The sequence below is a fragment of the Thrips palmi genome, unplaced genomic scaffold (genome assembly GCF_012932325.1).
Source record: "Thrips palmi isolate BJ-2018 unplaced genomic scaffold, TpBJ-2018v1 HiC_scaffold_8, whole genome shotgun sequence".
In the NCBI taxonomy this organism is placed as follows: domain Eukaryota; kingdom Metazoa; phylum Arthropoda; class Insecta; order Thysanoptera; family Thripidae; genus Thrips; species Thrips palmi.
The window spans coordinates 12,611,070-12,750,654 of record NW_023144635.1 but is presented as its reverse complement, the minus strand read 5'-3'; the positions used below and the strand labels follow the sequence as shown (position 1 = coordinate 12,750,654).

Below are 139,585 nucleotides of genomic sequence, written 5' to 3'. Positions count from 1 at the left end.
AGGCTCGCCGATAACGTGGGGGAACGACGAACCTGCAGGGGGTGATGAATAGTTCAATACACAGTCTAGTAACGACCAGATGTCATCGTCTTTCCAAACCTAAAAAAAAAAAAAAAAAAAAAAACATACGCACACCCTGTCAGAATATACAGGGTGAGTTTTCTCGAAGTGTCAATAATTTGGAGGAAGCTAAGGCACCCCTAGCGGATCATTTTTTACCATTGAACTAGTGGGCGCAAACGTCTAGTTACGGAGATAATTAGTGTTTAGCAACTTACTTTCGCACCTACGAGGTAGGCACCCACTGCCACTGAGGGTGGCAGGACCTCACGAGGGGGTGTCAAGGGACTCGCAGCACTCGCAAGAGTGCCACTGACTTCGGAAGTTTCCGTGGAGTCCTACTACCCTCGCGAATACAGCCGCGAGATCCACTGTTACGCAGGCCATCATGACAGCTACTTGAGACCCTCGACAACTCCCTCGAATTGACAATTGCAAGGTCCGACGCACCCCCGCGAGTCTCGAAGCATCACTTCACGACCCGTGACACCCTTTTGTGAGGTCCTGTGACCCTCAGTGGCAGCGGGCGCGTATCTCGCAGGTGCGAACGCCCATTACAAAATACCAATTATCTCCGTTCCTAGACGATTGCGCCCACTAGTTCATTGGTGAAAAATGATCCCCTCGGGCTGCGCAAGCTGCCCACAAATTATTGACATATCGAGAAAACTCACCCTGTATCATATGACTTACCAGATCTTGGGAGCCCCGGCGACATGCATATTGACAGCTTCAAATGAAACATCTTCATGATGGCACTGGAATGAAGACGCCTCGTTTCCTATGTACAAGGTAGGGGTGACAATGCCTGGATGCTTCCCACCCACAAGGTACTTGATGAGCGACTCCATTTTGCCCATGCTGACATTCTGTGTAATTTGAAGGTTGACCGCCTTCTTCTGCGCCTTTCCAAGCTCTACGGAATCTACATTTGCGGCGTAAAGTATAGGCGTGTTATTCCTGGAGAGGTGTTCATAGAACGCGTCTATACACGGCCCAACGCCGCGTGATTCCAGGACCTCTTGACTGTAAAGGGACAAAGAATATTAGAAAAAATAATGCCATAACACTCCCCCCCCCTTATGTCACCAACGAAGGCTGATGAAACTTACAGATGGCTCTTTGGAGTTTCCTCAAAATTCATATTGAGGAATGTTTCCTTAAATACATTCCGTTTCGTTGCAAGAGTCCTTACTTGACTCGGTGTGGCCCCTTCCTCCTCTGTTGTTACGTAGAAGAACCCCAGCTCTCGCCACACCGCCTTTCTTCGGATCAGAAGGGGTTTAAAAAATTGAAACCCATTGTCACCGTCAACCAAATCCTTCACCTCTGCAATGTAGTTTTCGGTGAGGGTTGGCCCCCCCTTCAGCCTCCCCTGCAAAGGAATAGAAACAGTCATGCATTCCATAATTGAAGGTTACGGTGGAACACGACAAGAGGTACCTAACCTCAAATTTTAAAAAAAGAAGGTGTTGCACATAGTTTAAGTTAAACGAGCTTCAATTCCGAAGGTCATTTCGCTCAAGTAACTTCGAGGGCCTAACCCAAACCTTACGCATAGTTCAAACATGCAATTAACTCACCACGAAGCATCCTGTCTTGCGAACGTTTGGGTCCTTGACCATTAAGTCAAACAGGTCCCCGGGATTGAGAAATTCATCTTCACTTATTTCAAAAGTCTGTACTCCAAATCGCCTTTGTAACTTTTTGGGCATTTCCACAGCGATGGGTAAAGACTCAAACACGACCGAGCAAGAAATTAGCAGGAATAGAGCGACAGCACACACGATCAACGACGGACGGCAGCGAACAAAAGAGAAGCCCTGTCAAGTTCTATTCGCGTCCGCAACGACGCGAGAGCGCAGCACCGTCGCCCCCAGATAGCGTGCGACGGAGCACCGCCATTTTCGAAACAGGTGGCTTGTTTTCTTCGTTATTAATGTACTTTCGTTAGATTCTATACTATGTTTGTCTGTGACTTTATTCTCTACGGAAGCTATGGACTCCTATGACCTCAAATGAGCGTGATTTTAGCAATTCTAATTTGTTAAATTTAATATTTAGCCACTTTTCCCCTCCTCCCCGTGTCAGCGCTTGGAGCAGACGCCACCGGAGGCATGGCGCGGACCGACAACATGCCGACTAGGTTAGGTCTGGACGTTCTTTCTCATTCTTAGCCATTAGAAAGGCATCTGATACAAGACAGCGTTTTTCTACAACAGCGAGCGGCATTTATTTTTGAAAAGTCACACCCATTTTATTCACTTAAAAGCGCAATATACGAATAAAAGCACAAAATCATGGCCAAACAGAGAACTCCAATTTGAAAAACCCGCTGCTCCGTCGCCCGCTATGTTTAGTTCCAGCTCAGCCACCAGAGGTCTCTGACTATTGCAGTATTGCAGTCTGACCGCCGGTACCCTGCTGCGAGGCTTGGACGATCTGGGATGAGAAATCCCTTGCGTTTAAGTGTGTTCTGTTGTTTGGTTGGCGAGGCGGCGGCAGAGGCGGCAGAAGCAGGGGAGCTTTAAAGCAAGAACATAACATTGGTGCCGGGATCGGCGGAATCCGGATTCTATAACTATATTGTTTTTTTTTTTTTTTTAATTCTTTAAAATGCTCGTTAAGGGAGTGTGTTGAGATATTTAGGATTTAGGTTGGTAACTCGCATCTGTCAATAAGCTGAGGGTCTATAATCATGTACTGCCTATAACTCAATAAACCTGCACATACTCTCTCTCGTCCAAAAGAGCTCAAAGGATAAGTTACGTGTGGTTCATTCAATCAACTAAATCCAAGTCCATCCTACTACAATAGAAGATGAGATACATAAAAACTATCAAACATTGACATTGTGGAACAGCCTTTTTTTGCTAGTCTTGAAGAGGAGCAAAGAAAGGGTGTTACTAATTATAACTGTCACCATTTATTGTAGGTGAGAAGGGAAGGGAGCTCTTAAATAATGGTTCATACATTTTAGAATGCAATAGTAATTTTCTTTTGTCCTGAACTCACCAGGACTTTGAGCTTATTACTTCCTTGTAATCCTTGTTTAGAGTGTTATTATCTTTCGATAAACTCAATGAAAAGAGAGTAATAACTCTTGCCTTTCGCAGTTTTGTTTTTGTTCTATTAAGTCTCCTTATTTCTTTCCTATCCCTATTCCTTTCTAAAATCTGTTGTTGGTTTTGTTGTTGAGTTTGTATTGTATGGTTTTCAGACAATGTGGGAAGGAGTTCACTGTGGTATTGTTGTAATTGCTGTACTTCAACATAGACAACATGTTGAAGGAGCTCACTCTGCAAACTCAACAGTGTGCTCAGCACACTCTTTTCAGCGTGTACTCACAAGAACACTCTGACAACAGTGTACTCAGATGAGTACACTCTGACGAGAGCGTGCTTGATGAGTACACTCCAACGAGAGTGTACCTAGATGAGTACACGCTTACGAGAGTGTGCTCGGATCCTGGAAATACATGCAGTTGAGTACACGCTCGTGGGAGTGTGCTTGTGAGCACACGCTGAAGAAAGTGTACTCGTCAGTACACGCTGAAGAGAGTGTACTCGTCAGTACACGCTAAAGAGAGTGTACTGAGTACACTGTTGAGTTTGCTGAGCACTGTTGTGTTGTGATTGGTACACTTCCAACATACAGTTACTAATCCCAGCTTATTCGAAGTCTGCAGAGAAAAATATGAAAGAATGAAAAAGAACTGAACAGTCTATAATATGTTTGAGTAACTGTGCATTGTCTCAGTGCACCAAAGGACTTAAAATGGTTTTGATGATATTAATATTGCTTCATAATTGAAAGTTTCCTAAAACAAATCTAGTTTTAATTTCTGGTGCAAATATGCTCTGCAAAAAAGCTCTAGTCCATTTTTTTATTTCCAAATTTTCTGGGCAGTCCATTGGAGATACTTGATATTTGATTTGTTCATAATTCATAATTCATCATGTGTCAGTCAAAAGGGTTTATTTTTTATTTTTTTTTTAATAATTTGTATTTTCCTCTTTACCTGTTATTTTCTCCCTTCATATACACCAAACCCCAATTAAGGTCTAATAACGTGTATTGTGTAGGGTGATGTGTAATGCTGTGCAAAATGTAAAGAACGTGTCGTTTGTTTTTAATACCATTTGGCCTTTACTTTTTTTACTTGTTTAAATCTAAACAGATTGTTTTTGTATCACAAGTTTATAAGCTGATATTGGTGTGAGGTATCTTGTCTTCTTTGTATTCAAATCTTTACTGTTCTATTAATGTAATGATAGTGGTAATGGTTTTATGTTACAATTTTATGTACTTGTTTAGTATTTAAGTAAATAAGAGAAGTGTTCCCCCCCCCATTTCTATTGTTTTATTTTTTTTTATTTTTTTTCCTCTTGGTTTTGTTAGAACTCCCCAAATTTTTCAAAATATTTTTCTAAATTTTTGTGTTTTGTTTGCAGGAACAGGGGAACCAAACCACAACAGAGATGAACCGTTTCGAGCTCAAATACGGGGAAAAGAGAAGAGACAAAAATTGGCAAAAACAGTACAAAATTCAAGAGCCAAGGTGGTAAAACGCAAACTGTTGGCTTCAAAAGTGGCTGATCCCAAGGGGAAAGCAGACTTACAAGCAGGAAATTTTACTAATGCTCCGACGTCAGGGGCCTTAAGGCATATTGCCTATGAATCAAGGAAATTGGAAAGGTTGGACAACAACCGCTGGCTGAATTTGTCAAAAAATGCAAAGGCCATCAACCTGAAATATGGAGAAGCTTCTGTATTTTTGCTTTCTGAAGTGCCACTGCAAGTTGCTTGGGCCACAAAAAACCAACTGTTTCACATCCTTGATGAAGCAGCGTACCAGAAAGTTCTGGGTGCTTTCCTGGACAGCACAGGTGAGATGTTTGGTCTTGTAATTGTCTTCGCACAAAGTCTGTAAATTTTGGTCAAGAATGAGCTGTATTCACTGTTTAATTTCCTTCCCTTGTAGGCAGTGAAGTTAAGCCCGCAACTTTCGATGATGAGAAGAAAGGTTTCACCTATAATTTGTGCCTCAAACGAGACGAGAAAGACCACCCTCCTAGTCCAGTCAGTACGTGCGTCATGAACGACCATCATGAGTATGAGATTGCACACTGGCTGTCTCGTTTGAGGACACACTTTGAAAGAGTGACGAAGAGAAAAAATACGATTTCAAGAAATCCTAGGAGTCACGAAGTCAATTTGATTATTGTGTAAAATTGTGGAGAAAGAAAAGAAGTGGTGTTGTGAAGTTGTGGCTCAGGGGACTACCAATGGCAGTGGTACCAATGTGGTCGATGTGCCACCCGTCGAAATTTAAACTTGACAAATAGAAATCGAAATGCTGGTAAATTCAAAAAATTCCAATGCTAATGTATTCCGCAGTGTTCTAACAATGGAACATCTTTAAAGTCCATCATCATTAAAATGTTCTTGGCAGAAAGAAGGCAGTAAATTAATTTTCACGGGTTGGCAACTAGTTTCTCGGTGTCTGCGCCCTTGCGAAAATCGCGAAGCTGAAAGCACCAGCAGTCGCGCATTAAAACTGCCCATCCATTGTTGCTGACGTTGAATTGTTTGGCTTGTTTCAAAAGGCTATGGTTCTCTAGTCATGTTTTCTTCAATTCTGTGTAATAGTTCTCATTCACAACGTAATAACACCACGACGGTTGGTTTGACAAACTTTATAAACTCAGTAGGGATGGTTTCGAATCGCAGGTGAGTCTTGTTCGAGGAACATGAGCACTGAAAGTCGCGAGGTGAAGCGATGTGGTCATCGTGCTAACTGAATGAAAAGAAACATCAAACAAAAACTAGAGCTAAGACAGAGCTAAGAAATATAATTTTGTTTTATTGATTCAGTAAAGAGTTGATAAATGAAAAAATTGTTCTATTCTTTCAACATTTTTAAATCTTTTCTTCAACATGTGTCCTCAAAATATATTCAGATATAATGTCATAATTTAAACAGATTAATTTTGTGGTAGAAAATACACATTGAAAATGAAACAAACACAAAACTCACAATGAGTGTAGGTTTCCATGTTGGTATGACTGTGTAATGTTCCGCGCATGAGCAAAGACATTCCCATTAAAAGTTTTCATCAGGCAGTGCCAATGAAAAGACTGCGTTCAAAAAACCCTCTTGTGCTATTGTTACATCTGTTCTATCACGGTCGCGGAAAGTTTTTTATTCGAACGTCCTTTTTCAAAGAAGCGACCGTTTTTGGAGTAACCTGTACACAAGCGAAAAGGAGCCATGCTATTGGTTGGGTTTGGCTCGGCTCCCCCCTCTCTCTTCCCTTTTCGTTGACGAGTCGAGCTTTGCTATGGAAACAGTGATTTTGACGGCAATTTTCTCAAAATTTATCGCTAAGATTTCAACCATATTCCAGAATTGAAATCACGTCTCAGAATTCTACCAGTCTGCAAAATCTCATCAAAATCGTACAGAGAGGTTTCGACTTGCATAAGGGGCCACGCGATCAAATCCCAGCGAGGCTGAATCCTGGGGGATACTATAAGGCTACTTCGTGCCTAAAAAGCTGCCTTTTAAGTTCATATTAATAGACTTGAGTAGGGCTCTAACTAATGCTTGTGTGTCAGTCTTCACTGGGCTATCATCTTTAATTGACTACCTGTATCTTTGTCAAGAGGCTAAAAGGAAGAATAAAATTTCTTTTATGCTTGTGCTTTGGTGCTACACCCACCTTATTGGTACAAATAGAAGAAAAATCGGGGAATTAGTCCCCCGATCAACCCAGCCAATGTCTCCAGCCAGAGCCTTTGCAAATAATTTCATTGCAGGCATGCAAAGAACATCGGATTTGAATGATGCAGTTGATTTCTTCAAATTGGCTGTCATTGCTACTGTTTCGAAACACCTCACCAATTTGGTCGTCAGTGCAGTTGACGCCATTTCTATCAGGTACTCATGTGATTTTAATCCCTTACACTATTTCTATCAAAGCCAGTCCCAATTATGTCAACTGTCCTCTTCTTGGAGTGTGGATATCTTTGTCACTTGTATCTTCCTTCTCCCAGATTGCGTGTGAAAGTAACTGATCTCAGAGATGATGGTGCTGATGAGGACGTGGCTGACGAGGATGTGGCTGATGAGGACATGCCTGATGAGGAAATGCCTGATGAGGGCATGGCTGACGGACGAGGACATGGCTGAGTTACCTGAAGCAGAGAAACCTTCTAATATCCATTCCTCTCTTAATGACAGTTATAAAGATTCGCCTTTTTACAAGGAGTTCAAGGCATCTTACGACTCTGCCGTTAAGGAGGTAGAAGAAGAGGAAAGAACTCATGAAGGAGAGGCACCAAACCCCTTATATGTTCCTGACTATTCAATGTCTCTCAAATGGTCTCAAATTTTAACAATCTAAATAAATCAGATGACGTGGGGTTGCAGGCTCATCGAGGGAAACGAGATTATCACCGACGAAGAAGAAATGCAGCGTCTCCTCTTCGTTGTAAGTGTGGATTCGGTGCAAATGTGATAAACTTAGCGAATTCTTTTGGTAGCGTTCGTGAACTGTAACCATAATCTGCATAATGGTACAAAAACATTATTTATAATATATGAAGTCAAAGTGTACTTAAATATAATTGTTCTTTACTAACCTACATACATTTGTGGAACAGTTCCTATGTGTAACGTGTTTTATGTCGATTTCCGACCTTTTGCCCCCTGTAAGTAGGCAACAAAAGTTCGACTTTTTTGAGTTTTTGTAAATTAAAAACTTGAGTCCAACGCACTTTCGCATTTCCAGCAACTTTCATTTTATGACATTTTCTGAGAAACGAAGCGTAACGCGTGTTTAGCCCCTGGAAAGTCGGCAACCGGCGTGTCCGAAGACAAGAACTTCCGAGGCCTGGTGCGACCCCTTCCGGTGGTCTGATCGAGTCGACCAAGGTGTCTTAAATCTTATAATTGGACGTAGAACCGGAATCCGAGCGGGCCCCATGACATTTCGAACCTTCGTGCAAAATGAACCCCTCTATGACCTCCGGTACACTCGGACAATTTGACCGAGTGTACGGAGGCTTTCAAAGACGAAGACGGCACATCGTCGGTTCGAGGGCGTCCCTCTTTATTTTTTATTGCTGTCCTTTCCCACAGGAATCCCAATGTGGAAAGAGAACGACTCCAGACACGGCCATAGTAGGGTTGTCACCAAAATATCCTGCCTGTTTTTCTGCTTCTTTTGAGCCATGACTAAGCCATTAGGTCCAAGGGACATTCCATGTGAAGTCAACCAGGCCTTAGCCACCATGGGCTCCGATCCGGTTCTCGTTTTCAGGGTTTGTTTCCCCTATGGTCCCATGAAATAATCGGTACTTGGTTTGGGGTCTGGCCCCCCAGGGGCTGGGTTATGGCCAATTTACTTTGAGCAAATTTATTAAGCCACCCCTTACATTGATGTCGTCCGATCCTTCTGATTTTTTGTGGGTAGCCCTAAGTTCTCTTCATATAAAGTAAAAATCGGCCACTTTTGGTTTGGCCGAAAAAAAATTTGTTTCGGAGATATGGTGCATTTTCTGTTTTTTTACCCATTTTGCAGGCATTTTGGGTATTTTGTCCTACAGGCAAAGTTTTCGTTTGAATGACTTAAAATTTGGCATCCTCATGTAGAATTGAACAAGGAACCAGAATATGCCCTCAGATTTACTCTACGACCAATAGTTTTTGAAATATTTGCGAAAAAGTCGAACAATTACAATAATTTAAACAGTTTCTGGGGAAACTTGGAAAATATTTTTTTCGGACTTTCCGAAACTTGCATCGAGTAGGAAATGGTCCGCTGAATCCAATGAGCACACGCCCAGGTCTGTAGCTCAAACGGTCTCGGCGCTGTGCACCTCCAAAGTTGATCATTTTTTCGTTTTCCACTAAAAACGTAATTTTCAAGCAGGAATTTCCACTCGGCACAAAGTAGTCCGGAGGTTAGTGGGTACTACCTTGCAAAATGTGATACCGAATACTTGGTACAGTTGTTGTACTAACCCTAAGGATCATTTTAAGAGGTGGATCCCAGGTGGTCCCCCCGCAGAGCGGCGGTACAGGTGTTTGCCTATCTTTTGGGTGCATAACTGAAAATATGCCCAAATTGACGTTTTTTGACGGGCTAGTGACCTGATTTTTAGCACATGGCTAGTTCGTAAAGTGTCTAACGTAAGTTTGGTCTAGTTGTTGCCGTACACCTAAGACACAGAAGGAAATTGCCTCCCTTCCAGGGGCAATACAACGTATTTACGAAAATTAAGTTACGCACGTCGATTTATCGATGCATGCGAGTTCCTGGGCATTCAATTGGATTCGAAAACATATTTTAACATCCTACGTGTCAGTACGTGTTGAAGGGGTGAAGGCCTTACCTATGGTTGACTGTCTCGCCACCCGGGAGGCGCCGGGACCAGAGGCCAGGCAGGTAGGCCCGGCCCGGGACCGGGGGTCTGGCCGGCCGGTGAATTCCAGTCGAAATATGAAGACCTTCTATGTACAATTTTCGAACGATCTTTTAACAGAAATGCATAGATGATTCAAATCTAGCACAAAAAAATGGCATCTCAAAATTCGAGTTTTTACCATGCCGGAAGGCATATCCCACCGGACAGCTCACCAGAGTCTACAGGTCAAATTCGAATATTAGGGTGCAATTTACTTTCATTCTTGCTATTTTAGAATCATCTTATCATTTCTGTTAAAAAATTGATCGAAAATTTTACAGAAAAGGTTGTTGGCTGAGCGATAGCGAAGCCCTTGCCGTGTTTGGGCGCTCCAAAAACCGACTGGTCGTGCGTCTGTCTGTCCGTCTGTCTGTCTGTATGTAATCACTCACGTTTCTCAGCAACTATAGAACGAATAGTATCCAAATTTCACACCTGATGTCTCCTAAACATCCTACAGGGGGAGTTTATCTCAGATTAACAAATATCATCGTTTGAAATATTCAAAACATCGTTTAGAACTAGATAATTAGCGTGGTTAGGTTGGTAGCAGTAGAGTCCTAAAGGCCCCTTGGGGAGAACCGTCAACTTGAAAAGTGTTACGTTTTATTTCTCATACATCCGAAAATTTATGCGAGTTTCCTCATATACTGACGATCAAATGGCGTCGCTTTGTTTTGATGTTGTGTCGTCTGCTCCGGGTCTCGTGAGGTCAAGAGACTTTACAGCGCTTCCAATAGGCCTAAAAACTTCCTCACCTCTTTAAATTATTTCATTGAAGATCCCTCGAATGTGGGAGATATATAGTGAAGCCATTTTGAGGCTCACTGCTGAATTTTTAAAATCCCAGCCGGAAGCGGAAGCGCTCGGCGGACATGTTGATCGTCAGTATGAGCATCGAATCGGTCAGAAGTCAGTAACGCAGTTGACGGTTCTCCCCAAAGGGCATTAAGGACTCTAGGTAGCAGCGTGTGGCCGACCAATTTCTCATACCGGCTGCCGCGCTTGCAAGCCGCCTGCAAGATGGGACGGCACTTATGCAAATAAACAAACTAAAGAGCAAAGGGGTTCTCAATAACAGGAAAAGTAGCGAAATACATCGGCAACTTTGGCCCGTCCCGTTCATCAGGGAATGTGCAAATTTCGCCTATGTTTATCCCTGACGGGATTTGAACCTGAGTCTGGAGTCAAAATAAATGTTATTTTCGTCATCAGCGCCCTCTAACACATCAGAAACAATGGAAATACTCGAGTAAAAAGAATGTTCAAAATATACCCCACTGGGATTTGAACCCGGGTCCAAACTTCTCCGATTCTCTTGAAACTGGCACCATTGGTTTTATCTCGTCGCCCCGATTCCAAAAATACCCCTACATGCCCTCCTAGCTGCATCCGTTGCCGAGATCCTCCTCGACCCCATGTAGACCATGATGCACCTGCAGCAGCGCCCCCGGGGCTCGGATCGGATTTGCTGCCACCGGGCGGTTCTTAGGGTCACCCAAGGAGGCTGCATACCAAATTTGGTCAAGATCGGACCACGGGAAGTCCTCGGACGAACGAACGAACGGACGAACGGACGCACAGCAGGGATCATACTATATGCCCGTCCCTCCGTCATTTTTTTTACAAAAAATAAACGGGACGGGCCAAAAAGGAACTGAGATAGTTTTTTAACATTCTAGAATGATTGAATCCCTTCCGTGTCAACAGAGGAAAATACGAAAACTGAATGTGAGAATGGTTTGCGTGTTTCGTTCCCCTCTCCCCCCTCCCCCGTCACAGGGGAATCTTTCTTCAGGTCAGTGCACTGTGTGAGTGTGGTTGTGGATTGTAAATAGAATGTTTTCTTTGCCTTTGTGTGCATCAACTGATTTTATTCTCTCTGATACTATCCTTATTTTTAAATTTCATAGTAAATCAAATCAGGTAAATGCATGAATAACTTCTGTTGAAATTAGAAGACATGTTAATTGTCTAGGTTGGTCTCGGGAAATGGCATTCTATTGCAATGCTGCAAGCTAACATAAATATTCTAGTACTGACATCTATTGATTAAAAGAATCCATAAATAGATGTATTTAGTGCAATAAATAATCCATATATTTAGTGCTAACAGATTTTGAATTGATATTGGGTTCAATGAGACGATTCAGGTTTTGAGCGGTGGGTGACTTGGTAATTGGATTTAAGGGGGCACACCAGTGAAAATCGTCAAATTTTTGCCTTCTTTTTTATTTTATCTTTTTTTTTCTGCTATTCATCCCGAGTTGAATGCCGCAAACCCCACCCCAAAATTCCAATTACTTTGGCTTGTGCACATTTTTGAAGTTGCTAAAAAGGTTATTATTTTTGGATATTTTAGACCAATTGTGAACGTTCAGGTTTTTCACTTGAAGTTTAATTACAAAACCCTTGAACCACCCAAACGCAGTTAAACAGAGGGTCATTTTGGCGCAAAAAACAACTTAAATACGTCAAATAGCGCATTTTTAATCCGAAAAAACACGTCAAATTATGTTTCTACTAAAAGGGCTTTTTCTCAAAACACCTTTTTTGTACCTTTGTGCCACTCTCACGGGCGCAAAAATTGAGATAAATTAATGCGGTTTGCGGCAAAATGTTCGTTAAACTTGCGTCTATGGTCTGAACCTCGGAAATGGCCATCCCATAAATAGGACGTGACCTGCAGCCATGAAAGCGCAAAAAATTTGATTAAAAAATTTGTTTCTATTTTTGCCTTTTGAAAAAACAAATTCAAAATCATTCTTTTTGCATGCCCGTGGTTCAGACCATAGCCACATGTGTCCTGTTGAGAAATTTTCAAATCCTGCGCTCGAGGCTCAATCCAGAGAGGCGGAATCGTGGCAGGAGTGAGACGAGGTCGCAGAAAAATGAAGTGCACTGGCGCTCCGTCTTGCCATCGCCACCCCACCCTCCCATACTGATTTTTCTTTTCTTTGATATAATTTTGAGCCACGAATAAAATATCAATCGAATACATCGGTTACTTTTCTCAGAATGATCGTTTTTCAAAACCTCTACATTTTCACTGGTGTGCCCCCTTAATGACACGATTCCTTTCACTTCACCAAAGTTTGTGTCCGACAACTGGAACTAAGTATTGGTAATGGTTAAAAAGCTGGCTCTCTGAATGTAAGCCCAATGTTAATATACTGTATTCTTTTACTCTAAAGATAAAATATCACGAGGCATGAATAAGGTAAATTATGTTGGCGTATTGAGCAACAAGTGGCCTCTGCATTTGACTTCATGAGACGATTCACTGAATTTGACAAAACTTGTTCTCCGTCGAATGCTTCAGATCAGCCTGCCCTAAACTGAGTCAGCATTTGGGTAAACATACATGTTTTATGGTGGTTTTGTACTTGTTCTCCACCGAATTTGCTTTCGTGTTAAAGAAGATACTTTTCTTTAGCTATTGCTATTGCTATTGCTATTGCTATAGCTATTGCTAAAGAAAAGTATCTTCTTGGTATGCCTTCAGATTAATGCCAAAATGCCGTTAAAGCGTGCTGTCAAGTCTGCTGGAAAGCATTAAGAAAAGTATCTACTTTAACTATAGTTATATTTAAATAAAAGTATCTTCTTTAACACTACTAACCTCTATCTTCAATGTTATTGACTATGGTATGCCTTCAGACTAATTCCAAAATGCCGTTGAAGCGTGCTGTCATATCTGCTGCATGTTTAGCCAGATGCTGACTGAAACGCCTGAAACATCCCCTTCCCTAGGGATGAAAATGCCCGGAAAGTTTCCGGAAACATTGGAAAAAAACAGTGTTTTTTTCGTTTTTTTCCCTGGCCTCGGAAAAAATGGAAAGATTCAGCCTGAAAAGTAGGCAAAAAGTCGGGCATTTCGCCTGAAAGTAGGCTAAAAGCATACCTTTATCCCTATGTGAACACGATTCTCAGTGCACTCATACTAATTATTCCCTGTTATGATTCCTTCTCGTGCGTTTTTTTGAGCTTGGTGTTGTGAATCTCGGGTTGTAATTGTAAGTGAAGTTGTAACAAAGCACAAAAGTAGTAGATTTCATGTTCATAGTGCTTAGAAACTATTTTTTCCTATTTTTCCTTTTTTTCCAAATTTTCTGGGTTTTTTTCCAACTTTTCCGGTTTTTTTCCGACCCTTTGAAAGTTTCCGGAAAATTTGCATCTCTACCCTTCCCTGACGTGCAACGATAAATAACAACAACACCCACCCCCACCTGGGCGGGGTGGCGGGGTGTAGTACTGGCCCGACCGCCCAGAGCGCGCTGCCTGTCACACTCTCCAGGGGCAAGGTAGGCCACCCTGCCGTCACTAGTGCGTTGCAGGTCTGCTGGTCGTTGGCCTACCTGACAGGCGCTTGGGTCCCCTGACCTTAGAAAAGCAACCAGGAAGCTTGATTTGAGCCGAAAACACCTAAGAGAGCGTCCAGCGACTGAAACGCCTGAAATATCCCCTACCCTGCCGAGCAACAATAACTTTCAACAACACCCCCCCCCCTTTTACGGCGGGTTGTCAGGGTGTAGTACTGGCCCGACCGCCGGCGGCCCAGAGCGCGCAGCCTGTCGCACAGGGGCAAGGCAGGCCGCCCTGTCCTCACTAGTTGTCACATCAGTCGTCACATGCGTTGCAGGTCTGCTGGTTGTTGGCCTACGTGACAGGCGCTTGGGTCCCCTGACCTTAGAAATGCAACCAGGAAGTTGAGCCGAAAACACTTAAGAGAGCGTCCAGTGTGGTATAGAGTGCGGCCGTCACTACAATTTGTTGAAATACGTGGTTGCAGGGGTTCACGAAAATGGCTCGTTCTCGGGAACGAAGCCGAACACATTTTTTGGTCAACAGTTTCGTTTAGGGAAGGGTTTAAGCTATCTTTTAAGCCCAGATTGATCAAAATCGGTTGAGGATCTAGGAAATGGCGCTAATTTTAAAACTTAACTAAAGTTTTGAAGTTATAAAAAGTTTTTGGACATAAAAACTTCAAAGACAAAAAAGATTCAGTTTTTCATCCTCTTTCCAAATTTGGTCTCGGATTTGACCTACGACCAATGGTTGCTGAGATATTGCCCTCCAAACACTGATAGAAAAGATGCTGTTAATTAACAGCATATATCCTGTTAAGTTTTTTAGCAACACTTGTTGTAGAAGAACGGCATAGTGTTGGAGACTGAGTCGTTATCCAACATCAGTGTTGTAAAAAGGGATGATGGCTCTCTGTATCTGATCTCTGACAATAAGTTGTTGTGTAACAGAATTACCATTTCCAAATGGCACCAACCTGTTCATAAACAACACTTTTCTGTTTTCAAACAAAAAAGTTGTTATACATTTACAAAAAGAATGTCGAGGGTCCTAATAGTCTTATCCAATACAAGCAGTCATTCAGAAACGCTCTTTTCTGTTTACAAACAGCACTGTTCTTCAACGCGGTCTCTCTGTTATTCACAAAAAGGAAATAGGAGTTTCCTGACGGCTCAAACAAGACATTTGTTTTGTAACAGTTCGTGCAGTTCTTGGACAGTTCACCGCTGTTTAACTAGGGGTACGCGCCGTTTAGTCTGGGCGCGTAGTGTGGCTGAGCGATGCGAATTGACATAGTTTGTGCACTTTGGACTTTGCTTGAGTAGACGAAATGTCCATCGTAAGGGCTCATATTCAGTGAACTTTAGACCAGGGGTCCAAATGGAAGTGATTTTCGTTATCAGAACACCAAAAACTGCTGGGATCAGTGTCAAACTCCATTTAAAAATTTTGGTCCAAAATTGGTCCAAATTCGGTTAAATGTGAGTCTGGGAAAAGTTTGAAGGTCATTTTTGAGTTCAGCACACCAAAAACTGCAGGAAACAATATAAAACTCGACATGAAAATTTTGGTCTAAAATGACCTATTTTAGGATGAAAATATAAGTCTGGAGTCGAAATGAAAGTGATTTTCGTTATCAGCACACAAAAAACTGCAAGAATCACTATACAATTAATTTTAAAAAATTTAACCAAAAATCGGTTAAATTTTGGGTCAGGGGACAATTTAGAGGTCAATATTGAGGTCAGCGCACTGAAAAATACAGGGAAACACATAAATCTCATCTTGAGTAACTCCACCCCAAGGTGGACCGAGATCTGGGATTGGGTCACGGATTCGGTTCAAACTTTGTGGGTTCAATAGGTACCACTAGGACCTATCAACCCTAAAAGGAAAGTTGGCTAGCTCAAATAGAACCTGAGATATTTGCATTTTTCTAAATTTGACTAATTTAGCGGAAAAATGTCGCTTTCTGATTTTTTATTGGTAAAAGTTGTTCGCTTAGTTCTGGCTTATGTTTCTTCTTTCTAGTCACAAAAAAAGGAGAAAAATGGTGGTAGGCCAAGATTTGTACGTTGCTTGGTTTGGCCTATTCGAGCAATTTTGTCGAATTCATCGAAACTCTCATACCCAAAATACTCCACCTTGGATTTGACCCTGGTACGTCTCATTTCACTTCTTTTACTCTAATAAACAATTGCTATATAGTCCCTAGCACCAACAATTCCATATAAGCCAGAAAAATCAAACACACATTTTTCAATTTTCTACTTTGACCTATTTTTGGCACTTTTGAAAAGATTGGGGCTTTAAAATGAGCTTGGGTGATAAGAAAGATCCTTCCTGCCCTCAATTTAGATAGTATCGACACAAACAAAGAGACCCAAACACAAGGTGCACTAAAAATTTATAATGAAATTGTTTCGAGCAAATTTTAAAAGGTTACGAGGGGTGTGAGGAGTTTAAATCGGAGGAAAATGTAATGCTTCAGCCAAAAGTGGATTTGTGGTGCATTAGTTAGCTTTCTCTAGTGGGTGTGGCGCCCTATTAACCATGTGAATGTTTCTCCTAGATAATCAGTGTTAAAACCCTGATTTGGTATGGGGTTGTTGGACTTACAATTTCAACGCATAAACAAAGTAATGATCCATTTATTTAGGTTTGCAAACATATGACTTCAACCGCTTAGTCTCAATAACTGAGCCTGGTTCCATTTGGTTTGTAAATTTGAGACCAACCAGATGACTTAAGACTAAGGGGGCTCAGCTTACACGTTGCAAACAACCTAAATAAATGGATCATTACTTTGTTAATACGTTGAAATCGTAAGTCCAACAACCCCATACCGTATCAGGGTTTTAACACTGGTTATCAAGGAGAAACATTCACATGGTTAAAAGGGAACCGTACCTACTAGAGAAAGCTAACTAATGCACCACAAATCCACTTTTGGCTGAAGCATTACATTTTCCTCCGATTTAAATTCCTCACACCCCTCGTAAACTTTTAAAATTTGCTCGAAACAATTTCATTATAAATTTTTAGTGCACCTTGTGTTTGGGTCTCTTTGTTTGTGTCGATACTATCTTAATTGAGGGCAGGCAGGATCTTTCTTATCACCCAAGCTCATGTAAAAGCCCCAATCTTGTCAAAAGTGCCAAAAATAGGTCAAAGTAGAAAATTGAAAAATGTGTGTTTGATTTTTCTGGCTTATATGGAATTGTTGGTGCTAGGGACTATATAGCAATTGTTTATTAGAGTAAAAGAAGTGAAATGAGACGTACCAGGGTCAAATCCAAGGTGGAGTATTTTGGGTATGAGAGTTTCGATGAATTCGACAAAATTGCTCGAATAGGCCAAACCAAGCAACGTACAAATCTTGGCCTACCACCATTTTTCTCCTTTTTTTATGACTAGAAAGAAGAAACATAAGCCAGAACTAAGCGAACAACTTTTACCAATAAAAAATCAGAAAGCGACATTTTTCCGCTAAATTAGTCAAATTTAGAAAAATGCAAATATCTCAGGTTCTATTTGAGCTAGCCAACTTTCCTTTTAGGGTTGATAGGTCCTAGTGGTACCTATTGAACCCACAAAGTTTGAACCGAATCCGTGACTCAATCCCAGATCTCGGTCCACCTTGGGGTGGAGTTACTCTCTTGGAAAGTTTGGCCCTAAATTGCGTAGGATGCAATTAGATGAAAATGTAGGATTGGCGTTGAAATAAATGTAGTTTTTGTGACCAGTACACTGAAAACTACACACAATACTTTAGACTCAATTTCTGTATATTGTTTCTATTTGTCTTCATGAAGCACCCTCTGTCGTCACCAATTCCCTGATGGCACACCAAAGCGAATCCATCAGTCGAGTAAAATTCAATTGCCAACATTCAATCGCTTTATTGGCTACTCGTATGCTTGGGTCACTATTCGATAACTATTTTTTCTTAACTTATGAACTCACAATTTTATAAGTAATAGTCATGAAACATTTTGTCAATCTTTCATTGTGAACCAGTGAATAAAACAATATTGATTGGAATATGTTATCACAGTTAATATTGAGAGAGTCAGTTTAGGGTAGGCTGATCTGAACCAGTTAGCGGGGACCAATTATTGTCAAATCCAGTGTTTCGTCACATAGAGTCCAATGCCAAGGCTACCCAAGGCTTAATGAACCGACATAATTTATCTTACTCATGTAAACAATACTAAGTAGTATCAGTTATATTAACTTTGGTGAAGTTAAAGGAATCGTCTCATTAAATCCCATCACTAATCATATATATAGTTGGTTGTCTATGCACTAATTGACTCACCGCTCAAAACCTGAGTCGTCTCTTTGAACCCAATATCAATTCAAACTCTATTAGGATTAAATATACACAACCATACATTGATTCTATTAATAAACACATGTTAGTGCTTTTGCACTCTTGTCAGCTTGCAGCATTGCAAAAGAATGCATTTCTCGAGTCCAAACTAAGTATGCCAGCCAATTTCAACACAAGTTATTTATGCATTTCCCTGATTTCCTCTAGTTTGAAAATTTTTAAAAGAGGATGACACAAAAATGAAATAAGAAGATGCACACAATACAAAAGGTCAAAATAAAAACATTCTTTTTACAATGCTTTGTCAAAGTGCACTGACCTGAAGATGATTCCCCTCTGACAGTGGAGGGGGGAGAGGGGAACGAAACACGTAAATCATTTTCAAATCCATTCTCCTTATTTCGCTGTGTTGGTGTTCCAAAAGGGTTTTAATCATTCTAGAATGTTGAAAAACTAAGGCCGATCTCATTTCCAAACCCTTCTGCTCGTTATTTTGTTTTATTTGCTTATTTGCTTCTGTCCCGTATTTGAGAGCAGCGGCCGCAGGTATGAGAAATTGGTGTGTGTGCTGCCAACCTAACCACGCTAATAACCTGATTCAAAAATATGTTTTGAATATTTCAAACGATACTAAACAACGATTTGGAACAAACTCGTGTTGGGGGGTGCTACGGCGACGTTAAATACGAAATCTTGAAACTATAGCCACTGCAGTTGCTGAGAATCGTTGGTGAGTACAAACAGACAGACAGACAGACGCACGACCAGTCACTTTTCAGCGCGCCCAAACACGGCAAGGGCTTCGCTATCGCTCAGCCAAAAATTGGAAGTGTTGCTAAAAAACTTTACAACACAAATGCTGTTCAGAAACAACAGAATTTATTTTGACATAGTTGGAGTTTGATTTGAGCCGTGAGCTGCAAAATGCTCCGGCAAATCTTCAATTGAATGGTGTTGTTTTTAAATGACAGGATACCGTTCCAAAACAGCATATATCATTAATTTTACAAACAAGATGTTCTGTTTTCCAGCATTGGAAATCGACTATATTTGTTGTTTTCTCCAATGATGAAACTTGCTGTTTCCTAACAGCATTTGTGCTGTTTTAAGTTCCGATGACACGTGCTGCTTAAAAGCAAATCACTCGTTGGTAAATGTGCTGTTTTCCTACAGTTTCTTTTAACAGTGAAGTTGCGTTGTTTCAATATTTAGCAAGAAAGTAAATTGGCCATAGCCCAGCCCCTGGGGGGCCGGACCCCAAACCAAGTACCGATTATTTCATGGGACTATAGGGGAAACAAACCCTGAAAACGAGAACCGGATCGGAGCCCTTGGTGGCTAAGGCCTGGTTGACTTCACATGGAATGTCCCAATGCTTAATGCAACTAAGGCGTAATGCAGCGTTCAGAGTTGGTATAAATCTTAACAAATCCACAAATTTAGCTTAAGTTCTAACCATTTGCCATTATCAGGTACTAATTCCCTCTGGGAAAAGCGAATTAGAGTTTGCACCAAGTACAATCACCGACGAACACTCCTATTTTCTTGTCTTCAATTGAGAGTATTTTTTAGGGGAGCCCTTTTTTTAAAGTGCAGATGCAGAGAAAATATCTCCACATTTTTGTTATAATTGGTAAAAAGAAGCAGTTTTCCCTTGGGTTTCCCTGTTCTATTGGGGCATGCATTGACCGATTTCGAAAGGGATACGATTGGAACGCTTGAAACAAACCACTGATGGAAAATCGAGATCGATTCAGGACCATTTGCAACGTTTAATCGTCGTTTTAATGTCTTGTTTCTTTGTTTTTAATGAAAGAGAAGGGAGGTCTGAAGAGCCCGAAAACCCTGATAATACGGAAGATGTGGACCGAAAAAAACCATTCGATTGAAATTGATCTGCAGAGACGACTTCGTACGTCATGCGATTATTGGGAAATAAACATCTCATTCTACCCGACCCCACGCCGCTATGGTCCATCCTGATCAAATTGAGAGCTACAACACTCAAAATATCTCACGAAGAAATTTACCGTAACACGAGGGAAATGGCGCAAGAATAATACGAAGGTGGTTTTCTCTCCGTATTACGAAGGTTTTTCTTTGTATCTTACCATGAAAATACTAAAAAGTTCTGCCAAGGCAAGCTTAGCAAAGCGGTCTTGCCGTGGACCGGCAGGGGAGCCCGGGCGGGCAGAGTACACCTTAGGGCAGAGATGGGGCAAGGAGGGACGGGGTGGCTGTGAGGAGTGGGGACTGGCGCGGCGAGGTGGCGCGGCGTGGCGGCGCAGGACGACGACAGACGACGACGACCAACACGACTATGAGAAGCTCCAGACAAAAAAAACCACTTGGTCGGCGACATCCTAGGAGCGGGCGCTTGTGGTGTTTTATCGGTTCCTTCTATGTATACGAACTGCCGAAAAGACACTTGGACGAGATCCGACACCCCCTGTGGCTTTGGTACGGGTCTAAACACCCCAAAAACAGCTGTTTTCGAGGGTTTGGGACTAGATGGGTTCTCGCAAACCGAGATCCAAAAAAGTACCCAAATGGGTCTCAGATACTCAAAAAAATGCGCTCTTTCGAATGCCGTGTCGAACGAGGCTCTACGACGTCGGGTTTGGATGCTACGGGCTCTCAAAGTTGCTCAATTTCACTATTTTTACTGAAGATTTGAGCATATCAGGGCCGTTTGAAGTAGACCATCGGCGATTTCGCTCCTCTTTGTCTTAAATGGTGCCTACCCATAGGTAAACACCCCCACAAAATTTCAGCCATGTCAGGCAATTATTAGAGGAACTGTGAACAATTTAAGTTTTGGGTCATTTTACCACTGGGCTAAGGTGTTTTTGGGTCCAGAAAAAATAATTTTTTTAGCTATCTACTTTTGATCAGCACCTCTTGAAACGGTGGTGCCTCATGGTGCCTCATGGTGCATAACATGGTGCCTCAAAACTTTTTTTCGAGGACAAACTTGCCTTTTTCTCCAAGTTATGTTCTAATTACAGCTAGAAAAAGACAAGTTTGTCCTCGAAAAAAAGTTTTGAGGCACCATGTTAAAAAGGCGTTTCAAGAGGTGCTGATCCAAAGTAGATAGCTAAAAAAATTATTTTTTCTGGACCCAAAAACACCTAAGCCCAGTGGTAAAATGACCCAAAACTTAAATTGTTCACAGTTCCTCTAATAATTGCCTGACATGGCTGAAATTTTGTGGGGGTGTTTACCTATGGGTAGGCACCATTTAAGACAAAGAGGAGCGAAATCGCCGATGGTCTACTTCAAACGGCCCTGATATGCTCAAATCTTCAGTAAAAATAGTGAAATTGAGCAACTTTGAGAGCCCGTAGCATCCAAACCCGACGTCGTAGAGCCTCGTTCGACACGGCATTCGAAAGAGCGCATTTTTTTGAGTATCTGAGACCCATTTGGGTACTTTTTTGGATCTCGGTTTGCGAGAACCCATCTAGTCCCAAACCCTCGAAAACAGCTGTTTTTGGGGTGTTTAGACCCGTACCAAAGCCACAGGGGGTGTCGGATTTCGTCCAAGTGTCTTTTCGGCAGTTCGTATACATAGAAGGAACCGATAAAACACCACAAGCGCCCGCTCCTAGGATGTCGCCGACCAAGTGGTTTTTTTTGTCTGGAGCTTCTCTATGCAGTCCCCTCCCAGCGCGCTGAATGGATGGATGGGTGGATGGGATGGGATGAGTGGGATCGGGTGCAGAGCTAGAAGCGGTAGCAAGACCGCTTAAAAAGATTTGTATTACGAGGAAATATTGCTTCGTACATGCTCGCGCCGCATTCACTTGTACGAGTAACGTATAGTAGCTCAAATTTCAGTGTAATATTTTAGAGTGAAATGGATCACGACTCCGCGACTGAAGTGGGATAGGTAAGGTCTTGGACTGGAGAATGACCCTGGGCCGTCTATGCCTGTTGTGTACTGGCAGCAGGTTCTCCTCCTACTTTAATAAGTTTCTGACCTTTTTTTGGGTGCCGCGTAATGCCGGTTCCCCCGCCTTCCACGGCCTTCCGCCATCGGCACCAGTGGCCAGTCTGGCGGCCCGGGGCAAAGACGCGTCGGAACGAGGTGCCTGCGACCGGTCGCCGTCAACGCGTTTGGGGAACATTCAAGACGTGGAGTGAAATGTCTGCTTCTTCGTGCGTGCAGTGTTGTTTTTCGGTAAATTTTTTGAACGTTAACTTGAGCTGCAATTAAGGGTGGTTCGCATTGAAAATGCATCTTTTGTCCCTCTCTTTTTTTGTCTCCGCACTGCCACAGAGGAGATTTTTTTATTCCGGTGACTCTCACACGAACACTTACTAAATTGAGTCCGGGGTATGCCCTTAAACAACTCTGATTTTGCCCGATTCGTAATTAAAGAAAGCTCACGTCTCACCTATTTATCAACTTGTAAGTCTGAACTCAGCTGTATTTTGGAGAGGACATATTGGCCTTCTTATTGTCCCAGACATTTGTTATGGTTTTCTTAAGAGTAAACAGTACATCCTCTCATAAATTTTTAGTCGCCCGCGCCCATGAGACTAAATGCGTGACTGCATGCGTGAACTCTGGAAAATAATGGCAGGAACTATTTGGAAATCGGGCACGAAATGAAGCATTTTAAACCGGCACCGTCAGAGCTCGGATCTCATAGGATTTCAATGTTTTAGTTTACGGTTGCACTTGTTTCATCATGCTACTGGTGTGCATCAGCCCTTTATGAAAAATGTGTGAGTTAAGACTTATGTTTCATCGACGCTTTATCCTTCTCAGCCGCTTCTAATGACTCTCAGTGCAGCACAGCTGCTGGTACTGCTCAGTGTCGTCTGGCCTTCTTATGTTACAACCTACTGCAGGAAGCCAAGAGGCTTCGAGACTAAGCTAGTCCCAGATTCAATGTGGGCCCCTACGGTGAGTTCAGCCATAAAACCTATCCACTTCACTCGTTAAAAATAACTCTTTCATCAGCTCATTACCTCCAGTCCACATGTGGTGCTGGGTTTGAAGAGGTTTTCTGAAGTGAGATGATGCTGACAATGTGTGTAAGGGTTTGCGACCCTTTTTCTATTTTCTGGACACGTTCTTCTTCTTTCCCCCATACGTAACAAACCGTTGTTTTACAGGAAACATTACATGATTTTAAGCCTTTTTTTTAAGATGGAATGTCACTTTAAAATTCTTAAAGATTAGTGAGTGTTTGTGTACAATTTTGTACGTGGTGATGCATGGTTTTTAACCTGTAAAACATTTTCCATAAAATTGTACTCAAATTTGCATAAAACTGTACTTAAATTTTCATAAATTTATGCATTTTTATGCATAATATTTTGCAAATTCCACGTACACTGTCAAAATGTGGATGAAATTTTTAACACCACCAAATTATTACAATGTCACCACAAAGTGATGACATTTTCATTAAGGCTCCTATACTTTCTGCATGGGCGTGACAAATATGTCATCCAATGTTGTAATAACGTCCTTGTGAGGAAAATTAGTCTTAAAGTTGCCATGTGACTGCCAAAACTGTCACAGTGTATGCACAAAATCATGCAAGTTACAGGTGTAAAATTCTGCATAAACATTTGGTGTGCATCTTCAAAAAAAATTAAACAACAATCATGCATGCAATGGTCCCAAAGCCATACTTATACCTCGGTTTGATCTGTATAAGGTTTAAGGATGGACGCTCAACGAACGGCTCTGTCAAGCATGAGCCTCTCACTGTTGCTTAGTGAGGTTGATGGGCAACACAGGGGGCCCTTAGTCCGCAGAGTGTGGTTAAGGGAGTAAAATAAATGTCCAAACCAACATTTAAACTGATTTTCACAATGAAATACTTCAAGTAAGAAACTTTTTGAAGTTCACAAGTAAAACTAAAATATGCAAGACTCTTTGACTAGATTTGAAGCAATGTGTAAACCACTAATTTTTTTCGTTTTCAACTATGAGGTCAACAAATAATGTAAACAATGCAACAGACTTTTAAAACTTCGACATTTTTCGTAGAATGCCCCCTTAACCATGTATCGAGTCATTTTCCAATGTTGTTCTAGGAGCGGCTTATCGAGAATTTGGGCTATGACGCGGCAGTCCATACAATACCCACACCAGACGGCTATCTTCTCACAGTGCATCGCATCTCCGGAGCCAAGCAGAAAAGTCCCAGAGACAGACCGCCTCACAACACTCCGGTACTGGTGTCTGCGGGGCTGGCCTCCAACAGCGAAATGTGGGTCCTGCGCGAGCCGAACTTAGGTGAGGCTTCTCCACAGGATTTGCTTTGAAAACAGCTCAATCTACTGAAAATAAAAAGGTGAGACTTCTCACCTTTAAAGGGGTGAGACATATTAGTCAGACCGTGAAAGGGTGACACTAAAATGTGGGGTCTCGAGCGACGCGCTTCATGTTCCTCACGACCTTGGTTGTTTCCCCTTCCTTCCGGTTTGGCGAATGCTCGTGAGGACAAGCGTCGTCCAGTCCAGTGGGAGCCGAGGTGGGAGCACCTGTTGCTGTTTACTTTGTAATAAATGTACCCGTCTAAATCAAGATGTTTGTTGACAATTTCAACTGACATACTGAAATTTATGAATTGTGGGGCCTAAACTATTTCAACTACAGAAACCGCCGCCCCCCTCGCGCCACCGCCACAGCCAAAATAGTGTACTGTCAACATTAGAAGCTAAAGTGAAAATTACATAATAGTATATTATCAATATTAGGAACCATAGTGAAAATGTCAAAAAAGTGCTATGTCAATATTAAGAACTAGAGTGAAATAGTGGTGAAAACTAGTTGATCAAGGAGCAGATCATCCCTTTCTCAGCGTTCAATAAAAGTGCACTTTTTTGTTTCGTATCTAGCAACGTCACTGGTGAACGCTGGTTTTGACGTTTGGCTGACCAACTTCAGAGGCAATTCATACGGCCTGCGGCATGAAACACTCCACCCGAAGAGGCACGAGTTCTGGGATTTTAGGTGAGTCCAACAAAATGATAGACTTCTGCAAAAATCTTTTTTTTTTTCGAAAATCGAATTTTTTATCTGAAGAGAAGTAACTTATCTTATATGGGTTCATAATAGACTAACTACGGACGTTCCGTACTTTTTTTCGTACTTCCGCTCGCTTAATTATTTATTCCTGACGAAAAGAGGCTGTACTGTCATGTTATGGTGCGAGAATCGTTTGTACTTTAGAGAAACTGCGCCAATTTCTTTAAAGAATTCGACTTCATAGGTTACGACACGAGCGCAGCAGCCTCGTACCATAGTACGAAGATTTGTCACCAGCATACAAAGACTCGCCTTGAAGACATTAAGCGTGTGTACGTACAAAAGTACGGAATTTATTTACAATGTTACTTTATTTCAAGGAACCTTTAGCCTAAATTGGCATCAATGACCGTCAAAACTTTTCGCAGTGTAAAGTGCGTGGGAGGGACCAGGAGAAGAGGTAGGGAAAGGCTGGTGACGGGAGAAAGAGAACAGCGAAAAATAAAGAACAACAAAAACACTACGCCCAGGCCACAACTCGTCACGCGATGGTCTCTCCGGTTGGGCCATGGCCGTGGCCTTCAGCCGACGGCTCTAGCTCCGAAACCAGTGCCACGGGAAGGCGACGTCATTATTGCTGATTTCCGCCAACGGCTATTGACTACTTTTTTAATCCCTGTTTTCTGGGATGCGAACAGCATAAGTCTGCGCTCTGAATGCCTGACAATGAAATTTTGGCCATGTTATAGACCGGGAAGGATTCCTGAAAAAGGCTCTTTAAATCATGTCGAGAGGCGATTTGTGCTACAAACTGGCAACAGGCGGTTCTAGACTAATTTGACCCCGCTGAAAACGATGCGCCTTGTTGCCAAGCTCGATTTTTGCATTTAAGCCCCTAAATTCAAGATGGCGTCCAAAATGGCCGCTAAAAGGCTTGTTTTTCTAAAATATCGAGGTACGCACAAGCGTAGCTGTATTTTTTTTACATTTCAGGGGTAAAATAATATAAAGTACATATTGTGTAACCATTTCCAACCATCTGCACATTTTTCAGGGGCCCAAATGCCAAGATGGCGTACGAAAACGTCAAAATACACCAAATATCCGTGTTTTGAAACGGTTTTCTGCTCCTTTTGCTCGTGATTCACATCCAATGGCAGTTCTTGTCGATCTTCGTAAATTTCCACGATTTAGGAGTATACGGGGTCTAATGTGGGAGGGTTTAGTTGCTAAGATGGCGTCCGAAAACGTCAATAAGTACGAAATATTGCTGTTTTTCCTGGAAACTTGCCCTATTTCGTTCGGGTTTCGTGTTCGATGTCAGTACTCATTATTCTTTGTACATAGTCACGTGATGTCTAGGTCGGGAAACACTCTTTTACGCCCCGCAAGGGGCGTAAGGCCTTTTATACCCTTCGAAAGGGCGTTAATAACGTAGGAATTGTTTAGCAAAATTTTAATGCCCTGCCAAAAGGCACAAACGATTTACGCCGCTCTGAGGGCGTAAGTCGTTTTCGCCCTTAAATGGCATAATTTCAACGCCTTTGTTTTACCACTGTTATCACCGTAGTATTATTTTTTAAAATCGACGGATCTTGGGCTGAAAGTCGTCCGATCTCAATGACATTAAGCTCGCTGGGAAGGTAATGAAATTCCCCATATTTAGAGACCTTCAGATCTATTGAGTCTCATGAGGTCCGTTCGTAGTTGAGAAAATACTCCAACTTTAAGCTGCATATCAACTTGGGACCCTCTACACTGTCTGAAAAAATGGTTCCCGTCAATTGCGGCTTGGCTATGATGATAAAACGGAGGAGGTGAGTTATTGTGTTACGCCCCTTAACTTCCGTCAAATTCGATGAAACTTGGTGTCTCAAATTACCCCGTACAGTTACCATTTTCTTTAAAAAAAAAAAGGCAATATTGCCCGATGAGTGATGGCTTCCCCTCAAAACCAATTCTACATTTAGAATGTTCAAACAATAGGGTTGAGGAGATTCCATACGCTATGAGTATAGCACGTATGGTACAATGCAGCTGAGATATCGCACCATACGTGCAATGCGTCCCGAAAATGCCCTATGCAAATGCATGGGAATGGGGAGGTATTGCACTTCATGTGCAATGCTTTTGCATCGCACCAATTGACGTTAGCGTTTGGATTTTTAGACTAAACTGCAGTCATTTGAGTCTAAACAAGACTTGTTTCGAGTACCGAGAGAGACTCGTCACACTCCTCTAAAATTGTTAAAGTTCTTAAAATTGAAACATCGTTATGAAAGTGGTGAGCCTGGTCCTTACCCGCCGTTCAAACACCTTATCGTCTTTCCAAACAAGTATGAAACACGTGCTAGGGCAGTTTTGACCTCCGAATGTGCCGAGCTAGGTGGCACCTCCTAAAACGGCGGAAAAGCAGAAGTGTCTCAAGTTACCCCGGTTTACGGTAAGTGCCGCATGGTGGGGTGCGAAACGTCCACAGATACGACAAACGGATACTAAGTTTAATTTTGAACGTTTTAAACACTCTCATCCCAATAACGTGTGACAAAATGTCACGTTCGTTTCGATGTGAATCAGTCATAACTTACCTTATTTTCATTCAAACGAATGTGACACAATGCTCTAGGGAACGTGTCACATTCGTTTCAACGTGACGTCAAGTTCCTGGAATGAGAGAGTGAGCCTTCAACGTGTCATTTTAAGTATGAATTAGAGGCACGACTCATGAATGCAAGAATAAATTGAGACTTGCTTGCCCTCTCATGCATTTAGGCCCCTTGCTCGTTTAATCGATTGTTCGCCCTGGGGCTTTCGCTACTCTACCACATGCATAATGTGACAGAACTGACAACTCACGTCACAACGGGTCAAAAAAGGCAGAAACACTAATAATGATCGAATTTTCGTGTTATTTGATGTTTTCGGACGCCATTTTGGCACATACGTCCTCCCGCATTGGATCCAGGACGTTTCCAAATGTGGAAATTTACGAAGATTGACAAGAACTGCTATTTACTATGTACAAAGGATAATGAGTACTGACATCGAACACGAAACCCGAACGAAATGAGGCAAATGACCCGGGAAAACAGCAATATTTCGTACTTATTGACGTTTTCGGACGCCATCTTAGCAGCTAAACCCTTCCACATTAGACCTTTTATATTCCGAAAGCGTGGAAATTTACGAAGATTGACAAGAGCTGCCATTGGACGTGAATCACGAGCAAAAGGAGCACAAAACCGTTTCAAAACACGGATATTTGGTGTATTTTGACGTTTTCGTACGCCACCTTGGCATTTGGGCCCCTGAAAAATGTGTAGATGGTTGGGAATGGTTACACAATATGTACCTTATATTATTTTACCCCTAAACTGTAAAAAGAATACAGCGACGCTTGTGCGTACCTCGATAGTTAAAAAAAACAAGCTTTTTGGCGGCCATTTTGGACGCCATCTTGAATTTAGAGGCTTAAATGCAAAAATCGAGCTTGGCAACAGGGCGCATCGTTTTCAGCGGGGTCGAATTAGTCTAGAACCGCCTGTTGCCAGTTTGTAGCACAAATCGCCTCTCGACATGCAATTATCAGCAATCTTTCCCCGGTCTATTACGGTTAATTCGGCGCAAGTGTGATGCGGAGCAAATTTTCTCCATGATACGAATCTTTTCTTGGATTTATGTTCTGAGGTACGGAGAAAACTGCAAAATTGAGGTTGCGTTCTGCATGGTGCATGCCACAACCGATAAGACGAACGAAACAAATACACGGCAAAAGTAACCCCTGGAAAATATTCCCCCTTTTCCAGGGTGGGCTTGGGAATGACAGGCGTTAATTTTGCCGTGTATGATCAAAATCGAACGACCCTGCTGGTAGTGTTCCGCATTGGGCGGGTCGGTCGGGTTCTGTGAAAATTCGACCGCAGCGCTGCACCGCGACGTGTCATCGAAACTCAAAAACCGAAGTGGCTCCGAAGTGCCGCCGAAGACACGGCTTGGACATCGGCTGGCTCGGAAGCAGCCCTCCTCGCCCCTCGCCCTGCATGTGACACCAAACCGTCCCGACAGGTGCTGCCCTCTAGTCGGCGAAAGTAGCCAAGACGATCGGGTTGACGGCCGCCCGATGCCGTCCGAGCCGCTTGCTCATCGGGCGGGCCGGATCGGGCCGTCGACTGTCAGCGCCATCGGGCGGTGCAAAATCGTACGACCCGCCCGATGCGGAACACTACCTGCTGGAGTGTCTCTCAAGGTCAAATGGTTCAATTTTTTGTGGAATGACCTTTATTTCTTTTAAGTGAAACCAAGCCTCTGGCTATCGCCGCTACCATTGCTCTCCCTGTAATTTATCCGTGTTAGCAATCCCTCGGGGCCTCTTTGAATCAATCAGATCAATGATCAATGTGAACAGCGATATCCCTTAACTTTCAGCTGGCATGAGAACGGCCTCATCGATCAGGCTTCAACCATTGATTATGTATTGGAAACTACGGGACGCAACAAACTCATAACCATCGGCCACTCCATGGGCAGTACAGCACAGGTACGGACTGTCATAGTCTCTTTCCAGGAACGCAACATCACGTTGAAACGAATGTGACAAATTGTCGCGTTCTTTTGGGTTGTGTCACATTTGTTTGCGTGTGAACCAGCCATAAATAGGCTTATTCACATTCAAACGAATGTGACACAATGCTCAAATGAACGTTACATTTTGTCACATTCGTTTCAACGTGATGTCACGTTCCTGGAATGAAAGAGTTAACTTGTAAGTTATGATGGACTAAAATATCGACTTAAAACCACCTTGTCAAAAGTGCAGGTGGTTCTTTTGTCTGAGAAGCCTTCCTACGCAGAGAAAGTTCTGTGCAGCGTGTTTCTGGCCCCCCCAATTTATTTCTCGAAGCCTCCGGTTCTTCCGACGGCTTTGCGCAATTTGTTTTACCTCCTTCCGCAACTGAAGGTAAGTCACAGTAACAGATAATTCACATAAAATGATGATGAAATATCAATGAAACCAAGAACCTTGTAGAAATATGTTCCACTTACTCCCTTATGCGTCTCAAATGACCACACTTCGTGAAATTCGCTTGCGTTTCAGATACGATTCTTTATGCGGGAAAGCGCAGATAAGATCTTTTAAATAGGACCTTTCGGCTTTGACCCCAGAAAAATAAAGAGCTAGGAAATACCCCTCCCCTTTCTCATAGTTTGTTATCATGTTTCAGGAATCCACTGGCCGAAATGTGGTGAATGATAAGATGCCGTTTATGGACCAGTGCATGGCTGCCTATTGTTTCCAAACTGCAAACGAAAAGTTTAACAACTTATGCAGGGCTGGCATATCCGCAATGTTGGGCAAACCACAGAAGAGAATAAGCGATGTAAGAGAACCGGCATGAAGACTGAAAATAACGACACAGACTGGAATTATGTGTCTCGTTCACGTTTCTTATCTAGTTTGTACTATCTGAAACGGTGAAAACTTCGTCGAGGTTTATTAAGGCCAGTCGTCCAAGGCTCTTAGATCCGCTGCTGACTAAGGAGGCATCTTAGGAAGATCTTGAACGACGGGGAGCGATGCATTTGCTCTCCGCCTTCTACTATGATCCAAAATAAGCGGCCACGCCCGATGGAACTGTTACTCTTTAAAACATTCTAGTGACATTTATTTATCCTGACGCGAATAAGATTGCTGTGATTGGCTTTGTCTGGGTGATTCGATTCACGTTCTAGTCAATAGCAACTGTGCCATGACACAGTTTACTTACATCGTTAAAGACATGCGCCAGTCTAGAACGTAACGGTTACTTTTGTTTTCATGTTGCTTTTAGGTGAACGCGTTGAAACTACTAGCCCATTTCCCCGGGGGAGGATCTATCCGACAAGTACTCCACTACGGCCAGAGCATAGCCTCAGGTAGTACATGTGTTTTCTCGCGACCACATTTAACCACATCCCAATCATTGTATACCACTAACGTAGAGTAATTCTATCGTGCAGGTGGCTTCCAGAAGTATGACTTTGGTTCCGTAAAGAACTTAAAGCTGTACGGCTCGCCTCATCCTCCTTCCTACAATTTAAGTGCTATCACAACTCCTATATATGTTTATTATGGAACTTCAGACGGCCTCGTCAGTTCAGAGGTAAATTATTTTATCAAACGGCTCAAAGCCTCAGTGTACAAAAATCAATGGATGTATGTGAAAATAAATTTGGAAACGTACTTCAGATTTTCTGTGGGACCTAGAACTCGACCTGATAAGACCTTTTTTTCAAGCCTTAGTAACCTTTAAATTGTAGAAAATAATGTGATGCCTGACTGGAAAATTAAGATCAGCACTTGCCTCAATAGGGTTGAAAACCTGGGTCTGAGGAAAAGATTGAAGTCATTCTCGTCATCAGCACGTATACTTCAAGGTACTCTCTTGAACATACGAGACAATTTTTATTTGATTTCAATTTGAGGACATAGGTACACTTCGACTTCTGCACACTAGAAGACATTAGAGTGGGTTTGGACACGGGAAATTTTAATTAACGTGATTTAAAGTTTCATTTCAGTGTCAACTATCTCTTTCGTTGTTTGTTCTAGGATGTCCGGAAATTCACAAAGCAATGTCCTGCTGTAAAGGAAGTCCACGCGTTGCCCTACAACCATTTAGACTACGCTCTGGCGGACGATATTAATGAAGCTTATATTAAGCCTGTCATTGGAACCCTCATGAAATATATTTGATGCAGGTCATCTGTTCTCCTTATTCGTGCGCGTTTAGCGGTCAAGACTCCGAACAACTTCGTCACATGACATCTCGAAGTGCGGAACAACAGTTTGGAATGCGGTTTTTTTTGTTTTTTTTGCATACATCTGGATTATTTTCGGAAATTGGTAACTTAATGGAATTGTCAAAATTTAAAAATATCGAAAAGAAATGACCGTCCAGCAGAGAAAATAAATAAAAATATGGCCACTTCAGTCCGTGGACTCAAGCTGCACGAGGTGCTGGACCCTTGGAGCGGTATTTTTGGTACAGATCTTGCCAGAACTGGATCATCGGACCGCTGAAGCTGTCTGCTTGGTGAAGGTTGAATCCATTCGTCTTCAGCTCGAGGTAAGTGACGCCGTCGTCAGAACGAGGCCAATCCACGGGCAGGAGTGCGTCGGTTTGTATGATGGGTTTGCTGCCGACAAACATTGCTGTAAGCCCGCTAAAAGTCTTGCGAAGAAAAATAGCGCCATTGCTTTACAAAGAACACTGCCAATGCAAGTGTGAGACAGTCTCACACTGTTTAGTGCGAACCACGATGTATCACGCTTACAAGTGTGAGACACAGTTTGACCCACACTTACTGCCTATGGTTCCCTGTGGTTTAATGCCACAGGATCCACGCTCGTAAGTGTGAGACAAACCGGGTCTGTCGCAGTGTCGCATGCAAGTTTGAGACATACCGTGTCTCACACTTGCAAGCGTGGGACACACGTGGCTCACATGTGGCTCACACTTGTAAGCGTGAGACATCGTGGTTCGCACTAAATAGTGTGAGACTGTCTCACACTTGGATTGGCAGTGAATTTTGGTGCAAACATATATTGTGGACCCATTTTTATCTCGTACTCAACCTAATTTACGAAGCATGCGCTTTGGAACTTGGAGGCATTGAAAAATTGCTTCGTATACTGAAAAAGTGCTTCGTGTTATGAAGGGTTTTGATTCATAATAAGAAGCATTTTCTTAGTTGGGGTAACACCTTCGTTGCCATCATTTTATGAAGCGACGCTTTAAAGACTTTATTCTGTGCGTTACTTGAAGCTTTTTCTTTGAACCTTACAAAGAAATGAAAAAAAAATTCTCAAAATTGATCGTTAACTTTTTAACCACATTTCAACATCAGAATCAGCGTTCAAAGTTGTACTAGTCTGCAAAATCTCATTAAAATCTTATAGAAAATTTCTAAAATGCATAAAGAGCCACGCGAGTTGAATCTCCCGCCGGCTGAATCCTGGGTTATATACTATGAGGTGCCTTATAAGTAGCGCTACTTCGTGCCTAAAAAGATTCGCAATAGAAACAAATTCAGTTCGCAATATGTTTGCGCAAATTTCTTCGTACACTACACGGTAAAAACGGTTCCTGGTTTTCCCAGGAACTCCCTGGAAATCGCCTATGTCTCTACCATAGGGTTCCTGGGAAAACCAGGTACCGTTTTTACCGTGTACTACCAAGAAGCCTGTAAGAATTTTGAGTGAAGAGCTCATCGGGTGGGATGCTTTGCCGCCAATCTTTATTAATGCTCGCAAACACTCACCCATACTTGACGAAGTTCGTCCACATCGTGGACATTCTCTTTATGGTAAGTGCCGCCTCTGGGCTTGGGTTTGTGTCCACCAGTTTCGCAAAGATGTAGCCCAGGTCATCCGTGTGAATCGCCACTGTGGAGGTCAAGTTAGTTAATCAGACTTTCGGCCGTCTCTTTATTTTCCAAGAACACACTGCAAATCCAAGTGTATGACAGTCTCAAACTCTTTGGCGCGTGCCGGACGCTGTGAGACACGGTTTGTCCCACACTTTTTGTCTATGGTTGCCTTGTGGTTCAATGCCTCGGGTCTGACGCTTCCAAGTGTGAAACTTGCGTGGTTCACTGAGCCGTTTCAGTTCACGCCGAGTACTGTGAGACGGTGTCACACTTGGATTTGCAGTGTATAATCTTTGATCGAAGAAAGTTTCTCATCACGCTAGAAGCAAAAAAGTTTTGGTCCTGAACGTTTTTCTTACAGAACATAAAAGTATTTTTAAAAAAATTCTTATCTAAAAAATCATGTTTTGGGTGCTACACGGCAAAAAATGCCCCGGGACGAGATAGGTTCGGGACGAATAGGACGCGGGACGAGCTGTCCTGCTCCCGTGCTTACTACATAGCTGGGGCAGCTATAGGAGCATGCTTGTCAAGCATACATTTATAGATGTGTACTTGCGCAAGCATGCAGCTATACAGCTGTGTACTTAGAGAAGCATACATTCATCCCACCCATCCCAGTACAGCTATAGATGCATACTTGTCCAAGTACACAGCTTTAGATGCATGCTTGCCCAAGTACTCTTCTATCGATGTATGCTTGACAAGCACACGCCTATAGATGCGTGCTTCAAGTATACTCTCACAGCTGTGTACTAAGCAGATATTTGATTTTGTAGTGTAGGTCTGTAGGTGTATAGGTACAAGAGCGGTGACGTAGATCCGGTCTTACCGTCCTCGGCGTCATTGGGGCTGGGCGGCTGGTTCACTTCCGTCCTCACACTAAATTTGAAAAGGAAAGTGTCCGCCATGTTTTCCTTGGCCCAGAGCATCGCCAGACGATGCGAATCCGAAATTTGCCAGACGCCGTCGAAGTAGTGTTCCGCATTGGGCGGGTCGGTCGGGTTCTGTGAAAATTCGACCGCAGCGCTGCACCGCGACGTGTCATCGAAACTCAAAAACCGAAGTGGCTCCGAAGTGCCGCCGAAGACACGGCTTGGACATCGGCTGGCTCGGAAGCAGCCCCTCCTCGCCCCTCGCCCTGCATGTGACACAAACCGTCCCGACAGGTGCTGCCCTCTAGTCGGCGAAAGTAGCCAAGACGATCGGGTTGACGGCCGCCCGATGCCGTCCGAGCCGCTTGCTCATCGGGCGGGCCGGATCGGGCCGTCGACTGTCAGCGCCATCGGGCGGTGCAAAATCGTACGACCCGCCCGATGCGGAACACTACGTCGAAGTACTGCAAGCAGTGCAAACAGTGCAAAGGCTGTCTCAATCAGTGTCGAATCAGAATCGGTTGGTCGTCTGTTCGAAACACATGGCCGCAGAAGAAACACGCGCCAAGCGCGGATCCACATAGACAGGCCTTTTGCCCTTTTGCCCCTCCCAAGGCAACTAAATACCGCTTGAAACAGGGGTCTTAAACTCCCATGCTTTCCCCCTGTAAGTAGGCAAAAAATGCTACTTTACCCCTCTCAAAGGTATCCTCCAGATTCGCCACTGACTCGCAACCCCCCCCCCCCCCACACACACACACACAAAGTTTTTGAGCATTGCAACGAGGCTATTCTTACGCCGTAGAGGGAGGAAGACAGGGAGAAAAAGGGGAAAGGGGTGGGTACGTCTTTTGGATTAGATTGGTGGTCCGCTTCCACTAATTCAGGCGGAGCTCACGTCAAAAGACGATGGTGCTTCGCACGCCTGGCACAACTTAAATTTTGATGTACATTTTCCTTGAAATAATGTGAAATAACGTTGAAATACCCTTGAAATAATCCTGAAATAACAATGAAATAACGCAAATTTGAAAAAGCGGTGTACAATTTTTTCGAGGCTTGAACACAGCTCCCTCCCCATTCTTAGCGTGTCGTCCCGTGAGGCCGATTCCAGTCCAATCGCGTGCCGTGTGCGCTCACCATCTTCAGGGTGCATCCGAGATCGCAGGTGGGGGTCACGGCGGCACGTATGCCTTGCTTCACTTCCTCAAGAATAGTGTTGTAGTCGACATGTAACTCCGGCAGACCCAGAATATTCCGCGTGTCTTGGAAAGGAAGAACGTTCTTCGGAACGTGGCGGGGTCCTCCAGCAATTCCTTGTCGATTTCAGGATCTGACCGTGGGTCTGGAGAAGAGAATATGTGTTAAAACAGTTCAAAGCACCCGCTTTATAAACGAAACAATGAACTAAGTTGTTGTTTAGTAAGTGCCCTATCTGTTTCCACAGCAAAAAAAAATTCTTCTTGACTTACGAATATTATGATTGAGTGCCATTCCACGTCAAACCATCGTGGTTCAAAAAGTACTTGCCCACATTCAGCCCCCAATTTTTTCTATCTTACACTCTACCAAAAATGTCCTGTCAATGCCGTTAATTTATTACCAGTTTTCACCGTAGGCCAATTCACAGCGTTTACTGTGATCTGCTCACGCGATTCACTGTGATCTTGTTCACGGTGTTCACTGTGATCTGGTTCACAGTAAACACTGTGAGTTTGACGCCGCTGACCACCGAAGTGCGGCAAATCAGCCTCCAATTCACGGCGTTTACTGTGGCCAGATCACAGTGAACACTGTAACCGAGATCACAGTGAACGCCGTGAACTAGTTCACAGCAAACGCCGTGAATTGCATAACAGCAAACATTGGTAATAAATTAACGGCGTTGACCGGACATTTTTTGTAGAGTGTACACTGCCAATCCAAGTGTAAGACAGTCTCACACTTGTAGGTGTGAGACATTCTGTCTCACGCTTGTAAGTGTGAGACATCGATGTCTCACACCTGCAAGTGTGAGACACGGTTTGTCCTTCACTTGCAGGTGTGGGACCCGTGGCATTAAACCACAGAGCTAGCATAGGCAGCAAGTGTGGTACAAACCGTGTCTCACGCTTGCAAGTGTGAGACTTCGTTGTCTCACACCTGTAAGCGTGAGAAACTGCCCCACACCTACAAGTGTGAGACTGTCTTACACTTGGATTGGCAGAGTAGTCTACCGCCCAAGAATTAAGGTTGCTTTTAAATTTAATATTTTTATGTGTATTTAGGCTAAGGCGCATCAAATGTGTTGGAAACCGTAAAGGGCAACATAAAACAAGCTTGGGACCCCTAGCCCTGGCCTTCCAGAATGAAAGTTTTTCACCTTGAAAACGCTGTTTCTCGAATTCCCAATATACACTTTCTTACTTTTTGACCATAATGGCATCAAAGAACCCTAAGGAGGTACTCTGTTAGCAAAATATTGCGGATGTCAATCCATAAACACCAGAGATATTGTCAATAAACTCTAAAAGTTATCTTAGTATTCCCAAAAATAACCTGACAAAACGGGACCTGTATTGGCCCTGTGCGTTGGAATAATATCCAATTGTCTGTTCGAACACCGAACCATTCCGGAGGTGAAAGTCAGCATCTCAAAAGTTTCGGCAAACGTTTTCTTGCCGTGTGATGCCTAAATGCCTTTAGCGTCTTAGTGTGCAGCAAATGAGCTTGCTCGCGCCGCTTACTGTTGGTGTAGTTGTAGGTCCGCCACTCCGCGTTGGTGTTGCTAATCAAATGTGGGATGGCCGGCCTTGCCGGCTTGAGGAAGTAGCTCTCCGCGTCTCTTGTGATGAGCAATGGTTCTCCGCCGAGTAGCGGCGTACGCCTTTCTGGAGTGGGGGTGAAGGGGAGCTCTGGCTGTGACTGCAAACAAGGAAAACACAATCCCATCCTTCAATTGACATTTTATCATTGACTTTCGTGCACATTTATAGAATTTCGTTAAGAAGCTAATGGTTCAAGACGAAATCGACAATGTTTCTAAAACAGATTAAAATGTTAATATGCTCATCAATGTGCACCATTGTCAATACGGTGTGAGTCTGAGGGTGCATTTAACATGATTGTGTTCTTTGGGATACTTAGTATTTATGTACTTACATTGTCCATACCACTTGCCATATTAGTGCACGTACGCAAAGTACAAAATAATATTTAAATAAGAGACAAATTTCCGTATTGTGTTGAAATATTTAAAAATAGTTCTACCCAATTTATGTACAAATTTGTACGTGCCGACCATAACCATTCAGTGTTTAGTGCGGGCGGAGCGCCTGAGCTCGCCCAGGTAGGCTGTACCGCAACACGCACGTGTTCAACAGGCAGGCCTATGCTGCGGGCGATTGCGATTGCGATTAACGGCTGGGCGGCGGGGGCAGCCATCCACGTGCTCTCATTCGAGGGGTCGACAACTCCCATATTACCTCGTGCGCAGAGCTTATATTACCTCTATATTACCTTATATTACCGTATATTACCCTATATTACCGTATATTACCTCTATATTACCACTATATTACCACATATTTCTGTGATTTGCTTGTTTCTAACCTAAACTAACGTTAAACTTGCCGTACTGAACCTTGGTATCAAGGTGTTAAAGCTATTAGGCTTCTCCTTGCGACAGGAAGAAATTCGGATTTGATGTCCGTGTTCAATCTGACATGAAGCTACGCGCCATACTTTTGTCAGATAGGTTGCATCGGGTTGCGTACCTTTTATCCTGACAGGGGGCGCTGTCATGAAACGAGGGTAAGGTCTGCATAATACCAAAATTCTAGCCAGAACTCCTGATTTTAGCCTTAGTCAAGGATACTGTGTCACGTTCTCATCTTCTTTTATCATATATTACCGTTGTTTTATTTCCGTATATTACCTTATATTACCCTATATTACTTATATTACCGGTAATATATACTACCTCGTACACGGCTCGAGGTAGTTGTCGACCCCTCGCTCTCATTCCAGGAGCGTGATGTCACGTTGAAATGTGACGCCCCCCTTGAGCATTGTGTCACGCTCGTCTGGATGTGAATCTGCCATACATTAGATTCGAGCGTGACTTTGACATGCTGTTTCAACGTTAATATTACGCTCCTGGAATGAGAGTGCGCTTGAAACCTTACGAAGTGTTTGAGCAGATTTAAGGTACAAACTATTCAGACACTCGTGTAGATCTTGTCAGAATGTCAGAAACCTGTCTGAAAACCTGATCAAAATTTGTTCATCTCTGAAAGCTGAAAACTTATTCTGACCTGATTTCAAAGCATCAATATCATAATAAGTTCCCAGAATTTTAGCTATCAGAAGGGCGCGAAATATGATCAGGATTTCAGACAATTCGGACATTTTGACAAAATTTACACGAGTCGATTGTTATAAAAAGATTTGGTTCATAAAATGTTTGAAGTATTTTTTTCAACCTTTGTACACTTTGAATACTTTGTTATAACAAGCTACTTTTGTTTGAAAAGTCCAAAAAAGTTTGTAAGGTTTTGAGAGTAAGCCTGTTTGTCAATTTTCCAAATAGGAAGGTGGGCTCCAAGCGCTACTTTGACCCAGTAAGTACACGGCAAAAGCAGTGCCTGGAAATCTTTGGTGTACCCTCGAAAAACGTGGTCTCTTTTTCCAGAATCGCCAGGAAACCCTGGAACTGCTTCCGGCGTGGACACTCCCATTCCAGGAACGTGTCATCACGTTGAAAAGAATGTCACGTTCCTTTCAGCACTGCGTCAAACTCGTTTCAATGTGAATAGGTTATTCATAAATGATTATTGTCCAAAGAAATGTGACACAATGCTCGAAAAAACGTGAAATTTTGTCATTCGTTTCAACGTAATGTCACGTTACTGAAATGAGAGGGTAGGCAACTAGTGCAACAAGTAAGAAGCAACCGCCGACGGACAAGCTAATGCCTGCCGAAGGCAGGCTAGCGCCGCAGGCCAAGGTAGGTACGCCAGGCACGGATTGGTGGAACAGGCCGCGAGACATCGCGAAGCCTGTTACGACAAGACGCAGTCTGGCGTAAACCTACCTTGTAATTTAACCCGAAACGTGTTTGCTTTTTGTTCCCTTGGCATTAATCTTTCTAATTCCTGAGTGTTTTGGTTGAATAGAGTTATGAGGAAGCGCTGTACAGAGTGACCCAACCAATACGCGACTGCAATACTCCGTCGATTTCGACCACCCACCGATGGGGCATGCACTCGCGTAATGGTTGGGTCACTCAGTAAAGACACTGATGGACAAAATTGAAGCACCGTTGAGACCCGATTGCCTTGTGGCAACCGTCTCTCTCTTTTTATTATCATATTGTCTCGCACTATCTTTTGAGGACGTTCCGATCAGTCCTTTGTCAGTGTATCTGTTGACGCGTCCGGACTAGCCGGCTAGACATGTGTGTACCTGCGCTGGTCGGCGGGGCTCCACACACGGCTCCGCCTTCCCCTCTCGCTCTTTACGAGGCGACCGGACTCGCTTGGGATCCGGCCGCGCTACACGATCCACAGGTGGGCGCGGCAGCGCAATCTGCCTTCCCCTCAGGCTCTTAGCCCGTCGGGCAGGCGGCCCGTGGCCAGGGTCGGGGCGGGCCGGAAGGGCCGGGGCCCCGGAGGGGACCCCGAGTCGCGCCCGGCGCTCGGCGGGAATCCGGGTCGTAAAAGAGCTCCACTATCTGTCGCACGACATCGACGTGCTCTGCCGTGTAAAGGCCTCATAGGCCTAGCAATAAAGATGCACATGGAACTCGGGTTTGAGGGAAGGGGTGTCACCGTGGCGTTCGGCCAATGGGAGACAAGCTTGACCGTGGGAGCGTGTGTGGGGCGCCCGTGATTGGTCCAGAGGGCCCGGACGCCCAAATCTATTTAAGCCGGAGGAGCCTGGAGTCGGCGTTCAGTAAGCCGCAGCTTTGCCTGCCCAGCGTGTCTCAGCTAGCCTAAGCAGCTCCAGTGCTTGTGTGACCTGTTCAGTGTGTGAGCCGAAAACTCTGTCTCCGAGCCGAGCCAAGGTAGGCATATTGTACCTCAGCTGAGTAGCTCTAAGGTACCAACCAAGTTTCTGTGCACCTCTTGGCCCTAGGCCTGATCCCAGACTTCAATAAAAGGACCTGTGAAACTTCACTCTGCGTGTTTGTCTGATCGCCTGTTCACGCCCAAGTCAATCACCGGGCATTAGAGCCCAGGCCAGAGTAGATTTGACCTACACAACGGCACCACTCTCAGGCCTACCTTCACAACACGTGATCCATTCAGAGCGCAGCGCCGTGAAGGTAGACCACCCCTTCGACACTTACAGCGCGCTGCAGTGGGCCAGAAGACCGGGGGCGGCAAAAATCGACGCATTTTGGGCTCCCGAGTCCGCTAAATGGGACTCAACCGAACGTGTGATCCCACTCTGTAGCGACTCTGCAGGTAAAAACGCGTTAAGAGTTTGGCCGCCTCCACTGGTCTCCTGGCCCATTGCGCAGTGATATGAAATTAGAGACATCCTGGCTTTAAAAAAAAAAAAAGAAACTCGAGATCCGGAAATTCGGCAAAATTCCCGCGATGCACCAAAGCCCCCCAGGGAGAACGGCGCCCTTCTCTCAAGGTGCGACCCACCCCACCCAACCCAATGTGGTTTTTGTCAGCTGTTTCGTCATCAGGCAATGAGGGACAAGGAAGGAAAATGATTTTAAGAAAATTAGGTCATTAACACACGGACGTGTGCTACATTTATTTCACTTATAAAAAGAGGTCTTTGGCTTCTTTAAATAGAAAGTCTTAGTTGCAACCTTTTGTAGATAAGTTAACCACAACAAACAAAATGACAAAGGAAATCAGCCGGGCAACAACTCTGCCGTAAAATGAATCAATACTGAAGTGAACTCTGTTTCGTAATGAAGCTGTGGGGAGCATCTCACAGTATCAAGTGTCAGAGTAATTTACAATTGTTTTTTGAGTCGATCTTTTACAGGGAAATCAGAAAATGATTTGCAATGAAAGGAAAGTGACTTCTTTCCTACAATGAGATCACAACACAATCAAGGAGCACAATAGATGCCATTTCATTGGAGATGTTTGAAATCAAAACGGACTCACAACATTTAATCAAGACTTACAAAAATTATAAATAGTATGATAATTTAGTGGCTACAATGCCTATCACAAGATTCCTTATTCTAGTAATAATTATAGTAATCAAAAAGAGAAGTTAAAAGCCGTCACTGAGGAATTTGCAGGGAACAAATCAATAAATTTTGTATTGTTTATAAAATAACGAGCACCCTTTTTCTTAAGATAAAAAGAAAACATGAGCATAATCAAACGCACCATAAATAAATAAATAATATGAATCTGTCCAGAAAAAAGATAACAATTCATTTCACAAAGCCAAATTTTCTTTAAAAAAATGTATTTACAGCATAAGGAATTATTCAATGGCCCGAGAAAATGAATAACTTAATTATGCTACTAATGTAGAAGTTCTTTACAAATGTAAAAATAATCAGCCAGATGCAAAACAACTGAATGATGGCTGAAAATATACCCAAGCGAACTCTGACATGAAAATCCCACGAATGAGAAAGAAGGGCCACGTACCACATACATGAAACACTCTCTTAGAGGTGTCAAAAGAGGTAACACAAGATACAGATAGATAACAGTACGAATCACAAAGAAGCTTCAGGGAACTGAAGGAACAGATCAGTCTATTAAAAACGTCAGTACATAAGTTTTAGGTTTAAAAAGAGAGGTAAAAGTAAAGAGGAAAAATTCAATCAGAAGCAGAGTTTTTGAAGGCAAGATTGTAACGACACAAAATCTTTAATATCAGAATCTTACTGCTGAGGGAATGTAAGGAAATGAACCAAAATGTTGCAGTAGGCTTCAACCATGGATTGAAACAAATATTTCTCACATACATTTCATTTAAGAGAGAAATAAATCACATTTTGAGCACTTTCTTAATTCTCAACCTCCCAACTACCTACATATATTACAGATTAAAGCACTGCATACTTATATAAGAAAAACAGCTAATTTACAGCCTAACTAATGGGAAAACTAAACTAGGCAATTTACTCATTGTCATACAAAAAGTGTAGATTTGTAAACAGAAGAACAGCCTGAGTATTGTGACTCTGCAGGCTGCAGTTGTATCGTATGTTAACATAACGTCATGGGAACAGCAAGCTGGACAATTAATACCAAATTGAAAGTTGGTACTGCAAGTGACTATCAATACACTGTGTACCCTACACAAGATGTGGCAGTGAACAAAGACACAGCCAATTATCTTTCCAATTATTATTATTCTTTTTTTCTGGTCTTTGGGAATGATACCTATAGAAAAAAACATTTGTTATGAAGTCAATTTACATACATAAATTCATACTATGTACATCATGAAATCACATTAATACATGTACAAAATATAAAGAATAAGATGCGCTCTCGCACACCAAAGAGGGACATGGCTCAAACTTTTCAAAATGACACAACTGTCCACGCAGTGAGCAAAAGTCATTATCACATGGAAATACATAACACTAAATTGTCAAAAAGAGGTAACTAAAGGCCACAATAGTACAATGCAGTCAGGATATTTTTTTTTTTTCATTTACTCGAGGACAGAGAAGGCTTTACAGGCTGGATTTTAGGTTTGACCCCTGGCTGTAACTTCGAGGGTGGACTTGCTTCAAACTTCTGTTGTAAGGACGCAACATTAGATATTTTACTAGCAGCAGCTTTAGTTTGTAAGTTTAAAGTTCTGTTTGGGCCAAATGAGTCTAAGGTTGGTTTAGAGGCACTTACAGGAGGCCGAACATTATTACTCCGACTGCTTAAAGACGTATTAGTTGGATTGCTCATGGCAGATGAATTTGATTGGGACACAGTTATTTTCTGTGTAGGAGTCTGTTCCACTGACGAATTGGGATGAGATATTGAAGGGATAGGTACTGATTTGGTACTAGCTGGACTAATAACATCTGGAGAGGCTGTGTCTGCAGAAGAAGAGCAGCTTGAGACTACATCAGGGCTCGTGCTTGCTAAAGCAGGTTTCTCCTTGACCGCAGGCTTTTTAGAAAGAAGCTGTGGCTTTTGAGATGCAGGTGGTGGAGTTGGGGCAGTGGTGGTGGTAGAAATAGAAGATGGATTTGACTTGGAAAATGTGTTGGCAAGTGGACCTCTCGACCTCACTGACAGGCCATATGGTTTGTATGATTCAGACGGAGCGGATGATGTTGTAGATACAGTTGTAGTAGTGATTGCTGCAGGCGCTGCCGTTGATGGACTCTGGAGTGCGCTCACAACACTTCCAACTGTCTGCAGTCCAGAATTTGAAACATTTGGGCTTAAATAACCACTACTGCTTGATGCTGAAGTAAAGTAAGTTCCAGTTGAGGAGTTGTTATCACTCAAAGGGCTCTCACTGTCTTGACCAGAGGGCGGTTCCCCACCTGTAACTGTGGTGGAATCTTTAGGAGGGATGTTTGATGATGAATAAATTGATTCTGTGTTCCTGGCTTGAATTGCTGATACAATTTCCCCCAAAAGGCCCATAGACTCGCTGCTACCAGCAGGATGGATTCTGGGAGATGCTGGGTCTTTGTACACACTAGCAGTGGGAGAAATGTACTCTGGAACATCAACAGCTGAGGAACTGGAAGGAAGGTCAAAATTGACACGATTGCGACTTCCATTTTCTGGTGATTCCTCAATTACTGCATAAATGTTATCTCCACTTGTTGGACTGTTTTCTTCATCAATATGAGCTAGAGGGGCATCACCCATAACATTCAGGCAATCATCGTATGAGTAATCAGAAGGTAGCTTATTTGCTTTAGCGTCTGGAGGATTTTGATAACCAGGTAGCCCTGATATGCCCGTTTCTTTGGAAGAAATAACTGGTAGTGGTGGTGGTCGAGGTGGTGGTGGAGAGGTGGGTCTGTGAAGGCCATTTGATGCAACACTTGTTGGACGCTTTCCTGGCTGCCTCATAGATCCAAAGGTCTGGATTGCAGGTCGTTTGGAGTTTGCACCAGCTCGCATACTCTGAGCCCGCATAACAACAGGTTGGTTTGGTTGCACAGGTACTGCATGTGGAACTTCTATTTCAGTTTGTGGGATTGGACTTGAAATTTGAAGAGATCGTAGCTTTTCTTTATCAAGCAACTTTCCTGCTTTTACATTTTGAGGTTCTTCCTTTTTCTCCTGATTCCGGAAGGATGCTGATGGGCGAAGCATTGATGCAAGCTTTGTTAAAGTAGGGTAGGTTGGCTGCTTCACCCCTCCAGCTCTCTCAGTACCAACAGCTGCTGGAGCATCGACGACATCAACATGTGACGATGCTGGTCGAGAGAGTTTGTTTTCAGAAATAGGGACCGCAGGGGCTGTTCGAACAGGAGCTGTCCGAACAGGAGCTGTCCGAACAGGAGCTGGTGGTGCAGGAGGAACCGGTACATTAGGGTTGGAACCATCAACCAATTCTCTGGCAGCAGATGACGTAGTGGCATCAAGGATCGGACTGCTGATAAGTGGACGCCCCACACTTTGAGGGTTGGCAGGTGGAAGAGCAGGTGCAACGGATGAATTATTTACGGACGACACTCCGTTCACAACACTCGAGTTTGTTCGAGCTTTGTTCACACCTTGTATTTTAAATGGCATAGACTTGGCAGGAGCAGCTGTAGAAGCTGAAGGAACAGACGGTGGAACTGGTGCTTTTCTCAAAGCGGACTGGGCAGGTGATGGTAAGGCTGGTTTGTTGGCAGTGGGTAAAGCTGTTGAGCCCTGGACTGGATCTTCAACGTAGCGAGTGGGTGATGTTGAAGTCATGGGAGTGATGCTGAAGCCCTTGAACTGGCCAATTAAGCTTATCTGGAGATTGGAGACTGGGCTGCTGCCATTGCTAGTAGATGGTGAGTTGACCGGAGTTTCATCAGGGGGCAGCAATGACGCATGAGTGCCATCTGAGCGCAAAGGACTGGATATATCTCGGTGACCGCTGGATCCATTTAGTTTAGGTCCACCACTTCTCTCTAAACTGTGGAATGCTAATGAATTACCACGGCCGGTTCTATTCTGTCCACCAGGTTTCCTAAAACAAACAAAAACAATTAGTCTGGTTGAAGCATCCCCAGGGTGCATATCCCAGGCAATTCAAAAGTTGAGGGAGGGGAAAATGCGTTCCCTACCTGTATGTTAGTATTATAGTAATTCCATCACCAAGTGCAACCCAATTCACAAAACCATTCATTAAAACTTAGTCCCAAAGCATGCACAAAAAAACTTGACAAACCAAACCAAAATAAAACCAAAACAAATAACAAAAACAACAAGAAAACAAATAAAAGGCTTGTGTACAGACCAAAATGCAAGAGATTTTATTTAACAGCTACAAATCAAATAACTACAGACAAATTAAAAATAACCAGAGTTAAAAGAAAGAAAAAAGACATGCAGCATGCTCAACAATTATTTGCCCTTAACAACAACAATGCTTACAATAAATATTTCAAATGACAAACTTAATTAAAGAAATGCCTTCACCAAGAAACAAAGATACATCTTCATTATATTTAAAATTTAGGAATAACATGACAGTGTGAAGTTTAATATTGATAAGGCATTAGCCAGTAATTATGTTCAGTAACATGTGCCAAGTTGCGGATACATTGCACAGGTACTAACATCTTCTGGCTCTGTCGGGCCCTTACATCAAATTGGTTGGCTCCTAAGATAAGTGGATGTACAAGACTGAAAGTAAAACGTACTTAATTCAAATATGACAGAAACCTGCAGGCTTTTATGACAGAACTATGAACAACATTTTAAAATAATAGAAATAAATATGGACAGGTCAAAACAAAAATTAGCAATGTTTAAGCAAATAAAAATGTTATTAGTTAAATGTGTGTGCATTTCGAAAGGCCAATATTGGCAACAGTAACAAAAACAAGAACATAAACAAAAGAAAAACAATCACAAATAAATTTGCAAATTTACAAGAGGCCCTGAAGCAAATTTCAACAAGCACGTTCATTTATGTCCCATGGCAGCAGTCTCTCTCTACACTTTTATCGATATCAACTTGTATCACTAAAAACACAGCCATTATTCATATCACAAATGTTTATCACAAAACCATGCAGAGGGTCATGCATAATTTTCTAAATGTAGATGTCAGTGGTAATAACAGTTTTTGGTTTAAACTTCTTAGTTTTTAACCTGTTCTTTTCCAAATGCTGCTTTTTGCGAAAAGAATATCTGAGGGAGCTGTCTTTTAGTGAAGTAGCTTTCTCCTTTTTAGGGACAACTTCAACGACTTCTGTTATAAGCTTGGAAGATGCTATGCCATAAGATTTTATTTTTGGAACCTTACTTTTAGGAGCAGAATGAACGTGGACTACAACTGGAGCAGAATCCAAACTAGAAACACTTGTCACCTCTTCTGTCAGGAATTGCTTTGAATGAGCCTCTGGTGGTTTGGGCCCTGATTCTAATTTTGGGTGCAAACCACTTTCTAGCTCACCAGAATACTCTGCATTGGAGTGTGACTGGGTGATAGAACAATGAGCATTAATTTCTAGTGATAGATCAACAACAGGTAAAGCATTATCTGCATGTATACTGGCAGTTGCAATTGATGGCGTAGATGTTTGAATGCCATTATTAATGGGCACATTCAACAAACCACTAGAGTTGTCCCTTGACGAGGAACTTTTCCCCATAATTTTCATTACTTCTTGGTTTGTTGTGAACACAAGCTCCGACTTCACAATTTCTTTGCTGACTTTGTTTTGTACATTGAGTGCACATCTGCTTCCCCGTTTGAGTTTTCTTTTCCTCCATGTATAGGTTGGCATATGCCAACTCTTCATTGTTATGAAAGGCTTTTGGAATGGTACTGATCTAATATTTACTGAGCTCGAAATTGATGGGATAGGAGCAGTAACAATTTCATCTACAGCAACAGACTGTGCATCTGAAACACTCTGATTTCCTAATGTAGGAAAGCTTTTGTCCCTGAAGTTTTGAACATGCTTGCTGAAATCACCCTTTTTTCGCAAACATGAGCGAGAGCCCGGAATTGAACTGGATTCCCTTGGTGAGTAAAAGCAACAAGTGCAAAAAGAAAACATGTGCGAGTTAGTAACATGCCTGCAAGACTGAGAGCAGTCCAGTCGACTAGTCCACCCCCGGATGGACATGCAGCATGCAGCAGAAGAGTTAGCTACATACGTCGAGTGTCTGGGTCCATTGGCAGCTATGGTGCCCGGCTTTTTCCACCAATGTTTCACTAAAGGACGAATATAATACATCGCAAGAGCCACAATCGCCACTGAGGGGACAATGCCTAGGAAAAAGATGTAAAGTCCAAAAACAAACTTTCGTCCAGCTGAAAAAAAAATAAACACAAGTTAAAAAACACATTTAAAAGTAAATAATTATGTGGAAACTTTAATATTTGTAAAGGGTTTAAGAGAATAAAAGCTCATTACCATTAGGGTCTGTGGCTGGCCCACTATCCTTACTACCACCAGTTCCAGGGTAGTCACAAAAAGGTGGAGCAAAACCAGGATTGCAATGACAATTGCCTTTACTGTTACACACACCATTCCCATTACAATTTTGGGGACAGACACCTACAACACTTCCTGTTCGCAATGAACTAACAGCCATACATTTTTGATTTACACACATCTGATAATCAAAAAAGACATAATAATTAGAAGCCAAATGTTAAAAAAAAAGTTAAGAAAAACTATAAGAAAATAAAAACCTACCTTCCCTTCCCCACATTTTGAGCCATCTGGGGCAAGCCCAGGATCAACTTCATTCAGACCAAGGTCAACAATTGCTGTTCGACATGGTATGATACTTCCGCCTGAGTTGATGAAAGAGTGTGAGAGAATAGACACAGATTCCATTCCAAACTCCAGACGCTCATTGAGATGTTTACAATGAAGCATACCACAATAAATATTGCTGTGAAAAAAAGAAGAAAAATAATATTACATTTAAAAAATAAATTCCAAATAATAAGATGAAGACACCATTAGAAAACTTACTCATCAACACATTTGACATAGGACTGGTTCAGCCGATTATATCCACAGTTCCCATGTCTGGAACCTTTCGTATTCATTTTGTAACACTGCGTATCAGAACTTTTGCCAGACGGTCCCCATAATAATTTGCACTGATCAGATCGGGTTCGACACATCCCATGATAGCAAAACGCCTTCAAAATGAGCAAAGGTGCAGAAAGTTATTATAACTTGATGCAGTTTAAGGTGAACAGAACAAATAAAAATTCAAACCAATTATTTACCTTTCCATGGTTGCATGTTTCACCATCCATTTTGAACACATCTTCCTTACAGTATTCACTCTTTCCTGTGCAGAACTCAGGCAGATCACACTCTTGGTCTGCACTGCGACAAACAGTTCCTGCTGTTTTGGGTCGGCAGGTCTAAGAAATCAAAGAAAAATTAAATTAAGGAAAATGCTTTATTAATAGATAATAACAAACAATAAAGTAAAATAGTTTTGGCACACAATTGCTTTGTGCTTACCTCCAGATCGCAACACTCTCCTGTGGCACATGAAGCATTGGCATGCAGCATACAGGTGGTTGCATTGCAACAAGGGTTTGAGCAACGGTCCTCAAGCCCACAATCACATTGCTCTCCATGCTCTACAAATCCATTGCCACAAACAGGACTCCCAAATAATCTGAAAGAGAGGAATGAGAAAATTGATGATAAGGTACCATGAGAGCACATTGACTCTTTTCAATTGAATTTGTTCAGCCCTTACTTGGTGGGTTTGTTGTGCAGACAGTAGTCCATGCCATGATGGAATGCCAACAGGAGATATTTCTCACTGCAGCTACTCCAATGAGTGGGACTCAGAGTACTGAAAGAGAACACTAAAATTAGTAGAGCCAAGTCTAAGAAGGTTTACAAAAAGATGAAATCTCCATAAAAAATTATACCTTGATGATGGGGCCATGATGCATCGTTCACTTGGACAAGAACATTCACTTGAATCATGTTCCATACCAAAATTGTGACCCATTTCATGGGCTACTGTTGTAGCCACCAGTCCAACGACGTTACTGTGATCCATGCTGACACCACCAGAAAACTCGTAAGTACAGATTGGTCCCTTCAGAGCTTTCCCAACCACACCATTATCGAATTGAACACGACTGAAAACAAAATGGTTTGCTGTTAGAAAACTGCACTTGCATAGGAAAGAAAAATGTAGAAGTACCTCAGTAAATTCTTACGTCAGTAGTTGTGCATTGTCATTAGGATGCTCTTTAACAAGACGCTCTCTTCTATAATGTAAAAAGTTAGTAAGGGTGGTGTCTCCATTTGGTACCAATGAAATTTCATCAAATTCAGACCACACCACTACACCCACCAGGGCTACAAAAATATTTAGAGGCATGTACAGCTAGAATAGGAAACAAATAAGATACATTATTTTTTTCAAGTTTATGAGAATAATACGAAAAGCCTAATAAATAAATTAAATGAAACTCACAGCATTTATAATATTAGCCATATCCTTGCAATGCTGATACACTTTATCCTTGCTTGAATCCAACTCGAGGTACTCTTTATGATCGACAACTAAGACAAGTTCAACATAACGAGTCTTTTTATTTGCATTGTATGGGCCACGTATTGCACTGCCATCATCATCAGGAGACTCTGAATCTCTCTTTGACTGAAAAAGAAAGAGTTGTGTTACAAACACATTTGAAACATGCCGATATATTTTTTGTCATTGTGGCAAATGTAACTCACCCTGTGCAAATGGGCAATGTGCTCGTTGTGCAGTACATCATGAGGCGTTCCCTCATAGCCTAAGCAATCAGAGAAGAAACAGTTACATTTTGAGCTATTTTTACCCAAGTATAACTTAGCAGGAAACTAATGACATACCACAAGAGTGATTAGATCCATGAATATCAGAATGTCTATAATGGTAGATTTCACCCAGATCTTCACTTTTCTCAGAATTTTTTATTTGATGCTTCTGTTTTGGTTCCAAGTAATGAAGCTCATGCCCATCGAAAACCACTCCTCTGTGAAAAAAGTAGATTTTAAATTAAATTCTCAAACAAACAAATAAATGTACAGCTTCTCCCTGTGTTGCCTTAACATACACACCTGAGACCATTACAAGTTGATACTGCTGCCCAGGAGTTGGAAACACCTCTAAGATTTCCTTGATATTGACAAAGTTCTACCTCCTGAAGGAAAACAAATACCGATTTATTTTCTTAAATCAAACACTACACACGGAAATTTTTCCAAAACAAGTAAATAAATCAAGAAATATATACAGCTGTGGTACCTCTTTTGATGGTCTATGAATTTTGTGCAATCCATTTTCTTGATGTCTTTGAAAATAGGTACCTGACAAAAATTCCCTGAAATAACAAACACAAAAATAATTGTTAAAGACAATAAGAAAGAAGACCAAGAAAGCGGAGAAGGAAGATACCCAGAAAGCCACATAACAGGAAAAATTGCCAACTGACCTGTTTAGCCGGAGCTCTAAAATTTGGTGCTTCCCAGCAATATTAATTTCTATCATGAGGTCGTGTAAATGCTCCTTCCCAGTCTGGAAAAACAGAATGGTTTAATGAGAAATTTCGGCATCTGTAAACGCCACAAAAGTACACGAGTCTCACCTCTGGTCTCGTTGTCGATATTTCTCTCTTTTCTCTGCCATGATAAAACCTAGGCTTGACGATTGTGTGTCTTCTAAAATCCGAAGAGGCGTGAAGGTGATCTGTCAACAGAAAAAATACACAGGTACGTTAGTTTCAAGTCATTTTACCCCCCTCCAGAACTACGCTGCTGGAGGAAGCGGAAGGGGAGATCACACAGGTAGTATGGAATGACTTTTTATTAGACACTCAGTTTCGCCCTCGACCAACCCCACCCACACCCACAGCTCACACTTCTCGGTACATCCGGCTCCGAGTTAGGGCGGCTGTGCAAAACGCAAAACGCACGGCTCGCAGCACTGCACCGCGCCAAAGGCGGAGCAGGGCGGGGCGAGGCGGGGCGAGGCGGGGCGAGGCGGGGCGGGGCGAGGCGGCGCGGGGCGAGGCGGGGCGGGGCGAGGCGGGGCGAGGCGTCGCGAGCGACGCGCCAGGCGGAGCAGCGGGGCGGGGCGAGGCGGGGCGAGGAGGCGGGGCGGGGCGGGGCGGGGCGAGGCGGGGCGGGCGAGGCAGGGCGGGGCGGGGCGGGGCGCGGGCGGGGCGCGGCGGCCCAGCTTCCCCGATAAAAAGCGACACCTTGCAGTTCCCAGCGACAGGCCAGGGGTGCAGAACGCCGCGTAGTTGTCAGAAACTAAGTGGATTCGAACCCACGCCGCGGCGGTCGGCGGCAGGCTCGCAGACGACTGATTCCGAGAGTCGTTTTCGTCGCGTCCCCTCTCTCTCTGTCTCTGGCGAGAGAGGCAGAGCGAAGAAAACAACTCTCGGAATCAGTCTGCTCTCTGCAGCCGGCTCGTTGCCGGGCGGAGGCAGTCGAGAGATAAATGAGACACTCCGTGCGACCGGCCAGATCCCATTGCCTAAGCGCACCGCCCCCAGTGGCTGGAGCCCTGGTGTCACGGAGTCTAGAAGTCCAGCTCCAGAGTCAAGTCCGCCCCCACTGGCCCCTCTGCCAAGCCGCTCCAGTGCTCCAGTTGTCCAGAATACACTGAGAATGAAAGAGTCATGATCCTGACTAAAATTTTGGGTGAGGAATTCTTTATTACCCAAATTTGGGTGAGGAAATTTTCCTCGCCCAGATTTGGGTGAGGAAAGTTTCCTCACCCAAATTTGGGTCATAATACTTTAGAGCTATATAGGGAGCTGATACACCCTTCCTCACCCAAAATTGGGCGAGGAAGCTTTCCTCGCCCAAATTGGGTGAGGACTTTCCTCGCCCAAATTTGGGTGAGAAAGTAAACCTCGCCCAAAATTGGGTATTGATCATGACTTTTTCATTCTCAGTGATCCTGGCGCCCGGATTCCAAGTCAACCCGATCGGCCCACAGTGTGGGCCCACACGGCCCGGGCACACCACGTGGCTAGCTTAGGGACCCTAGCTCGGCCGCCGTCCGCCCGCCGCACAGGCGCACCGTGCGGTGGGCCAGATGACCAGCGCCAGCTGCCGAGCCGAAACTCTAGACGCGTTTTGAGCTCCAGACACTGGTAGCCAACGAATGTGACATCACATTCGTTTGAACGTGAAAACTATGATGTCAGATTGAACGTGACAAACAGAGAAAATTCATACTCAAACGAATGTGACACGCCGCACCGCTGTCACATTACTTCGGGTGTGACAAGAAATCAGCAGGAAAACTGTCACATTAAAACGAATGTGACACATGGTACCCATTGACATACATCGTGTCACATCCAAACGAATGTGACACCCATATGCTGTCACGTTCGTTTGAATGTGACATGCCCTAAATGTCACATTCAAACGAACGTGACACGCCCCGGACACGCCATAAGTCTCAGGATATGGCGTGTCACGTCAATTGAATGTGACAATTCGGGCATGTCACATTCAAACGAACGTGACAGCATATGGGTGTCACATTCGTTTGGATGTGGCACGATGTATGTCAATGTGTAACATGTGTCACATTCGTTTTAATGTGACAGTTTTCCTGCTGATTTCGTGTCACACCAGAAGTAATGTGACAGAGCGGTGCGGTGTGTCACATTCGTTGGAGTATGATTTTTCTCTGTTTGTCACGTTCAATTTGACATCGCCGTTTTCACGTTCAAACGAATGTGATGTCACATTTGTTGGCTACCAGTGGAGTCGCTAAACAAGACTCGATGCGAACGTGTGACCCCAACGATGGAATCCTCGTTCGGAGAGCAATCCATTGGTGGGGTCACACGTTCGGTTTGGGTTTGAGACCCATTTAGCGACTCTGGAGCTCAAAACGCGTCTAGTTTTGGCCGCCGGCGCCGGTCTTCTGGCCCAATGTCAGACGCGGGGGCTCAACGTGGCACTACCCCGCGCGCACGGCCGGCCCTCCCGCTGCCTGGGGTATCGACGCCAACCCGCCGGTCGGCTGGCCTCTCGTCTCTCCTTAGAGTAAGAATTGATCCTTTCTCCAGGCCTCTCTCCTGCAGCACACAGTGGCCCAGAAGACTGGTGGAGGCCGTCCTAATCCCTGACGCGTTTTGAGCTCCAGAGTCGTTAAATGGGAATAGAACAGAACGTGTGACCCCACCAATGGATTGCTCTCCGAACGAGGAATCCATCGGTGGGGTCACACGTTTGGTTCGAGGCCTGTTTAGCGACTCTGTAGTAGCTCAAAACGCGTTTAGAGTTTTGGCCGCCTGCACCGGTCTTCTAGCCCGCACTGTGCAGCAGCCAGCCTACAGTAACCTCAGCAGCCATTCATCAGCCAGTCATTGACCATTGACTCTCCGGCGTGTCGCCCTCTGCCTCCTCGTACCGGCCACCTCGGCTTGCAGGGGCTTCCCCTCGCCAAATCACCACGGCCGTGGACTTCCCGGCTCCGATTGAATGGCTGCAGACTGGTTCCGAGAGTCGTCTTCGTCGCTCTGTCTCTCTCGCACTCATGGAGCGCCCCCTAGGTGCGAGAGACACAGAGCGACGAAAACGACTCTCGGAATCAGTGTGCTGCCCGTCACCGATAGATAGGCTTTCCTCGGAACCGAGGGGCGGGCTTCCAGAGTGCAGGGCGAGGTGTTCGGAAGTGAGAGAGAGAGAGAGAGAGAGAGAGAGAGAGAGAGAGAGAGAGAGAGAGAGAGAGAGAGAGAGAGAGAGAGAGAGAGAGAGAGAGGGGGGGGAGGGTCTGCCTCTCGGACACCGGACGTCGGCCCATTCCCGGTGGCACGCGCACAGCACTGTCAAAAGATTGCAACTTTTTCCTTGCTTTTCCGCCGTGGCTTCGGAAAACCGCGAATGCCCGGCCAGTCCCCGACCCGACCCAACCCGACCCGCCCCTCGCAAGCACGGCGAGCCAAGTCGAGCCGAGTGGAGACTCCCACACTGCGAGGAAAAAAAAACAACAACAAAAGTACACAAATTCCTGGCAAATTTTTTATCAGGAATTTATTGTACCTTCAAAGAACATAAATTGTTGTACAAAGTACGATGGAACAGGCATGACGAGTGCTGTGCAGTCCGGCCTCGTGGTGGTTTGTACAATTCTCGTAGTGCTTTCTACAACACTGGTAAAACTAAAGCGTGGTATTACCCTCTGTTGTCAAGCGTAATCAGTTTACGCTTCAAATCAAGCATAATACACTGTAAAAAATTCCGTACTTTTTTACGGAAATGGTACAGAAAAATATAGTACGGAGGTACGGATAAAAAAACGGAACGTCCCGTACTTGCTCCATGAACCCATGTAAATGGGTACGGAAAAAAAGTACGGAACGTTCCTTAGTTGGCAAGTACGGACGTTCCAGGCAAATTATTGACCAGACATGTTCCGTACTGTTTCCGTACTTTTTTCTCACAGTGTAGGTTCATCCGCCAAGTTTCTCCCTATCTCAATGCATGGGGGGAATTCCCAGTCTATGCTTTATTTCAAGCGTAAGTTTATGCTTGACTCAAGTATAGAGTTTACGCTTTAGTGCTACCAGTGAATCCCCGTCGTACTTATTTTTTATTCTACAGTTTTTGTTGTACTTTTGTTGTACTATTCACACTTTTTCTTGCAGTGCACGAGAGAGCGAGTGCACCACACTGCGTGCACTAGCACTACACCGCGTGCACCACACCGCGTGCCGCGTTCGAGCAGCGCAAACGGCATTCAAGCCAAGTCGTTGCGGAACGAACGGAACGAAACCGCACCATCATCGCCGCAGTTATATTGTCATTCGCGAGCAGTGGGCGAAAGAAAAGGGGGAAAGGGGAACGGCGGAAAAAACGGGAAGGGGGCATCGCGCTGTGCGGGGGCGTTATGTCCCTCGCGCACACAATACCAACACACACACACACACACACACACACACACACCACACGCACAGAGAATGCACACACACACGAGCGCGCAACGCACCTAAGCCTCATGCCAATAAAACACATGATATGCGCAGGACAAAATAAAGTCGCGCGAGTGAGGCAGAGGGGGGAGGAGAGAGAGAGAGAGAGAGAGAGAGAGAGGAGAGAGAGAGAGAGAGTAGAGCGGTCGGGAAGCCGCGGACGCCGTCATTACACAATGGCGACTCGGTTGGCCAACGCACGGCGCGAGAGACGCAGCGGCCAGCATGGCGCGGCGCCTCACGGCCGGCAAGAAACCACGGCTAGAAAAAAGAGAGAAAAAAACCCACTAAAAAACTAACTTGGGCAACACGTACACTACAAAATCCACTGTGTACTTAGTATACATCTATAGGAGTGTACTTGCCAAGTACACATCTATAGGAGTGTACTTGACAAGTACATATCTATAGGAGTGTACTCGGACTCCTATAGATGTATACTTGCCCGCAAGCATACTCTTATAGATGTCTACTTGGCAAGTATACTCCTATAGATGTGTACTTGCCAAGTACACTCCTATAGATGTATACTAGGTACACAGTGGATTTTGTAGTGTACGTACTGTATCGTAGCTACCAACAAACCAGCACATAAATTTTAGTACAATTTTTGTACGTGGTCTCGCACAATTTTGCGCTGCAACGTTCTTTTCGTGCAAATTTGCAAAGTTGCACGACAAAGTTCGCGTGTTCAAAGTTGTGTGAAACGACGTACAAAATTCGGCTCCAGGTCTCGTGGAACGACAGAGGCGGAGCGGTGGGGGGCCACTTTCCGGGTCAAATGCTTAACTTTCAAGGGTGACTAAAATTGCACAAAAATGGGGGCTGATTGCGGCCCTCCCTCCCCCTTTTTGGCGCGACCATCCACTTTTGCCTTCGAGAGAATAGTACACGTGGCATGTAAATCGCAGCAGGAAATTTGGAAATTGAACAATAAAAACATTAGCAGCCAAAAGGCACCGCCGCCGTGGAGTTGGACAGGGGCTCGCGGGAAGCAAAGCCAATGAGGAGCAATTGAAAAGGAGCGCGATAAGCAGGCAGTGCTGTGTACAAAGGCCATTATCCACGCTGCCTCGCCTCCAAAGAGCGGCACGGCGTGGCAGGGCAGGGCACGGCACGGCACCCCATCGTAACGCCCCGATCGAAGGTGTCCACGCCGCGCCGCGCACCGCGACAGCTCGGCAGCATCATCGACGGGACGGGATGGCCGGGCAAGAAACCGCCAAGGCGCTCAGAAGGAGAGGAGAATCCCCAGTTGTTCTCTCTCTCTCTCTCTCTCTCTCTCTCTCTCTCTCTCTCTCTCTCTCTCTCACCCTCACTCACCCCTCACTCACTCACTCACTCACTCACTCACTCACTCACTCGCTCACTCACTCACTCACTCACTCACTCACTCACTCACTCACTCCATCTCTCTCGCACGCACGCAGGGCGTTCTGTACAGGTGGGAGAGAGACAGAGCGACGAAAAAGACTGGGAATCAGTCTGCTGCACCGGCGGATGTGATTTGGTGCGCAGAGGAGCGCGACGGCGGCGCGAGAGTGGCGAGAGGAAAGAAAATGGGCAAAAACGGGCGAGATGCGCCACGCACCGGAAGGCTGCCAGGCCGGGGCCTGCAGTGCAGTGCAGCCGCGAACGGCCAAAAATCGAACCGGCAGCCGTCCGGCGAGAGAGGCTGCAGGAAGCACCAGCCCACCAGCAGACTGATACCGATAAAAGTCTGCGCTTACGGGGTGTGTGAGAGAGAGAGGAGAGACCGACGGTGTCAGTCTGCAGGCCAAGTCTCGCCCAGATCTGCACTAAAACGCCATCACAGTAGCGCAGCGCAACAGCCTCGCGCGTTACGTGACAAGTGAACGGATCGACCTTGACGCGGTGACGCCCCTGTGTGACGTCACTGTAAGTATCTCCGCCGCCGCCCCCTCCCCTCCCTCGCATTCCTCCACGTACCTGGATCGGACGTCGAACGCAGCGATTTGTCATACCGCCGCGCTCATCAGTCTCCTCTCGCCCCCCACCTCTCTCTCCACACACACAAACACACACGATTGCCGAGAATGGAGCAAAGCAAAGGGGCCCAATGAGAAGCATGGAGCACGGCGGTGCAGGTTACTTACTGCAGTGCGGCCATTCTACGGTTCTACGTGTACACTTTGGAACGGGTGTTGTTTACGCCTGCACTCCTTTTTCTTTTTCGCTGGACTTTGGGCCAGGAGCCGTATAAACAGCACCAACCCTTCCCTCCCCAGGGCGGAGAACTAGGACTGCAGCCGCTCCAGCCAGCTGGACGCATCCAGTCCAGGCAATAACAATGTGCGGACGGGCGTCATGCCGTAGCCAGCCATGCCCTGCAGCAGCACCTTCCCTGGACGGACGCACAGCCAAGGCCCCAACACCTTGCGTCCCTGGGTCTAAGCAGGCGGGTACACTGGCCGAGAGGCACGCGCCAGTCTCAGGGTCTCAGGCAACGATTATGCGTCCAGCAAGAGCACGGCTCCAGCAAGGCGGTCCAGGAAACCTTCGTGGTTTTACAGGGACCTTCAGTGAAACATCATGGGGCCTTCAGAAAACCTTTGAAAAAGTTTCAGGGCGCGCCATGGGAACCTCCAAGCAAGGCTCCAGCCAGGCTGGAGCAAGCAGGCAAGGCTCTAGCAAAGGCTCCAGCAAAGGCTCCAGCAACGGCTCCAGCAAAGGCCTCAGCAAAGGCCTCAGCAAAGGCCTCAGCAAAGGCTCCGGCAAAGGCCTCAGGAAAGGCTCCAGCAAAGGCTCCGGCAAAGGCCTCAGCAAAGGCCTCAGCAAAGGCTCCAGCAAAGGCCTCAGCAAAGGCCTCAGCAAAGGCTCCAGCAAAGGCCTCAGCAAAGGCCTCAGCAAAGGCCTCAGCAAAGGCCTCAGCAAAGGCCTCAGCAAAGGCCTCAGCAAAGACCTCAGCAAAGGCCTCAGCAAAGACCTCAGCAAAGGCCCCAGCAAAGGCTCCAGCAAAGGCCTCAGCAAAGGCCTCAGCAAAGGCTCCGGCAAAGGCCTCAACAAAGGCTCCAGCACAGGCTCCAGCAAAGGCTCTCCAGGTCCAGGAGTAAACGAACTGCCTGCATGCTGCCAGCGAGATGAGCCCGGGGTGCGGTGTGTGTGTGTGTTTATCTCCACGATAAGGCGCGAGACGAGATGCAGGGTTGCAGCATGAGCATGAGGAAGGGCGAAGGCTCGAAGGCCCGAAGGAAGCGCAGCAGGGCCAGTCCGCCCGCCGTGGTGTTATGGTGTTTACCAGCGGCGCAAACAAAGTCAGGCCCTGCGCCGAATGCACCCAGCTCCCCTCCTCTCTCTCTCTATCTCTCTCTCGCAGCCCTTCACAACGCCCCTCGGTGCGAGAGAGACAGAGATACTGCTCTGAATCAGCATGAGCGCAGTCCATCTCCGCAGTGCGCGCCGAGCCAGTCCGCGAGCTTGAGAGGAAGAGGACTGTGCACTGTGCGTCCCTCCGCCTGCAGCCGGCACCCTGATTTCGTCGTTGTCTCTCTCGCACTTAAAGGGGACGCTCCATGAGAGCGAGCGAGTCAGGGCGATGAAGACGACTCTTGGCATCAGTCTGCAGACCGACATCGTGCAACAGCCCTTGCGGGTCCTGGCCCCCGCACCACACGGCGTCCCACCCCGTCCCCAGGGGCACCCCCGCCCCGCCCCACCCCGCCGTTGCGCCTCGAAAGGTGCATTCAGTCACGATCCAGGTGACGCGTTTCCCGCCATAAGCCCCCCGGGCTTCCTCTCGGTGCACTCCGACGAGGCGGGGATGGGGTCTCCGTCGTGTCTCCGTCCGTGGTCGTTGCGTGGGTCCCGAGCGCGCTGTGCGTGCCGCTGCGATGCACAGTGGGCCGGACGACCGGTGGAGGCGGCCAAAACTCTCGACGCGTTTCGAGTCGATGAACAGTGCTCGCGCCCCCACCAATGGATTCCTCGTTCGGAGAGCAATGGATTGGTGGGGCCACACATTCGGTTCGAGTCTCATTTAGCGACTCAGGAGCCGAAAACGCGTCTCGAGTTCTGGCCGCTTGCGCCGGTCTTCTGGCCCACTGTGCGGCGATGGCGGCCCTCCGTCGCCAGGTCGGGGCGCGACCACGCCGACGGACTACGGAATGGCGGACGGACGGGCGGCGACGCGGCCGCGGACACGTGTGCACACGTGCACGGCGTCCGGGCCGCGTCCATATTTCACGTTTTTTGCCGCTGGTTGTTGGTTTTGGCGCGGCAGAGCCGGGCAAAGCCCCGCTGGGGCGAATAAATGTCATGAGCACGTCATGCGCGCCTCGCCCCGCCTGCCGAGAACGACTCGACTTCCTCGGCGCTCGTAAAGCGTCACCAAGCACAGTGGATTTGACGGAGGAGCGGTGGAGGCGGTCGAAAATCCGCGCTTGCCTTGCGGCCGTCCAGGAGCGGCACTACGCCCCAGGTCACTACACTGTGGCAAAAAGCTACGGAAAATTCTGTAAACAGCTTGTGGTAATTCTCCGTAGCCCCCTTATCAATATTCTCCGTAGGCTCTTACAGTATTTTCCGTAGGACAGCACAGTATTCTCCGTAGGACCTTACAGTGATGTCCGTAGGACTATACAGTCTTCCAGGTCCTACGGAGAAGACTGTGCGGACTTACAGAGAATACTGTACGGCCCTACGGAGAATACTGTAAGAGCCTACGGAGAATATTGATAAGAGGGCTACGGAGAATCCTGGCAAAAAAATTAACAGAATTTTCCGTACCTTTTTGCCACAGTGTATCAATAGCCAGCAACAGCAAGTCCAGCGCAAGCCTCTTTCCTCCTCGGGTGCACATGTTCGCCGTAAAGGGTAAGGGCTTGAGTCCGGGTCCAAAGAAAAGCCCTTACAGGAAGGAACCACGAAAACGAAAACAACAACATCCAAACACCGCCGCACAAAAAGTCGAGATCGGCACGGCAACACTCACTGCCATGTGTCTGGACGGGGCGGCGATAATAAGCGACAAAGTCACAGCCAAACGGCCCCGCCGGCCTGTCGCGCCGTCTCTCTCGCACCCTAACGGAGAGCGCCATGAGTGCGAGCGAGACAGGGCGACGAAACGACCCCTTCTGAATCGCTCCGCTGTGCGGCCACCAGCAGTGGCCGGCGGGCGTCGCTCGCGCCGCTCTCATGTTTAAAACAAACTCCGTCCTGCCCCTCACCCGGCTTTTTCCACCTTTACTTTTTACCCCTTTCCTCCAGACTCATTGCGAGAGTCGCTCTCTCTCTCTCGCACTCATGGGGCGTCCCGTCTTGGTGCGAGAGAGACAGAGCGACGAAAACGACTCTCGGAAGCAGCGTTGCCTGGCGTTGCCTGGCGTTGCCTGGCGTTGCCTGGCGTTGCCTGGCGTCGCCTGGCGCTGCCTGCGTGCAGGGCCCAGGTGCAGCGAGGCACGCGCCGTGTTTACAAACAGCGCGCACCGAGGCCCTGCGATGCGTCTGTGCCTCGCCTGCCTCGCCTTCAGTCTCTCAGCTCAAAGGGCCGTAGGCTGCCTGCAGCAGAGCCAGCCCAGCAGGGCGGCCCTAGCAGCGCGGGCCCTTCCGAGCTAAAAACGGGACCAGCAGACTGCTTCCGAGAGTCGCTTTCGTCGCTCTGCCTCTCTCGCCCCTACACGGGGCGCCCATGAGCGCGACAGAGACAGAGCGACGGAGACGACTCTCTCGGCACCAGTCTACAGCCCCCACCCTATTTTGTACCTTGTGCCCCTTTTGCCCTCGGCTGGTCCGGGGGGCTGGCCCCTCCCCTCCGCGCGCCGGCAGGCGGCAAATACATCACTCGGTTTCACCGCGGCCACAAAGTTTTCGACCAATCGCTGTTCGACACGAGCGGCGCGCCTCGGCGGTGCAACGTCGCGGTGTTCGGCGTCATCAAGAGGGTGGAGATGGAGATGATGGACTGCCGGGCCGGGGCCGGCCGGCCTCTGGAATTCGGGCAGCGCGCGGCAAGGCCGGGCAAGGCGGCACACTTTCGGAAATTCCTGTACCAGGTGCAGCAGCGCGACCTGCCAGTGATCATCATCACAACGTCATCATCATCATCATCACCATCTTCGTCAACATCATAATCGTCGTCACATCATCATCATCACCACCACCACCACCACCACACATCACCATCATCACCACCACCATCGTACACACTAAATACTAGCCAGGGGAAGGCCTTCGGCCTCGATGCTGAGCTGGATTCTGCTGGAGATGGAAATGCATTTTCATCAGTAGTAAATTTGGATGTGTTTATTTTGAAAATGAGCCTCTTTTCTTTTTGGGGGGTGATAGCCAGGAAGTATGCTTTTGCGCGAAGGATTGTGATTCGGCAATGGTTGGTTTCTCCTTGAATCGACGGAAGGCTATTTAATAATCTAAAACTAAATGTTCCAACCAATCCTAACCTAACCTAACGGGCTCGTGACAGATCTTTCTCTACTCGTGACAGATCTTACCCTACTCTCGACAGATCTTATTCTCAAACTAAATGGTCCAACCAATCCTAACCTAACCTAACGGGCTCGTGACAGATCTTTCCCTACTCTCTACCGATCTTATTCTCAAACTAAATGGTCCAACCAATCCTAACCTAACCTAACGGGCTCGTGACAGATCTTCCTCTACTCGCGAAAGATCATACCCTACTCGCGACAGATCTTATTCTCAAACTAAATGGCCTATGAAGCTTGGCGTACGACTATGGAGCTTGGACTATAGAATATGGACTATGGAGCTTAGACTATGGAGCTTGGACTATGGAGCTTGGACTATGGAGCTTGTACTATAGAGTTTGGACTATGGAGCTTGGACTATAGAGCTTGGACTATGGAGCTTCGACTATGTATACGCATATGAATATAGTAAAAATAAACAGAGGAAGATACCTCTTGTAAACTAAAGGTATCAGGGGGGGGGGGGGGTCGGACAAATGAGCTATTCAAAATCCCAAACAGGGTGCTTCGCTTCGCTCAGCAATTATGTACAATTTTTAACGAGCGATATCTCAGTTTTTCGTGCACACGAACTTTTTGTACAAATTTTGTACGAAACACTGCACAAATTTCACCAATTTTGTGCAAAATCGCGCACAAATTTGTAAGAAAATTTCGTGTGCACAAAAAACAGTGATGTCTCGTACAAAATTTGCACAAAAATATTTAGTGTGTGCCTGCCCCTGTGTGCGTACGTCCAAGCATGTGAGTGTGTGTGTGCGTGGTGTCTGAAAGCAGCGAGACGCGTATAGCGCCCCCCACCCCCGATTTAAAATCCCCCCAAAGCCCGCCCAAAAAAAAGGTAACACAGAAAAAGTAACGTTTATTTATACAAAACAGTGTAGTCGTCAGCGCGCCTTAAGTCGTCGTGGACGCAGTGCGCAGCCATCGACGAGACGAGTCCATTATGCAAAGCTTCACGACAAAAACACAAACAAACACACACGCACGCGCACACTCACACAAACAGACACACACGCACACACACACAACACACACACACACACACACACACACACACACACACACACAGAGGCGCCACGCACACCGGCAATACACTGCCATCCATCTATCTGTGACTGACAAAGCGAGAGGGAGCAAGAAGGACAATATCATCATCAGCGCCATAGGCCCCACCCAGCAGACCCTTAGCGCTCGAGTATTCACTGCAAAGTTTCCTCTGCCTCTGAGCCCATATTCGGTGGCAACTTCGGACAGGTGTGGCGTAGTCGCGGGCGTAGGTCGTACTTTTGCACACATTTGCATGCCGGCCGATAGGAAAGCCTGTCCCTACGCTATCCCCATTGTCAAATGACACGTTGGTATCCCCGTTGACGGCACTCCATCAAGATCACGTGAAAAAATTATTTGTTGTACCAACGAAAATGCGTGTTGATTTTGGTATAGATAAAAAAAAGTTATGTGTACTGTCAATTTGTCGTCAAGGAGGACTAAATATCACAAAAAATGAAAAAAGTTTAATGTATACTCCTCACGAGTTATTTGTCGCGAGAGCAAAGTGTCCGTTCTGACAACAAATTGATTGTAGTACACCAACTTATTATTTGCTATCCCAAAATCGACTTAAATTTTCGTTGGTACAACAAATTCTTCTTTTGCTTTACATGATGTTGTCGCCGCTCGCAGCCAGCAGACTGATTCCGAGAGTCGTTGTCCATTGTCCGTTGAGCCGAGCAATCCATTGGTGGGGTCACACGTTCGGTTCGAGGCCTGTTTAGCGACTCTGGAGCTCAAAACGCGTCTAGAGTTTTGGCCGCCTCCACCGGTCTTCTGGCCCACTGTGCCCCGCCGGCCTGTCGCTCCGTCTCTCTCGCACCCATACGGGATGCACCATGTGCGAGAGAGACAGAGCGACGGAAACGACTCTCGGAATACTAAGACTGCAGGGTATACCCTGCGCCGGGCGGCTATTTAATACCCGTGAAGCCTATAACTTTGAAGTAAATGGACCTAAACGCACAGAAGTTTGAGAGGCCCTGTCATAAAACTATGCTCGTGCGAAATCTAGAATGTTTCTGACAGGAACCAACGAAGTTATAGGCTTCACGGGTATTGAATACCCGCCAGGCGCAGGCCTGAGCAGGGCATCGAGACGCGCTGCGGCTCAGAAACACGCCATTATTATGCATGGGCGGCATCTCGGCCATCTCGGCCATCTCGGGCACCGCGGATCGGCAGAACACGGCCGCGTCGCTGCGCTGCTAGCGGACGACGGCACACGCGACGGCACGGCGCGGCGGGCAGGTGTGCGAGCAGACGCACTGCACGCGCACCTGCAGACTGAGGACCGCTTTCGTCGCTCTGTCTCTCTCGCACCCGCACGGTTCGGAAGTTCGCAAGTTCGGAATCAATTCATCAGCCCATGCTGGCGCACTGCGACTTCCACGACGTCCGTCGGCGAGGCAGCTGGACTTGGCTGGCCGGTCGCAGCGCACGCGCCGTCGGCCCGTCGGGCAGCAGCCACCGCGCCGCACCGCGCGCAGACGAGAAAGAAACCGGGGGACTACTGGAATGCAGAAAACATGCAGCGGAATTGCAACGAAAATGCAGCAAACATGCCACAAAAGTTCAGTAGAAATGCAGCCAAATTGCAACGAAAATGCAGCGTGCACGAGAATGCAGTGGAATTGCAACGAAAGTGCAGCGAAAATGCAGCTACATTGCAACGAAAATGCAACGGAAATGCAGCAAAACTGCAACGAAAACGAAGCGGAAATGCTACAGCTAGTGCGCAAGGTTTCAAGCTTCAAGTTAGGGGTTCCAACCCAGCGGAAGATGAAAGTGGCACTTGGAAGGGAAGCCGAGAGTCTAGGCCGAGGTACGACAGTCTAAACTGTTCCCCGGGACCGCCAAGCCAACACCACCGGGCGGGCTGCGCGTGGCGCTGCAGCGCCTGGAGCAGGCCGTGCAGGCCGGCAGGCTGGCACGAAAGCCACCAAAGGAAAGCAGTGCAGCAGCGCACGGCGCCGCGGAGCACACTTCACGCTGCCGAACGTTTCGAAAGTGAAACAAGTAAATTAATGGACCGTGTTAGGCGGGGCGGGGCGGGGCGGTCTTGAAACGAGGGGCGCGTCCGCGCGGGCTGTGTCCGCCCGCCGAGTACCGAGTCACTTCCCGCCCCGCCCCGCCCCGCCCGTGCGGCCCTCCGTCAAAGGGCCGACAGGACGAGGGAAAGACCGCCCCGCCCGCCGCACAGGTACACGACCTCACCTCGTCACCTTCTCCTTTAATTGAGTCCCCGTTTTTTCGGCCCCCGCGCCCCGCGAGCCGCGCCGTTCAATTTCCCCTCCCTGTTTTGTCTCGTTTTATTTCCCGACGTTTCATTGACGTTGCCGGTGGCTTGAGTGGCTTGCCGCCGCGGCCCGGCCGGCCAGGAAGCGGCCATGCCTGCAGGAAGCGATGCGCCCCAATTAAAAGGGGCGGCGCTTTTGACGCGCGCCCGCCCTAATCAAGACAGTGACACTGCTAAAGAAACAGGACGCCGTTCCTAAAGCAAACAGAGTCCGGGAGGGTCCGGACGAGCGCCGCTACGCTTTCCCCCGACGGTGGACCGCGTGACTGGACCGTACTGACCTACCCTAAACCGAGCGCAAGGCCGGGCCAAAGCACACCCCCCCCCTCTCCCATTGCTCTGTCTGTCCCTCTCACTGACTCACTCACTCACACACACACGCCGCCTTGCAAACTCGCCCCGCCGCCCGCATGACCCACGGCGAGCGGCAAACCTCCTTACACTCGTCTTCCTCTCAGGCGTGGTTTAAGGAGGGGGCGTTTGTGCATATTTTGCCTACCTACAGGGGCATGTGATGCTGGTTGCCTACCAGCAGGCGTTTAGGGAATCTCACGGGGGGGGGGAGGAAATCACCCCTCCTCCCCCCCTCTAAACCGCGCCTGCCTCCTCTCTCTCCCTCCGCGCCTCGAGCGGCTTTGCCCCACACCTCTACCACCCCCGTAAAGAACGACGATGACGACGACAAAGAAAGCATTACGGATACAAAACGGGCGCGAGGAAATAAGTAAAAATAAAAACCGACTCTCCTGACGAGCCGTGACAAATATGTGTAGACTCTGGGGGGGCGTAAGTAAGCAGCATCAGCGGCATCCTCCTGCAGCGGCACTGGAACGTCAATGAGCTGGCCGTCGCTCCGTCTCTCTCGCACACGTACGGAAGCCCCATGAGTGCGAGAGAGACGGAGCGACCAAAACGACTCTCGGAATCGGTCTGGTGGGGACGTTGGGGGAGAGGGGCACGCCGTGGGCGCGCCGCCGGCAGGGTGGTCTCTCTCCCCTCCCCCTCCCCTCCCCCTCCCTCGGGAGGATCTTGATGGCAGCAGCCTGCCTATCTCTTTTGGCCTGCAGACTGATTCCGAGAGTCGTTTCCGTCGCTCTGCCTCTCTCACACTCATGGGGCGTCCGCTTTAGGTGCGAGAGACCCGAGAGCGACGAAAACGACCCTCGGAATCAGTCTAGCAGGGCTGCGCTGCCGCACCACTCGCTGCTGCAGGCATGCATGACCCCGTTACGTACACCACACTGCAAGTACGTTATACGACCGGAGAGGCGGCAGAGTCAAGTGGCGGCCGAGTGGGTGTCGACGGCGATCTTATCCAGCTGCAGTGCCTCCAGCCCCGCGGCGAGGCAAGCACCGCGAACGCGCGTCGCGCCGTGGAGTACATACTACAGGGCGACCCACCGCACGGGATGGCTGCCGATGGTCGCTCTGCCTCTCTCGCACCTGCACGGGCTGCCGCACGAGTGCGAGAGAGACAGAGCGACGAGAACGACTCTCGGAATCAGTCTGCTGCGCGCAGAGAGTTGCGGTCCGCCGCGGCGACGTTGGCGGCGAAGTGCGTCAAGCTGGCGGAGGGCGCGTCGATGCGCGCGCAGATGGCGGCAGCGCGTTTTCATGGTCGATTTCGAATAACTAGAACGCGCCGCCCCGCGCCACTAATGCGCTAGGAAACGTCCTAATGCGCCCCGCTGTCCCACGAGGGTGGGGTAGGGCAGCTCCATTCATATGCATGTGGCGGCGGAGATGTTTTTCCCGATGCCGCGCATCGTCCGTGGACGTCACGGCGGGGACGCTCTCGCACCGCAACCCTGCCAGAACCCTGCCGGAACCCTGCCAGAAACCTTCTGGAACCTTGTCGGACCTGGCGGAACCCTGATAGAACCCTGCCGGAACTCTGCCGGAGAACCCTGCCAGAGAACCCTGATAGAATCCTGCCGGAACTCTACCAGAACCCTGCCAGAAACCTTCTGGATCCTTGCCGGAACCCTAGCGGAACCCTGCCGGAACTTCCGGCAGATCTGCCGGAACTCTGCCCGAGAACCCTGATAGAACCCTGCCGGAACCACCAGAACCATGCCAGAAAGCCTCTGGATCCTTGCCGGAACCCTAGCGGAACCCTGCTCGAACCGGAACTCTACCGGAGGACCCCGATAGAACCCTGCCGGAACTCTGCCGAAAGCGCAGGAACTACGGCAGGTCCTGGCACTGCGGACGGACCTGCCGAAAGCCCGTCCAAGCACCTGTCATAACTAAACTGCTGTCGAATGACCCGTCAAAGTGATCCACCGCCCAAACGCTCCTTCCGTCTATCAGGGGCATCGGAGGGCCCCAATCTCAGAAGCGCGGCGTGCGGCGGGTCGGTGCCTGGTCGGTGGGCCGGAGGATTATTGAGACCTACGGCGGCGATAGTAAAGCCAACGACACGGGGGCAGCACCGACAGCTAGCTACCGGTGGCGCGGGGGCAAGCCGGGGCAGCAGACTGAATCCGAGAGTCGCTCACGCTGCTGTGTCTCTCCCCCACCTGTGCGGGGTGCCCCATGAGTGCAAGGGAGACAGAGCGACGAAAACGACTCTCGGAATCAGTCTGCGGGGGACAAACACCGCGGGGGAGGGTAGGGACGGGCCGAGGGCAGGACGGAGGGCTCGCCGTCGCGGCCGAGGCAGGGCAGGGCAGGGATTACACGGGCCTCATTCCAAGTCCACGTCTGGTGGCCGTCGCACGTTCTCGCAGCAAGTCCTGTCGAACGCCTAAGGATTGACGAGTGTTGTGTATGCATTACGCGCGCCTCCCTCCCGATGCTGTGAAGCAGTCACGGCGTTTACTGTAGATCTCAGTAGCATTACAGTGTTCACTGGACATGGCCACCGTAACGCCGGTGAATGGAGCCTCGATTTCACGTACCTTGCAGGTGCGCAGACTGGCCGTCCATATACTGAACCATTCAGTGTGTGTGTCCCCCCACCGGTGCCGGGGGGGCCACCAGAGTGCACAGGAGACTAGTAAGCGAGATAACAGAACTCCGTGAATCAGTTGCACACAAACGCTGGGAGATGGACCACAGGAGAGGCTCGTGTAATAGATTACACGGCATCATTACAAGCATTTTTGTAGTACGCTGTGGTCGGCCCGGTCGGCCCACTGATCCGGCTGCTCGCTGCGGCGGCTCCTCCCTGGGCTGCCCGCCGCCAGCAGACCGATTCCGAGAGTCGTTTTCGTCGCTCTGTCTCTCTCGCGCCTCCACGAGGTTGCCCCGCGAGTGCGAGAGAGAGACAGAGCGACAGAAAGTACTCTCAGTCAGCAGGGCCCTTCCGGCTCACGGACAGCGACACTCGTCACGCCGGGGGAGTGGGCCCGTCATCTGTCCACGATAACCTTGGCAAGGTGCGCCACACTGCAGCGCACGCCACTCCATTAGGTAGGACGCACTATCTCCGTGTGTTGGTGGGTCCACGCCGCCACGCCGCGGCGCCCGAGGGGGTAGCCACTGCGAGAAATCGTGTACACAGACAGACTATAGTATATAGTCTGTTTTGGGGTCGCGGGCTGAAAAAGGTTGCGAACCGCTGGACTATACTCTTACGCGGTATTACGGGTATTCACGATATATCACGGTGCTTGCCAAGATATTACGGTAAAACGGATATCCGTGTTTTGCCACGCCGCACCCGCGGCTGCGAGGGAGAGTCGCCACTGCAAAATCTGTACCAGACATATCTGGGCGTCCTACGGAGATTACCAGTGTATCACGGCCTTGCCAAAAGTTGGTACATGTAACCCAAAAATTTGTAATACGATCACGTGCATTACGCCTAATACGTAACACGATTTTCGTGTACAGTATCACGCGAATGTTTGCCCCCTCCGCGGCGCCGCAGCCACGACCAGTCGCACTGCACTGTAAAACTTTTGGCTGTCACACTCTTGGTCACTTGATGACAACATCAAGGCAAGTTTTCCTTAAGAATGTCATCAAACCAGTTGACGACATTGCTGTCACGCCGATGTACAGTAAGTGTGGGACCGTGTGGGGCCTTGGATGGAAATGTCATCGATTTGTCATTTAAAATGATGAAATGGTATGACAATTTAAAGTGATGAAAATCCACTATTCTGTCGTAAAGTGACAATTTTTGTTTACAGTGTGCCGCCTACGGACAACAAAAACGCATCCCCGCCACTACCGGCCCGGTTGCCGAGTCTCTGTGTCTCACGGGCTCCATGTCGTTCCGATTGTTCTCCAGCAGGCGGTCATCCTAATCCTGATGGCGGGGTGCGCCCTGCAGGCTGAACCGAACAGTGTGCTTCCGTCGTCGCTGTCTCTCTCGCACCCGTGGAGTGGAGCGCTCCCAAGGGGGGCGAGAGAGACACTGCTCGGGATCAGACTCATCCTGATCCTCAAGCCGCGGCGTGGGTGGCGACACCACCACATACAGTGGGCCAGAAAACCGGCACCGGCGGCCAAAACGCGTTTTGAGCTCCAGAGTCGCTAACCAGGACTCGAATCGAGAGTGTGACCCCACCAATGGATTCCTCGTTCGGAGAGCGATCCATTGATGGGGTCACACGTTCGGTTCGAATCCTATTTAGCGACTCTGGAGCTCAAAACGCGTCCGGGGTTTCGACCGCCTCCACCGGTCTTCTGGCCCACAGTGCGCCAGCGCGACGTTGGCGCGGTCTGCCACAGGCTGACCGACACGAGCCAGCCGATGACGCGACGTCCTGCCTCGCTCCGATTGACATGCCCTTGACATGCCACCGGCAGGGCAGCCGATAGCGGGTGGAGTGGAGGGATCCCCGGCCGCAGGAATCCGCTCCAGAACACCTCCAGCCCCGCTCCAGGCTCCAGCCGCATCACTCCGAGGTACATCGCTTCGTCGCTCCGTCTCCGTCGCACTCACGGGGCGTCCCGCAGGGTCCGGCAGGGGTGCGAGAGAGACAGAGCGACGAAAACGACCCTTCGGAGTCCAGCCCGGCAGACGCCTTCCCGCCGTCGCCGCGCGGCGTGTCCGGCGCTCCAGCAGACTGGAAGGCAGCGAGGCTGGAAGGACAGGAAGCCACAGCCCGGCGCAGCCACCAATCGGCCACATACTCCGTCCCTGCTCGCCCGCGCTTTTCAAAACAAGGCGGAAAAGAGCGTTTTTAGGGGTTCCGACGAAGGAGGACCCCTATTGCCCGGGACGGCTCAGATTCTTTCTTCCGCCGACGCAAATCTAAAAATGGTTCCCGCCAAATTACTCCTTATCATAAAAAAATGAAAATTGGTGAAAATTTCGAAAATTTATCGTAAGAATTTAACGTAAACGACAAAAACATAAATTTGCAACAATGAAGCACCCTTATCCCCTCACATTTTCCAGAAACGTTTCAAAGACAAAATGTGCTACTCCCCAAAACTAAGCATCCTGCCTCATCAAAGTGACAAAAAATCATGTCTGTTCTGACAAAATAGTTAAAACATGAAAAAAAAGTCACCATGGCAACGACACGGTGTCATCGTACCAACTGTCAAAATTTAAAGTCGCCGATAAAAAGAAATCAAAACGCCGTGAAATTCGAAAATGCCAATGCTAACGCATTGCACGGTGTCCCGACATTGGAACATCTTTGAAGTCTGTCAGTGAAAAGTTCGTAGCAAAAAAGACGCAATAAATTAATTGTCGAGGGTTGGCAACAATTTTCTCGGCGTCTGCGCCCTTTCGAAAATCGCGAGGCTGAAAAAACGAGTAGTCGCGCATTGAAACTGCCCCTCCATTGTTGCTAAGGTTGAATTGTTTGGCTTGCTATTAAAGGTTGCGGTTCTCTTGTGATGTTTTCCTCAATTCTGTAACCAGCACGACGTTGGTTTGACGAACTTTATAAACTCGGGAGAGGTGGTTTCGAAACGCGGATGACTTTCGTTTGACGAACATGAGCCCTGTAAATCACGAGATCGCGAGATGGACTGAGATGGTCATTGTGTTAACTGAATCAGGTTTGGGGATGTAAAAATGCCGGTAGGATTCAAAGTTACGTAAATAACGGTAAAATTAACGTTTAGACGACAGACTTCAAATTCATTTCCACAACCGGAACACCGTGCAATGCGTTAGCATTGGAATTTTTCTTTATTTCGCTAGCCGCTTTCAGCGGCACTGAAAGCGAAGCGGCGGGCTGGGCTTGACTGCGTAAACTCGTCAAACCCTTACTCGTTTTTAAGACCAGCCTGGAGCTGCAGCGCCATGGTGATCCAACCGTCACCCAGTTTCCGGGGCTAATAACTTTCCACCTCGGACACTACGTCTGACTGCCTTTCCGTCCGTCCTTCCGTCCCAGAGGCGGCCTGGGGGGGGGGGGGGGGGGAAATAGCACTTCTTGCTTATTTACAGAGGCAAAGTACTATAGCTGTCCGCCTACCTTTCAGGCGGCTATTTAGGTGCCATGAAGGTGGCCTAAAAGACCTTTGCCCCGCCTGCACGGTTAAAATGGTTCCTGGTTTTCCCATGGGAAATCCCCGGAAATCGCCTATGTCTCTACCATAAGCTTCCTGGGAAACCAGGTACCGGTTTTACTTTGTGTGTATCCGCGCCTGGTCCGTCCGCACTCTCAAGCTGAAGGAAGCCCTTTTGACGCGTGGGCCAAGGCAGGCGCGGTGGAAGTGGCCAAATTCTGAACGCGTTTTGAGCTCCAGAGTCACCAGAACCGGACGTGTGACTCCCGCCAATGGACTCCTCATTCGGAGAGCGATCCATTGATAGGGTCACACGACCGGTTCAAGGTCCATTTAGAGACTCTGGAGCTCAAAACGCGTCTAGAGTCTTGGCGCCTCCACTGGTCTTGCCACTAGTCTTCTGGCCCCCCGTATGATTCTGGTAGGCGTATTTTTGGCGTATTTTAGTCGTACTTTGTACGTCATATTTACTTCAAAAGAACGCCAAAAATACGGCAAAAGGTTACGGCAAAACTACGCCAAAATTACGCCGAATGCGTGAGGCATAAATTTGGCGTACCGAAGGCGTATTCTAGTCTGGAAAACGTTCTGTTTTACGACTAAAATACGCCAAATTTACGGTCAGCTGCTGGATGACGGTGGAGCAAAAAGCAAAAGGTACGCGTAGACAGGTGTCGATCCATAGATCTACGTGTTCGCAGACGCATGTGGAACCACTTGGCCAGAGTGGATCTGGAGACCTGAGCTGGGCAGCACCCATATAGACAAAGATCTGTCCACCCGGACTTGGTCGGAATCCAGGCGACTGGGATGGGCCATTTTCACAACACTTGAAGCGCGGCGTGCGGATGATCGGTTATCGTGTTAACGGGTAACCAGGTTAATACGTTCAAAATGATAACAGGTTCGAACCAGCCGCACACCACGCGTCATGTATTGTGAAAATGGCCCATCCCAGTCGCCTGGATTCCGACCAAGTCCGGGTGGACAGATCTTTGTCTATATGGGTGCTGCCCAGCTCAGGTCTCCAGATCCACTCTGGCCAAGTGGTTCCGCATGCGTCTGCGAACACGTAGATCTATGGATCGACACCTGTCTACGCGTACCTTTTGCTTTTTGCTCCACCGTCATCCAGCAGCTGACCGTAAATTTGGCGTATTTTAGTCGTAAAACAGAACGTTTTCCAGACTAGAATACGCCTTCGGTACGCCAAATTTATGCCTCACGCATTCGGCGTAATTATGGCGTAGTTTTGCCGTAATCTTTTGACGTATTTTTGGCGTTCTTTTGAAGTAAATATGACGTACAAAGTACGACTAAAATACGCCAAAAATACGCCTACCAGAATCATACGGGCCACCGTGCCCGGGCAGGCAGGGATCCTTAACTTAACTTAACATTTAACTAACACTGCTTTCATAACGTGACATAAGACAATGTTCGCTAAAGGTTAAGGGTACGGACTTATGAAAGTACTTGCAAAAGCATACCCACACAAATTCGAGACATAAAAAAATAACCTACCCTTTTGAAAAAATGTTAGAAGTTAAGGGTATTAACTTTAACTCTTATGATAACGTTATGATGCCCTTATGAGGTAAGTTAAGGATCCCTGCGGGCAGGCCGGGCGCCGCAGGCCAGCGCGAAAACCAAGCAAAGAAAGGGGCAACGCGATCATGCGCTTCCGCTCCACTTGCACCGGATAAAACAGTGGCGGCCCTGCCTGCCGGAACTGCCCCGCCTGGAACGCCTCCTGGAATCCCTGGAGCCGAACGGCGGCGAACAAAAGCGGTGGAGCGCGCGACGGCGGTCCTGGGGTCCTCGGTCACCACCAAAGGACACGGCGGCCCCCTCGGCGGCCACCAGCGGACTGATTCCGAGAGTCGCTCTGTCTCTCTCGCTCATGGGGCGTCTCTGCAGGAGCGAGAGAGACCAGAGCGAAGAAAACGGCTCTTGGAATCGCAGTGTGCTGCTGCTCGTAAGCCCTAGCCGCCCTGGCCCACCCACACGCATGAGGCAAAGGAGACGGCATTGGGAGAGTGGGTGCGCGAGACAGAAATCGAACAGTGCACTTTGCGACATAGTTTTTACAGGTCGAAATGTTGCTGGAGTGCAGACAAAACCGTGCCCCTTGAGCACATTCAGCAAGTACAGTACTTGGTCGGCTTCATCCGCGACCGAGTGGGGCGGGACCTACACGCAACCCTTGCCGTGCAAAGTAAAGTGTAACCCGAGGCGGCCCGGCCCGCCGTGACCCGCAGACTGATTCCGAGAGTCGTTTTCGTCGCTCTGTCCCTCTCGCATCCATAGGGGACGCCCCTTGAGTACGAGAGACACGGCGACGAAAACGACTCTCGGAATCAGTCTGCAGTCGGTGCAGCGTTGCGTCCACCCCCGGCCTCGGCGCGCCTCGGCGTGGCCAAGTGGCTTTGGCCTGGCTTTGGCGCTTGACTCGCCCACCCTAATTACACATGCATCAGCGTCGGGGGTGCGAGGGGGACAGGGCGAGGCACGCGACGGGGACGCCGCGCGTACATCGCCCCGCTCGACCCGCACGGCAGCCCTCGCCGGCCAAGTTACACTACGCTGCGCCGCGACGACCGTCGACGGGGAGGTGATAGGCGCGCCCCGGGGCCACAACTCCGCGACGGCACCAGCTCCGTCTCCCTCGCACTCACGGGGCGTCTCGAATAGGTGCGAGAGAGACAGAGCGACGAAAACGCGACTCTCGGAATCAGTCTGCAGGAGGACGAAGGCGTAGAGGTGACAAGGCGGAGCCCTTCGGACACGTCCAATGTCCAAGGATCGTTCAAAGCGGCGCGGTGGAGGCGGCCAAAACTCCAGACGCGTTATGATCACCAGAGTCACTAAAAGGGACTCGAACTGAACGTGTGACCCCACCAATGGATTGCTCTCCGAACGAGGAGTCCATTGGTGGGGATCACACGATCGGTTCGAGGCCCATTTGGCAACACGAGCTGAAAACGCGTCTAGAATTTTGACCGCCTCCACCGGTCCTGTGGCCCACTGTGCGTGCGGCTGCCTGGACACCGAGCCCCCCTCGGCGAGCCCCTCCGCGCCAAGGCGGCAAGGGGCCCAAGGGTGGCGCCGAGTCGCTCAGTCCCTCCGGCGAGGCGGCGAGGCTCTAGGCGCGGCTCTAGGCGCGGCGCGGCAGTGGGGCCGAGGCTCGGCCCGAGGTGGGGCATCGATCGGCCGGCCGGCCGGTGAGCGCGGCAGCGAGGCGCGCCTGGTGGGCCGCCGGGGCGCCGCGGCGCCGACAACGAGAGCGCGCTGCGGACTGATTCCGAGAGTCGTTTTCGTCGCTCTGTCTCTCTCGCACCCATGCGGGACGCTTCATGAGTGCGAGCGAGACAGAGCGACGAAAACGACTCTCGGAATCGGTCTGCTGGCCAAGGCATTTGCCGCACCCGCTAGGAGAGCGGCGGCGGTACGTCCGGTACGGACTGCTTGCAGTGCAGGGCCAACACATGTGCAGTGCGTGAGACTCTCGCGGCGCGACCAAAAATAGCGGCGACGGCGGCCCTTTGGGCGCGCCACTGACGGAGTGACGTCGGCGCGGCACTCTCACTCGGGCACTCGGCGGCAGTGCACAGTGCACCATGGCGGCAGTGCACCGTGGCGGCAGTGCACCATGGCGGCAGTGCACCGTGGCGGCAGTGCACCATGGCGGCAGTGCACCGTGGCGGCAGTGCACCATGGCGGCAGTGCACCATGGCGGCAATGCACCATGGCGGCAGTGCACCATGGCGGCAGTGCACCATGGCGGCAGTGCACCATGGCGGCAGTGCACCGTGGCGGCAGTGCACCGTGGCGGCAGTGCACCATGGTGGCAGTGCACCGTGGCGGCAGTGCACCATGGCGGCAGTGCACCGTGGCGGCAGTGCACCATGGCGGCAGTGCACCGTGGCGGCAGTGCACCATGGCGGCAGTGCACCATGGCGGCAGTGCACCATGGCGGCAGTGCACCATGGCGGCATGCACCGTGGCGGCAGTGCACCATGGCGGCAGTGCACCATGGCGGCAATGCACCGTGGCGGCAATGCACCGTGGCGGCAGTGCACCATGGCGGCAATGCACCGTGGCGGCAATGCACCGTGGCGGCAATGCACCGTGGCGGCAGTGCACCATGGCGGCAGTGCACCATGGCGGCAGTGCACCATGGCGGCCATGCACCGTGGCGGCAGTGCACCATGGCGGCAGTGCACCATGGCGGCAATGCACCATGGCGGCAGTGCACCATGGCGGCAGTGCACCATGGCGGCAGTGCACCATGGCGGCAGTGCACCATGGCGGCAGTGCACCATGGCGGCAGTGCACCATGGCGGCAGGGCCCTGCCGGGCCTCCAGGTCAACACCGATCTATTCCCTTCACTTTAGCCTGATTAGGTGCTGCTATAGTGAGAGCCAGTCCCGCATCATCAGCTGGACTGCCCGCCCTGACAGTCCATCGTGGCCGCCCCGCCGCGCCCCGCGGCCTTGACCTTCGACGCCATGCCGCCACGATGGCCTCCACAGTGGGCCGGGGCGTCGCCACGACGCGTCGCCGTACCGGCCGGCCGGCCTGAGGGAAGCCGGCACCCTACCCCGAGCACTGCTCCGTCTCTCTCGCACACTGCAGAGACAGCGTCCTCGGGATCGGCCTGCAGGCAGCTGCCGAACACTGCATCTGTAGGCAGCCACAGAGAAAGGACCTTTCCCTAAGTGCACGGCCCAGTCACACCCAGCCTGCACACTGATTCCGAGAGTCGTTTTCGTCGCTCTGTCTCCCACGCACTAATCGGGCGTCCCGTCAGATTGCGAGAGAGACAGAGCGACGAAAGCGACTCTCGGAATCAGCGAGGGGTGAATCACTCAGCGTTCTGGTGTACACATGAGTACATGAGTACGGGTGAGTACACCTTGGTTTACTCATAAATTTCACAATTTAAAACGTTTTAAGGCTTTATTTAGCGTTTTTAACGGCACTCAACGCCAAGTCGGTTGAAAAACTAGAGAATTTCGCCCTTTTTAAACTTGTGAGTACACTGAGTACGGGCAATTTTGTACACATGAGTACACTAGTGATTCACCCCTCGGGAATCAGTCTGCAGCGGCGCGTCTGGCGAGCCTTTGCTTTGCTTTCCGTCGGTTCGCGCGTCGTCCGTCGCCCCGCGTCCCTCGTGCTCGACCACTTGGCACCGGGCAGCCAATGCCCCCGGCAGAGGCAGGGCCACACGGCCGTCTTGGCGGCGGGGAGGAGAAGCAGCGCCACGGCGCGGCGGCCGGCGGCGTGGTGAGAGTCTCTCACGGTGGCACCGCCCCGCCCCGCCCCGCCACGCCCCGCCACCACGAGCACGGGCGTCAATGAGTGTTTGCGTGCCAGTGCGTGCATGTGTGCGTGCGTGTGAACCCGCAGTGAGATACCCTACGCACAATGACTGCCCTGTGTTGCAGTCCTGCACACCGTGTCCGCGCCCCGCCCTCCCATCGGATTCGATCCCATCCCGACGGTCCCGACATCGACGCGCCTCGCGGGAACGGAAGCGGCATGCAGACTGATTCCGAGCGTCGCTCTCATCGCCATCTCTCTCGAACCTATACGGGCCGCTACATGAGTGCGAGAGAGACAGAGCGACGAGAACGACTCTCGGGATGAATCAGTCTGCTGCGAGAGGCGCCGCCGTGCCGCGCTGCGGGTGTGACCGACACGGCCGAAACGCGGAGACGGACACGCAATTTAAGATAAGGCAGCTGCTCGCGTGCGTGTCCCGTGCGCGGCCGCGGCCCAGAAGAGCTGCAGAGCGAGCGAGACGTTCCCACGTAACTGAGGCGTGGCGTCTCTCTCTCTCTCTCTCTCTCTCTCTCTCTCTCTCTCTCTCTCTCTCTCTCTCTCTCTCTCTCTCTCTCTCTCTCTCTCTCTCTCTCACCCTTGCGGCCTCAAGAGTGCGAGAGAGACGAAGTGCGGAATCAGCCCGCTGCTATGGCGTGCGCGATGCAAACGACCGCGCGTTGTTGGAGCACCGCTCGCTCGCCATCCGGGTAATCCGGGTCGGGTACTTTGGAAGGAGAGAGACTGCGAGAGGATGAGGGAGAAAGAGAGAGATAGAGAGCGCCTGCAGGGCGCAGCGGCGCAAAGCAGCGTCTTCGGGTACTTTGAGCACTTCGTGCCAAGGTCGGCGCAGGGCCGGGGCCGCGCACAGTGGGCCAGAAGACCGGAGGAGGCGGCTGAAACTCTAGACGCGTTTTGAGCTCCAGAGTCGCTAAGCAGGACTCGAACCGAGCGTGTGACCCCATCAATGGATCGCTCTCCGAACGAGGAATCCATTGGTGGGGTCACACGTTCGTTTCGAGTCCTGCTTAGCGACTCTGGAGCTCAAAACGCGTCTGGAGTTTTGGCCGCCTCCACCGGTCTTCTGGCCCACTGTGCCGCGTCGCCGTGCGCCGCCGCGCGGACGCGGCGACGCGCGCTGCGCGACCGCGGACCAAGGACCCGGCCAGCAGGACCGCGACGGCCGCACGCCCCGCGGCCACCGCCACCGCGTCACGTACGGCAGTACACTGCGAGTCCGGCGGGGGGCGTTTCATCAGCGTCTGATAATCTATACCGCCGTGTCGACGCGCAGCGCGCACGCTCCGCGGACAACGCGGAAGGCCACGCAGCCGCCGGCCAGCCCCAGCAGACTGCTTCCGAGAGTCGTTTTCGTCGCTCTGTCCCTCTCGCACCCATGCGGGGCGCCCCATGAGTGCGAGAGAGACAGCGCGGCGAAAACGGCGCTCGGGATGGCAGCCTGCAGGCAGCGCCACCGCGCACCGCGATGATGAGCTCACCTCGTCCCGCGGAAGGCCATCGCGGCCCTCATCGCGGCGCGTGCGGCAGCACCCTTCGCCTGCAGACCGATTCCGAGAGTCGCTTTCGCCGCTCTGTCTCTCTCGCACTCATGGGGCGCCCCGTACGGGTGCGAGAGAGACGGAGCGACAAAACGACTCTTGGTATCAGTGTGCTGCCGCGTGGCCGCTTCCCTTCATTGTCCGGCCGCACTGCCGCCACACTGCAACAACACGACGCGACTGCGTTTCCGCCGCCGCGTCCAGGGGAAAGGTCGCGGGGCGCGGCGGGACAAGGCCGCACGCCGCGAGGCGAGATAGACGAAAATATTGCATTCAATCTCGGCGGGATGCGGCCAGGCAGGCAGCCAGTGAGCTAGCTAGTCAGCCAGCCAGCACGCCACGGCGCACAGTGGGCCAGAAGACCGGTAGTGGCGGTCAAAATACCGGACGCGTTTCGAGCTCCAAGTCGCTAAATGGGACTCGAACCGAACGTGTGACCCCACCAATGGATTGCTCTCCGAACGAGGAATCCATTGATGGGGTCAAACGCTCGGTTGGAGTCCTGTTCGGTGACTCTGGAGCTCAAAACGCGTCTAGACTTTCGGCCGACGGCGCCGGTCTTCTGGCAAGTCCACTGGGCGGCGCTTTCCCTGGCCGCCGCGAAACGACGTCGCAAGCGGCCCAGCGGACAGCAAAACGCCGCGTGTCAAAACGGACGGCGGCGGTGACACGCCGAAACGGCCTCGCTGATTCGCTGCTTCGCTCGCGACGGCCGAAAAGGCTGCCGCCCGCCTTTCTCCCAAGGCGGACGATTTCGCCGCCAACCACAGCGAGAACGGCCACGAACCTCTACACTGCTGCCTCCATCCATGCTGGTGACGCTGATGGCGGAGCCGTGGTCAACTGCGCGCGCACGCACACACGCGCGGCATGCGCGAGTGTGCGTGCGTGTGTCACAGCGGCACGGCGACCGCGCACAGGCAGCAGCACGAAACCAACCAGCCAGGCAGCGCCAACCCGGTCCTCACCTGGAACAGCGCAGATAAAAGCAAACACATTAGCACGTCGCACGCACACAGAGACTCACACGCACACACACGCGCGTGTGGTGCGCTCCGCCGCATCGCCTTGTGTACGTAGTATGTTTTTCGTGTGTGTGTGTGTGTGTATGTGTGTGTTGGATAATGCAAATGTGACCCAGTTCTGCCGGGCCGGCGCGCGTATATTTGTTTCCTATCTGCGTTCCCAACCTCCGCCCGTGCGGCACCGCCCAGCGGCACCGCCGCATGACAGCCGCGAGACAGGGGGGCTGCGAAAAAGAAGGGGGGGGGGTGCAAGGGATGGGGACCGAAAGGGGGGTGGGCGGGGGGTTGCATGGGTCGCATGGGGGTTGCATGGGGGGTTGCAGGGGGGTTGCAGGGGGGTTGCAGGGGGGGTTGCATGGGAGTCGCATGGGGTTGCAGGGGGTTCAGGCTGCTGCAAGGGGGTCCAGAGGGCTGCAAGGGGGGAGGGGGGTTCAGGGGGTTTCAAGAGGTCCAGGGCAGGGGGCTGCAAGGGAGGGGCCTGCAAAGGGGCTGCAGGTGGGCTGCAAAGAGGGGGGGGGGGGCTGCAGGGGGGACGGCCGCCAGAAGCCGGCGCCACCGCGACGCCCGCCGTCCTGGCTCCTGCTCCTGGCTCCGGGCCGCTCCGGGCACACGAGGCGCGGCGTCGCGTCGCCACCGGAGTTCGCAGACGGAACCCCCGCCACCCCCTCGCGGGACCGCTGGCTGAGCCGCTGTCATAGCAGGTCGTTGTTTTCGACGTTGTTGTTGTTGTTGAGAGAGGTGGCGTCGGGCAGGCGGGCGACGTCGGCAGCCATCCGCGATTAGATTATGACAGGTAGTATCGACTGCCGACAGGCAGACACGCTGACAGGTATTGCCTCACGACGTCCGCCCGTCCGTCCGTCCGTCCGTCCGCGGACTTGGCAGCCTCGGCAGTCCGTCACAGTCCGCGGCCGCAGCGCCAGTCAGTCAGTCCGGCAGACCGCTCTATCAGTGGCGCGGAGCATGGCGACCAAGCGGCCAGTGCGACCAGCACAATGCACGCACAATGCACACGCAACACGCCCCACTGCGTGTGTGAAGTGTGTCTGTGTGTGTGTGTGTGTGTGTGTGTTTTGCAGCGCATGACGCTAAACGGACCCGACGGGGGGAAAAAAACCGACAGAGGCAGCCAGAGCCAGACAGCCAAGACGCACGATCGCGCCATTGCATTACTGCATTAGCCGCGTTCGACAGTATAATAACAAGCGCTTGAGCCGTCTCGCCCCGCCCCCGCACCATGCATCCCGGTGCAATGAATGGGCAGCGAGTGCATCGGGCCGGCACGCCGCCACGGCCCGCAGACTGATTCCGAGAGTCGTTTTCGTCGCTCTGTCTCTCTCGCACTCATGGGGCGTCCCGCATGGGTGCGAGAGAGACAGAGCGTCGAGACGGCTCTCTCGGGACCAGTCTGCTGCATTGCCTGCACTGCACGGCGACAAGGCCGGACCAGCCAGACAGTAATCAGTCCGCACCGCGCACGACATCACGGCACGCCACGCCAATGTAATGCCGATAATCGGCGAGACACGAGCGCCACCCCTCCTCGAAGAAGAGCGACAAGATGATGGTGCGGGTCGAGGTGGCGCCGATAGATACAATCAGCCCACAGAGTCCCCTACACCGCAAGGCCCTGCATCGCACGACAACGACGACTCGGGTGGGATTCGGTGCCCCCCCCCTCCCCCGGTCCGATGCGCCCACGGCCGGAAGGGCGGAAGCGGAAGGGGAGGGGAGGGGAGGGCCCCGGGCGGAGGGGGGAGGGGAAGGGGGCGCTATCACTCAGTGCATTGCCCGCGAGCGGAGGCCCGACCCGGCCCCAAACCGATGCCCCCACTCCCCTTTCTCCCTCACTCCGGTCCTCACTACATCCGTCAGAGTACAATAGAATACACACACGCACGCACACATCCACACTGACACACGCACACCTACGACGCGTCCGGCCGGCCCCTCGCGGCGTGATGCTGCTGGGTGGCGCTCGGCCTAACCTCTTCCCTCTGCGTCCCTCCGGACACTTTTAGGGCTGCGCCGTGGCGACACACGGCAGGGGGCAAGGCAGGGCGTCGAGCTCATCGGAGCAGAGAGTGCCCTCCCCCGTCCCCCTTCTCTTCTCCCTCGCGTCCAGCCGTGCCGAGCCGTGCCGTGCCACGCCGTGCCACGCCGTGCCTCCTGACTCGGAAACGGATGACAACCCTGTCAGCCCCCGGGCGGCCCAGCCGGACTGTTGGGGATGGCGCACTTGTCGGGCGTCCCCCGGACCCGCGCGCCACGGTCCGCGCGTCCGCCCGGGCCACCGTCCGGTCCTCGTCCTGGTCCTGGTCGTCCTAGTCATTGTCGTCGTCATCCTGGCTGCCCTGGTCATCCTGGTCGTCACACTGGTCGTTCTGGTGGTCATATCCTGGTGTAGTCCTTGTTGTTGTCCCGATCGTCATCCTGGTCGTCTTCGTCGTCATCCTGGTCGTCTTCGTCGTCATCCTGGTCGTCTTCGTCGTCATCCTGGTCGTCTTCGTCGTCATCCTGGTCGTCCTTTTTGTCACCGCGCTGACTGTCCGGTCACCAAAATTCCCATGACCAGTCCCGAGCCACAGCTCCGGCGACCGCAACGCCGCAACCACGGCAATCATGACGTGCGCCGCGGGGGTCACCGACTCGCGAGTCAGTCACCTGGTGTGGTGATGGCGCTTATCGAGTCGTTACCTGGCGCGCGCACCTGTCGCGATGACGCGGGGTTCAGGGAGCAGCCTGACGATACGGCTGCTAGGACCTCTGTGGTGCCTTGCGGCCGATTGTGGCGCGATTCGGACCTTCGCGATGGTGCCTTTCACCGACGGCGGCCTCGGGGACGGCGATGGCGGCGCCCGATGTCGACGCCGGGATCCGCGAGCCATGGGCGCGATCAACTCTTGGAACTGCACCATTGCTGGAACACGATCTTAGTCTGTGTGATGGACGCCTAATGGCGCGTTCGCCATCGCGTAGTTGCACATCACCATGGACGCTGGACCACGCATAGCTGATGGTGGAGCCAAGGCCTAGCATGGCAACAGACATAGCAGTCGAGACAACCATTTTCGGAACTCGAACCTAAGACTTACTTGCCGGAGCTTGTTCGCTTGTCCTTCGGCTATGGGCGTCCCATCGCGAGAGAGACGGAGCGACGAGGACTCTGGAATCCTGCAGCGCTGGGGTCAATGTCAGGTGCTTAACGAGCCGAGCTGGTAGGCCAGCAGCTAATTTATGAGCACCACCGCTAAACCTCTTTGCTAAGATTTTGTCAGTCTGCTAAGTTGTGTTGCTTCCGCTGCTAAGTCTGCACAATGTAGCTAAGGATATTAGCTTCTTGTGCTAAGTCTCTCTTGCTAAGGTACATTAGCAGGTCAGCTAAGTTATTTTTCTGCGTGGGGATGGGTCGGACGCCGGGGCTCCGCGAGCCAGGGCGACACAGACACAGCCAAATGGAACGGACAAGCCATTGTTCTGAGAACACGATACCTGTCTCGTGTGACGCGGAGGTGCGTCCTTCCAATGGGCGTCGCCATCGCGTCACGAAGCCACCGCGATCACCATGGACGCTGTGACCACCGGGCAAGCCTGGTGGTGGAGCACCAAGGCCTAGAGTGGCAAACGCAGACCCAGTGGGCACCCCGTCGAGCCAGGGCGCAATCCATACCTCGGAAAGGCGGGCGAAACAGCAGACTGATTCCGAGAGTCATTTTCGTCGCTTTGTCTCTCTCGCACTCATGGGGCGTCCCGGGGTGCGAGGGACGAGCGACGAAACGACTCTTGGACCTCTGTGGTCCTGGCCAGGGCGAAGGGGGCCTTTCACCGACGGCGGCCTCGGGGACGGCGATGGCGGCGCCCAGAGGGGATGGGTCGGACGCCGGGGCTCCGCGAGCCAGGGCGACACAGACACAGCCAGTCGGAACGGACAAGCCATTGTTCTGAGAACACGATACCTGTCTCGTGTGACGCGGAGGTGCGTCCTTCCAATGGGCGTCGCCATCGCGTCACGAAGCCACCGCGATCACCATGGACGCTGTGACCACCGGGCAAGCCTGGTGGTGGAGCACCAAGGCCTAGAGTGGCAAACGCAGACCCAGTGGGCACCCCGTCGAGCCAGGGCGCAATCCATACCTCGGAAAGGCGGGCGAAACAGCAGACTGATTCCGAGAGTCATTTTCGTCGCTGTGTCTCTCTCGCACTCATGGGGCGTCCCGGAAAGGTGCGAGAGAGACGGAGCGACGAAAGCGACTCTTGGAATCAGTCTGCAGGCGAAGGGGGCCAATCCAATTGCGTGCGAGGTGCTTCGGAGCGCGGCCCCGCCAGCCCTGGGGCCGTGCAGGCCGCAGGGGGTGGCGGGAAGGTCTTTGAGAACCCCGACGTGGCGGGGCACTGCGGGGTGCGGCGGGGCGCGGCGGGGCGCGGCGGGGCCGTCGACGCGGTGCATATGCGATGAGCCGGCCTCGGCGTGCACATGCGAGCGCCTTGGGGAAGGGCCGGTGCCTGCTTCGTGCCGCGCATGGCCATGGCCGCCACGGCCGGCACACACGCAGACATTCATCATCGAGTGTCCACACGGGCTGGGCGTGGCGAGGCGCGCTTCAAAGCGACACACCGCAGGCCGCGGCAGACCCCCGCCTGGGCTGGGACCCTGGGACCTCGCCGCGTCGCCGCCCTGCGCAAAGCACGCCGACAACGAGAGAGCGCCCGCGGACGGCAGGGTAGGCAACACCGCGCGACACGGGCGTTCGACGGGCCGGCCCAACCTCCGGGCGCTCCGTGCACCCGCTCTGTGTCCGGCTCCTTCCACTTGCTCGGCCCTTCGGACACGCGACACAGGGACTCCGCACAGCCACGCACACGCTGGCCGCTCCGGGTGGTCGAGGTTCGAGGTTCGACACCCGCTGACGGCGGACATGGTTCAGAAATGGCGAGTCCCGCACAACAGCGCAGCGGGCAAAGAGTCGCGCAGTGGCAGTAGCACAAGCAGCAGACTGATTCCGCGAGCCGTTTTCGTCGCTCTGTCCCTCTCTCTCTCTCGCACCTATACGAGTGAGTACGAGAGAGACAGAGCGACGATAAACGACTCTCTGAATCGGTCTGCTGTACAGAGCCGGACAGTCCGGACGACTCAATGGCCAAACCACCCGCTAACGCCGCCCAGCCCTTCGTCCTTGAGGACGGCCCCCTTCTCCACCGCCCGGAGGACCGCGCGCCGAGGAGGGGGCCCTGCACCGGGTTGGCCGGACTGCCGGACTGCAGGCTGTTCCCGAGGGTCGCTCTGTCGCTCTCTCTCTCTCTCTCTCTCTCTCTCTCTCTCGCACTCGTAGAGCGTCCCGTATGGGTGCGCGAGAGAGACAGAGCGCCGAAAACGAAAAGTGTACCACGGAAATGCACTGCGTGGTGCCTGCACGGCCAGAAACGACTGGCGGTCACCACACTGGAAACCACGAGACTCCCCGAGTGTTCCCGCGCCGCCGACGCCACGGCGTGCGCCTCGAGGACGCCGCGGAAGCTCTCGGCCCGCCAAGGCCCGCCCTGTCGCCGCCCTGTCGCCGCCCTGCCCACCCGACTAGAGTCGTCCCGAGGCGTGCGTCTCGCGGTGCGTCCAGACGCGCGGGTGAGCCAGCGGTGCATTTGGAATACCAACTCGATAGTATATCCTGCGTGTAAACGGGACTGCCACCATGAATACGTAATGAAAAAGCTCTCACGGGGACGACAAACACACTCACAAATTTACACACACGAGCGCGCGCGCACACACACGCACAGACACACACTCACACACACACCGCACAGTAGACAAACACCGTCGTCTTTTGGCAGTGCAGTGCCAGTGCAGCGCGCCACGCAACGCGCCGTTCTGTTCGTCGTTCCGTTCGCGCGCAGGTCGGCCGTCGGGCCGTCGGCGGCAGAGATATCGAGATATCGACAGCGTCGTCACGCTTTCCGCGCTTTCCGTTCCCGCCACGCCCGTGCCCGTCGAGAAAAAGAGAGAGAGAGAGAGAGAGAGAGAGAGAGAGAGAGAGAGAGAGAGAGAGAGAGGGGGGGGGGGGGAGAGAGGGGGGGGGGGGCGTCCAGTCCGTTCCCACTTACTTAGAGCAGACGGCCAATTAATTAGACGAAACACCTGGCGAGGCAGACAAGCTGATTCCGGGCCGAGTGTGTGAGGGAGAGAGAGAGGATGGCGAGAGAGGGAGGGGAGAGGGGGAGACAGAGAGACTCAGAATCAGACTACAGGCAGGCAGGCCGAGGCAGGCGGGGGCGTAATGGACAAAGATGGATGCAGCCAAGTGTGATTCACCGCGTCCCTGTCCACCGACCCGTGTCCGGAAGAGGGAGGGGGGGGGGGCGATAGGCGCCTGATTTGCCTTATCACAGGGGGCACCCTCTGAAGTGCAGCGACCACTAGGCCGATAGGGGAGAGAGGGGAGGGAGGGGAGGGAGGGGACCCCCGGAGAGAGGGGGGAGAGGGGCCCTCCGCTCTGCGCCGGCCATGCACTGTGAACCCCTGCAGTCGGATCAAGTGCGGGTAAACGCGAGGGGGGAGGGGCAGAGACAAGAGGGCGCAAGAGAGAGCAAAAGGCGGGAGGGGGAAAGAAAACGAGAAAGAGAGGGGAGGCACGGGGCCCTGCATGGCAGCCCCGCACGAGCCACACACACACTAATTACCGAAACACACAAAGGCGCGCTGCCAGCCTCGACTGCCCCGCCACGAGCCCTCCAAAGCAGCAGGCCAACAAATCGCTCTCCACGGCGTCGAGGGCGCCCTCCAGTCTCCGGCAGCCCACGAGTGTGCCAGCGCGCTGCCGAGGCCCTAGCAGTGTTCTAGCGCTCTAGCCCGCCAGGCCCCTCGGGGGCGCTTGGTGCTCCACTCTGCGGGACCGAACACCACCAACACTATCCAGCTGGCGGGCCATCCGCCATGCCGCCGTGGGCGGGGCGGGGCGAGGCGGGGCCAGAGGGGGCCGTGGCACACGTCGCCCTCGACGCCTCGACGGCCGCCCCGCCACCCCGCCCCGCCGCGCACCTGCCGAGTGGGCCTGGCGTCTGGAGTTTGGCTGGAGCGTCTCTCACTGGAGCGCCGGCTCGCTGGAGCCTCAATGGAGGCTGCCCGGCCAGCGTGACCCCGCGAGGCCGCGAGGCCCCGCCGCGCGCGCGCATGACTCAGACGCGGCGTCCGCGAGGGGAGGAGGGGATCACTCGCTTGTTTCGTGTGGACAGAATATGGATATTTCGACTATGTACCAAGAAAACTACCGAAGACGTTTTTGGTGTGTGTGTGTGTGTGTGTGTCTGTGTGTCTGTGTTTGTGAGAGGGGGAAAAGAGAGAGAGAGAGAGAGAGGAGAGAGAGAGAGGGAGAGAGGGGAGAGAGAGAAAAGAGAGAGAGGAGAGGGGAAAAAGAGAATGTCGCGACTTGAGCTGCAGTCTTGGCGATATAGCCAGCCAGCCAGCCAGCCAGCCAGCCAGCCAGCCAGCCAGCCCTGCTCCAATTAATGAAGTGGGCGTTGGAGGCGCTGTTCCTCCGCTGCGCCTGCCAAGCTTGCATAATCCAGCAGGGCCAGCAGGGCCAGGGCTGGGCGGCCTGGGCGGCAGATGCGTCGCCTGATCCGCCTTCGCCCCGCCGCCACTGCATTCGCTGCATTCGCTGCATTCGCTGCATTCGCTGCATTCGCTGCATTCGCTGCATTCGCTGCATTCGCTGCATTCGCTGCGTTGGCCGCGTCTGCAGACTGATTCCGAGAGTCGTTTTCGTCGCTCTGGCCGCACTCGGAATCTGGTGCTCTCGAACTGTCACGGCGCCACCAGAGTACACACTGCACTACACCCCAAAAACGCCGTTCCCTGAACCGGGATCATAAAGTCGCATCAAATTTCTCGGTTCAGGAAACGGTTTTTTGGGGTACACAGCAGCAGGTCCGCGGGGCGGGGCCCTGCCATAGCGCAGCACGGCGCCCTTCTTCGAGACAGCTTGGCCCAGCCGCGCCGGTCGAAGAGCAGGGAGCCCAACGAGGTCCATCAGTCCAATTGGTACTCGAGCCGCGCAGCATCTAGCCGCGCCGAGGCGCCGACGCCAAGGCCGCGGCCAGAAGGCTGATTCCGAGAGTCGTTTTCGTCGCTCTGTCTCTCTCGCACCCGTACGGGACGCCCCACGAGTCCGAGAGCGACGGCCCGACGGAAACGACCCTCGGAATCAGTCTAGTCTGCTCTGCAGAGAGGACGGCGCCGGCTGCACCACCAGCCCGGCGCACCTAGAGGCTGCTGGGCGCCAAGACGGCCTACACGCAGTGCGTGCGCCACGGGGAAACACGCGGCGGTGAATCACGACTCACGCGACGCGCGGTCCGCGATGAGGTGTCCTCGACGAGGTGTCCACGAACATGTGTTCACGACGATGTCCGAGACGAGGACCACGACGAGGTCCACGACGAGGACCACGACGAGGTCCACGACGAGGTCCGCGACGAGGTCCACGACGAGGTCCACGACGAGGTCCACGACGAGGCCCACGACGAGGTCCACGACGAGGTCCACGACGAGGTCCACGACGAGGTCCACGACGAGGCCCACGACGAGGTCCACGACGAGGTCCACGACGAGGTCCGCGACGAGGCCACGACGAGGCCACGACGAGGTCAACGACGAGGTCCACGACGAGGTCCACGACGGGGTCCCGACGAGGTCCACGACGAGGTCCGCGACGAGGTCCACGACGAGGCCAGACGAGGCCACAAGGCAAAGATCGTCAACGGGTGGATCGCGTTGGATCGTGTCCCCAAACGTCGGCCCGGGTGGGTCCCGAGCCAACCCCTGGCGGGCGTGGCCCAGCCGGCGACGGGCCCAGCTTCGAGTCCCGGCAGAAGCCTGTTTTTTGTCGGTCCCTGGTACCCTTGATTTTCTTGAAAAGGAACTCCACGGTATTTATATGTGCCGTGAAATGTTAGTTGCGGTTGCAGCTCTGAACGCGAAAAAAAATTATAGCGCCGCGGGACTCGATGGTCAACGGTTTGGGCCAAAACCGGCGCTTCGGTTTGGTTCGGAACCGACCCGCCCGACATTCGGTGAGCACGATCCATCGCGAACCACCCGTGACGATCTTTGCCACAAGGAGGCGCACAACGAGGCGCACAACGAGGTCCGCCCGCGACGGCACCGCGTCACTGCCAGGACCACGTCGTAAAGCTTGACGCGGCCAACCTCGCCGTCGTCTCGGACAGAACGGCCGTGCGCGGTGACTCAGTGACACAGTGTCACAGAGTGTGTCACAAAGTGTGTCGCAGAGTATCACAGACAGTCACACTAAGTCACAGAGTGTCACGCCACGGCAGAAGGTCGCGGGTCGTGGGGTCGTCACAGTGTCGCGTCGCGTACTAATAGAGCGCCCCGGTGAACGGCCCAGTTTCCGCCAGCAACACGCGTAGCGACGCGGCCTCGCGCCACGACGACCCACACTGGAAACTATTTGCAGCGCCAGCAATACGGCAAGGAGAAATTGGAGCCAAGAAAGTTTTTCTTGACACAGATGGTGAAAAGGGAAAGGTTCAATTCGGGGACCGAACTGGGGCGAAGTACGAACCACCAACAAATCCACATGTCAACAGCAACAACCACCAAAACATTGTACTTCCGCTCCCACATCAAAGACCCCAGTTTCCAGTACAGCGATTTCTCTGTCAGAACTTTTGATACCAAAACGAACACGGTTTCTGTTGGTCGTCGTTGTTGTCCTTTTTGGTGCACGCTGCGCTGCGCTTCCGCCGGCGCCAGCCGTCCGCCGGCAGACTGATTCCGAGAGCCGTGTTCGTCGCGCCGTCTCTCTCGCGCCTGTGCGGGACGCCCCACGAGTGCGAGAGAGACAGGGCGACGAAACGGTCCTTCGGGCTCCGACGGCAGCGAGGCGGGTGCCACGCCGTGGTGCCACGGGCCGCACAACAGTGCGACTGTCATGTCAGCGCGGCGCACTGCGGCGGCGCGACGAGGCGCCGCCAGTGGCGCAGCACTGCTCTCGTCGCTGTCTCTCTCGCACCCTTACGGGACGCCCCATGAGTGCGAGAGAGACAGCGCGACGAGGGCAGTGCTAGGAATCAGCGTCTGCAGCGCCGGCAGAGGGAACTTTTGGCCTGCCGCGCACAAAGCAGTGCATCGAGAGCAACAAGAGGCGGCGCCGCGTCACGCAGGCGCCCTCTGGCGCCCTGGCCAAAGGGCCGCGGGAGTCCTTTCCGTCGCCCTGTCTCTCTCGCACCCATGCCGGACGCCCCAAGAGTGCGAGAGAGACAGAGCGGCGAAAACGACTCTCGGCATCAGTCCCCAGCCGCGGCTCCAGGCGCCGGCAGCAGCCCTGCCCCGGACCGGTCCGAGACACCGCGTCAGCAGCCGATCGGAGCCGCGGAAGGAAACCAACCGCGGCACCGCGGCACGCCGTGAGGCCGTGAGGGTCAGGTTCACGCCCGGGCCGCTTCCAGGAACACGAGACCCGTGAGGCCGCCGCGGCGCGCCGTCCACCAGTCAGCCGGGCAACATTTAGCTCCAGCCGATGGAAACCTGAACTTGAAGCGGCGACCATCGCCGCCAACAAGCAGCCTGTGTACTATTGGCGGCAGGCAGGGGGGCTGGCTGGAATGCGAGGTGTCCTTGCTGGACGCTCCTTGCGTCACAGCGCCACACCGCAGCGCGGCGAAGCCTCCGTCATCTGGCCACGCCTGCCACCGCGCTACGCGTCGCCGTCGTCCAACATCGAACGCCCGCATCGTCGCACACCGTCGCCGCCATCAAGCTCAATTTCGAACACTGCTTTCCGCTCTCTCTCTCTCTCTCTCTCTCTCTCTCTCTCTCTCTCTCTCTCTCTCTCTCTCTCTCTCTCTCTCTCTCTCTCTCTCTCTCTCTCTCTCTCTCTCTCTCGCATCTCGAAGGGGTGCGAGCGAGACAGGGCGACGCGAAAGCACTCACCCGGCGTCGGGGAAGCGCACAAGGGTGTGCAACGCGTGCAACGCGAGCCGGGGATGCGGGCGCCCTGTTGCGGCCCGAGCGCCGACACCGGCCTGCAGCAGACTCAATCCGAGAGTCGCTTTCGTCGCTGCCCCTCTCGCACCTGTGCGGGACGCCCCGTGAGTGAGAAAGAGACGGAGCGACGAAAACGACTCCCGGAATCAGACTGAACTGGGGGTGCGTGATGCGGCGTGGCGCGTTCTGGCCAGCATCAGCGCGACGGCGGAGCGGCAACCCCTGTCCGCCTGTCTGGAAAACGGACCGGGAGGGAAAGCAAGGAGTTGCACGGGCTGAATGTTCACGGCTTACATTGCATCATGGATACAAGCTATAGATAGCTTGGAGACAAGCTTAGACAAGCTTTAGACAAGCTAGATTGTCTCCATGGTGCCAGTGCAGTAAGTATAGTTCGGAAGGTGAAACTGGCGCGGGCCACTGCGTCCCTGCATGCGTGAACAACACGAGCCTGTTTCGGTCATTCTTTTCGGACGGTGTGAAAAAACTGCGCGCTCATACGGCAAGCCACGGCAAGCAAGGTACACTGGTCGCAGCGATTCTCCCCTGCCGGACCTTCACCTTCTTTCGCGGTGCGCGCTGTTAGCGGCTCTTAGCGCCTGCCCCGCGCCCCTCCCCACCCATGCCCATGCCCAATTAGAAGGCGGGACGCCAACCACAGGGCGACGCGACGCGGCACCGACGTAATGATGCATCGGCATTTTTTGGTTTTGTGGCGGCCGGCTGCACAGCCTGCATGCAGCCAGCCCGGTGCAGCCCAGTCTGGGCCAGAGTCGCGCACATGCGCCCCGGCGACGTGGCCGCCCCTCGCCAGCCTCTCCGTCCTTGTCGCACCCCAAGTGGGAACGCCTCACGAGAGAGAGAGAGAGAGAGAGAGAGAGGGGGGAGAGAGAGAGAGAGAGAGAGAGAGAGAGGAGAGAGAGAAGAAGAAGAGAGAGAGAGAGAGGAGAGAGAAAGAAAAGAGGAGAGTCAGCTGCCGCCGACCTGACTCTTGCCCCGGTGCAGCTGTCCAGCCGCGCACGCGCCGCGCCCGGCAGCTGCACCGCCACTGCACCGGCAGGCCATAGGCAGGCAGCCACGCCACCGGGCTTTTGGCTCAACGGGATGCAGGGCCATGCAGGCACCAGTCGCGCAGGCGGACCGGGGCAGGCCGGGGCAGGCACGCGCAGACCTGATTAAGCTCTTTCCTGTCTACATGTGTACATTAAACGGCATCATCCAGCACCCCGCCGGCACCCCGCGCGCCGCGCTACAACATCCGGGCGCCACACCTGCTGCAGTTGCAGCCCCCCCCCCCCTTTTCAAGGGGGGGGGGGGGGGGGGGGGGACGCGCGGACTCTTCTCTCTCTCTTTTTTTTTCTCTCTCTTTTTTTCTCTTTTTTTTCTCTCTCTCTCTCTCTCTCTCTCTCTCTCTCTCTCTCTCTCTCCCCTTTTTCTCTTCTCTCTCTCTCTCTCTCCCCAACACACTGTTTCCTTGTCCCCCGCGCGTCGCCAGACTCAATTAAAATTGGCGCTGCATGCATTACGCCCATTCCGGCGCAAACAGGCGCGGCAGCCGGGCAGCAGCCACTTGGCGCGCCGTTTCGGTGTTTCCGAGAAATAATAATGGGCCGGTCACTTTGGAGGCGCGACGTGGACGCGCGCGACGCAGCAGGCGCCCTGAGAGGAGGGCCCTCCTCTCAGGCAGGCACACCATCTCCCATGGTGGGCCGCCCCCGCCCCGCCCCGCCCCGCCGCGCCACGACGGGCAAGCCCTGGATGCATGGGGCAGCCACGGGGCTTCCGTGCGGCAAACGAGATTTAGCCAGGGAGCACACGATAAAACGGGCTTCATTTCAGCCCTTGCGCGTGCGCGCCACACACACATACACACGTACACGGTCTTTGTTTCCCAGTGCACCGCCTCACGGCCCATCGCGGCATCGTGGCCTCATGACGGATAGTACCCAGGAAGCGGGGAATGCACTGCAGGGGCGGCCCTGCTGGCTCGGCGCCCCTGGGGCTCAAATACGCTGGGCGGGGCGGCCTCACATTTGTCGCGCGCCCAGTTTATTGAGGCTGCGACTGTGCCATTTCGTGTTGGTGAGAGTACATGCACGTGTGTGTGTGTGTGTTATTGTTTCGGCGCGCGCAACATTTTGTCGCGTGAGGTACGTGAGTGAATACACTATTGTCACGCCCACACACCCACTCTCACTCGACTGCGGTCCGAGAGCCGAAAAATGACCCGCGCGAGGCGGCGGCGAACCTGTGCCAAGTCGTGACGCCGCGGGCCAACAGGGCCATCACCACTTCCAATGAGTCAAGACGCCCCCCCCCCCCCCCCACACACACACACGCACTCACACAAGCGCGCGCGCTCGAAACCGCACATCCTCTCACGGCGTGAATGAATCACCCCCTCCGTACTCGCGTACGTAGCGGTAATGAGAAGATGAGTACTCCGCTCGTGTGTGCGTCTGTGTGTGTTGCCTCACACATACACACACACGGACACGCGGTGATTTTTACGAGGCTCGGCCGAGTGAAGACCGTGAATATTCCCACAGTGCCTTGGGCTGCGGGCGGCAAATGATGGAGGAGGGTTCATCAGCCCCGCGCCACTACAGTGTACTGCCCCGCCGCGGCGCGCCAAGGGCCTTGCGGTCAAGTCCTCAGTCACACGGGGCCAGGGGGGAGGAGGGGGGGGGCAAGACTGTTTTAAAGCAGATTGGAGGAGCGAGAGGATAGTCCAGGTGAGGGCCGGAAGGGAGAGAGGGAGAGAGACGGGCGGGATGTGTGGAGAGAGAGGTGACTCAGCCCGGCCCCGGTCAGTGAGGCACGACCGGGCACGGGCCACGCCGCCGGCGGTCGAAGCCCCACCAACACTACGAAGACTAGTACAGTACGCTCGGCTACACTGTCGATACAGACTGAGGGAATAGGTTGGCTCGAGCCTGCCCGCGGTGGGCATGAGTCACCAGCGCAGCCCCGCGGCGGCCGGTTCCGCGTGCACCGCCCAATTGCAATTGCTGGAGTCACTCGTCCTGAGTCACTCGCTCGCTCCGGGGCCGGGCCGCGCACGCTACGCCGAGACACACTGATTCACCGACAAACCACCTCTCGACGAACTTCCCAGTCATTTCTTTCATTTGCTCGTCTTCGTCAGCGTGACGGAGTGGCCGATTCGTCTGGACTGATAATTACTTTCCCAGGACCCACCTCGACCTGGAGCGAGGTCTGAAGCAGGGCTTGGACGAAGGCCTTTGGGAAGGCGGGCGAGGGCCTAGACGAGGGCCTGGACGAGGGCCTGGACGAGGGCCTGGACGAGGGCCTGGACGAGGGTCTGTACGAGGGCCTGGACGAGGGCCTCGACGAGAGCCTGAACGAAGGCCTGGACGAAGGCCTGGACGAAGGCCTGGATGAGGGCCTGGATGAGGGCCTGGATGAGGGCATGGACGAGGGCTTGGACGAGGGCCTGGACTAGGGCCTGGACGGAGGGCCTGGACGGAGGGCCTGGACGAGGGCCTGCGGGTGGGTCCTGGACGAGGGCTTCGACGAGGGCCTGGATGAGGGCCTTGGACGAGGCCCTGTACGGAGGGCCTGGACGAGGGCTTTGACGAGGGCCTGGACTAGGGCCTGGACGGAGGGCCTGGACGGAGGGCCTGGACGAGGGCCTGGGTGGGTCCTGGACGAGGACGAGGGCTTCGACGAGGGCCTGGATGAGGGCCTTGGACGAGGCCCTGTACGGAGGGCCTGGACGAGGGCTTTGACGAGGGCCTGGACGAGGACCTGGACGAGGGTCTGTACGAGGGCCTGGACGAGGGCCTGGACGGAGGGCCTGGACGAGGGCTTTGACGAGGGCTTCGACGAGGGCTGGCGGTGAAACAGTGAATCAGGTGGCGAGCAGGCGACGGGGGTTCGAAAGTTGGACAGACACCACCTTGTTCACCCAGTTCACACCTGTCTTCCCCGTCTTCGCCAGCAAACTCCCTCCGCTGGCCGCCTTGGCCGAGGCTTTGACGGACGCCCTAATCCGCCTGAGCCGCGTCACGGCAAACACCGCCAGCAGGCTCATTCCGAACGGCGCTTGGTCGCTCTGTCTCTCTCGCACCTACACGGGGCGCCGCATGAGTGCGAGAGAGACAGAGCGACGAAAACGACTCTCGGAACCAGTCTGCTGCGGCACGGGGTTGTCGACAGCTGCGGAACTGGACGAAAAGGGGGGGGGGCTTAGCGGCGCGCAAAGGCAAGGTGCAGCGCGTCGCGCACGCGCCAAACGCCGGGCAGGTGCGCGCCCAGTAAAGCCCTTTCAATGGAGCCCTCCATGCAACCCGGCTCAGCTGGTCAGTCGGGATGTCGGGATGAGGAGAGGGGGAGGGGGAGCGGGAGAGAGAGGCGCCCAGGCGGAACGGCTCCAAATTATACACTGCGACCCTCGCTGCAACGGGGAGGAGGAGAAGAGCATCACCTGGACGGGCTGCACACGGAGACCCGCAGGCTGAGTAGGTCTCTCTCTCTCTCTCTCTACTCTCCCCTCATCTCTCATCTCTCATCTCTCACTCGTCACTCTCTCTCCACTCTCCCCTCTCTCTCCTCACTCATCTCTCACTCATCACATCTCACATCCCCTCATCACTCCTCTCTCTCTACTCCTCCTCTCCTCTCTCACTCCTCTCTCTCTCTCTCTCTCTCTCTCTCTCTCTCTCTCTCTCTCTCACTCATGGAGCGTGCAGTGGGTGCGAGAGAGACAGACCAACGAGAGCTTCCGTTCCGGATCACAGGAGACCCACTAGGATCAGCCTGCAGCAGACCCTGCATCGCCTCCTCCACGCGGCCGCAGTCGGATGTCCGAGCCAGCGGGCTGATTCCGAGTACAGCTCTCGTCGCTCTGTCTCTCTCGCTCTCATGAGGGAGCGAGAGAGACAGCGCCAAAGGAAAGCCCGCCGCCGCATCGGTGCCCGTTACCCCAACGGGGCGTAGCGCGGATCCGCGGCCCGACCGACCCGACCGGCAGCGCGGCCTGCAAGGCCTGCAACGCGTGCAACGGGACGGCCGGGCCGGACGCCGCGCTGGACGGCCACCGCCCCGCGGACTGCAGGACTCTACAGGACTGCAGGACGACGGAGTGGAGGACGGCGACAGCGCGACGGCGGGGTCAATTGTCTGCGACGGCGGAACCGCGCCGAGCCGCACAGTGGGCCAGAAGAGCGGTGGAGGCGGCCAAAACTCTAGACGCGCTTTGAGCCCCAGAGTAGCTAAACAGGAATCGAATCGACCATGTGACCCCACCAATGGATTCCTCGTTCGGAGAGCAATCCATTGGTGGGGTCCCACGTTCGGTTCGAGTCCCATTTAGCGACTCGGAGCTCGACGCGCGCCTGGAGTGCTGGCCGCCTGCGCCGGTCTTCTGGCCCACTGTGCGCCGCGCGCCGTCTCGGCTCAGCCGGCCGCTTCCCGCCCCCACCGCCTCTCGCCGTCGCGCCGCCGTCAAGCCCTTTACACAATTAAATCCGATTGAAATTGGTCGAGTCGTAAACGCCGAGGCCGTTTCCGAGCGGCGCAGCGCTGCGCTCCACTTGCCACTGCGGGCGGGCGGGGCGGCCGAGTGGCTGCGGATGGGGGCGGCAGGGGGCGGGCCGAGCCGCGATGACATCATTACCGCGGCACCAGTCACTCTGTCTCTCTCGCACCCCTGCCGAACGCCCCATGAGTGCGAGACAGACGGCGACCGCGGGGAGAAAGTGCCCACCGCGCAGCCCCGCGCAGCCCGCGCAGCCCCGCGCAGCCCGCGCAGCCCCCGCCCGGCAGCCCGCCACGCACGGCCCACGCCAGCGCCCGACCCCCCAGGCCTCTCATTTGTCCCGATCCGCTTGCGGTGGCTGGTGCCTGCTGCACTGGTGGTGACTCGCGGCCATGGGCCCCCAGCAGACAGCAGCCTGATTCCGAGAGTCGTTTTCGTCGCTCCGTCTGTCTCTCTCGCACTCATGGGGCGTCCCGTATGCGTGCGAGGGAGCCGGAGCGACGAAAACGACTCTCGGTATCAGTCTGCTGGCCGAGGAAGTCCTCGCTAAAGCTTGATTGGATTGGACGAGCGCTCCGCTGCTCCGCTCCCCTCGGCCGCAGTCGACGGTCAACCCGCGGGTCAAGCCGCTGTCGGGCAGCGCGGGCAGCGCGCACGCTGCGCAAGCCGAAGGCCCGCCGGCCACGCCGGGCTGCAGACTGATTCCGACAGCCGTTTTCGTCGCTCTGTCTCTCTCGCACCTATACGAGATGCGCCATGAGTGCGAGAGAGATAGGGCGACGAAAACGACTGTCAGAGTCAGTCTGCTGTCCACCGCCGCGAGGACGTCCTTGAACCGGGGAGCGCGATAGCGCGTTCCCCGGCCAGGCCGGCCAGGCCCTTGGGGGTCACGCAGCGAACGCGGCGCAGCAGCACGCTGATTCCGAGCGCTCGCTGTCTCTCTCGCTCCCTTACGGGACGCCCCGTGAGTGCGAGAGAGACAGAGCGACAGTGCTCGGTGTCGGCCTGCAGCGCGCGTAGGGGGCACGCCCAATTTGTCATCTCCTGCCCGGACCGTCGTGGCAGTGTCGTGACCCCGACCGACAACCCCCGCCCCGCGCGCTCCGCCACACAGTGGGCCAGAAGGCCGATGAGGCGGCCAAAATTCTAGACGCGTTTTGAGCTCCAGAGTCGCTAAATGGGACTCGAACCGACCGTGTGATCCCATCAATGGACTGCTCTCCGAACGAGGAATCCATTGGTGGGGCCGCAAGTTCGGTTCGAGTCCCATTTAGCGACTCTGGAGCTCAAAACGCGTCTAGAATTTTGGCCGCCTCATCGGTCTTCTGGCCCACTGTGCGCCAGTGCCGCCATCCGACGACGGCGACGACGGCGACGACGTCTTCAGGCGCACACGCTGACAAAGCTGTTTGTCGGCCTGTCCCCCGCACGCATTCGACAGCCGCAGCCCCACACGCGGTGCGCCCCGCCCCGCCATCCGCCAACAGTCGATAATTTTGGCCGCGAGCCAGCGCCGTTTGCACGCTTTGCACGTGACGGAAGGGACGGCCCGCCAGGCCGCGTCTTCGGCTTGCTTCGCCCGCCTCGACTCGACTCGCATAATTTAGCCCATTAGGCGGAAAGCCGCCGGAAAGGCCTCCGCGGCCGAGCCGCGGGACGGCGTGGCGGAGCGCCGGGCTGGCGACAAATTCGATGCAAGCGAGCAGTAAATCGCAAAGCACCGCTCCGGGCGGTCTAGCGCGGTCTAGCCGCCGGGCCGAGCAGCCGAGCACCAGCACACTGATTCCGAGAGTCGTTCTCGTCGCTCTGCCGCTCTCGCACTCATGGGGCGTTCCGTCTTCGCGCCAGGGGGACAGAGCAACGACAACGACTCTCGGAATCAGTCCGCCGGCGCCACCTGCACTGCCCGCACGGCACACACCTGTGCGCTGCCCGTCTTCGCTGCGTTGCTCCCCGCTTTCGGGCCGCCGGCCAGAGACAAAGGGACCCGACAAATCCGATCCGACGGCATGACAAGAAGCTCTGGGCCTTTAGGCGCCTTTAGGCCAGTGGCGAGACAAGGGTGGCAAACGAATTCCAGTGCCGCGCCGTCGGCCGGGGGGCTAATCCGCCGACGGACCGCAGTCGTTGTCGTCGCTCCGTCTCTCTCCCACCTTTACGGGACGCCCCGTGAGTGGGAGAGAGACGGAGCGACGACAACGACTTTCGGAATCAGTCTGCTGGTGCGCCCTGGTGCCGCCGGTCCCGCCCTCCTGTCGGCGTCCTGGTGTCCTGCCGTGCTGCCCCCGGCCGAGTTCGAGTCCCCCTCGGCGCGGTGTCACTGATTGGGCGGGGAGGGCACTGGGCTCGCCGAGGCCGGGCAGCCAGGCCCAGGCACCAGCAGTCCTTTTCGTCTCTGTGTCTCTCTCGCACACATGGGGCGGTCCGTAAACCGAGAGAGACAGCGAGCCGTGTCCTCGCCACCAACTCAACATTTCCGCCACGACGTGCCGAGCTGTCGCTGTGCTGTCGCGCTGTCCGAGTCGTCGGCCAGGCTGGCCGGGCCACGTCCCCTCGCGTGCCGCGCGTGCGACGACCTCCTCGGCGACGTCCTCCTCGGCGACGTCCTCCTCGGCGACGTCCTCCTCGGCGACGTCCTCCTCGGCGACGTCCTCCTCGGCGACGTCCTCCTCGGCGACGTCCTCCTCGGCGACGTCCTCCTCGGCGACGCGACGGCCTCCCAGCCTCCCGCGCAGCGCGACGCAGCGCGCACGCCATGCATCATGACCGCGACAATTTCGCGAGGCAAGCGGCCGCGCTGCAGACTGCTTGCGCGAGCCGTTTTCGCCGCTCTGTCTCTCTCGCACTCACGGGGCGTCCCGTATGGGTGCGAGAGAGACAGAGCGACGAAAACGACTCTCGGAATCGGTCTGCCGGGGGGCGTTGGCGTGCTGTCACGAGATTCGGGCCACGGACTCCAGCGCAGCGGTTCTCCGGGCCGCACTTGCTTCCGCTTGCTTCGCGGCGAAGGGCCGCGGGAACGTGAACACGGGGATGGGCGTCGGTCATAATGGCGAGACTAGCGAGGAGCGCGATGAGGAGTGCGCGATGTGGCGCATGCATGCCGTGCCGCGGGGCGGGACGCGGGGCGGGCCGCCCGAACCCGCAGTGTGTGCTCGCGGCGCTCGCGCCCCGCCCTCGGCCCCGCCCCGCCCCGAGCCTCATCCTCGATAGCATCAGTTCCTCCAACGGCCGCACGCAGCAGACTGACTCCGAGAGTCGGTCTCGTCGCTCTGTCTCTCCCGCACCTCCACGGGGCGCCCTAGAGAGCGAGGGAGACAGAGCGACGAAAACGACTCTCGGCATCAGTCCGCTGCACGCCGCCGCCCTCGACCTTCTCGCCGAGCTAAGCCGCTTCCGATCCACATTTCACTCCATTTCATTCCATCCTCGCCGCGGGCCGGCGTCGCGTCACGTCGTGAAAAGGGGGGGGGGGGGGCAACACATCGTGACGCGAGTCCCAACATCGCGTTGCGTCGAGTGCCGCGGCATGGCGCGCATGGTGTGGCGTGGCGCGGCGGAAACGCTGCAGCTGTTCAAGTCCGGGCCGCGGTGCGGTGCGGTGCGCCTTGACGGCGGCCTGCGTGGCGGCATGGGCCTCTAGCAGCGACACACCACACGCCAGCGAGCCAGCAGACGGGACTCCGAGGGTCGTATTCGTTCGCTCCGTCTCTCTCGCATCTGTACGGACGCCCCCTGAGTGCGTGAGTGCGAGAGGCACAGCGACGAAAACGACTCTCGGAATCAGTCTGCAGGACTACGACGAACTGCATCGACTATGCATCACTTTGCCTGCGTTAGGCGCATTGGTCGCTCGATCGCGCTTACAAGGGTAGACATGGTCGTGGACGTGGTTGTGGACATGGTTGTCGGCATGGCCGTGCACATTGGTGGACATGGTGCGTGGAAACCATTGGGGAATGGTGTACTCGGGCCAGGTGTGAACCATTGGTGGAAAATGGTGTACATGGCCGTGGGCGTTGGCGGACACGGTGGTCGACATGGCCGTGGACATGGCCCAGCTTGTCGGTCGACACTAAGCAAATTAGCGAGCCAGGTAATCCGCGAGGCTGATTAGCAGCCCCGTAGGCATGGCATAGTCGAGCTGGTCCTGACTGAACAGACCAGTCCTTTCGTCGCTCTGTCTCTCTCACACTCGTGGGGCGTCCTGTACAGTGCAGTGCGAGAGGGACAGAGAGGCGAAGCACTGAGGGGCCCCGCCCGCACCCGGGCGCCCCGCGCGACCGTCGTCCACCGCGTGAGCGCGAAGTAGTACGCAGTGCGCCGTCCGGCCTCTAGACTGATGCCGAGTCGTTTTCGTTGCGATGTCTCGCTCCCACCTACAGGGGACGCCCCATGAGTGCGAGAGAGACAGAGCGACGAAAGCGACTGGGCTCGACGGCGTCGCGGTCAGCGCGGTCGTGGAGCAGGACGTGGAGTGCCACCCCGCGGTGCACTACGGGCGCCTGCTGGCCGAACGATTCCGACGAGTCGTTTCGTCGCCGTCTCTCTCGCACCCCAGCGGGACGCCCCATGAGTGCGACAGAGACAGAGCGCCCCAACGACTCTTCGGAGTGAGTCAGCTGGGCGGCGGCGGAGTCGGGTGTCGGCGGGGCGCAGCGCTGCAGCGCCGTTTGAACGGCGTCCCGGCCCGGGGCCCGGCAACGCCAACAACGCCGGCAACGCCAGGCAACGCCCCGCGGGGGACGAGGAACACGGGGAACCACGGGGAGCGGGGCACCAAGGCGGCGTCGCGGCGACCAAGGGCAAGAGCAAGGCACCGACGCCCCGCGCTGCACTGCCACTGCCGGAACCCTGCAGCCTGCACCAACAGGCCGGGCAGCTGATCCCGAGAGTCGTTTTCGAAGCCCTGTCTCTCTCGCACCTGTACGAGACGCCCCATGAGTGCGAGAGAGACAGGGCGACGAAAACGACTCTCGGAATCAGTAAGGGCAGGGCAGGCCTTCGGGCCCGCAGGGCCGACGCGACGCCCGCCCCGCCCCCAGCCGCTCTCACGCAACTCCCACGCACCCGCCAGTTCCCACACCGCGAGCATCGCGCCCATCGTGCCCACAGCGCGTCGCCCCGCGGCCACGGCGACAAGCCCTCCGTTGCCGTCGTCATCTCGTCGTACTTCCTATCCGCCGCCGGAATGACACGCAAGGCACCAGTCATTCGGGTGTACTTACAATCGGTTACACAAGTACGAGTGTACTACCACCACCTATCAAATCAACACTAGGACAGACAGCGTCAACTAAATTAAGATCTCAAAGTCCTGACTGCAAGTAAGTCCACGCGACAACAGAGAATTGAGACCTTCTTATTATTTTTTTAATTCAATTTATCGACGTAAATTCCAACGATTGATAAGGTGGTAAATTGATAAAGATAAGTTGGAGGAGTACAAAGTAGAATAGTAAACAAAGATAATGAGAGGAAGAACCTTGCACTCTAATGATAACATGTGAATTATGGTTTCAAAATTAAATCACAAGAAGTTTAAATTAATTCTTTTAGCTCAGCCTTCCATTCAAAACTGTGAATGGCATTATGCTGACAGTTTAACGCCCTAAAATGTAACCAAAGGATAGCCAGGCAAACAAAAAATAAACGCAAAATTTAAACTTAACCCCAATGCAAAGGGGAAGTATTTAATCTTCCTACAAGAATTTGAATTTTGTCAATCACTCACCTTTGTTGATAGTATCCACATCTTGCGTCCTGATACACGGGATAAATAGGAACACCAAGAGTAAACTCCATACTCCCCAGTTGCACAAAATTGCCATGGTCACCACCACACAATCATCACTACCTAAAATCAACTTTTTTTTATCACGTCCAGCTTTCAGTCAAGGCTGTTTACACTCGCGGCACCGCGTCGACCGTCGACCGTGAGCGCATCAACAAAACTGAAGCCGCCGAAATGAGCGACAGAAACAGACAACGGTCCGCTTGCGTTCACATCAACTCAGCTCACTGCGCTCACAACGACTCGGCTCCGCAAGGCCCGAGAGGACCTTGGAACCGGAGTAGCGGCACTGCGCAGCGCTGCGGGCGAACGGGAACGGACCGGATGAAGGCTGTGAGGCGGGGCGCGCGGCAAAGACAAAATGCTTTTGCGGACGTCCAAAGATTGGCCCACTGCGATAGCAGAGTCTCGGCATCCGTGGACTTCCCTCGCAGTGGCGGCACCAGTTGCCTCGAATGGCACGTGGGTGGGCTCGCGTTCGTCCTCTTGCTGTCCGCGAAGACATTTTGGCATTCCTAATGGGGGTGGGTAGGGGAGGTTATGGGGTGCTGCGCTACGCAGTCCGCTTCCGCTACTGTCAGCTGAGCGAGCGCTGTTGAGTCAGTCGTCATGGGGGTGAAACCGCTCTGAAACTGGAATTGGGCGTTCATCCCGGAGGACCAGTGGAGTAACATGAGAAGTCATGTGCGCCATGGGGAATTCCGTTCCCCGGCCTACTCGGCGTGCAGCGACGTTGGCGACGTTCTTGTGTGTTTGCCTGACAGTCTCCCTGTGTGACGCTTCACAATATTGTGATTCTAAATTTAAGTCGTCGGATACGGAGCAAGCAAGGATCTTGCGGGGTTTATCCACCGTTAGGTAAAACGTGAAGTTTACTACCACTTTATTTGAGTCCGCCTCTAGCATAGTTGAATTACGTACTCCTTCTTTGACTCTTGAAATTCATTTTGCTTCAATGTTCACCTTTTTCCAGTCATTTTTTTGAAATGGGCATCCTTTATTTTTTTTCAAGGTTTACTACTGTTAGCCATAATGATGGGATCAATTCTGAGTATGCAGTTGCAGTTTGCGGTAATGCGTCAAAGACTGATCCTCTTGCAGGAGTTCTCCAAAACGGAACTACTGTTCTTGGACGTGTCAATCACACCAGTGTTGTCAAAGGAGGTGATCGTCTCTGCTGGGAACTTCATTCCTTGTGGTTCCTGTTATAAAGTCTCCTTTATATTCTTTTTCTTGTTGCAGGGGATTGGATGATGATGATATTTGGCAGCGGTGATAGATACCCTGAAAAGTATAACTGCAGTGGCCCTCGATATGCTTTTGTCATGATCCACTGCAATCACAATAACAGTGCTGAGGTAAGGCTTCACAAACAATTTAATACTTTTTGGTATTGCTGGGTGTTCTAATTTTTTATTCAATTGCACAGAATTCCATGCGATTCATTAAAGAAGCCAGGGAAGAAAAAGATTCTTCTTTATGCTTTTTCATGCTTGAGGTGTACTCTCAGCTAGTTTGCTCTCACCCTGACAGAATAGGTGGAGGCACAATTATTACTGTTTTGTACGTATTGCCATATTTTTGATTCACAGTTGAGTCTGAGTTCCATGACTGTTAAAGTTTTGTAAATCAATGTTTATAGATTACTTACGGTAATTCTTGTCTACATCATTGGAGGGACACTTTATCGACGTTTAATATTGGGTGCAAAGGGACTAGAACAAATTCCCAATCTAGTATTCTGGCAAGCTGCTGGGGAAAGATTAAAGGTTTGTAAAAAACTTTTCTTCTATTCATCTGTAAATTTAATTTTTTATTGATTAATTAGTTGTGTCTGTTTTTAGAATGGTTGCGGCAAACTATGCTGCAAACCAAGTACCACCCATAGCACTTCCTGGGATAATCTTGGCCCAAGAATCGAGAGAGATGATGATTCATTACTGCCCCCTTGAGGCAGAGCATTTAGGAAGATAAGAAATAAAAGACGCCACATAAAGGAAAGTTTGTCGCAATTTTTTATTTCACCCTAATATTTACAGCATGTTTTCAAGGGGATACCAGGTCCTCTTAACACTTTAAAAACACAAGTCTGAGAAGGAAGAATCATTCAGACATCAAAATATTTTACACATGAACATCTAGAGGAATAAGTATCCATTTTTCACCATATAAATGTTCTATACTAGAACTTGTAGCTCTCACCATCTGGGTTTTAGCCTGTAATGGGTCATTGTTGCCAAAAGAGACACAAAAGCTGATGCACCAAGAATATTGCCCCAAGAGGGGAAGTAAGTGCCTTTCTCCGATTCCAACTTGGGCTGAGGCTGATTTTCAGGTTTTCTTGGGTCTTTCCATGTCTCATAATAGCCTAGGAGAAGAGTCTTCCCTTCTGAAGGCGGCTCGTAACGCTGCAACAAAGGAACACAAAAATAATTAAGAAACAACAACAAATGGATAGAGTGAAATTTTAGTGCTGGAGGACATGAAGATGTTGAGACATGGATTACCAGTACATAGAGAGAGAAAAGTACTGAGACATTGCCATATGACGGAATACAAATAAAATACATATCATGTAGGGTCACTTTAAAGTATGGTTCCATGAACAAGAAAAGAAAATACTGTCATAACCTTCATAGACACCATTGGAACAATTATCAGAAACGTGGGAGAAAGCATAGTGCTTCCTACATTGTGAGATAACTAAGAACAAGAAGCAAAGAGAAACAAACCTGATACTTCAGGGACATCTTAAAGGAATGTCACGATCAACAGCAGTATATATCAGCTCAATATTTCGCCTTGCCAGCCTTCCTCCTTCGATGAACGAAAACGAAAGGCAAGCAGACGACCTATTGAATTTTGGATCGAGCTATCGTTCGGGTTGACCAACTCTTGAGTGCAACAATAATCAGAAATTTATTGCTGAAAATGGTGACTTCAAAGCATCTCATAAATCTCAATTGCTTATCTTATGTTTCATTATTCTTTCCAAACATCTGAATAAAAATTCATCCCTCCAAAATGTTGTAGGTGACTGCTCAATTTATGCTGCACGTTGGCCAAGAGTGGGGAAAGGGGAAAGGGGCTGAAATTCCCTAAGCCTTCTGGAAAAGAGGGTGGTGAATTCGCTCTGACGTTACATGTCTCTGTATTTTCAGTATTTGCTACTACTATCCGAATCCGCTGCGAGTTCCTTCTGTATTTATATTTAGGTCTGCACCATTTGGACTCTAACTCTTTCCTCTAAGTCGACTGCAAAGGTTTGACCTTTTTGGCAAGATTTGTTTCCTTGTTGCAGTGTTTCGCGAGCAGGCATCAGCTGTTTCCGTAAGACGTGGAGATTGGTTAAACGAGTGGAGGGCACTCTGCTGCTGCTGGTTCTTCCAAGTTACTTGTCCACCCTTGGTTTCTGCGGCGGTCCCTTGTGAACAACCCATGCAACATGTAGCATCACAATGTGTTGAATGATCCCCCTGCAGTGATGGTGGTAGTGAAGTATGGCTGGGGGAGGGATTTTGCTGTACCCTTGACAGAAACTTTTGCTGGCCTTACCTCAAGTAACAACAAAATGACAAGTCGTGGAGTTCTTACTTGCCGCTTCAACTCCCACCACTTTCAGGAACGCAATCTCATTCTTGATCAACCTGTGAAGATTGGACGCTCAGTGGCAAGAGCCAAACCAGCTGCCAACAATGCTATTTTTGATTGCAAAGTGCTGTCTCGAAACCACGCCCTACTGTGGTACGATAGTGGCAAATTTTACCTCCAAGACACCAAAAGTAGCAATGGAACTTTTGTCAATAATCATAGACTCAGCAAAGGTGGTGATGAATCGACCCCAAGAGAAGTCTGCTCTGGAGATATTGTGCAGTTTGGTGTCGATGTCATGGAGAATGCAGGCAAGGTGACACATGGTTGTATTATTGCCACTCTGCGTTTGTATTTGCCTGATGGCAAAGAGGCAAAAGCCAGTCCCTCAACTGTAAATTCTCAGGAGACTGTTGGATTTGAGGAACTTTATGCGCTTAATAGTTATCTTCAAGAAGCTCTTCAAAGAGAGAGTCAATTAGAGAAGAAACTCAACACTTTACAACGACTTTTGGATGACCTAAGAAAAAGTTGTGATCTTGGTTGGAAAGCTCTTATTGATGAAGATCGCTTGCTCTCTCGTGTTGAAATACTGGAGTGTCAATTGCAGACATTTGCTAAAAATGCCACAGAAGATATTCTACGAGAAGAATTGCGTAAATTACAAGAAGACAAGATCAATTATCAAGGGACTGCCAAAGAAGGCTTGCAAAAGATCTTAGAGGAAAAGTTAGATGCTGTTCAAAAACTGCAAGACCTAGAAAATTCAAAAGCTAGTGTGGAAATTCAGTGCAATGGACTGAAACAGCTTCTTGCTCGAAGCCAACAAGATTTGAAGGAACTTGCTCAGAAGTACAGTCAGCAATCTGCAAAATTGAATACCACAGAGGAACAACATCAAGAAGCCCTTCAAACCTTGGAAGAGGAGAAGAAACTGTTGCAGTCTCAGCTAGAAGAGCAAATCAAAGCAGAGCGTGCTCTTCAAGCAAAGCTTGAGCGTCTTCAAGCTGACGGTGATCTTACTCAGCAGCAATTGGAAGCTGTGCAATCCCATCTAGCTGGGTTGGATTCTGGAGTCACAATGGATCTAATCTTTCAGCGTATCAGTGATACTTTGAAGGTAGAAATGGATAACACTGAACTTATTAGTGAAGAGGACCAAATATCCAAAAAGGAGCTTGATAATGCTGGCAACAATACCAACTCCATCCACAGGCTTAAAGCCACAATTGCCATGCAAAATGAGATGTTAGCATCTATGAGGGAAAAGGAGAGAGAATATGAAAAACAAAATGAGCAGCTAGATGCTGAACTAAGAAAGGTGCAAGCAGTGATGGAGCGATTGAAAGACAACAAGGAAGATTCTCAAAGCCAGGTAAAGTTTCAATTTTCTTACTGTCACTCTTATTCTGGTGGCATTTTGACTGTTTGACGTTTGACTTTTGACATTTCAGAACTGTGAATGTGTTCGTGATGCATGTATTTTTTTTTTCTTACAGGTGAACAATAGAGAGAGTGAAGAAACCGAAGTCCTGAAGAAATTTCAGTGGGAAGCTCAGCAAAATGAGAAGCAGCTTCGCAATGGTGTTGAATTTGTGGCTCAGCTGGAGGCACAACTTACAAAGCTACATCAAGATGAAAAGTATGTTAAAAATGGCCCTGAGAGTGTAGCTCAACTTGAAGGGCAGATTGCTAAATTACAACAGGAGCAAGAGCTTCAACAGCCCCGTCTTGAAGAACGGAATGAGCAATGTAAGCGACTCATCCTCAAAGTAGAAGAGTTGGAAGAAGAATTAGTTGTGCTTCGTGAACGCTTCTCACAATGCAACGTTGAGCGTACACGAATGTCTCAGGATCTGCGTAATTTACAAGCTTGTTCAGGACAAACGGCAGCTTCTAAGCTTCTGATGCCTGGACTAATTGTTATGTTTGCTATTATTGTATTCTTTTGGCTTCATTTTTAAGCATCCGCCAGCTACCGTTTAAATATTTTTTGAATCTTTTTCCTTAATCATGCTCAACCCTTAGTTGCCATATCGAAGAGTAAGAAACTGTACATAAATTAAGTTATTGGGAGTGTCTTTGTACGTTCAATAAATGCTGTTTGTTACTGTGATTGATTGTTCCAATAACCAATACCTTTGCTTGCATAGGATAGGTCTGTCTGTACGTACCAAAAATTATATTCATAATATTCTGTAACTTTGCATGAGTGGTGGTGTTTTGTTGCTTTAAGTGGTGTGTTGGAATATCATATAACAAGGCATACAAATGAATGTATTTTGAAAGGTCACTTGAAATGTTCTCTTATGCTTTGAAGGTAAGTTGTTGTTTGTCTAAGTTTCTTCTCCTTTTAAAGACTTTTGCTTTATCTATAAGTATTTTTAAATGAGATGAATACTCCATGATTTGGTCATTTTCTGGTTTTCTTTCCTGGGCCCACTGTGATATAAATATTTTTGAGTACATTCACATCCTGTAATTTTGAGAGCCAAGGCTAACTTAAAAGATCATTTCTTAAATTTAGGGACCTGACTGTTTGAAAGAAAAAAAAAGTTTTATTTATCTTCAATTTGGCAGTTTCACTCTATTTATGATTTTCCCTCCCTTCTTATTTGTTGTTATTTATCATTATTAAATGTTGTATTTTGTATTGTTATCAAATTGTGTTGGTGTCTGTGTGTAGTGTTGCCGTTTCTGTCATATGAGTCCAACTGGCTCTTATAGTATACTCTAGGTTTTAGTTACCATGTGTAGCATCATCTAGTCTCTGTAAGGTTTTCCTTTTAAAGAATTGTAAATGGACAAGTAACAGGCAAAGACTGTACAGGATGCACTATTGTGTGAAATTCTGTGTTCAGTTATGTAGATTGTGGAGCTCCTAATTAAACTTTGTGTTTCTTTCTGATTTGAACAGCCTTGTTTTGTTGAACCTCCTTTGTCATTGTTCTCTTGTACACCTTTTTCCATTCATTGAACAAATTGTAAGTTCTTGTAGAAAATCAAGGTATGGAATGAAGAAAAACGAGTACACAGTAAAAATTTGTTATTCTACAGTTAATTCAGACAGTCACTTTGTACACAGTCTTGAGACAGTATTCACCCAAGAACATTCAATTTGTTCCAGGAACCCTCTTTTCCCAGTTTGTCAGAGGGGAACATTTGCTGCTGAGTGAATCTTAAGGATGACTTGTTAAATTCTAGAGGCACTCTACCAACATCGCCACAAAACCGATTCTTTAACACCTGAAACCATAAAATAACTGTAGAGATTACTTTGAAAAAAATATTGAAAGTGATAATTATTTACTTTATAGTGCTACCTTCAAAAACAGGCCGCCTTGTGATTCGCGGTAGTCTTGAAGCATAAGGACATTGTCAGCTTCCTGGGTAGCTTTGGCTCCACCAAATACTGAGTTAAGACCAAGGTGTTCTCCTTGACGCTCTTTCCTTGGATGTATGACTAGAGTGACATGACAATTGTAAAGAGTAGCAAAACTTCGAAAGGCAGCTATGATGTTATCCTGCCTCCAAAAGCGATCAGCACCACTGCTATCTTCACTGACACCCATCATGAATTGAACTGTGTCAATTATCACATGGCCAATGTCATACACATACTGAGCATGTTCGAGTACCTGTCAAACAAGAGCAAGATGAACTCTACAAGAGACGAGCTTTTCAAAATGCAAAATTGTGCAGCTCCTCTCAATAAAAAGTATTGGAGTTTTTTTATTTTGTTTTCTTTTTCTTTTACCTGCATCACTTTTTCAAGAGAATGCTGCCCATGGAACTTCATAAAATACATAGGAAGTCTTTCCAAACTGTCTGCAAATTCATCAAAACGATCCATATGATCCTGCAAAGGGATCCCTGCCAGTTGTGTCAGCAGAGTGCGAGCCAGACGATGATTGGGTATTTCAAAGCTACCCCACAGTGTATTCACCTAAAAAAAAACAAGAGAAATTTAAAAAAAAAATAGTTTGGTAAATACTCTGGTTACAGTGAATCAAGAATCTACATACTCCTTGCTCTGCCAAGTCAAGAGAATATTGGCCCATTAAAGTTGTTTTGCCACTACCAGTTGATCCAGACAGCACTGTTAATTCACCTCTTCTAAATCCTTTGAGCAAATTGTTCAGTAATGGAAAACACCGCCATTTGATTCCTTCAACCTGTAACAGGTTAACTTTGAATATACTTATTCTTGTAGAAAGTAGATCTGTTTTACATGAAGAGAATTAAATTGTATGTTTCTATTATCATGGGTTACCTTTCCTACATTAGACAATTCCGACATGACCTCTGCTCTCAGACTTTTGAATGATGTGACATCTTCAATATGTAAAGGTCTTGCTTCAGACAACATTGATACTAGATTTTCACCATTTTCATGGGCGTGCATTGCACTGGGCGCATGAGCACTTGGCCTGAAAAATAGACCCAAATCAAATCAAATTATAAACTAGAGATTGTTACATTGTTCCAATTTAACTTCAACCTGGCAAGTCAAGCTCTCCTAGACAAATGTAATTCAGTACAACAGAAAACAAGAAGAAGGATGTGAGCTTACTTCACAGCAAAGCACCGTTTTGCATCAAGTTTATTAGAAAAGCACCGAATAGCATCCCACATTCCAGCACAACTTCGAATCCAGAAAGTTATTTTTGTATAAATTTCAAACAAGGGAAGTGTTTCTATGGGTAGCTTGCTAATACCTGCAGATTTTATTGAAAAAGACATTTAGATAAGTCAATGGTTGAAGTGAAGAACTAAGAAATTTTTATGATCAATGCAATTAGACAGAACATCAGATAATGAAATTACCATGTGGCAAACAAATGATGTGACTTGAAACTCCAGATTTAGTAAGGGCCAAAGCATCTCTTACAGAAGTAACTACAATGGCAGAATTGATTGTTTTGAGTTTGCTGGTTTTTTTAAGAGTGGTCAGTCTTTCAGGATACACGATGATGAGGCCTGATTGGTCAGCACCCAATAATGATGTTTCTTCATCGGAGCATCTTGATATTACCCTGAAACCTGCAAAGTGATGGATAAATTTGTTATATGGAAGTTATAAAAAACGCTGCCATACTTTATAAAACAGATTAGTGAAAATGTGAATACCTGCAGTTAAATCATCAATTGACTTGAAAGGGAAATACATGGAGGTACAGGATGAATCTAAACAGGCACCCATCTGCTTGAGAACTTCACGGGTTGTATGCTGAAAATATCAAGTTTAAAAACACGATTATTTAATCGATGTTTCATTTAAATCATCCCATAGAATACAAACTGAAAAATACATACTGGTAGATTAAATTTTTGCATTAATTTCAGGATATCTTCATCCGATTTGGTGTGCACTTCAATGAGAGTTTCCTTTAACTTGAGTTCTTTGGGAAATGATTTGATTCCATTCAAGGGTGACTTGAGTTCCGACAGATCTTCCTTCATCTTTCCTTTGCTTGGAATGGCACGATAGAGTCTTTGAAGCGCTGTCCATTCACCATAACTTCTACATTTGACACAAGTAAAAAACCCTGCAAAATAAAAAAAAAAGGAACAATTCTCAGAGTGACAAAGGATTGGTAAGGTGCAAGAACGTTTAAAAGGGAAAGGACTGTTTCAAAATCTCACCTGTTGTTTTGTTTATGTAGAGGCTACCCGGCGATTTCACTGAGCATGCCTTGCACTCCGACTGAAGGCAGGTATGGCCGTCAACAAGTGACATATCCATTTGTACGAGGAACTTCTTAAAATCCGACTTAGTCAGTTTTCCTGGGTCGCTACTGATAACTTTGCTAAAATGTCTTGAGCCTCTTTTATTCAGTGCAACGGCGCGCAATAACCGCCAAGAGACTTCCATTGTCCAGACAAGATTAAAAGCAACCAAGTACGTCCTCAATGTAAAATATAAATGCACACGGAAATTCAGAGCACGAGCACCGCGAATCTCATGTCAGAACAAGAAAAATACTGGTTTCGCTTCAATGTAAACAAAATGCACAAAGCACAAAGCACACACGCGCGCCTCACGCCACAAAAAAAGTTCTTTGGTATTTTTCATAGCTCAGAAATGGGCGTTTTCAGTTACGGTAAGTTACCCAGAAATGTGTCTCAGTTTTAAAGAGTGTGACTGGTCCTTTGGCCGGACCTAGTTATTTTAAGCTCTTCAAAAAGAGACAATTGCTATTTTTTTATGTTTTCCTTTTGCTGCAAAGCAAATGAATGCTACATGCTAATGCTGCTACTTAAAATTCTCATACCGTGATTTCTCCGCCACAACTGAAAGGACCTTTCGTCTGCAAGTTGTAGATCGGATAGGGCCTTTCTTTTTGTCGTCATTATTTTTTGCCTTCCATCTGCTTTAACGTGACATTTTTCACGTGTGAGAGGTGTAAGTTAATTAATTATCATAGACCTAAAATCGGAAACATAGTTTTAATCTCAAAGCTGATGGAATCAAGTGCTTTTCTGGGGAGGATCGGTTAGGTTATGACCTGGTGCTATCTTTGGGAAAGCTTTTCAATCGAAAATAATTGAAAATAACAGTTGCTTTGCTTTTTTTTATACTCTTTAAAGGTTTTTTATTTATCCAAGATTTTATTTTGCTTAGTTCATTGTGGTGTTATTGTTTATTTGTATGCAGAGGTTATGCAAGTATACTTTGGCCTGTCATTCATGTTTTCTTCCATGGGTACCATTTCTTGTGACCATCCAGCATTCACAATCACTTGAGTCATATTTGTGCAGTGTTGCACCTTGCTGACCCAACTGTCACCTCACGGCATTTTAAACTTGCCACCCTTTCATACTTATGTAATATCAAACCGTTGGCTAATCTGATTTTTCTCTTGATTTCAGAATCCTTATGAGTTTTGCGTGGGCTCTTCAACGTTATTGGGTGTCAGTCACCTTTCCTACTGTTGTGGCTTGGTCTATCTACGCCGATTGGTCTCACACTCAACAGTGGAAGAAACAGCAAAAGCAGCAAAGTCAGTTTCTTCATGTTTTGTGTTGATCGTAAATGTTAACTTATCACTTATTTCTTATATTTTAATTGTTACAGATGAGCTACAGTAAGGCCCTCGCCCAATTCTTCTCTCCCCAAAACGTTTTCTATTTCGTGTCCCCTTTAGTTGGAATATATGTGGGGAAAATATATGATGATAACGAAACGCAAAGAATGACAAGATACCGTGATCGCTCAGCCCTCTATGGCAGACCTCCACCACCTCCTGGTGTCAAGGAGATCCCATCGTGGTAAACATCAATGTCTCTTTGTGTATATAGCCAACTAGCCTTAATAAAGAGGATTATGGCGTTCATTGCTGTAATCATGACTATTTAATATCCATGACACTGCCATTTATTTTGAACTATGTTCTCATCCCAATCATTTTCCAACATGGAGTATGAAATGTGGTTTCAGTGAAGCATTTAGCCTGGATATCAAATGAGAAAAATACCAATCCAATAACATTTTATTTTGATCAATCCAAACCAATAATGTACAAGTATAATAAGCAGTACAATGAAATAAGTTCTTTAAAAAAACCAAAAAAAGCCTCATTCTGATGGTATGTATAACTTCCATTAACACTGCTTGAAATGTTCATAGTAAAAGTGTATACCATGCATACCATGGAAAAAAATTTTCTTGACAAGAACCATGATGTATCTAGATGGCTACAACAAAGACGTATCAAATTGCAGAATCCCAGAAATGCTGCTCTTCACCTCTCACTTTCTCACTTATTGATCAAATCAAGCTGGAAAGCTATGACTAAGTAAAGAAACCATGGCTATCTATCTACTATCACGTTTTAGTTTTGGTAGCCGACATTTACATGACTGGGACTAAAGGCACAACTAGTAGTTCACTCAGTAGTCGGCACATGATCTTAGGTTGTAAAAATAAGGATGTATAATTATATAACTGAACTGCGGTTTTGATCACACAGCTGTCTTTAAATAGTGTGTTCCAATATCAACTTGTATGTTACTATATCAAAGCTACAGGCAACTGAATACAGGCTTAAATGTACACAGTAAAACTTACAGACCAACAGGTTTTACTGCAGTTTTGGTCCAGAGCAGAACAAAGAAAGAGCAAGGATATTGAAGAGAAATAAACAATTTTATACAAAATTGTGAAACTGTCATCAGAAGCTCTCTTGATCTTTCTTGTTCTTCAATTAAAGAAAGTAAAGGTCGAATGTAGGCAATAACAATCCACCTACTCAATTAATTGATTTATCTCATCATTTAGAATACAAATATGCACAATTCATGTACAAGTGAGTGATTTAAAGAAAGGGAGAGGGTTCATTGCGACCGTCAGAATGAAGGTCAAAGAATTATCAACCTTGACCTTAATGCTGACAGACACCATACACTCATGCACACACACAAACACACACACACCCATTCATATACAATGCTAATGTTGAGCAGATTGATTCCTGTCTTTCAGCTCAAGCTAGGCACAAGATGGAATATTGGCTGCAGTCAGTGTTGGTGGCTAACGACACAGGAGCCTCTGCTTTAGTACTTGTGGATCATTCAAACATACTCACTCAGATGGAAAAAAAAATATTTAAAAAAAAATTCAACATTCAATTCATTTTAACGGCTTCTAATGACAAGGTCTTAACAGCCTGCATGAGACTCAGTTTTCATTTCATACTTTATTAGATCAAAACAGAAGTCCCAACTACAAATAATAATAAAGAAGCTAAACCTCTTCACGTAAGCAAGTGGTGAGGACTAGCATGGCAGTCGGGCATAAATGCCAGAACAATTGGGAGCCAACTTAAATGTACTTCAAACCTCACATCGACACTTAAGTGTGAACATGGTGGAGGTTTTTCCCCACTTACAGTGCTTGGAGTTTATTAAATTGTACTCATTAAAATAATATTCCTAAGGTGTTGGGTGTGACCTGCATAAAAGCAGACATTATTTTTCATTTTCTGACAAAGAACTGTAGTTAAAAAAAGTATGGTTTACTTCATTATTTTAAATTTTGATGCTTGGCTGAAGCATACATAAAACCCGGAAACCTAAGTTAAAAACGAATGTAGGCAGGGAAAGACTGCACTTCTCACTCAGATTATTCAACACCTACACCTGGCAACCTTGAAACACGGGCAATGCTAAATCCCTTTGTGCCATCAGGACCCTTTGGCTGCCTTAAGACTGTAAGTTTAGGGCCAGTATCATCCACAGATGTAGTTCGAAGGCGGCTTATCAGGCGCTCAGGCCTCTGCGTATTCTCACTGAAATAAGGGATCGCAATTGATATACAGGAGATTGGACAGAGACGTGCCAAAAGTGTTGTCATCAGTCAATGTTACTTACCACACTTTAGTGACATTACAGGCAGAAGACTTCCCAGTACGGTGCTTTGTTACGAGGACAAAGTCCACTGTGTCTCCTGCTTGAAGGGTTGCATTATCCTTTACCTCTGTCATGTGGAAGAAAAGTTTCTTTCCTTCCTCAACTTCATAAGCCAAAAAGCCAAATAGACCTGTGCATTAAATTGCCAATGAGTAACAGAAGAACAACACAAATCAAAGTAACAGGAATGCATTGTAAGCACCTTTCACTGAATCTACAGTAGCTCGCCGTTTCTTCCTTATTGCAACAACATTGGCAGCTCTTCCCTGGCTGTCCACTTGAAAATGAACAGGATCACCAATTTGTAACAACTCTCTCTTGTTGGTGAGACTTGTGATGCCAAACTCATATTCTGCTCCCTTTTCACCCTCTAAAAACAAGTCCACACATTAAGAACATACACTATAAACATGCCAAAAGTTGAGTGTAAAATTGTGCTTACCAGTATCTGTGCTGGCCTGGATCAGCCCTGCATATTGATCTTGATCTGGGTTGACTGAACGAAGTGGACGAACCACTTTCCCATCCAAAACTTCAGGAAGAATTGTAGGGCTCTTGAGGGTACCCTTAGGTAAAACTTTCACATTTTCCGCAGACATGCAAGTACCAGATGTTCCTCTAATGTTCAGGATAAACTCCACCTCATTGCCAAGTTCAAGTTTATTTCCATCACCATCCAGGTTACTGCAAGCACAAAGCAAATAAATAAAAGATCGATGTTGTTCAGAATCAAGGTGAAGAGGAAATATATATATAATGAAGAAATTATTCTTTACACACCTGAAGTGGAAGAAAACTTCCATGTCATGAGCTAAATTCTCAATGAAGCCAAAACCATCCTTCAGTGCTGCAATGTAGCCCTGATGCAATGCACCATCCCCACGGTCTCCACCTGCTGCTCTTTGACTAACTTTAACATTAATAGCCACAATCTCTTTGTTGCGCTTAACTTGAGCTATGTCAAACTCGACCTAGACCAATAAATAAAATTATTAGGTTACAGCTTAAAAAAATGACATTACACCATCATAACAAATGAGATCAACATACCTGGTCGCCTACTTTGGGGATGCTCTTGTGATCGCAGTCTTTCAAATAATAGGTAATTGTTTTCTTACTGTCATTAACAGTGTAAGAAATGGTTCCTGGTTCAGGTTTCTCATTAGACTGGAACAAATGGGATGTTTGAAAAGTTTTTCTGGGGGAAATGCTAACAGGGGAAAGAAGAAAAGAAAATATTTGAAACACACCTGGTTCTTAGATGGGCTGCGTTGATTCCAGTAGGGAGGTAATACGTCTTTAGTTACTACACCACTAACACTATGTTCCATGACATTTTCAAACTTCACAGTATGTAAGGGCAGGTGCTTAATGCGTATTGCCCGCTGCCTCATGTTTGAAACTAATGTAGAAGACTGATCCTAAAAAAGACAAAACTCTTATACAGTTCTTCACAAAAGTAAATGTTACTACACAGTTATTTAGAAAGGTAGAACCATAAAACACACCTGTATCATGGTAAACTCCACTTCATCACCAACTGAAACATCTTTGTCAACATTAAGAACTTCACTGAAGTGAAAGAAGAGTTTTGGTTCCCTCTCTACACATTTTAAAAATCCATAGCCATCTTTCACAGCAGTAACCACTCCTTGTTCACGGCGTTCACCAGATACATTAAAAGATTCATCCAGGAGGGAAATATCTGTTGCTCGTTTTAGGCTATCGCGTCTGTCCGTAGCAAGACGGAAACTAACCCAGTCACCATGACGCAACGTGAAATCTCCTTTTTGATCTTTATCACCAAAGGCCACTTCAGACTCTGAATGGTCAGGAGCACGATACTTAATTCTACCCGGTAGAGGATCATTCTGGTGTCTACCATTTTGGCCTCGCTCAAAAGGCTTCAAAACTTGGCCCTTCATCGTCTCTTCATTCACATCCTCAAATATTATAGAACCTCGGGGTAGAACAGTGATATTACATGCCACTTCTTTCCCCTAGAAAAAAAAAGATTCAATTAGAATGTTTATAACAATACAGTTAATACAAAAACTGAAACACAAGAAAATACTTACATTCCTAGTCTGGATTGTAAATTCCACATCATCTCCCAGTCTGATTTCTTCTTTGTTCTTGGATTCTGAGAAGTGGAAGAATATCTCTTTCACAACATCTGCCCTTTCAATAAAGCCAAAGCTTTCCTTCATGGAACAGACTACACCCTGGTACCGTACAGGATGCACAGGGTTTTCAAGGCGAACATGTGAAGCTCCTAAGTTGCCTCTGTAACCGAAGTAAATGACAAGTTACATTAGAATTTGCAATGAACAAAGTTTAATTAAATTTCAATTCATTCTTCATACCTGGGGTTTGCAGCAATCTGGAAACTGACTTTGTCACCTGAGCGTAACGTCACATTACCTTCTACATCATCCTTGTTATATGGAAGGAAAAAGCACTCGCCCCTGTTTTCGTAACTAATTCGACCCTGTGTCTCTCCACCTTGCCCATCTGACCTTATCTCTGTTGTTACATTTCCGGTCACACGCTCTTCACTGAGCACCTATGACCAGAGCAAAATTGTAACTTTTGACATGCCATAACTATAATTGGTACATTAAAAACCTTTAGGTATTTGGAAATAATTCTTACCACTTCTGGTGCAATTTTGGTGATGAAACTGGCTATTGGCTTACCAGTTCTTCGGTCATATGTCATCTCAAATTCAACTGGATCACCAATCTTCAAGTGCTCAATGTTCCCACTGAACTGACTAAAGTGGAAGAAGAGGCGGGCTTGTCTTTCACAGCACTGGATAAAACCATACGAATGCTAGAAAATAGAACCAAACACAGTGGCACATTAAATTTTAGTAAACCTCTTTCAATGCATTTTCATTCAAATAAAAAAAAGTGGGGGAAACTGACCAACAACTTTTCAATGATACCAGTCTCTCTAGTAGCATTCTGGTAGGCTCCATCAGAGTTATTCTGTTGTGACTGCTGCCCCGACTGAGCTTGACTGAAGCTGTTGGAGTTGCTGCTGCTACTGCTGTTTGTATTGGAGTCTCCATTCATTCCACCATCATTACCTTCTCTTCCAGTGAAGGTACCAATTGGAAATGAGCTACCACCACCGCCGCCTCCGCCACCCCCACCAGAACTATAGTTGGGTGGGTAGTGATTATAGTGGCCGTGATTGCTGCTTCCATTTGCACCACTATTGTATGGTGATCCATTGGGGGATGCAATTGACAGGGTCTTAAAGTCCAGAATAGCCGTGTCAGAGTCCATGGTTGACGGCTGGAAAGACTTCCACTGAGGATCGCTGGACATTGCGTGTTACAATAACTTGAGCTTAAAAGTAGCTTTATCACAGAACAGTTCTTTGTATACAAGACGTGACTGCTCAGAGCGCCGCGCGTCGTGCGGAAAAATTACATTAACACGAAAACAACAAATCGGCACTGGAGTGCTATATCAGTCCAACACAAGTCTAATTAATTTGACATAGTTTCTTTTACGATGCAAAAAAATTAATGCTAGTTGCTTTAAGATTCATTTGAATTGTAAAAGAAAAGATGGAAAATAATCCTCAGATGTCCTCAATGCGTGCTGGGTGCGGATTGTGTTTGGCCTTTTTAATACTTGATCGTTGCTTCAAGTTTCCTAGTCTAACAGTTACACAAGCTGAAACAAACAAAACCAAAACAAACAATTACAAATTTTATATGAATCAAAGATAATAGTCTCTTCAGCCTAGGAATGCCAATGTAATTCAATGGTAGCTTGGAATATCTTGTCATAAACAAGAACCCAAGAACTGATAAATGTGATAAACAGAATATATTGTCACTTTTAAACACAATGAGTAGCAGTCCCAGAATTTCAGTTGTAACTACTACCCAGAGTGCACAGACATGATGACACAAAAATACTTCATTCAAAATCAGTCAAAATTTAAATTGAAAATTAGAAACAGGACGCAAAGTCAAATTTTGATAAAATAATGAAGAACCATGGAAAAATTGACCTATAAAAAGATGAACTCAAGGACTAATGCTTTTACCCTTGGGTCAGGAAGGTGTACTAGTGTCAACATTAACCTCTCCGGGAACGTCAGCAAACTGGACTCGCAGCAAATAAGTGCTCGGACGGATAAACAAGCCCGGCCAAAGAGCAGACGAACCCGAATCCAACGCTAAGATCACCGGAAGGGGTTATCAATCGGCGATCTCTGATCGCACGCAAGCAGCGGTGGCAAATAGACCGACACAACCGTCGGGAGACATTTATTCCAGAAGCGGATGGGATGGATGCCACTGGCCGAGCGACGATTCATGACTAAGACCTCTCCTTTTTCCCGCAGCCCGACCGGACTTATCCCCGGACGCGTCGCGCAGCGCGGCGAGCGCCCTTCTCGGGGCGAGTTAAAAAGCCCAACGCCGAGGAGACGGCGATATCAGCGGAGAGACCGGACCAAACCTGCCCGTGGCTGAAACAAAGGAGGCCACGCACGAGACGATGTCGATGTCGCAGTCGCGGATTCGGACTCGCAGCGCCGTGGCTTTGCGGGCACCGCGACGCGGCCTGCCCCGCCGAGGGCTCCGGCCCGCATTTCCACATGCAGCTTCACTCACGGGGACGGGCGTCGCGCCGCCAAAGCCAGCCTCGGCCGTTTTCATCAACGGGCGCACAGCGATTAGCCTAGAATGGTCCACTTTAGGCCTAAGCGCCTCCGAACCGTCTTGGGTCAGGCAGCGACCGCCGGGCCCACCGCGGCCAACCCATCCCTTTATCAGGACGCCGGAGTGTCCCTGCACTCGAAGCGAGGCAGGGACATGTCGAAAATTGGCTCAAATCGCACACAATTGAAAGGTCTGACTCACCACGACACAGCACAGCACTGACGACATGCCGCCATTTTGAATGTCAACACACACCAGCGGCGAACAGCGGGTCGAGCGGCGCCTGGAAGGCGCAGCGGTAGGCAACCCGCAGCATGACCCGCGACTGTGCGATCCATGATGCAGTTCCGGTAGCTTTCTGATCTGATTGGCCGTTGATATGTGGAACACCATCACAACTTATTCGTTCAGCGATTGTTGACATGGCATGACCTTCTTCATTTGATTCGGTCCATTATGTCTATTGCGTTTGAAGCTTAGGAGTGAAGCCTTTTCAAAGTTAGTGGTTTGTAGGGTGTACAATCATGGCAAGACACAGGAACGTAAGATCTATGAACTATGCTGAAGGTGAGTTTCATACTTTTGTGCAATGTTTTTATGCAGGCCTTTGAACCGCTCTACTCTTTCTTCTTGCTTTGCGCTGTGTTATCATGCCATGCCCATTCCCAATTTACCTGTCAACCCAGAAATTCAACAAGTATGTTACATAGTGAACATAACCTGTCACTGTGCAATGCAATACTTCTTGTTATTGCACTTTGTTTTTGTGAGTTTAGTGACCACATATAACACATTCCTCTGAGATGTTTTTAAAATGTGTTCTCAAATATCACATTAAATGTGAACAATTTACTGTCTCTCTCATCTCTTTACAAAATCTTACTTTTGTTCTCTGCGTGAAAAGACAGTTTTATTCTGTCTTTTTCCTGTTCATTCATTTCATTTCTAGACAACTTGGATTTTGTTTCTATCCTCTTCGATCCTCTTTCATCCTTTTGTTGGTTTATCCTAATTCCTACTTTTTCAGAGTATGACGGCTATGATGATGTCTACGGGCACTCTGTTGAAGATGATTACAGCATTTCTCCAAGTGATGGTAAACACTGAACATCCTGTAATTTGAGTACCTGAATTTAAGCCTGCTCTATTTTAATCATTTAACACGGTCCTTTACCTTTTACAGCTGCATATGTGTTCGACAGAAATACTAATAAGGCTCAAATGTCAGCCTTCCTAGCTGGAGATGAAGATATAGCAGAAGAAGATGAGGATGCTGAGGAAGGAGTTGAGTGTGTTAAAAGAAGAGATTCAGACACATTAGGTCTACGTGTATGTTTTCCACAATTCTCAAGTAAAGGAAGATAGAAGTTTCCTAATTTTGCTCCGGATTTTAACCTTCTTTGCCTTTTATTTTGTTGCAGAGTCGAAATTTAAGTGAGCTTGATGAAGCCAGACTGAGATCTTGTTTAGATGAAATACGTAATGTGATAGGAGACTCAATGTCAGAGGCTACCCTGGCTGATATTATCTTAGCAAACGATTTCGATGTTGCCAAGTCACTGGATGCATCTCTTTCAAATGCTGCTGACGACTCCATCAAGCCACCTCTCAAGATAAAGAAGCAAGGTGTGACAGCTGCCTTAGAAGACAAAAGAAATGTTTTCTGGTTTTCTTTACTTTAGTGTTTCATGACTAAATTTCATTCCTGCCTTTCCAGAAACTCTTCTTCCTCAAAGAGAACCAAGGGCTCTTCCATCAATAGGTGAGATTCAACAGACAATTGATTTCATATACTTTAATCAGACAATTCTTTTGTTTTGATCCTAACGGGTGATATATTTTTTCTGTTTTACTTTTTATGCCCTGCTCACCTCTTCATGGGATCCATTTGCTCGCATTCTTTCATGTGCAAGGTAAGATGACAATTCAATTACCATGTCCAGTATAAAAGAGGGGATTCGCACCATGAACCTTGATAAGGAAACAGGATTGAAACAATTTGGCCTATCACCAACTAAACTTTCATTCAAAGTTCCAAAGCTGTCAATGCCACTTGGTGACTCAGACAAAGAAAACATTCATTCAAACTTCAAGGACTCAATCAATCTCACGAGTGGAATCAGTGGAAAGGTTGAGAATGTTCATAGTGTGAATCAGGTGGACAAAAGCATGGCAGAGTCTTCAAGACCCCCATCAGGATTAAAAACTTTGAATATCCCTTTGCTTAAGCAACAGCCTAAGAAAGTTCCTCCATTGTTTTCAAAAGTGCCTCAAAGTGGTGACAGCTCTGATAGTGATGATGAAGGTTCATCATTGTCAGCTTTGATGGCTCAGCATGCCTCAAAGAAAATAGACTCTAAAAATTTTTGTGCCCCGCTCCCATCAAAAACAGATAAAATTCCTCCTTTACTCAAGGAAATTTCTCAAACAAGCAACAACGATAATTGTGCTGATAGTGATGATGAAAGTCCATCCCTTTCTGCTCTCATGGCCCAGCACGCCTCCAAGGCAACAGTTCCTGAGCTTACCAGTCTCTCTGCACTTGCTGACTTTCATTTGAAAGGCAATGCTGACAAGTCTAATGTTCAACCCAAATCAGAATTTGTGATACCATCTTTAAAATTGCAATCTAAATCCCAGTTAGTGAAGACTTGTTTACCTGGGGAGACACCTGAAAATTTAACTGAGGTTCCCAATGCTGACGACACAGATGAGAAGGATATTGATATGGACAATGACAGTTTTGTTTTTGACTTGTTGGGTGCTCTGAACCCTCCTGATTTTCGTAAGCAACTAGAGAGACCCACCTCGAGAATGGATTCAGATGATATTGTAGGTCTTCATGCTAGTGAAGAAGATGAGGACGGCAAACCTTGGCTGCAAGATGGATCTTGCATTCTAGATGCTCAACCGTTTTTGTCCATTGATTTGCCATGGGAGCAAAAGTTTTCATCTCCAGTAGGGCGAATACTCTGCCGTAGGCGAGTCTTACGCAAATTGCCATATGTTAGGCCGAGCAGCCCCTTCATTGGCAGTCTAGTTCCGTTTGCTTTTGATACACTTTCTCCAGATGCAATGATCAAGAAATCTCTAAGGCGCCTTTAACATAATGTATAACTTATGTACAGTATTTATTTTTTACTTCTCATTTTGACTCAGCTCTGTAATTTGGCAAGTGTTGGATGTGCCTTATTAGTCTATGAAATCCTAATGCTGTGATCAAGCTGCACTACGCATGTCCTCTTAGATTTTTATCGTTACATTTTCATACAAATTTACAGAAGAAAATATTATATTGTGGAATGAATTTAATTTGTTTAGCTATTTGACAAGGCATGAATTCTCTTACTATTCAATGAAATCCTGTAATGATGATACTAACCATACTGTTTCATCGTAACCCATTGAGACTGCTGTGTACTCCAAGCTCATCATGTCATAGAAATAATGTTTAGGTGTATTATTTGAATGGTTGTGCAGTTTTACAACTAGCCTCTCCCCATTTTTTGTCTTTTATGTTTTCAACTTTCTCCTCAAATCTTTCTCTACTAGTAAGCAACACCAACTTAAAAGAGCAATAACAATATAGTTTATTACAGTTAAACTCTGTGCAAGATTTTGACTGTTTGTGTAGCAAGAAGGGCTTCAAGGCTCATAGAATCTGCTAGTCATATTTTGCTAGGGTTTTCTCCCTCTATTTAGGGGGGTGCAGGGTGTGTGAGTGTGTATGAAGTTGATATTTTATAGGACTATTGGTGTACTGTAAATTTTCATTCTAGATGTATTCAAAATGATAAATACAACATTTTATTTTGAGACCTACCTTTTCATAACCATTGCCTAATCTCTCATTTTTTGAAAGATGATATATTATTCAGCCGTTTGAATTTTCCTTTAGTGATGGCTTTGTCGCGCATGATTATCCAGCAGGAAAAATTCCTCAAGTAGGTGAATCGGCCATTCTTCTCACACCAGCTTTGTCAGACGTGACTGCCTCTCCCACTCTGCCACCTCCCATAAAAGTTGTGCCACCTGGAGTCAAGACTGTGAATGTCACCAAGGGATTCGAAGTTCTTTCTGTGAAGCAAGACCATGGTTTGTACTCTCTACCTTTGTGGACATAACTGGAAATCTCGACACTAAAGAGTAATAACCCTCAAAAATGTTTTTCTCAGATTCTGGAGAGGGTTTGCGACCATCCGTTTCAACACCCGGCACTCAGTCACCTTCCTCGGGACGTGCCACCCCATCTGGAAGAAACACTCCTAACATTGGTGAATCTGGTGAGGGCGATGGAGCAGTCCGTGAAGCCCGGACCAGGTACTAATTTGTTTGTATCACTTTTCCTTTCTATTCCTTTCAATGGATCCTTGGTGACTCATTCTGTGCATGTTCAGGCCTCGAATTTCAAAACAAGATATAATGGACAAGTATAATAGTGAGAGGGGAGCCACCAAGGAGCAGCTCCACATGGTTGTTATTGGACACGTTGATGCTGGTAAGAGCACTCTCATGGGACGCCTGCTCTTAGAATTAGGACAAGTCTCAAAGAAGACCATGCATAAATATGAACAAGAGAGTAAGAAGTTGGGGAAACAATCGTTTGTCTACGCATGGATTTTGGATGAAACTGGAGAGGAAAGGTGCGTGTTAAACTTCTTCCCTGGAAATGTCTATCTTTCCCATTTGTTATTACCATTTTTGCACTTTTTGGATATTTTTTATTTATTTACCATGTAGATCAAGAGGAATAACAATGGATGTTGGGCAGTCAAAGTTTGAAACCAAGTCCAAACAAGTAACATTATTGGATGCTCCTGGCCATAAAGATTTCATACCCAATATGATCACAGGAGCAACTCAAGCTGATGTTGCCCTTCTTGTTGTTGATGCTACTAGAGGAGAATTTGAGACAGGATTTGAAAGTGGTGGACAAACTCGTGAACATGCATTACTTGTCCGATCTCTTGGTAAGGTTTGGTTTTTCTTTTACTGTATTTAAAGTATGATCCAAAACTTATGTCTAATGTGAATGTTTTGTTTTTTTGTATAGGTGTGAGTCAACTGGGAGTAGTAGTAAATAAATTGGATACTGTGGGCTGGTCTCAAGATCGGTTTCAAGAAATTACTTCAAAGCTATCTGCTTTTCTTCGGCAAGCAGGCTTTAAGGAATCTGATGTGACATATGTACCTTGCAGTGGACTCACGGGTGAAAATATGGTTGTCAAACCAACTGCTGCTGACCTCACCTCATGGTATACAGGACCATGCCTCATTGATGTTATTGGTATGAAAAATCTCATTTACATTTTTCATGGAAGAGAATCTAGTCTTGGATTGGTATATTAATAGTTTTTTTTTTCACATCTCAGATGGCTTCAAAACACCTGAAAGGCCTATCACAAAACCATTCCGAATGTCTGTTAATGACATTTTCAAGGGCATGGGAGCTGGATTTTGTGTATCAGGCAGGGTGGAAACTGGTATGGTTCAGCCTGGAGATAAAGTTCTTGTTTCACCTTTGGGAGAGACCGCTTTTATTAAAGGTTGTCATAGTTTTTTAAAAAACTTCCTGATCATGGGTAAAGCAGTGTATTGAACATTGTCACTGATTTTATTTAATTTGTTTCCTTCAGTCTTGATGGTCGATGATATGCCCATCCAGACTGCATTTGCTGGAGATTGTGTGAGTGCTACAATTTCTGGAATGGATCAACAAAACATATCAGTTGGCAACATACTGTGTGAACCTCAAAGACCTATACCTATCACTTCACGATTTCAAGCCCGAATAGTTATATTTCAGCTGAGAGTCCCAATTACTAAAGGTTACGCAGTAAGTATGATAAAATTTGCTGTTGGTGTGGTTTTTTTGTTGTTGCTTTTTAATAAGCAGAAAATCAATTTTTAGCAGGTCATAACAATTTATTTTGTATTTTTCCACAGGTTGTGTTGCATCACCAGTCTCTTGTTGAACAAGCAGTCATATGTAAGCTTGTTGGCCAACTTCACAAAAGCACTGGAGCCATCATTAAACAAAAGCCTCGTTGTTTGATTGGAAACTCTATAGCTCTTGTAGAACTTGAAGTATCTCGTCCTATTTGTTTGGAATTGTACAGTGATATCAAGGAACTAGGTCGAGTTATGTTAAGAGTTGGAGGAGTCACTATTGCAGCTGGCTTAGTTACCAAGGTATACTAAGATTGTTGCTTTGTTTTTTTCTTTTTCAAATCTGTCTCTTTCAAGACTGTGGTTTAAATATTGTTGATGTACATATTTCTGTAACTAGTCCCCTTTTTGACTTAGAGTACATCTGAACATAAAATAGTGCTCAATATCAACAATAAAATTACTGGTATCTGGGCCAAATTTTTGTTTACACCAACCGTCCTACTTTTGTTGAATTATTGTTGTCTGTCTTTGTTGTTTGCATATTCAATTTGCATTTAAAAAATTAATGGATCAACTTATCACAGTTTTTTTGTGATCTACATCAGTGTGCTTTGAGTCACATTTTTTGAATTTTTAAATATGGAGTTGACTTTGTAAGACTATATATCATAGACTGGTATGATAGCATGTTGTTGTTAACCATGTTCCAGTGATTCAAAAATTATGATTGACTGATTGGCTGTTTGCTACTGTCCTGCCAAGTTTTTCTTGAACCATGGTATATATCTCTGAAAAATGTAATATGACATCTCGTTTTCCTTTACTTTTTTTGTAAGTACTTATTTTCTACCAAGGCCATGAAACCTTGTGCCTTATTTGGATTAATGTTTAATTAAAAAAAGGCTTTTAATCAATGTTGGTTGTATACTTTATTCATCCATAACCATCATATCCAACAAGGTTCATGTCAGGAATTATATGTTGGTAAACCACAAAATTTTAAGTATTTTTGGGTGAAATCTTGCTTTGCTTTTATGGGGAGGTTCAAGGCCAGGCTTTAAAACACGGAAAGGTGTCGAACAAAATTTCATGGAACCGTATGTGTCAGGATGGAAACGAGATGGATGGGGTTCAGTCTTCCTAAACGCAAAGGGAAAGGATTTGTATGTGGGAGTGTACAATGACAGTTGTGCGCCCGCGCACGACTTGGTTTGGCTTGCAAGCGCGCCTAGTAGCTTGAGAGTAGGGAATTCCTTCGCATTCGGTACTCCGTTGGCGTCAGCATTCCCCTGTGGGAAAAAAAAGCCATTTCGTGACACATACACTCACTTCAGTAAACCGAAGGTAAAATAGTTGTCTTTCAGATGGATACATCAACTGCCAAGAGGCGCTCTAGAAACCATCAGTTCCATTCCCTTCGACGAGGTATTGGTGGGACCCAGGGGTGGGGGAGGGGGGAGGCCTAGTTTCGGCTTGGCGGCTGGCGGAGGGGGCGGCATAGCGTCAGACGTAAGTGGAGCAACTTAATTTGAAAAGTTTGAGGCGTGCCTGGCAGATTCTCCGCCCCGTTTGGAGCCGCCAGCCAATGAGTGGGCGTCGGTGAAAGAAGAGCACAAGCGGAAATGAGCAAGAACTTGGTACTAAATAGAAGACAGGACAAGTTTCGGCCACAGTGGTTAGACGGATTCCTAGAGGCCTTTTCGTCGCCATGTCTCTCTCTCACTTATGGGGGTGTGGGGGCCACCACTCTCATTTCAGGCGTACACAAGATTACGGGAAATTTTCTAGGGATTACGCGTGAAATTTTGGAAAATTGGTTCAAACACGTTGAAAAATGACAGAATTTTGTCAAGGATTGCGTGACTACGGCATGGTTTACCGCAGATTACCAGCCAATTTGTACACAGGATTAGGGGGGTGGTGGCTTCCTCGCATTGGGGGGGGGGGGCATCGTGCGAGAGAGACAGCGCGACGGAAACGACTTTCGGAATCAGTCTGCAGCTGCAGTCCGGAGCCTCACCTGAGCACGGTGTCGTACGAGACGGCAATGCCCTTGTCGCTCATCTTCTTGAACAGCTCCCAGCACTCGCGCTCCTTGGGCGTGCTGAACGAGGGCTCGGCGTCCGAGTCCGCGGCGTCCGAGTCCTCCTGGTCGTCGCCCTGCGAGACGGGGGCAGCACGGGGCCCGGTGCCGGCGGCGGGGTTCGGCGAGGCCTTGGCGTCCAGCTGGGGCTGCACCCCATGGGGCTCCGCGGCGCGGTTCTCGGTGGCGCGCAGCAGCAGGCTGAGGGGGATCTGCAGGCCGCCGTGCAGGCCGGTGGGGGTGGCGCCGTCCGGGCCGGCCGCGGCGTCGTCCGAACTGTCGGCCAGCGCCAAGGGTTCAGTGGCGTGCGCAGAGATTTTGAAAGGGGGGGAGGGGGGTCAGGCCATGCAAGGGTTGTTATGTTAGCGAGGTGAGTGCGTGCCGCTGCCGCGAGTGTGGCGGATTGTGCACAACTCAGTGACACAGTGGGCCAGAAGACCGGCGGAGGCGCGGTGAAAACTCTAGACGCGTTTTGAGCTCTAGAGTCTCTAAGCGGGACTCGAACCGGGCGTGTGACCCCACCAATGGATTCCTTGTTCGGAGAGCGACCCATAGGTAGAGGTCTCACGTTCGGTCAGAGACCCGTTCAAAAGGCGTCCGGGATTTTGACCGCCTCCACCGATCTTCTGGCCCACCGTGCGGCAGCCCCGGCAGCACCGCATCGGCAGCGTGAGGGCATGCCCTGCAGTGGTGCACCGCGGGGCGTGACACGCGCGTGACACGCACGCCATCGCACCGCCCGTCGATACAGTACTTGCAACGCGCTGCAGTGGCCGGTGGCGGCTGTGGCGCCCTGGCATGGCGGGCGCAAAGCCCAGCCCGGCCCAGCCTGGCCACCACACTCAACAACTTTATTCTCGCTGCGCGGTTCCCCAATCAAACTGCCGCTCGGCACGAGAAGAAAACGCGCTCCCCGGGCGGGGCGGGGCGGGGCGGGGCGGGGCGGGGTCAGCACCGGTTATACGGGCTTATGCGCTGCCCGTGGTTTATGGTATCGAGTGATTCCCCTCCCACGCCGACCTGGCTCCTGCCTGTCGATAAGACATGTTATAGGTAGGCGGTATCGGTTCTGCGCGTTGACGGTTCGGCTGCGGTTCCGGGGCTGCCGAGGCCTCCGCCGAGGCAAGGCACGGCACGGCACGCGGTGTAATGGCTTGGTCGGCAAGGCCGGGCCAGGGGCGGGACCAGCAGACCGATTCGCTCTGTCTCTGTCACACCTATAGGGGACGCTTCGTGAGTGCGAGAGAGACAGAGCGACGAAAGCGACTCTCGGAATCGGGCGGCAGGGGCGGGGGCGTAACAAGGCAGCCTGCAACCACCGCGCATCCCCGCGGCGCCACGCGGCGCCCTGCGGCCAGGAGACTGCGGCGCCGCTCCGCACGCCCCATCGCCCAGCACCCCGTGCACCCCGTCTGCCGATCCTCGTTCAGCGGCTTCAGCGGTGGAGCGAGGGAAATTGGAAGAAGGCGGGGTGGAAAAACGGAAGTCTTCAGATATTGGGCAATTAACTACTCGGAAAAAGACGGTCGGCGGGCTGAGGGGTGGCCGGCCAAACCGCCCGCCAGGGGAAGGGTCCAGTGGCGGATCCAGCTGAGCCGGCCTGAGGGAGGGGCAGAGGAGGGGGGCAATTGTCCTTTTGCTCCCCCACTGGATGCCCGCCTGGAAGGGCCTGTGTTCTCCCGGTGAAAGGGCGCGCCGTGGTGGATACGAGTCAGGAAGCCTTCTGCGACACCACTCTGTCCAGCCGAATGATTCAGAAGAGCTCTGTCTCTCTCGCACCCTTGTGGAGAACCCCATGAAAGCGGCAGAGGCAGCGACGAAACAACTCTAATCTCTCGTCAGGCCAGTCTTCCCCGGAGAAGGGCCAACCGACGCAAGCGGGAGAAACGGCAGTGCAAGGCAGATCGCGTTGTTGGAAGTGAGGACATTGACTCCGACTAGACCTACCCCATGGGTTCGCTGAGAGTGCGGGTGAGTCTCCGCTTGGCCGTGCGCGCCTCGACGGAGGGCGCCCTCTTCTCGCTGGCGAGGCCGGCGCCCTGGCCGAGGCCGCGCAGGCCGGTGCCCTGGCCGAAGGGGGTCGTCGTCGGGGAGGTCGGGCCGAGGCCACCCACCATGGGCCCCAGCGCGGTGTGGCCCAGGCCCAGGCCCAGGCCCAGGCTGGGCGGCTGGCTCAGCTCCGGGCCCACGCGACGCAGCGGCATGCCGCTCGGCTGGAACCACACTGTGGACAAACGAGCATCTTCACAGGCGCGGAACCAGGGGGTGGCGGCGGGGCAGTCAACCCTCAAGTTTACGACGAGGCTGCCTGGAATGTAGGCAAAAAGTCGTACTATGCCCCTGTAAGAAGGCAACGTCATCGCCTCCTCCTGAACCCGTCCCTGGATCTGCACACAAAACCCAAAGATGGTAAAATTTCCACAATCGAGGGCAGTATTCGTTTTACCGCCTTTCCAAGTGTGGTACAAAAATTACCACCCATTGAAGGCGGTAAATTACCACCTTCCACAGTTTTATCGCCTTGAATGTTCCGTTTGGAGGGAAATTTAAGGCGGTACAGCGGTGAAAGGTGGCAATTTTACCGCCTCTAATGGGCAGTAATTTTTGTACCACACTTGGAAGGGGGTAAAACGAATACCGCCTTCGTAAGACCATGTGTAGCGCCTTTCGATTTTGGGTGCGTCCGTGCATCTTCACGCCTGCAGACTGATTCCGAGCGGGAGGTTTCTCTCTGGGGCTTTCCGTATAGATGTGAGAGACAGACCGACGAGACCTCCCCTTTGGAATCAACCTGCTGGCGAACCGTTGCCCGCCACTTCTACCGCCGGGCACGGCCCTCTGACTCACCGCTCTTGGGGGCCTTCCTCTCCTGCGAGGCCCCGGCCGCCCCTGCCGCCCCTGCTGGGGCTGGCCCTGCTGGCGCTGTCGCGGTGAGAGTGACGCTGTGGACCGCGCCGTGGACGACGGCCTGCGCCGCCGCCGTGCCCGGAGCCAGCGCCACCCGCAGCCCCGCCGCGTAGTCCGCGCTGGGGGTCGCGGCGTCCTCCGCGTCCGAGTCGGCCGGGGTGTCGGACGCGCTCAGCAAGGACACCATGGTGACCACCTCGGAGGAGGCGCGGCCCAGGGTCTGCGGAGCGGAGGCAAAACGAGGGATGAACCTCGCGCCGCTACGCGCTGCGCTGCAGACTGATTCCGAGGGTCGTTTTCGTCGCTCTGTCTCTCTCGCACTCGTGGGGCGTCCCGTACAGGTGCCGGAGAGCCAGAGCGACGTAAACCACTCTCGGAATCAGTCTGCTGCTCGGTGTGGCCGTGTTCGTGTACGGACTCGCCGCGCAAGCCGCGCACTCGCCGGCCGCCGTTTCCTCTTCCGGCGTTTGGCGCCGTTCGCCATGGCGGGGACGGCGAGGACGGTGGGGACGGCGAGGACGGCGAGGACGCGTCGCGGAGCTGCAGCTGGGGCAGGGCGTGTTCCAGAAGGACGCCCGCCTCGGGCCGCCGCTCCCCTCACTGTGCCAAACCTGCCAGCCAGCTCGGGCCAACTAGCCAGCCAGGCAAAACGCAGTGGCGCGATGGCCGCGTCCTTGCAAGGCGTGCCCCGCTGCCCCGCACCGAGGCTGAGACCCCAGCAGACTGAATCCGAGAGTCGTTTTCGTCGCTCTGTCTCTCTCGCACATATACGGGACGCCACATGAGTGCGAGAGAGACAGAGCGACGAAAGCGACGCTCGGAATCAGCCTGCAGCCTGCCAACGGCCCCACTGGCCGCTTGTCTCCGTTTGATTGACTGAGTCTGGCCCAGTTTCCTCTCGTTTCCTCTTCACCGGGACTGACAGCTCTAGTAGTTCGCCAGGCAGTCACGCCACGCCACGCCCCGCCATGCCGGCGGCAGCAGACTGATGAGAGTCGTCTCCGTCGCCCTGTCTCCCTCGCACCCATACGGTGCGCCCCATGAGTGCGAGAGCGACAGAGCGACGCCAAGGTCCTGCTCGTACTCACCCTGCCCACGCCGCGCCGCCCGTTGCGGCCACCCTTCTTGTCCTTGTCCTTCTCATCCTTGTCCTTGCTGTCCTTGTTGTCCTTGTTGTCGCGGTCCCGGCTCTCGTCGGACGAGTCCGAGTGCGCTCCTCGCGGCCGGCCGCGCCGCGCCGACGCCGGCTTCAGTTTGCGCGACCTGGCCGGCGGGGCGGACTTGATGCGGGCCGCGCTGGCCGCCGTCGCCGCGGAGACCGCCGAGGCCGTGGGGGTGGGGCGGCGCCGCCCGCCGAGAGGGCCGCGGCCAGGGCCCCTGCCAGCGCGCGCGGCGTCGCGTCCGTGTCCAGCACGTCCACGCTGGTGGCGGTGTGCAGGCGGTTCCTACGGGGGAACGCGAGTTCGGTGAGTTTACTGCCCGCGGTGCAGACTGATTCCGAGAGTCGTTTTCCTCGCTTTGCCTCTCAGGTAAAGAAGACGCCTCATTCACTGTAAAACCAAACGTGGACAACTCCACATTTGAAATGCGGAGGTGTGGAATCTTCAGTCTCCACACTTGGAAGTGCGGAGATTGCAGTCTCCACCGGTCTCCACACTTGAAACGTGGAGTTGTCCACGTTTGCACCGCGCTAAGAAGAGATAGGGGCTCTGTGAGCTGCTCCACACTTGAAGTGTGGAGACTGCAAACTCTGCAGACTTACTCCACACCAGGAAAGTGTGGACTTGTCCACGTTTGGTTGCACAGTGATGAGTGTGAGAGAGAGAGACAGAGCGACGGGAACGACTCTCGGAATCAGTCTGCTGCCAGCTCCATGGAGTCCTCGCAAGGACATCCATGGAAAGTGCCGCGGCCTTACCGGTTGACGAGGATGCTCTTGGGCGTGGGCGCTGGCGACGTGGACAGCGACAGCGCGCGCTGCAGGGGTGGCGGCGCGGTGGACGAGGACGGCCGGGACGACGATGCGGTGCGCGGGCGCGCCGACGCCGGCGCCGAGGACGTCGTGGACGCGCTGCGGACCAGACGGTGCCATTGGTGCGTCCCTAGAGCGGTTCTCGACCTTTCCCGACTCGCGACCGAAAAATAGCAGCTAAAAATTATCGCGACCAAGCATCCAACTGTCAGTTGCCCCATCCCCAAATGCTCTTGACCCGAGAACTTGCTCTAGGCCTGGAGGTGCTCTTGGCCAAGAGAAATGCTCCCGGCCTGGGAAAAAGCTCTTACCTCAGGGAAATACTCTTAGCCTGGAGAAATGTGCTCTTGGATTGACAGGAATCGCGACCGTACGCGACCGTACGCGACCCCAAGCACTGAGCCGCGATCCCGAAAATAAATTTCGCAACTCGAAGGACCAGAACCGCTCCTCTACAGTCTACAGTACGGGAGGTTCAAGTCAAGTTCTCACTGACGTTGAAGCAGTCCGCTTACCTGATGAAGGTCTTCCCGCCGTTGCGAAACTGCAGCCGCCTGGCCGCGGCGGTGGCGGCGGTGGCCGCGGTGGCCGCGGTGGCGGAGGTGGCTGCAGTGGCCGCGTTGGCGGAGGTGGCTGCAGTGGCCGCGTTGGCGGAGGTGGCTGCAGTGGCCGCGGCCGGCATCCCCGGGGGCGGCTCCAGCCTCGGCTCCGGGGGCGGCTGCGGTGGAGGTTGCGAGGGTGGCGGCGGCGGCGAACAGTCGCCGCCGTCGGCCGCCTCCGCCTGCGACCGCATCAGCACGATGGTCCGGGCGCTGCGCTCGCCTCGCGCCGACTCGGCCGCGGCTGAAGTCGGCGCGGGACCCGCGCACTTCCCTGCCGACGCCGAGATGGCGGGGGCGGGGGCGGGGGGCGGCGAGGCCGGGGGGCTGGCGGGGGCTGCGGATAGATTCGGCGGGGAAGGTTTGGGAGGCGGCGGCGGGGAGGGTGGGGCGGCCGGAACGCGGTGGGGCTCGTGGTCGCTGGAGACGGAGAAGGCCGAACACACGGACAGCGTGTCGTCGTTGGCCAGGGCGTGCGCGCCGTGCGCGGTGGGCGCCATGAGGATGCCCGCGGCCGGCAGCTGGTGTCCGAGGCCGGGCTTTCTGGCCGGCCCATGGTGCCTGGGCCTCATGGCGCGGGGTTGGCCGCGGCCGAACGCCCTGCAGAAGAAACAGCGGTTTTGGCCTCTGCTCTGGGAAGGCGGAGGCAGGCAAGATTGAAACTTGCGACCGTGCCCTTACCCCGTCGAGGTGGCGGCACGCCGCGCGCTGGAAGGGACCTCCACCTGGGGCTCGGGTGGGCCGAGGCGGACGACAAGCGGGCCCACTTCTTGGCCGCGGCCGTCGTGGGGCTCCACGGACCTGCTGGTGCTGAGCGCGTCGTCGTCGTCGTCGTGGGGCTCGGTGCTGGCCAGGAAGATGTCGAGGCTGGGGCGGCGGTCCTGCCACGCCCTGCGCAGGCGCTCCGCCAGCTGCTGCCTGGACATGCTGGCCCCCATGTCCCTGGACGGCAGCACGGGCGCGCTGGTCGCGGCGGCGGCCGGCCGCGCCGAGGGGCAGCGCTTGGCGACCAGCTCGCCGGGGTGGCCAGGGTGGCCGGGGACTGCCGCGGCCGCAGGGGTGGGCGACGCGGCCCAGGCGAGCCGCACGGGCCGAGGCCGCATGGGGCTGGCGCTGGACCTGCAGCACGCAGCATGAGAGCGGTTCCAAGGTTCGAATCAAGCGGCGGAGTCGCGCGGACTGCAGCAGACTGATTCCGAGAGTGGTTTTCGTCGCTCTGTCTCTCTCGCACTCGGAGCGTCCCGTCGGTGCGACAGAGACAGAGCGACGAAAACGACTCTCATCAGTGTGCGGCGCTGCAACTGCAGGCTCACCTGCGCGGCAGGTGGCCGCCGGACGCGGGCCGGCTGGTTCGGCCTGCAGATGGGCGCGGGGAGCTCCGTGTCGAGCCCCACAAGTCCTTCATGTCCTTCATGTCCTTGAGGTCCTCAGACGCCTGCCTGGCCAGCGGTCGTCGCTGCGAGGGCGGCGTGTGCAGGGACATCTGCCGGACCAGCCCCACCACCGGGCCGCCCCCGGCCGCGCCGCTCCCGCCGCGAGCCGCCATGCTGCGGGGGGACAAGCACGCCGTCAACGAGTTGCTGGAGTCATCGTGCGTCGCTGTTACCTGCGTGCGCCACGGCGGGCATCAAAGCGCACTTGTCTGCCACACACCGCGACACCCACGGGCACGAGAGCGGGCAGGTTATAGGGCGCGCTTGGGGGAGCGCAACACGCACCCCGCTGACAGCCACGTCCCTACCTCATGCTGGTTTTGCTTTCTGTTCGTATAACCCTCGGGAAGGGGGCGACCTTGATGCGTCGTGTGGCACACGAACGGCCGCGCCTGCACCGGTGAGCAAATAAAGCAGAAGCCAGCAGGCGGTCCCCCCCCCCCCCCCCCCGGCCCCTTTCCCCTTCCGCCTTGCCCCGCACCGATTTCGGGCAGGCGGTAGGCGCGTTGCTGCGCGTTGCGTGCGGCGCCCTCCGCAATGAAAAACACGTGCTGGGGGGGATGGGCCGCGCACGCGCCGCGCACGCAGGGACAAGCCGCGCAGTGGGCCAGAAGACCGGTGCAGGCGGCCAAAATTCTAGCCGCATTTTGAACACGAGAGTAGCTTACCAGGACTCAAACCGAACGTGTGACCCCATCAATGGATTCCTCGTTCGGAGAGCAATCCATTGGTGGGGTCACACGTTCGGTTCGAGTCCCATTTGGCGACGAGAGTCAGTGAAGGCAGGGCCGGGCAAGCGAAGGGGAAGGGAAGGGGTCGCCAAGGACAGAAACGGAATGGATCGCGGGGCATCGAACCAAGAAACTGCACGGGATGGTATCGCTTGAATGGTTCCCGTCGTCCTCGTGGCACCGCCATGGCGGCCATGGCTCGCCACCGCTATAGTGTCCGAACAGAAGTGCCCATGGGCGCTCTCTATCTCCCTAGAAATATTGCCTGGAATTTGGTCCCAGTTTGTCCAAAGCTGACAAGACAACGACGCGAGCCTTTCAAATTCTGCTGTGGCACAACGAAGCCCGATCGCTGCCGGTCTCCAAGACCCCACTGGTAAAACTAAAGCGTAACTCTACGCTTGACTCAAGCCTAGAGTTACGCTTGAAGACGTTACGCTTGAAATGAATCATACTCTGGAAATTACCCCATGCATATAGGTAGGGGGAATCTTGCGGATTATCCTGTTACACTTGATTTCAAGCGTAAACTGATTACGCTTGAAAACAGAGGGTAATACTACGCTTTAGTTTTACCAGTGCCCCTGCAGACTGAATCCGACACCGAGCGCTCTCGTCAGTCTATCTTCCTCGCACTCATGGGGCGCGCCATAAGGGTGCGAGAGAGACAGACCGACGAGAACAGTGCTCGGAATCAGTCTGCTGACACCTTCTTCGCGCCCGGACGCACATGGTGGCGTGTGAGAAGTTCCGGCACGGCGGCCTCGGGTTCAAACCCCTCCGGCCCCGTTCTTTTTTTGCCCGTCCTAGACGGCAGGCGTGGTACGCTCCGCTCCGAGCTCCGCTCCGGGACACGACGGCCGACGCGGCGCGCGGCGCTCGGCTCGCTCCACGCAGACCGGAAGCTCCGGCTGACAGGCTCCTTGCGCGCCATTTCCGGCTGCTGGCGAGGCGGTCGGATTGACCCGGAACCTAGCCGGAACGAACCCCACCCCGGGCAGGCCGGGGCAGGCCCACTAGGCGGGCCGCCCCTTCGCCGTCACTGTCGCCGTGTCCTTTCCGAGCCCCACCGAGGGCCGCCTGGGGCCGCCTGGCCGCCTCGGGCCCGGCCGCCCAGAACGTCTTCATTTCGCTCCATAAACGTGACGCGGGGCCAGGGCCGCCAGGGCCGCCAGGCCAGGGCGCGCTGCACGTCGTACCAGCCGTCGCTCTGTCTCTCTCGCACTCATGGGGCGTTCCGGAGCGGTGCGAGGGAGACAGACCGATGATGTACTGTTCGGAATCAGTCTGCGAGGGCGGAGCAGGGACGCGGCAGGGAGGCCGTTCTGCACATTGCAGGCGGCACCGCCAGCCAGCGGCGGCCTCGGTTGGGGCGGGGCGGGATGGGGTGGGGTTGGCGGGGGCGGCGACACATGACACGTATCGCATCACGCTCCCGACATAGGTGAGGAGAGCGGCGAACTTCGACGAACGAAGCGTTTCCTACTTCCGAGTTGCCCCGCTCCGCGCCGCGCCGCTCCCCCTGCAGGGCATGCCGGCCGGGGCCATGCCGGGTAGGGGCCGACCCCCTCCGTCCTTGGGCTGCCGCCGCTGCCGCCAGGACTTCCACCCACAACACACACTGCATGTAGGGCAGCGCGCGACGGCGCAGGCTGGCTGGAGGTTACCGCGCCTCCCGCACCGTAGGTCGACGGTGACGACGGCCACAGTGGGCCAGAGGACCGGTGCAGGCGGTCAAAATTCTAGACGCGTTTTGAGCTTCTTGGTAGCCAAACAGTACTCGAACCGAACGTGTGACCCCATCAATGGATTCCTCGTTCGGATCGGAGAGCAATCCATTAGTGGGGTCACACGTTCGGTTCGGTCCCATATAGTAGCGGCTCTGTGACTCTGGACTGGAGCTCAAAACCCGTCCGGGACTTTGACCGCCTCCACCGATCTTCTGGCCCACTGTGCGCTCCTCTGCGGGAGCGTCGCGAGGCTCCGCGCTTTCAGGCCAGACTGCAGGCTGATTCCGAGAGTCGTTTTCGTCGCTCTGTCTCTCTCGCACTCATGGGGCGTCTCGTATAGGCGCGAGAGAGACAGAGCGTCGAAAACGACTCTCGGAATCAGTCTGCGGAGACTGTGTCGTGATGGGGCGGCATTCGGCAGTGGGCGCACAACTATGCCGTCCCGCGGGACGCGAGCACGTTTAATCGCGGCCATTTAGGTGGCCACATGAAACGCGTGCTCGCAGCACCTGCCGAATAAAAACACACGAAAGTAGAAAGCGAGACTGATTCGTTTCGGCGTCGGACTTTGACTTTGCGCAGTATAGAACAGTGTTTGTAGTGTGCATGGCCGCCGGCGAGGCGTGGAAACGTAGAAGGGCGTGTACACGTGTCTTTGGCGTGGCCAGGACCAGGCCAGGGCGTGGCGTGCGGGAGGGTCGTACATTGGTGCAATACATCGATACTCCATCAATGCGATAAGCAGCAGTAGCAAAGGCAGCAGGCATGCCTCCGTGCCGAAGGTTAGTTACAAGCCCGCGGCCCCCGCTAATACAATGCCATGGCGGCCTTGCGAGGGCGAGCCTCGGCGCCTCGGCCACTGCCCTTGTGTCCCTTTGAAGCGCGGGGCGGGATGGGATGCGCCTGCAGGGCCCGAAGGGTTGACGCGAAGGGCGAGGAGGCACCGCGTGAAGAACGCCGGCCGAAAGGACGCAAAGAAGGGCCGTCGGGGAAGCCCGCGTCGATGACGGCCTCGATGGCCTCGAGCACGCCGTCAAGGGCGGCGCCGACGGCCACTGTCTGGCCGCGTCCGCGCCTTTTCAGCCGCGGGGCCTCGACGCGTCATCGGCAGGCAGGAAAGAAGGCAGGCAGGCGCGGCACAGTGGGCCAGAAGACCGGTGGAGGCGGCCAAAATTCTTGACGCGTTTTGAGCGAGAGAGTCGTTAAGTGGGACTCCCCACCAATGGATTGCTCTCCGAACGAGGAATCCAGTGGTGGGGTCACACGCTCGGTTTCGAGTCCTGTTTGGCGGCTCTGGAGCTCAAAACGCGTCTAGAGTTTTGGCTGCCTCCACCGCCCACTGTGCGCGAGCGCGGAACGCCTAATGACCCGCTTCCTTTGGGACTGGGGAGGCCCCATGCGGACGATCAGTTGTGGTCTAGCCCGTAATGGTAATGGTGTGGCTGGGCCGGCCGCCGGACGGCGCTGTCGCGCGGGACTGCCTATCCGCCATTCCGCGGGCGCTCTCGACGCCGCGCTCGCCGCGCTTGGTCTTCCGTAGACTTCCGCAGCAGACTGATTCCGAGAGTCGTTTTCGTCGCTCTGTCTCCCTCGCACCCACACGGGGCACGGGGCGCCCCATGAGTGCGTGAGAGACAGAGCGATATAAACGACTCTCGGAATCAGTCGGCAGGGACGCCGGCTATGGCGGCTTGGCTGACTGTGCATCCCTTTGCCCCGTGCATGCTGCTGTCGCGTGACCTCGTGTTCGTTGACCGCAGTCGTTGTCCTTTGCGTGGTGCTCCCACCGTGCGGGGACGCGCTGACGACGGGCTTTACGGCGAGGTTCTCCCGGACGCGCGTGGCGTGGACTGTGCCGGAGCACAGTGGGCCAGAAGACCGGTGGAGGCAGTCAAAATCCCGGAGGCGTTTTACAGAGTCACTAAACAGGACTCAAACCGAACGTGTGACCCCCACCAATGGATTGCTCTCCGAAACGAGGAATCCATTGGTGGGGTCACAGGCTCGGTTCGAGTCCTGTTCGTCCAGCAACCCTGGAGCTCAAAATGCGTCTAGAGTTTTGGCCGCCACCACCGGTCTTCTGGCCCACTGTGCAGCGGCTCTGCCAGTGGCTGTGCCGGCCCCGCCGCCTCGTCGGCAGCGAGCAGCAATCGGACGGATAAAAAGCAAACTACGTCCTGTCAGAAAAATCAGCATGGCAGATACATTGTCATTTTAATGCTCGCCGGGGGAAGGCACGCAAAGCACCAGCCCCACCCTTGACTTCCGACCCGCGGGCCCTTTCTTGTTGCGGGCCCGGCCGGTGCCCGTGCCCCCCCCCCCCCCCCCCAGGTGGATCCGGATTCCGGAACCCTGACCCAGAGAGAGTAAGGGCGCGCACCCCAGCGGCCGCTGGCGGGTCGGGGCCTTGTCCAACATGCATGCATGCAGAAGCCGATTCGTCGGCGATCGACAATTGCCGCTGCGAGGCTGGGCGTGGGACACACTGCAGTGGAGTGCATTGTTTCAACCGAGTTGGCGAGAAAAGAAGG

At 50.6% G+C, this 139,585-nt stretch overlaps 8 protein-coding genes and 1 pseudogene across 13 annotated transcripts in view; 4 read left to right on the top strand and 5 right to left on the bottom strand.

Moving 5' to 3' along the window:
- Positions 1–1,814, bottom strand: part of LOC117653339 — a 4,248-nt gene extending 2,434 nt beyond the window's left edge. Inside the window, exons 1-4 of the mRNA XM_034398964.1 lie at positions 1,644–1,814; positions 1,173–1,435; positions 754–1,086; positions 1–32 (exon numbers count right to left, since the gene is read on the bottom strand). The exon at positions 1–32 is cut by the window's left edge and continues 125 nt beyond it. Of these exons, the coding sequence (XP_034254855.1) occupies positions 1–32; positions 754–1,086; positions 1,173–1,435; positions 1,644–1,775 (760 nt within the window). The 5' untranslated portion in view covers positions 1,776–1,814. The remainder of the gene's footprint in view (positions 33–753; positions 1,087–1,172; positions 1,436–1,643) is intronic.
- A 20,426-nt stretch (positions 1,815–22,240) lies between these two features.
- On the top strand, positions 22,241–32,048 carry LOC117653344 (lipase 1-like). 2 transcript variants are annotated; one of them, XM_034398971.1, is made up of 10 exons: positions 22,241–22,361; positions 22,956–23,093; positions 24,239–24,440; positions 25,046–25,160; positions 29,601–29,712; positions 29,992–30,132; positions 30,398–30,553; positions 31,004–31,088; positions 31,173–31,315; positions 31,765–32,048. In XM_034398971.1, the coding sequence occupies exons 1-10, from the start codon at positions 22,326–22,328 to the stop codon at positions 31,906–31,908; spliced, it is 1,272 nt and encodes a 423-aa protein (XP_034254862.1). In that variant the 5' UTR covers positions 22,241–22,325; the 3' UTR covers positions 31,909–32,048. The 2 variants fall into 2 exon arrangements, with proteins under 2 accessions (XP_034254862.1, XP_034254864.1); XM_034398973.1 differs by lacking the exon at positions 22,956–23,093 and having other exon boundaries at positions 22,252–22,361.
- Positions 31,920–39,477, bottom strand: LOC117653349 (annotated as a pseudogene).
- A 1,702-nt stretch (positions 39,478–41,179) lies between these two features.
- Positions 41,180–102,246, bottom strand: LOC117653332 (disintegrin and metalloproteinase domain-containing protein 19). 2 transcript variants are annotated; one of them, XM_034398952.1, is made up of 18 exons: positions 101,956–102,246; positions 51,200–51,300; positions 51,047–51,129; positions 50,860–50,935; positions 50,673–50,755; positions 50,445–50,587; positions 50,307–50,365; positions 50,041–50,226; positions 49,781–49,950; positions 49,484–49,699; positions 49,306–49,404; positions 49,062–49,221; positions 48,818–48,958; positions 48,555–48,727; positions 48,270–48,471; positions 47,985–48,186; positions 47,644–47,881; positions 41,180–45,580 (listed from the first exon to the last, which is right to left on the bottom strand). In XM_034398952.1, exons 1-18 carry the CDS (start codon positions 102,050–102,052, stop codon positions 43,096–43,098), a joined length of 4,914 nt encoding a protein of 1,637 aa, XP_034254843.1. In that variant the 5' UTR covers positions 102,053–102,246; the 3' UTR covers positions 41,180–43,095. The 2 variants fall into 2 exon arrangements, with proteins under 2 accessions (XP_034254843.1, XP_034254844.1); XM_034398953.1 differs by having other exon boundaries at positions 47,725–47,881.
- A 306-nt stretch (positions 102,247–102,552) lies between these two features.
- On the top strand, positions 102,553–104,016 carry LOC117653351 (cation-dependent mannose-6-phosphate receptor-like). Its single transcript, XM_034398979.1, has 6 exons — positions 102,553–102,873; positions 103,028–103,179; positions 103,258–103,373; positions 103,445–103,578; positions 103,658–103,784; positions 103,860–104,016. The coding sequence occupies exons 1-6, from the start codon at positions 102,698–102,700 to the stop codon at positions 103,965–103,967; spliced, it is 813 nt and encodes a 270-aa protein (XP_034254870.1). The 5' UTR covers positions 102,553–102,697; the 3' UTR covers positions 103,968–104,016.
- A 1,078-nt stretch (positions 104,017–105,094) lies between these two features.
- LOC117653337 (sarcolemmal membrane-associated protein) lies at positions 105,095–108,520 on the top strand. Its single transcript, XM_034398961.1, has 3 exons — positions 105,095–105,230; positions 105,317–106,981; positions 107,106–108,520. Exons 2-3 carry the CDS (start codon positions 105,500–105,502, stop codon positions 107,568–107,570), a joined length of 1,947 nt encoding a protein of 648 aa, XP_034254852.1. The 5' UTR covers positions 105,095–105,230; positions 105,317–105,499; the 3' UTR covers positions 107,571–108,520.
- A 115-nt stretch (positions 108,521–108,635) lies between these two features.
- On the bottom strand, positions 108,636–111,681 carry LOC117653338 (twinkle protein, mitochondrial). The gene is made up of 10 exons (XM_034398962.1): positions 111,253–111,681; positions 110,923–111,155; positions 110,737–110,836; positions 110,434–110,649; positions 110,180–110,324; positions 109,880–110,036; positions 109,632–109,781; positions 109,364–109,552; positions 108,930–109,244; positions 108,636–108,852 (listed from the first exon to the last, which is right to left on the bottom strand). The coding sequence occupies exons 1-10, from the start codon at positions 111,479–111,481 to the stop codon at positions 108,706–108,708; spliced, it is 1,881 nt and encodes a 626-aa protein (XP_034254853.1). The 5' UTR covers positions 111,482–111,681; the 3' UTR covers positions 108,636–108,705.
- A 1,802-nt stretch (positions 111,682–113,483) lies between these two features.
- On the bottom strand, positions 113,484–120,041 carry LOC117653333 (cold shock domain-containing protein E1). 3 transcript variants are annotated; one of them, XM_034398956.1, is made up of 13 exons: positions 119,660–119,854; positions 117,948–118,709; positions 117,673–117,852; positions 117,384–117,583; positions 117,096–117,303; positions 116,526–117,017; positions 116,268–116,438; positions 116,068–116,184; positions 115,798–115,988; positions 115,460–115,701; positions 115,220–115,387; positions 114,979–115,147; positions 113,484–114,896 (listed from the first exon to the last, which is right to left on the bottom strand). In XM_034398956.1, exons 2-13 carry the CDS (start codon positions 118,353–118,355, stop codon positions 114,731–114,733), a joined length of 2,712 nt encoding a protein of 903 aa, XP_034254847.1. In that variant the 5' UTR covers positions 118,356–118,709; positions 119,660–119,854; the 3' UTR covers positions 113,484–114,730. The 3 variants fall into 3 exon arrangements, with proteins under 3 accessions (XP_034254847.1, XP_034254848.1, XP_034254845.1); XM_034398957.1 differs by lacking the exon at positions 119,660–119,854 and adding an exon at positions 119,089–119,356; XM_034398954.1 differs by lacking the exon at positions 119,660–119,854 and adding an exon at positions 119,909–120,041 and having other exon boundaries at positions 113,856–114,896.
- A 25-nt stretch (positions 120,042–120,066) lies between these two features.
- On the top strand, positions 120,067–126,513 carry LOC117653335 (HBS1-like protein). Of its 2 annotated transcripts, none has more exons than XM_034398960.1 (13): positions 120,067–120,274; positions 120,735–120,803; positions 120,891–121,036; positions 121,129–121,333; positions 121,425–121,469; positions 123,638–123,802; positions 123,883–124,027; positions 124,105–124,350; positions 124,448–124,677; positions 124,761–124,994; positions 125,080–125,253; positions 125,344–125,543; positions 125,654–126,513. In XM_034398960.1, exons 1-13 carry the CDS (start codon positions 120,232–120,234, stop codon positions 125,906–125,908), a joined length of 2,157 nt encoding a protein of 718 aa, XP_034254851.1. In that variant the 5' UTR covers positions 120,067–120,231; the 3' UTR covers positions 125,909–126,513. The 2 variants fall into 2 exon arrangements, with proteins under 2 accessions (XP_034254851.1, XP_034254850.1); XM_034398959.1 differs by having other exon boundaries at positions 123,635–123,802.
- The last annotated feature ends 13,072 nt before the right edge of the window (positions 126,514–139,585 follow it).

Excerpts from the sequence above, each read along its gene's own strand:
- LOC117653337 (XM_034398961.1), top strand. The coding sequence starts at position 105,500 with ATGGTGGTAGTGAAGTATGGCTGGGGGAGGGATTTTGCTGTACCCTTG. Across the intron at positions 106,982-107,105 it reads AGGAAGATTCTCAAAGCCAG|GTGAACAATAGAGAGAGTGA; the intron begins GTAAAGTTTCAA and ends TTTTTCTTACAG.
- LOC117653335 (XM_034398959.1), top strand. The coding sequence starts at position 120,232 with ATGGCAAGACACAGGAACGTAAGATCTATGAACTATGCTGAAG. Across the intron at positions 121,037-121,128 it reads CAGACACATTAGGTCTACGT|AGTCGAAATTTAAGTGAGCT; the intron begins GTATGTTTTCCA and ends ATTTTGTTGCAG. Across the intron at positions 124,995-125,079 it reads ATGCCTCATTGATGTTATTG|ATGGCTTCAAAACACCTGAA; the intron begins GTATGAAAAATC and ends TTCACATCTCAG.
- LOC117653333 (XM_034398954.1), bottom strand. The coding sequence starts at position 118,355 with ATGTCCAGCGATCCTCAGTGGAAGTCTTTCCAGCCGTCAACCATGGAC. Across the intron at positions 117,304-117,383 it reads CAGATTGCTGCAAACCCCAG|AGGCAACTTAGGAGCTTCAC; the intron begins GTATGAAGAATG and ends CTTCGGTTACAG. Across the intron at positions 115,148-115,219 it reads TACTGTAGATTCAGTGAAAG|GTCTATTTGGCTTTTTGGCT; the intron begins GTGCTTACAATG and ends TTTAATGCACAG.
- LOC117653338 (XM_034398962.1), bottom strand. The coding sequence starts at position 111,481 with ATGGAAGTCTCTTGGCGGTTATTGCGCGCCGTTGCACTGAATAAAAGA. Across the intron at positions 110,325-110,433 it reads CATCATTTGTTTGCCACATG|GTATTAGCAAGCTACCCATA; the intron begins GTAATTTCATTA and ends TAAAATCTGCAG. Across the intron at positions 110,037-110,179 it reads AAACGGTGCTTTGCTGTGAA|GCCAAGTGCTCATGCGCCCA; the intron begins GTAAGCTCACAT and ends TCTATTTTTCAG.
- LOC117653332 (XM_034398952.1), bottom strand. The coding sequence starts at position 102,052 with ATGGCAATTTTGTGCAACTGGGGAGTATGGAGTTTACTCTTGGTGTTC. Across the intron at positions 49,700-49,780 it reads GACAATGCACAACTACTGAC|TCGTGTTCAATTCGATAATG; the intron begins GTAAGAATTTAC and ends TTTTGTTTTCAG. Across the intron at positions 48,959-49,061 it reads GAGAGTGTTGCGATCTGGAG|ACCTGCCGACCCAAAACAGC; the intron begins GTAAGCACAAAG and ends TTGATTTCTTAG.
- LOC117653344 (XM_034398971.1), top strand. The coding sequence starts at position 22,326 with ATGTCTGCTTCTTCGTGCGTGCAGTGTTGTTTTTCG. Across the intron at positions 24,441-25,045 it reads CCTGCGCGAGCCGAACTTAG|CAACGTCACTGGTGAACGCT; the intron begins GTGAGGCTTCTC and ends TTTCGTATCTAG. Across the intron at positions 30,554-31,003 it reads CACAGAAGAGAATAAGCGAT|GTGAACGCGTTGAAACTACT; the intron begins GTAAGAGAACCG and ends TGTTGCTTTTAG.
- LOC117653351 (XM_034398979.1), top strand. The coding sequence starts at position 102,698 with ATGTGCGCCATGGGGAATTCCGTTCCCCGGCCTACTCGGCGTGCAGCG. Across the intron at positions 103,180-103,257 it reads CACCAGTGTTGTCAAAGGAG|GGGATTGGATGATGATGATA; the intron begins GTGATCGTCTCT and ends TTCTTGTTGCAG. Across the intron at positions 103,785-103,859 it reads CTGCTGGGGAAAGATTAAAG|AATGGTTGCGGCAAACTATG; the intron begins GTTTGTAAAAAA and ends GTCTGTTTTTAG.